This window comes from Neomonachus schauinslandi, chromosome 1, assembly GCF_002201575.2.
Source record: "Neomonachus schauinslandi chromosome 1, ASM220157v2, whole genome shotgun sequence".
NCBI classification, from domain to species: domain Eukaryota; kingdom Metazoa; phylum Chordata; class Mammalia; order Carnivora; family Phocidae; genus Neomonachus; species Neomonachus schauinslandi.
The window spans coordinates 142,250,496-142,394,674 of NC_058403.1; the positions used below are offsets into that span (position 1 = coordinate 142,250,496).

A 144,179-nucleotide genomic window follows, 5' to 3' on the forward strand; every position below is an offset into this window, starting at 1 on the left:
TCAGCGAGGAGAGAGCCTCCCTTGAGACTGTTCCTAGAACCAGGGTAATGTGTGTGGGCAGCATCAATTGGAGGCGGCGGATGCCATGGAGCCTGCTGACTGGTTTCATATCATGGGAAATAAAAGTGTAAGAAAGCTAATTGATGGGGCGCCCGGGTGGCTCAGTCGGTTAGGTGTCCGACTCTTGATCTCAACTCAGGTCTTGATCTCAGGGTGGTGAGTTCCAGCCACGTGATGGGCTCCATGCTGGGTGTGGAGCATACTTAAAAAAGAAAAAAGAGAGAGAGAGAGCTAATCGCACCAACAGCTTTGCTTTTTTGTTGTTTTCCTTTTACTGTTTTCTAAAAAATGTGTACAGACATTCCTTTATTTGTTCTAACCATCCTAACCATCTTTCCTACTGTCTTCAGGTAAAGCACCTGACTCCTTATCTCATTTTCTTCAGATGATAAAAGAGGGAGATATTCTGGTTTCATTCCAGTATTCATCAGATATTTCTGGAGCAACTCCTCTGTTCCATGGTCTGAACTGGGTATTATAGAGTGTAAGAGTGGACAGAGAGACCCAAACTCACTGACGGAACCCAGGGGGCCACCTGCCCCAATGTGGTCTAGTGGGTGATAAGCCCAACTGATACTTATATATAATAATATATGTATTATATCAGATGTATAACTCAAACATAAATACATATTTGTATGAATTACAAATGAGGAAAGAACCTGTCAACGCTAAAAGTGTCCAGAAGGCTTTCTGGAGTCAAACAAATCTAAATCAAGAGGGAATTAGATGCAAAACAGTTGGGGTGAAGTAGGGAGTGGGGAGAAAGCAAAGTAGATAAAGTCCCCTTTTTAGGTTCAACATTGTTGTTTTTGTTTTTTGGTCTATTACTGGATTTTCTACCTGTTTGTATACGAATGTAAGATGGTAGACACAAATTCATAAATCTTTATACAAAAGTGGCAAGTAATTTAGAAAGGCTGTGGAGTATTTGCTCCGTACACCGTTATTTTTCTGCATGTGGATATGTGCCATTATAATATTACCTCCTTTTTTATCTGTTTTGCCCTATTTAGACACCCCAGGAAAAGTTCATTTTAACCCTCTTCATTTCAGGTGTTTTGTTTTTTTATTTGTTTGTTTGTTTTTAAGATCAACCTTAGCTCACGCTCACCAGTGATCTAAGGTGTTCCTTTAACCAAGCTCCTGAAGCTGATGCCATGCGGTAAACAGTTAGCTATCACTTCTAACAGCTTCATATTTGCCTCAAAAAAGCCACAAAGCTGCTTTAATTTTCATCTCTGGATAGTCTCCTGAATAACAAACACATTTGCTAGGAATGTGAACAATGGTAAGTTTGGTAATTGCCTTCACTATTCAAACACTGCCTGATTGAACTGGCCTTTGTTTTCCAGAAAAATGGATTCTCTACCTTTTTGCCATACTTGATAAGATGCTCCAAACTGGCTTGTTTGTAATGCCAGTTATACGGAGACAGCCCTCCAAACTGCAGACATCAATGCTTTGTGGATCATCCTAAAAGAGGGAAGGTTTTAAATGAGAAGGAAAGATACAATTTGACTTTAAAAATAATAATCAGGCTTTTCAAAATACCACTCTTTTCCTCTCCCCACCCAAGCAAGTAGAGTGAAAATCAGTAAGGGCCCAGTTAAAACCCAGTTTTGGGGGTCCACATGGTCTAGCCCAGTGCTATTCCTCTACACTCTCTCTCCCATGGTTGCTCACAGACCACAGTCTTTGATCTGAGCCCTGAGCTCCCACCACATTCTCACCTCTTCCCCCTCTCTAATTTTTATTTTTATCCTCCTGACTTCAGCTCTCATTTTTTGCTCCATATTTTGCCCTTAACTCAAGTTTTCAACTTGATTGATTACAATGTAATCATAGCTATAGATTCGGCTTCATGACTATCAAATCTTTGGTTCTAGGTCCCAAAGCTCATGGCTTCAGACTCCTTACGGTACTCATTATTTGACCCCCAGGATTCCTGTTCTTAAGACTGCCTCAACCAAGGATAGAGCCTTAATGTGTCTCGTCTGGACCCCAAAAGTGGAAATTTATCTGGAAAGAATATAATGCCCTGGTTAAGATTGCGGAACGTAGAGAGAGACGTACTTGGATTTAAATATCAGCTCTGTGAATTACCAGTTATATGACATTTACACGTTTAGTTACAACCCTTTAGATTTAATTTCTTCATTAAGTGTTGATGTTGATAGTATCTACCTCCTGGGTTTGTAAGAACTAAATAAGATAAAAATAGAAAATGATTATCCTATAGGCAAATAGGTATCATTATTAATGTCTTTATTAGCATTATTGGTAGCACCATATAAGCAATAATGAATTATAATAAAGGGATTTTAAAATTATCTTATGTTCTTTATAAATCCCACAGTGGTAATCACATTAGTATCACCTCCTATAGGGTGCATGCTCAGTAGACACAAGCAGACTGATTTGATGTGTTCATAGTGAGGTCATTTCAAACTGGGAAAACAATTTTTGGTGCTGACACAACTTGTGGCTATTTAAGATTGTATCTGAGGTGGAAACAATACCATTACTTAACAATTCTCTTTGTTGTAGGGGTTTCAAAAATATTTCATTGAAAGTACAAATGAGGAAATCATTTAATAAAAAATTCAAATTCCATTGTCTACCTTTACAATCATACACCTTCCCCTAAATCAGCAAGTCTCAAACTTAAATTTGCTTCAGGATTCCTAGGACCTGTCCCCAGATGGATAGGTGTGTCATGAGCCAAGAATCTGCATTTTTAACAAGTACCCCATATTATTCTTATTATGGTGCTGCCCTGACCTCAAACTTGAGGACAATTAATTTGAATAGAAAAGGTCAGGAAAAAAAAGTCTTAAACTCATTTGTTATTATTTTTAATTGAGATATAATTGACTTATAATGCTATATTAATTTCAGGTGTATGATATAATTCAGTATTTGCATATACTGTGAAATAAACAGCACAGCAAGTCTGGTTAATATCTATGACTATACGTAGTTACAAACTTTTTTCCTTGTGTTGATATCTTTTAAGATCTACTCTCTTAGCGACTTTCAAATATGCCCAGCAGTTTTACTAACCAAAGTCACCACCCTATATATTACATCCCATCATTTGTTTTACAACTGGAAGCTTAGACCTTTTGACCCCCTTCACTCACCCCATACCCACCTCTGGGAACCACGAATCTATTTTGTTATCTATGTTTGAATATTTAAAAAAGCATATTTGATTACAAAGTTCTGCAACTGAATTATCTTAGTAATTGCTGCAGTCTCTATTTGTTCTCCCCATGTAGATAAGCAAAAGATGGCCAATGGCAGAAAGAGGTATGTTGCTTCCCTTCATGAGTTAGTTTAAAAAGTCATTTTTGACTTAAACAAAATGTTGCTATGACCTCCTTGGGCTTGTGTCATATCTAAGTCTTGGGTCAGAATGGCAGTCCCTGTCAGGAATGAGGCCCACGTGTTTCCCAATCCATACCATGTCCTGCTGTTATATCCCAACTGCATGTCCAAATCCCATACTCAGAACCAGGGTGTTATCTACAATGTAGCATCCTACTCTATGCAATTGGCTTCCTTATGTAAGAACCTGAAATAAAGAAAAATGTGTCTCCACAAATTCAGAGAAAAGTTTTCTGTTTTGGGCAACAAATAGGCCCCAAGGAGGAAAAAAAAAAAAAAGGAGCAAGAGGCTAATCTGTGTCCACAGTCCATATTTTAAGAACTTAATTAATTTGTTAGACACTTTGTCTATGATACTAAATTCTCTAGAGGCCACCAGCTATACATGTAGTGTATATCAGTGCACTAAGGAATCTTCTGGAGCCTTACTGAATGGTAGGAATAAAGCAGAAGCTTAGTCTTAGATGAAGCAGAGAGAAATTTAGGAAGGAGTTAATAATATTTTTCTTTTTTGGTGCCTCAGCCAAAAGATGCCCTAAAATATAAAAAAGAGTAGATCCCACAAATGGGAAATGTATGGAGATGATCTCATCCTGGGTCTCCTAGGGCGGTCACATTTCCTAAAAAATGTTCCTAAGAGGTAGGACTATATATAGTAAGTAGGTTAAAGCAAAAAGATGCAGGCCCGTCTCATTTAGCCCTGAGGATTTGTTTGAGCTGAGTGAATAAAGGCTATCAGTGATACTGTGATGTAATCCTTATGTAGATGAATTTCTACATGCTGAATTTATTACATATGTAATTATATGCTCATTGATGGATGTCTTTCTTATCTGGGGATTAGCTGGTATTATTCAAGTGGAGGCACAGCCAGACCTAGAGCATAACCCACATTCTCCTGATATTTACCTGCCAGAGTGTAATGATCTTTAATTTTTAATGTCTAGCAAGCACACTGGTCACTGGAATAATACCATGTTTTTTGTTTTTTCCTACCTTTGGAAAGCAAATCATTTTCTGTGAATGTAAGATGGCCCTGGGGGAAAGAAAGTAACAAAGACTTCCTTAGGTAATTAAAACCAATAGTTTCAACATTGTGCTAGACTGAATAATGGCCTCCCAACGATGTCGGCGTCCTACAGCCCTGAACGTATATGTTAGGCTGTGTGACAACCAGAGCTTTGCTGATGTGACTAAACAAAGGATGTTAAGATGGGAAATCACCCTGGATTATCCAGAGGGTCCTATTTAATAATCACAGGGATCATTCTAAGAGGGAGTCAAGAAGATTAAGAACAGAGACAGGAGATGCAATAACAGAAGTAGAGGTTGGGGTGATTAGCTTTGAAGATGGAGGACAGGGCCACAAGCCAAGGAATTCAGGATGCCTCTAGAAGCTGAAGAAGACAGAGAAACAGATTCTTTCCAAGAGATTCCAGAAGGAATGCTGACACCTTGATTTTAGGCCTGTGAGACTATTTTGAACTTCTCACCTCCGGAACTGTAAGATAATAAATAATAATAAATAATAATAAAATAACATTTGTATCTGAGCTACCTTAAATTGAGCCCTGCATGGCCTGGTGTGTTAATATCCATAAGACAGATGCTGCTCTGGTCAACAAACTCTAGAAGGAATCATCGTAATGCAAGGTAATGCAAATTGAGATATGCATGTGAAGAGAAATGAGGTGAACACAGTAAAGTAAGGAAGGAAGGAAGGAAGTAAAATACAGAAAGAATTACTGACCTATAACAACCAGATAGGGCCAAGAGAATAAAAGTAGTTTAGAAGAAAGAGGAGTTTATTACCAGCATTATTGGATAGAAGTTCTCCAACTGCATCACTACGAAAACTGAGGCACAAGAAAACTTACCCACTATTACCCAGCTGGTAAATGGCAACCAAAATTCTCACCCAGAAAGTCTGGCTTCAGAGACTGTGCTCTTAGTTTCTCTGCTCTACCATCTCCCTTGTTATTTTAATGGGCAAGTTTTCTTAACACGTCAAAGCCCCAAGAACTGTGTTGGAGCCTTGGATGCACAGGAGTGCTTTAGCCAAAGATGGCAAACAAGAGCAGGAGAGGCAAAGAAAGACAAGGAAAAGCAGGAGTGATCTGGACCCAAGAAATGTCATCAGTACATCAGAACCAGCAAAGAGTGGGAGAGAGTAGACAGACGGCAGAGATGAAGACAAATAAGATGCTCCAGAAAGGCAGAAGGTCAGAAGTGCAGGAACACAATTAGGAGCACAATTTAAGAACACTTGAAACCCAAAGAAGACTCTACCTCAAAAAGGATAATGAAGACAGTCCCTGTGATTGGATCCAAGTGTTTTTGCATAACTCTAAGCATATGGGAAATCTTTTAAGAGTGGATGTTAGGAATCATTGGGGAACCTGTGCAGATATTTATCATGTGTGCACCGAAAACAATGTACAGTAATATTCATAGAAACACTATTGATAATGGCTCTTCTACTGGAAACTACCCAAACATCCACTAACAGCAAAATGCATAAATTGTGGCATTTTTACACTATGAAATACTATTCAGCAATGTGAATAGAAGACTTACAGGTATACCTGAAAATATGGTTGAATCTTATAAATATGATGGTATGCGAGGGAAAGTTGACATTAAAAAGATCTTAAGATTCTATTTAAGTGAAGCTCAAAAGCAAGCAAAAGCAGCTAAAAGGATTTAAAGTCATGAGAGCTGTTGCCCTTGCAGGGGGTGGGCAGGTAGGGTCTGGAGAGAGACAGAGCTAGCAGAGCTTCTAGAGGACAGCTATCCTGGGTTTTGAGCATAGGTGTGTTCAATTTGTGAAAATTCAATGAGTTGTACACTTACCTGTGTACTTTTCTGTATAACTTTATATTTTAATGAAAATATAAAAAACCAAATATAGATAGATCTCTGGGGGGATAGATGTTGAAAAAATAACATTTGTATCTGAGCTAAGAAAAACTGTGCTTGCATATTTAATTCACACTGTGGAAAAAAATTTCATAGCTGGTTGAGAAGAATCAGGACTCTGTGCTTTTTTCAGCTGAGCTTTACTTAACACTATTTGGAGCCTACAAGCTTACTGGCTATATCAGGGACAAATCCTCATTGTTTGCTATTACTAATTACTAACCACAGATCAATTTACTTATTATGTCTGACATAGATTACTTATTTTTTTTTCTGATGAATGGTTCATTCATATCTGTGAATGGTTCAAATCACACATGTCCTAAAAAGTAATCCACATTAATTGTACAAGAGATGGTGGTTTTCTAGCTCTGTGAAATAATCCAGTATCTGTGTTTAACTGTCCAGTGACTTGTATAAACATTCTATCATCTGGGTACGTGTTTCTTTCCTCTCCTGTTTTGGCATATTCACTACTTCCCAGTTGTGCTTGAGATCACCTTGTCTAAAAATTTTTCTTTAACAGGATGTCACCAGGGCAGTCAATTAAATATATGTCTATATTTTATAATGTGGAAACATCTATTGGGCAGTGTGGATGAAGACAAAAGGCAGCGGTAGGAATGTGTCTAAGTTTACACGGGTTCCTGCCAGTTCTAAGTTTTGCTTAAACTAAGCATCAAAAATCTGAACTGTCTAATTTTTAAATGTTACCAACAAATTTAAAAATTTTTAAGCTTTCTGTAAGACAGACACACCATATCTATGGGCAGGATTCAGCTTACACATTGCCAATTTGAGCCTTCCACAAGTATGATTTTCTTGATTCCTCACAAATGCCCTAGGAGGTGGGCATGGTACAGAGAAGGAAACTGAGGCACATAGAAGTAAAGTGTGGGGGTGCCTGGGTGGCTCAGTCATTGAGCGTCTGCCTTCGGCTGTCATGATCCTGGGGTCCTGGGATTGAGCCCTGCATCGGGCTCCCTGCTCTGCGGGAAGCCTGCTTCTCCCTCTCCCACTCCCCCTGCTTGTGCTCCCTTTCTCGCTGTGTCTCTCTCTGTCCAATAAATAAAAAAAAAATCTTAAAAAAAAAAAAAAGAAGTGAAGTGTGATTGTCAAATTCACACAGCTAATGAGGGGCTAAACCAGGGTAAAATTCAAGTCTAATTATCCAAGGTACTATTCTTTTCCCCAATGAGAAAAGTCTCATTTCCTAGCACTGATATTTGGGCTACCAATCAAATTGCTTTTTTACTTGCAGTGAGGGAAAAGGTGGAAAATATATTTGCATTATTTGCTAAGAAATTATTTTTAAAAACAGTCTGAAATACTGTACTACTAATAGAAAAATATTACCTAGTAATGGATTCTTCATGGTTATTTTGGCAAAAATATTCATTATAAAGACACAGCAAAAAAGCCAATCATCTTAGCTTTGATAATTCAGTGAATACAAAGAGACATGGTGGGCGCCTGGGTGGCTCAGTTGGTTAGGCGACTGCCTTCGGCTCAGGTCATGATCCTGGAGTCCCTGGATCGAGTCCCGCATCGGGCTCCCTGCTCGGCGGGGGGTCTGCTTCTCCCTCTGACCCTCCCCCCTCTCATGTGCTCTCTCTCTTACTCTCTCAAATAAATAAATAAAATCTTAAAAATTTAAAAAAAAAAAAAAAAACAAAGAGACATGGTTTAAAATTGTATCTGAATAACACGTGACACATGTCCTCTAGTGGAACAGATTTGTGAAGAGTCCGAATGCCCTTCTTTGGGTTTGGATTATACGAATCCTTCCAAACTCTCAGTGTAGTTTTCCAGACTGAATGAAGTCTTAAATCAATGTCAAGTTTACACCTAGTTTATGAAAACACTTCCTCTTCATCAAATAAAGGAAAAGGAAAAAATTTATCTGGAGAACAGAAAATATAGAATTGCTAAGAAATGTTTCTTGCTTTGTTCTTCATGTCCAAAACGGACATGAAATACATCTTGTCTTTGAATAAAAGTGAACACATTTGCAAATATAATGAAACAGGATTGATAAAATAAATGTGAGGAAAAAAGGTGGTCTATTTATTTAAAATGATTTTTTTCAGTTTTTGTTTTCTTTAACATGGAAAGGAGTAAGTTGCTCCTGGGGTGGGGGAGGGGTGTCCTGCCTCTTCAGATTGCAGTGCTAGGACTAGCTTTCATCATTTCTAAACATTATAACAGTAGGTTCTTTTAAAATGGGATGCTTGTTTGCTTCACACATTGTTATGGCTTTGGCTATTTCAGTTATCATTTTGCATCTGTTAGGTTATTTGTATGGGAAAGTGGGATTTACATATTAGTATGGTTCTCCACATGTTTAATATTCAGCAAGCCACGTGGAACTGTGCTGAATGCAAATTTATTTTCAAACCCTGCTAACCAATGAAATATTGCTTTTTCCTTCCTTTAGTTTTACTTGTTAATCCTTCCAACTTTTCATAAACGCTTTCATAAAGATCTTGCCATATACACTGCCTTCCTTCCCCCGACTCAGGGCTTGACAGTAAACCAAGAATGTTAATTATGTTCCCCTCATATTGTTTACTAAGTGAGTTGGCTTAGACTCAAACATAAAGATATTTATTATGAGCATAGCTTCACCTTTACTCTAGATGTTCTATAGTCCTGTGGGCAGAGAATATTAAGCATTTAATCCTAAAAAATAAAAATAGACCCTCAAAGGAGCTCATACTTGCTTAGTATTTCCCCCGAGGGAAATCATTCAATATATTCACCAGTTCAAAGCTCATTACTATATTGGGAGTTGAAAGGAAAAATGTAAAAGTATACATTTTAATATCTAGTAATATATTATGTATACACTACTATAATTTAATAATATACATTATGTATGTTTACATATATGTATATAAACATATATATGTGGTATCCTCGCTATCTTAGGAGGTTTATGATCTGTAAATAAATTTGATGAAATAAAAAGAGTATAAAACTATTTTAAATGCATGTATATCTTTAGATTTTTACTTAAAATAGCCCATGATAATATTAACACCCTCTTACACAACTTTGGGAACTAAATAAATATAGGCAGGTGGTACTGTTAGGTAATTTCCAAGAACATGTTACATGCCTATTTCATATAGCTTTTAATCTGGTATATGTCAATTTAAAAAAGCGGAATAGGCAACGTTCCTACTTAAGGGCAAATTGTAAAAAATATTTCTTTTGTTAGTAAGAGATGTGTCATAATTACAGAATCAAAGGCCATTCTAGAGGGCTCTTTTCTTCATCTTTGCCAATTCTGAATTTTGTTGTTTTTCAAATGGTTACCATGCACACAGACAATGTGCCAAATTCTATGCTGGGTTCATAGGGGAATTATGGAAAATGGTAGTCCCCACCCTTAAGGAAACCCCTTATCCAAATGGGAAACACGATTGTAAATAAAATATAAGTAGATCCCGGGTGGTGGGAGGAGATACTGAGAGCTTCACGGTCCAATCTATGAATTCCAAGTTAGACCTTCCCCTGTGGTAGTGGCTGCTTTCAGATCCTGCCTCAGCAACGCATGCCATGGGAAACAGCTGCAAACATTAATCATTAAAATATATACACGCCAACTACATGTCCGAGTTTCAAGACAAATTAAGTTTATGCCTCTATATATATTTGGTTTTTGCTCCAAACGCAGTGCCCTCTTCCAATATTGTATCCTTATTGACCCTTTGGGCAATTGCTGATTCCAATCCTTTGCTCACATTACTACTAGCCTTTTTATCCTTCCTCCCGTTGCTTAGAACATTCTTGAAATATTTGGACTAACAACTGCTATTTTTTTTTTTTTACAAATATCGTCTTCCAGTATGACATCTGTCAACTTTGTTTATTGTGTCCTGCACTAAACATAAACTTGCTCTAGTAGTAATTTTGATTAGTCAAGTTCATAAATCATTGCCTTATGATTTGTGAAAGAGGGACCAGTGTTTATTTATAAAATCCTTTCCCACCACACTGTCTAAAAGACTTTGATCACTCAAGCCCTTATTCTTTGTTCTTATTCTTCAAATTGGCTACACCTCAATTCTTCCATATGAATTTTAAAATGAGCTTGTCATTTTCTCTAAAAACACCTTGCTGGAATTTTATTGAATTTATAAAACCAATTTTGGGAGAAGTGACATCTTTACAGTGTTAGATCTTTGTAAATATAAACAATATATAGCTCTCAGTTTATTCAAATTCCTTATCAATGTCCTACAATGGAACGTGCAAATTTCCTTTCTATGGTTGTCTTTGTTAAGTTAGTTCCTAAATATTGTAACGCATTGAGAATGGTATCTTATTTTTGATTGTTGATTATTTCTCATGGATTATTACTGTGACGAGAACACTATCCGTCTCTGTTTATCTTCTGCAACCTTGCTAACTCTCTTACTGATTCTAATAATTTCTTGATTTTGCAGGGTTCTGTGTAGATGACTAAGTCATCTGCAAACAATAGTTTTGTCTTTCCTCTTCCTATGCTTGCAACATTTAGTACTTTAATTGGACAGACTCTTCAAAACCATGTTGAAGAGTAGTGGTGATACAAGGGGTCTTCATCTTTTTTTGGATTTTAGAAGAAAATACATCTAAAGTTCCTCTCTTATATGATGTTTGTCTAAGTTTTGGATGTATAGCTTTTATGAATGAAAAATAGTTCCCTTCTCATCATCATTTTCTGAAAGTTTCTCATATAAATTGGTTGAGGTTTAATGCTGTTTATATAGCAGATGTGAATTTTTTTCTTCAATCCCAAATGTCGTCATCAGAGCCAGGACTACTAAAGAAGACAAGCTAGGAGCATAGGGCACAAAATATAAGGGGGCTCTCAGCCTGAGAGTGCATGTTCACTTAAATAGTCCACCCTAGATGCCACACATGCCTCACTGTGATCCCAACCCCAGAGTGATTAAGAAAATTAGGTCTTCTAATGCTACATTTTCTTTCCACTCCTTGAATAAGCCCTAATTGATCATGATGCATTTTTAATACTTTATTAGCTTCCATTAATATTTTATTTAAAAGTTTTTCATTTATTATCATAAGTGAAGTGAGCTGATAATTTTCTTTCTTTTATAATCCTCATCCAGTTTTGGAATTCTAGCATCTTAAAAGGAAAGGGATAATTTTCCTTTTATTCTTATTTTTTGGAAGACTTTGTACATGACAGGTATCTGTGCTTCTAGTCCTTTCTAACTCTGGAACATATTATGTGGGATGAGTTTGTACAAGTCATTTTATCCCTCTAAACGTCAATTTTCATCATCTGCAAAATGGAGGTAATGAAACCTGTCCAGTAGATTTGTGAAGAGGATAAAAGGGAATTTTTAATTTTTTTTAAATATTTTTTTTTAAATATTTTATTTATTTATTCATGAGAGACAGAGAGAGAGAGAGAGGCAGAGGGAGAAGCAGGCTCCCAAGGAGCAGGGAGCCCGATGCGGGACTCGATCCCAGGACCCTGGGATCATGACCTGAGCCGAAGGCAGACGCTTAACCATCTGAGCCACCCAGGCGCCCCAAAAGGGAATTTTTTAAAAGTACAGAGCAGTGAGCCTGACCCAAAACAGATGCTTCTCTAGGTTTTTCATTATACTGTTGATCATTTTCTAGAATCTACTTTCATTTCACTTGTGCTAGAAGGCCTGTGTCCTCTTCCATTTCCAACCACAGTCCAATCTTGAATCTTTATAGCTAATTCCTCTATGTTGGAATGTGGTGGAATAATATTTTTGAAAAATTAACCAATGTGCTTCCCATCTTACAGATTTCTTATTACTTCATGATCCTTCTCTTCTTCATGCAGATGTTTAGAGAGGTCTATGGTCATTGCCTCCAGGAAGGGTGGAAATATTAACAGATAAAATAAAGAAGTACATTACATTTTTTTTTCTTTCAAAAGTCTAGATTTTCAAGAGAAAAAAAATATATGTGTAAAATATACAGCAGAATTGGGACAAAAGATGGACTTTCTGAGAATAAGAGTCAGGATACACTATCCTCCCCAAACTAAAACCACCCTGGTGAGGTGGAAGAGAGGTTTGAAAGAGTTAACAGAGGGGAAAGGCAATGCAAATCATGGAAATATGGGTTGGGCTGGAACATGCCCCTTTCTGGCACCAGTTTGGGGTACAGAGATATGCAAGACACCTTAGATAATTTTGGAGATACCAGTGCAGGAGAAACTTATGCTCCCTTTCACAGACAAAGCCCAGGTTAATAGCAATATGTCTGGATAGAAGTGACTGTCCAGGCACATGGCACTGACAGCCTCAGCAGCTGCCCACTGCTCAGTGTAACATAGGCACAGTTGAAGTATGAGAGCATCCAAGAGGAACGTGGAAACAATAAAGGGAGAACCATAGTTGGTCAAACCAACTTTCTTAATCACAGTGTAGCCTGGATTTAGAGAATGATTACAAATCCCCAAAAGGTTCTGAGAGTGAAAGAAGAGAGTGCTAGATCCAAGAACCTGGCTATTGGGGTTGAGCCTGGTTATTAAGACCAACTCAGGAAGGACCTGCCTGGATCAGCACCCAATGACAGGCAGGAATGGAGCCATCTTAGTGTGTGCCAGCTTGGAGAGCTGATGGCCCAGGCTGTGTGCTTCCTGTCCAGCACTGACATTACTATACAAGCCCACCAGAACTTAGACACCATTCCAAGAAATGGGCGAGAGAGAAAGAATTGACCAAAATAAATTTCTACCACTTTGAGGAAAGGGCAAAGAGGAGGAATCTAGAACTGACTGAGCTAAAGTATCTACCAACTGGTCAGATGGAGGACTTATAGTGGAAATTGTGTTCTGTACAGAAAACAGAAATTATGCTTCTTGCACACCTGAGCTTGGGAAATGAAGTTTCTACCTGCTGCACACCTGTATCTCCAAATTAAGAAGAAAAAAAAAATGATTGGGGAACCTAGGTGGTTCTGTTGGTTAAGTGTTGACTCTTGATTTCAGCTCAGGTCATGATCTCAGGGCCCTGGGATCGAGCCCCATGTCGGGCGGGCTCCATTCTCAGTGGGGAGCCTGCTTGGGAATCTCCCCCTTCCTCTACCCCTCCCTCCAGTTTAGCTCTCTCTCTTTCTAAAATAAATAAATCTTTAAAAAAAAGGAAAAGAAAAAAAAGTTTGTGAAATATGTGGCAATGTGCTTACAGTTGTTATGACCTCTAACAAATTATTTATTAAACTCTCTCTGCCTCAGTCTCCATATCTGTAGATGGGAGTGTGGGCTTTATTGTAGCTTGTTTAATAACAAAATGAAGTAATATGTGTTTCACAGTGCCTAGAATCAAATTAGTATTCAATGTTTATCATTTAGCTTCCTAAGTCCAACTCCAGAGAGAAAACCTGGGGAAAAGAGCTATAGAAATTAAACAGAAAAACAAAGAGCTGGGGGATGGTGTTTGTCAGAAGATTATTAATGCTGTTACTGCTAATTATGAGACGGGGTATGCAGTTCCCAGACAGGGACTGCAATCAGCAAAATTTGCAGTTTGACACTCACTACAATTAGCAAGGCCAGGCCTGTTGATTAGCCACAACTCCCAAAATCTTGCCAGACTTTTTAATCCTCATGGGTAGCATATGAGGCCTCAGCTGTGCAAGAAGATGCCCTTGCTATCTTCTCCAAAGGATGCCTGCCATATTTGTTGTTCATCTAAAGGAAAGAAGAAACCTCCCAGATCTATGCTAGTGACAATAGGTATTTCCTATAACGTGTCATCACAAATTCATTCACATGAAAACAAGAACTGGGTTTGTGTGCTCACTCTTTTAGTCCCTCTGAGATTCTGAACAGAAAAATTATAGGAAGTTGTTTTCTTCTATGTGCCAAGTGGCATTCATGATTCAATATTATGCCTATAATTGAATATCATGTAATATTTACTCACCTGTGTTCAGAATTTTATCAGCTAGATTTATTCTTCTAAGTCCCCTATAGTATTCCAATGTCAACAGTTCCCTCTGGAAATGTAGTAGAAAAACTATTTGCTCTTACATGCCTAATTCCTTATGACAATTTGTGAATGGCAGCATGGAAGATTGTCCTGCAACCACTAAGTAGTGCAGCTTTGGGCAGTGTCTGAGGGCTTTACCTTTCTCATCCATAAAATGAAGTGTGAAGTAAAGTCATCTCTGGTTATGATGCTGGGAGGCTGGGTCCGAGGACACAGACAGGAGTCTCACAGGAACAGCCAAGAGGATTCTTGGCTTCATGCAGTATAAAAATCAAATGCAAGCCAGCAGGCAGTGAAAGCAGAGTTTATTCAAGATATATAGAAGAGAGAGATACTCAGAGCATCTGGAAGACTTGGAAAGGAAAAGAGGGGGTCTTGTCTTTGTTCAGGGTCTGGGGTTTTTTATTGAGGATGGTGATCCTCTCAGGCATCCAGGAATCAGTTAGAATGAAGATGAGGACCCAGGTGTTATTCCTTGGAGCCAGGGGGACTTGATATAGAGATGTCTAGCTCAGGTGGTATGGAATTCACATATGACAGCTTCTTCCTGTCATCCTCACCTGATCCTTCCTTAGATGTTATTTATTCCAGAGAATCATTAATTCCTCGTCCCTTACAAAGAGTACATATGCTATTTGCATTACAAGGCATGTGTAAAGTAGGGTGGGGGTGCAGGTCCTAGCAAGAATAGAAGCAGGAAGAGAAGCAAAACGCAGATTTGTATGGAGTCCGTCAGTTTCCTTGTCTCAGTGACATGGAACATATATCATACATTTTCTAGAATAGACTCAATTTCTAACAAACATCCTGTCCTTTTGTTCTCACCAATGGATTCATTCCTTTTAGACTAAGAGTTCAAGAACGATTCTCAATTTACTCTAAAGATTATTGCTGATCAAAATTTCTGATTTTGCTGGAGACCAAAAATGAAGTGCCTTGGGAATAGAAAAAAGAATAAGCATGTTGGGGTAAAGGGAGAAAGAAGGTAAAATATTTCAGAATGAACACTGGAAAGGAAGCAGGCAAGATACCAAAGGCAACCTCCATTTCCTCACAATTTTGCTTAGACTCCCCTGGTTACTCTGCAGCAGACACGAGCAGATAAATGCTTATTGACTTCAAGATCAGGTCAACAGGATCCTTTCTGTCTATTTCCTTGTACGTTAAAACCTAAACCCTTTGGTAAATGCTTTAAATGGGACTATTTAGTGTTCTCTGAATCAATGGTATATTTGAGCTACATGTGATAAAGAATGGCCACCATTCAATGAAACACTGTCTATAAACAATCACTGTGCATCAGGTTCTGTGCTTGTCTGTGGGACAACAGAGATGAGTAAAGCCCAGGCTCTGTTCCTAAGACCTCATAGCCTAGAGGAAGAAACGGATTTATAAGTACAACAGAAACATAAATAAACATCCAAGGCAACTCATAGGAAGTGAGTAACTCTTACAGGGAAATATTAAAAAGTGATTCCTGGATCGGGGGACATTTGAGCTGAATTCAGAAGATGAATAACAGTCTCTCTGGAGAGATGAAACAGAATGTTGGTAGAAATAACAGTATGGGTAAATGCATTTAAGACATGATATAGAAATTTTGTTTAGGGTATTATAAGAGGCTTGATATTTTTAGAGCATAATGTACAAGCGTGGTGGGAGATAATAGGAAATGTAAGCTAAGGTAAGTCATGAATGGGTAAGAGTTGAATGTCAGGAACCTCTTACAGCATTTGAACTAGGCCTAAATGCCTCTGAGGCATCAGCAAAGCATTTGAAACAGAAGAAAGTAGGACTGGGTTTGCCAGCAGGGTTGTGAGTTGATGCCGAGATGAGCAGATGATAAACACAGAGAGATGTTTTCTGAGTATATAGAATTTGCACAGCTGAGAGATAAGAGGGTCTTATCTAAGACAAAAGTAATGGGAAAGAAAACAACAGCTTAACTTAAGAGGTGGGCAAGAAATATCCAACAGAATCTGGTGATATCTGATGTGGGACTCAGAGACACTTCAGTTCTGTGGCCCATATAACTGAGTGAATTTTGGTGTCATCAGTTGAGAAGGAAAATAAGAAGAGGAGGCATTTTGAATTTGGTGGGCAAGTAGACATCCAGATATCCAGAGATAATTGGAGAATGGCTGTAAAGAGCATAGGAGAAACCATTGGTGTCAAGATATGGATAGCACCAAATTCTATCATTTATTTGCTTACTGTCTGCCACATAATAGTCATGAAACTAGACCCAGTGGATAAGATGGAAAATGTCCCTACCCCCAAAGGTATCAGAATCATGAAGGCAAATGTAGTAGAAGATACTCATGCTATTGGAGGAAATACGAGGTATGAAGGGAACATAGAAAGGGCTAAAAATAGAGCTACCCTACAACCCAGCAATTGAACTACTGGGCATTTACCACAAAGATACAAATGTTATCTTTACACCTGCACCCCAATGTTCATAGCAGCAATGTCTACAGTGGCCAAACTGTGGAAGGGGCTGAGATGTCCTTTAACAGATGAATGGGTGAAGAAGATGTGGTTCATATATATACAATGGAACATTATACAGTCATCAGAAAGGATGAATACATACTGTTTGCATCAACATGGATGGAACTGGAGGGTATTATGCTAAGTGAAATAAGTCAATCAGAGAAAGACAATTATCATATGGTTTCACTCATAAGTGGAATATAAGAAATAGCACAGGAGATCATAGGAGAAAGGAAGGAAAACTGAAAGGGAAGAAATCAGAGAGGGAGACAAACCATGAGAGACTCTTGTCTCTGGGAAACAAACTGAGGGTTGAAAGGGGGGTGGGTGGGGGGTTGGGGTAACTGGGTGATGGGCATTAAGGAGGGCATGTAATGTGATGAGCACTGGGTGTTATACACAACTAATGAATGAACACTACATCAAAAACTAATGATGTACTATATATTGGCTAATTGAATTTAAATTTAAAAAGGGGGTTCATAACAAAAAGTAGGTCTCCAAGTGGCATGGGGGGAGGGGTGTGGGGCAGGCATCAAGTCCAAGAGCAGAATGGCAGGAGTCAAGGCTGAGGAAGTTACTCAGGCACAATCATGGGGAAAAGCTGCTTTATAGAGTTATAACTTTATCCAGTGTGCAAAAGAAAGGCACTTAAGGATTTTTAGCAGGGTAGTGATACAAATCAGATTTGTATTTTAAAAACTCACTCCAGCTACTGTGTAGAAAAGGAGATGTTAATTAAAATAGCGAACCTGCATGTGATTACCTAGGGCAAGGACCACAATTCAGTTCAACCCGCTAATGTGCTCTGACCTGCAGAGTGCTTTTTAAAATTCTGGATTAGTTGTGAGCATTTAAAAATTGGAAGCTCTCACATAAAAGCAGGGTTACAGGCTGCTTTTGAAAATGGAAAGACCTGGCAACTCTGGGTCCACATTCCTGAGCTGTCAACAATTGGCCGGAACTTGGGGTGTCTAGAAAGTGACTCTTTTGGACAAGGTGGGTGTTTGTCTGCATGCCACAGTCTAATGGAGGCATTCAGTTTGATTTTCCTCCTCCCGCTTTACCAGGAGAGATCATATAGACAGAATGATGAAATGCTGTGCGTGCCTATCCAAAACCAAACTCATGTAGCAGATCCCTTACTTGTGGGATTTGTTCCAGCAATTCTCTCTTTTCGCATCAGATTTTCCCCCTCTACTTGATCACTGCCACTGGAAAAACCTGTTGTTATTTCTTCCATCTTAAAAATAAATTTTGTGCTCCACTTTCTTACTGTTAGAGAGATTGCACTCAAACTCAGCCTCCCGGAACGTCGTCAGGAGTTAGCAGTTGGCCTTTCTAGCAATTTTTTTTGTAAACATCTATGACCTCCACTGAGCCAGCAAGCCAAAGTGATCTGTTTATCCTTACTGACAAGACTGTTCTCTCGCACCCTGTGAAGGGGAGGACAGGTCCCTCCTCTTAGAGCTAATTCAGCTGCTTCCTTCAAGCACATTCCTTCATAGATGACCTAGGAATTGGGAACCTATACACCTCATGACCTTCGGTCACTGATGTCGCTTGAGCCCTTTGCACATCACTCCTGGCCCTTTCTTTTTCTCATATCCTCCTGACTCTCCCTTCAAAGCCATAGCTCATCACTTCTCACCACCTCCACTGCTACCATCCTATTCCAAGCCATGATCACCTCGTACTTGGAATATAGCAGTAACATCTGTATTCGTTATCTATTGCTGGATAACAAATTTCCCCCAAACTTTGGTGGCTTAAAACAGCAATACTGATTATCTCACCATCGCTGTAGGTCAGGAATCCAGGTGTGGCTTAGTTGACATCTCTATTTGCCAGTCTCCTACAGGCTTCAAGGTGTCGGTTGGGCCTACCTATCATGGCACAAAGGTGGAAGGATCCACTTCCAAGCTCATTCATGAGGTGGCTGGCAGGATGCATTTCCTGTGGATTAGAGGACTGAGGGCCTCAGCAACTCAGTGGCTATGAGCAGAGGCCTCCTGCAGCTCCTTGTCACATGAACCTGTCTGGCGGGTGGCTCAGAATATGCCACCTTGCTTCATCAGAGCAAATGAGAAGAACCAGAGAGAAGTCATCACCTTTTATAGCCATTCATTATTTTGTCATAGTCTATTCATTAGGTCCAGCCCACATTCAAGGGTAGGAGATCCCATGAAAAATGTGACTTCTAGGAGGCAGGAGTTATTGTTATAATTATATAAGTTATCTGAGTTACTTTCTCAGAAGTCTGCCTTCCTCTCTGGTTAACCTGCCACTATAGTTGATTCTTGGCAGACTGTCTGCAACACCGCAGCCAGAGGGACTCTTTGTAAGTCAGGTCATGTCAGTCCTTTTGTAAAACCCCGCAATAACTCCCATTTCACCCTAAGTAAAATCCGAAGTCCTTACAATGGCTTCCCATGCTCCACATTATCCAGCTCCTGCTACTTTTCTGATCTTGTCTCCTACCACTTTCTCCATTGCTCAGCATGACCAACTGCACTGGCCTCCTCACTAGCCTTCAAACATGGTAGCTAGTCATGCTGCTGCCTCAGGGCCTTTGAACAAGCTCTTCCCTCTATCAGGAAAGTTCTTCCTCCAGATTTTCATATTGATACTGCACTGACCTCCTTTAAGACTTTGCTAAAATATCACTTCCTTAATGGAGTCTACACTGGCAAACTTATCCCTCTCTCCAAAACTCCTGGTTTCTCTAATCTTCTTTTAATTTTTTCTATAATATTTCTAATATGCTAATTTACTTATTTATTATGTAATACTATAATGCTGAACCCATAAATGCAGCTATCTTTATTTGACATCTATTAATGAATCCCAAGTGTCTGGAAAATAATAGGAGCCCAATAAATATTTCCTGACTGACTGACTGAATGAATGAATATGTAGGATTTGACTGAGGACTAGCCTTGGGGAACACCAATATTTAAGTGACTGGTAGGGGAAGAGGATCCAGGAAAAATGGAATATTGAACATCTTTTGCACCAAACTTCACATCCTACTGGTTTCTTTCTTTCGTTCTTTCGTTCTTTTTCTTTCTTTCTTTTCTTTCTTTCTTTTTCTTTCTTTCTTTCTTTCTTTCTTTCTTTCTTTCTTTCTTTCTTTCTTTCTTTCATGCTGCAGACATGTTTTTGTTTTGTCTTGTTTTTCTTTTTCAAGTTTTTTTTTTGATTCCAGTTATTTGACATACAGTGTAATATTAGCTTCAAGTGTAGGATTTAGTGATTCATCACTTACATATAACACCCAGTGCTCATCACAAGTACCCTCCTTGATCCCCATCACCCATCCAACCCATCCCCCTGCCCACCTCCCCTCCAGTAACCCTTAGTTTGTTCTTCATAGTTAAGAGTCTGTTTTCTGATTTGCTTCTCTCTTTTTTATTCCCCACTGTGTTCATCTGTTTTGTTTCTGAAATTCCACATATGAGTGAAATCATATGGTACTTGTCTTTCTCTGATTGACTTATTTTGCTTAGCATAATACTCTAGCTCCAACCACATCATTGCAAATGGTAAGATTTCATTCTTTTTTTATGGCTGAATAATAGTCCATTGTATAAATATAGATATAGATATAGACCATATCTTCTTTATCCATTCATCAGTCAATGGACATTTGGGCTCTTTTTGTAATTTGGTTATTGTTGATAATGATGTTGTAAACATCAGGTGCATGTACCCGTTAGAATCAGTATTTTTGTATTCTTTGGGTAAATACCTAGTAGTACAATTGCTCAGTCACAGGGTATTTTATTTTTAATTTTCTGAGGAACTTCAATACTGTTTTCCAGAGTGGCTGCACCAGTTCACATTCCCACCAACAGGGTAAAAGCATTCCCCATTCTCCACATCCTTGCCAACACTGGTTTCCTGTGTTGTTAATTTTAGCCATTCTGACTGCTGTCAGGTGGTATCTCATTGTAGTTTTGATTTGTATTACCCTGATGATGAGTGGTGTTGAGCATCTTTTTATATGTCTGTTGGCCATCTGTATGTCTTCTTGGGAAACTGTCTATTCATGTCTTCTGTCCATTTTTTAACTGGATTATTTGGGTTTTGGGTGTTGAGTTTTACAAGTTCTTTATATAGTTTTGATACTAAACCTTTATCAGTTATGTCATTTGCAAATATCATCTCCCATTCTGTAGGCTGCCTTTTAGTTTTATTTATTGTTTCCTTTGTTGTGCAGAAGCTTTTTATCTTGATGAAATCCCAATAGTTTATTTTTTGCTTTTGTTTTCCTTGCTTCTGGAGACATATCTAGTAAGAATTTGCTATGGCTGATGTCAAAGAGGTTACTGCCTGTGTTCTCCTCTAGGATTTTGATGGTTCCCTATCTCATATTTAGGCCTTTCATCCATTTTGGATTGATTTTTGTGCATGGTTTAAGAGAGTGGTCCAGTTTCATTCTTCTACATGTTGCTGTCCAATTTTCCCAACACAATTTGTTGAAGAGACGGTCTTTTTTCCATTGGATATTCTTTCCTGCTTTGTCAAAGATTAGTTGACCATATAGTTGTGGGTTCACTTCTGGGTTTTCTATTCTGTTCCATTGATCTATGTGTCTGTTTTTGTACCAGTACCATACTGTCTTGATCACTACAGCTTTTAATATAACTTGAAGTCCAGAATTGTGATGCCTCCAGTTTTGCTTTTCTTTGTCAAGATTGCTTTGGCTATTTGGGGTCTTTTGTGATTTCCATACAAATTTTAGGATTGTTCTAGTTCTGTGAAAAATGCTAGAGGTATTTTGATAGGGATTGCATTAAATGTATAGATTGCTTTGGAGAGTATAGACATTTTAACAATATTTGTTCTTCTATTCCATGAGCATGGAATGTTTCTTCCATTTCTTTGTGTCATCTTCAATTTCTTTCATCAGTGTTTTATAGTTTTCAGAGTACAAATGTTTTACCTCTTTGGTTAGGTTTATTCCTAGGTATCTTAGAGGTTTTGGTGCAATTGTAAATGGGATCAATTCTTTGATTTCTCTTTCTGCTGCTTCATTATTGGTATATAGAAATGCATCAGGTTTCTGTACATTGATTTTGTATCCTGTGGCTTTACTTAATTTGTGTATCAGTTCTAGCAATTTTTTGGTGGAGTCTTTTGTGTTTTCTATATTGAGTATCATGTTATTGGCAGTGAAAGTTTGACTTCTTGCTTGGCAATTGGATGCCTTTTATTTCTATTTGTTGTATGATTGCTGAGGCTAGGACTTCCTCTACTTTCTTAATCTTGTCATTTTTGGATCAACTAGCTGAGCTCAAATGTGATCTGAATGCATCTTGTCACAGCTATACCAAGTAATGGGAAATTTTTGCTGGGGATTTGCTGCCATCAGCAAGAAGGGCACCTGCAGGGATCCACTCAGCTGCTCTCCCACTCATGTAAACATGGAAGTACAAGGTTGTTAACAACCCGTAGAGCAACCCTTGACCAGTGGGGGATAGGAAATGATGAATAAATATTACTATTTTCTGATCCTCAGGAAGAACATTCTCAAGTGCAAACTTATAGCTCCTTACACAGCTCTTAGCAAGATGAAGTCCTATGGTCCACAGTTGTGATTTCCTTAATCAAGGTTGCACACTTAGATCAGCTTTTTCTCTTTCCCTGTTCTAGTCTTCCAATTTGCCCCCTCATATTCCTTGGAATCACTTCCTAAAACAAACCCCCTGCACACAAGCCTTTGTTTCATCACCTGCTTATAGGAGAAAGCTATGTTAAGACATGTCAAGATAAGACAATCAACAAAAAAAATGAACCCACAAATGATTAAGAAAATGTTGGTGAACAACACTTTCAAATACTACATAGCAGTCAAGTAAGATTATGAAATTTGGAGGCCACTGTTAATCGGTACACTGGAGAGGTGGGTGGGAGGCAATATTAAAATAGATTGTGGAGTAAAGCAAAGGGAAATAAGAAAATGGAAACGACTCTCTTCCGAAGGAAATGGACAGACTGGAAGCATATACAGGGCACACTGGGAAGAGACAGGTGTTCCAAGAAATAAATACATTCTAATGGAGTAAGTGCTATAAAAATGTGGTTACACAGGGACTTATGTGCCATGTCTGCTAAGGAAAAAATACAGGAAGGCAATTTTTGAGCTGAGTCTTACAGGACCATTTTGCCACGTGAATGGTTGGAGGGTTTCAGGCAAACTCCCATAAACAGCTTTTGCAAAGGCACTGAATTCTGAAAGATAAGAGTGTACGTGAGGAATTTTAAGGGCAGCAGCCTGGCTAGAACATATATTGTTATGATGGTTACAGATGGTGCTGGAGACATGGCAGGGCCAGGCTGTGATGGGTTGTCGACAGGGACTGAATCTTCTGCCTCCTACTCAACAAGTTTTATTTTATTAGGAGTTTATTTTTAAGTTATGGAAGGAAGAATCAGTGCCATTATTATTACCCTAACAAAATCAACAGTAATGCCTTGACGTCCTTTAATTCTTAGCCCTTAATTATTTTGACCAGCTGTCTCCAAAACCTTTTTTTTATAGTTGTTTTCTTTGAATCTGAACCTAAACAAATCAATTCTTTGTATTTGCCTGAGTCACTTAAGCCTTTTTCATCTAATGAAGTAAATGTCCCACTTTATTTCCCCATGATATGTACTTGTTGTAAAAGTTGAATTCAAAGATTTTTAAATCTGACTGCTGAATAGTCAGACAAGACTGATTTTATAATTTCTTTTTGGAATTTACTGAGGTTTTCTTTACTAACCAAACATGGTCGTTCTTTGCAGATGATTAATAGACTCTGGAAAAAGAAGGCTTGTTTCATGTTTGGTTGGTTATGTTAATGCTTTTACAGTCCTGTGAGCCCAGTAGCTGCAGGATATGTTCACTAAGGGGAAGCTGAACTTCAGTATTGATAAAGGAATCCATACCTGCCCTAAAACAGCCCCATCTATGTGCTGAACAAATATTCCTTTATTTGTCAAGAACATGAAGCTAATTGTCACCAAGTTCTCCATGTCATGGGATTGCATGCTTTTCATCAGAATTCTCTAGAATACACTCAAGATGACTCCATCAGTATGGCGCAAGGCCAGGAGGAAGAGGTAGGTAATGACAAAAATGCATTCTTATCTCACATTTTGCCACAAATAATTACAAGGATTGTTATGCAAATAGTAAGAAGAATAACCCCTTGGTCCTGAAGGATCTCTTATAGTGATTGGCAGATAATATAAACTCCTGCCAGAGCCCTACTCTGTGACATTCTTAGGCAAGCTTAATAACAACTAATAGTCAATGTTTCAGACCATCATCAGCTAAGCCAGTAGCTTACTGTTCTAGCTCTTCCTGTTAGCCCATCCATGATCCATTGTGCGATATCCACTGGCATGGAGGTGCACGCTCTCCCTCTCAACCCAGTGCCTAAATCTAGGATCACCCAGATGAAGGCACACTGATCAAACCCAGACCATGCTCACCGAGTCTTGAAAGTTTCCTGGAGCAAACACTGCTCTGAATCTTATGACTATATTAAGTCAGGTTAAATTTACATTCAGATTATTAGTAATAGAAACCAAAAATTCCATTGGCTTTGTAAAGATTAAAGTTTGCTTTTCTTTTCCATGTGAAATAATTCTGAATTAAATTGGCAGGACAGCTACATTAGCTTCAGAGTACCATTAGAGGCCAGGGTCCTTCTATTTTCTGTCATTTTTTTGTCATTTTTCTGTCATATTCCAAGGTTTTTCAGCACTGTTAGTCCTGAAATTTCTAGATTTCTTTTCCTTTCCATTCCTATTTGCAAACCAGCCAATTATTTTTCTGAGTTTACCTCTTTACTATGAAATTCAGTCATTAGTATAAGTCAGGCTATTAATATTCTGTATGCCAACTTCTTCACTTAAACCACAAGCTCATTTAGCTTATTATCTGCCATCCAAATTTTTGGTTTTCCATTTGTATAGAACATATTTTTCCATCCCTTCACTTCTAGTCAGTGTGTGTCTGTACATCTGAAGTGTATTCTATAAGCAGCATATAGATGGGTCTTATTTCTTATACATTAAGCCACTCTATGTCTTTTGATCAGAGAATTTAGTCCATTTACATTTAAAGGGACATTATTGCTATGTACTTACTGCCATTTTGTTAAATGTTTGCTGGTTGTTCTGTAGTTCCTCTCTGTTCCTTTTTTCTTCTTTTCTCTCTTCCCTTGTGGTTTGACGACTTTCTTTAGTGTTATGTTTAGATTCCTTTCTCATTATCTTTTATGTATCCACCGTAGGCTTTTGTTTTGTGGTTACCATAAGGCTCACATATAACAGCCTATATATGTAATAGTCTATTTTAGGTTGATAGCAACTTAAATTTGAATGCATTCTAAAACTCTATATTTTTACTCCCCACAATCCCATATTTTATGTTTTTGTTGTCACGTTTTGCATCTTTTTATTTTCTATATCCTTTAATTATTGTAGTTAGAGTTATTTTTAACACTCTTGTCTTTGAACCTTCATACTAGCTTTATAAGTGATTAATCCACTACCGTTATTGTATATTTACCTTTATCTGTGAGATTTATTCTTTCATATGTTTTCTTGTCACTAATTAGTACCCTCTCTTTTCAGTTTAAAGAAGTCCCTGTAACATTTCTTATAAGACTGGTTTAGTAGCGTTGAACTCCTTTAGCTTTTGCTCATCTGGAAAATTCCTTACCTTTCCCTCAATTCTGAATGATAACCTTGCTGGGTAGAGCATCCTTGGTTGTAAATTTTTCCTTTTCAGCTCTTTGGATATATCGTGCCAACCTCTTCTGACCTGCAAAGTTTCTGCTGAAAAATCTGCTGATAGTCTTGTGGGGAATCCCTCATATGTAAAAAAGTTGTTTTCTCTTTCTGTTTTTAAAATTCTCTAACTTACAACATTTTAATTATAATATGTCTTGATGTGAATCTCTTCAGGTTCATCTTGTTTGACACTTTCTGTGCTTCCCAGATCTGGATGTCTGTTTCTTTCTACATGTTAGGGAAGTTTTGGGGCATTATTTCTTCAAATAAATTTTCTGCCCCTTTTTCTCTCTCTAATTTTTCTAGGACCACTATAATGTGAATTTTATTCTGTTTGATGTTGTCCCATATATCTCTTAATCCACCTTCATTTTTTAAAATTCTTTTTATGTTTGCTGTTCTGTTTGGGTAAGTTCCACTACTCTATCTTCTAGCTCACTGGTCATTTCTTCTGCTTCATCTTGTCTGCTGTTGAACCCCTTTAATGTACTTTTCAGTTTAGTTATTATATTCTTCATCTCTGTGACTTCTGGTCGGCACTTTCTTATACTTTCTATCTCTTTGTTGAAGTTTCTACTATGTTCATCCATTCTTCTTCTGAGTTCAGTGAGCATCTTTATGACTATTACTTTTTACTCTTTATCAGTTAAATCACTTAGATTCATTTCATGAGGGATTTTTCCCAAGGTTTTATCTTGTTCTTTTGTTTAAAACATATTCCTCTGTTCCCTCATTTTTTTCTTGACTCTCCGTGTTTGTTTCTGTGTATTAGGTAAAACAGCTATCTCTCAGTCTTGAGTGAATGGCCTTATGTAGGAGGTGAACCTTGCCATTCAACCTTGCTCTAGGTCTTGGTCGCCTCTTGAAACTTTGCGATTGTCTAAGCAGCTTGATTTATTCTTGATAGGTCCAGTTGTTGAGGGTGTGCCAGGAACTGTCAGTGTTCCAAAGGATGTGATCTCAGTCAGCTCCTAGTATCAGGATAATTGGAAGCCAGACCCCCAAACCACAGCTTTTAAAGTATGCCAATTTATACAGTCTCATGAGACTGCAATTGTAAAACTTGCTGCCTCCAGAACAAATGATCTGGAGTTGTCCCTTGGTCAGCAGTTGCAAAAATTGAGGCTCCAGACAAGTGTACATGCTCCTTTCTAGGAGCTACAGGCAAGTTGTAGCAAGACCCAGGGAGAGTGCAAAGATGGACTCCTCCCGCCCACATTCCAAGAGCCCTTTGTAGCCTCTAGATGTGTGACAAACCTAAAGCCTGCCCCTCAGGTGGAAGCTCCAGGACAAATAAACAGGCCTTTTTCATAGGAAGACTAGAAGTGCGTTTCAGTCTGCTGTCTGCACAGTGCTCTGGGGGTGGTAGCCTGCCAAGAACTGTGTCTCCGATTATGACAATATCATGTGACTCAGGAGCACAAGCCCCCTGACCACCAGAGCCAGACAATCAGAGAGAGTCCTCCGCATGATCTGTGTGTACTCACCAGCTTTAGTGAGATAACTGGGGAGTGGAGGGGCAGGGCATGCCTGCCAGCTCTGGCGGTGCAGCAGGAGACTGCAGAAAATGTACACACCTACCGGCAGCAGCAAGCGTGAGGAAGGGTGTAGAAATGGTGCCCACCAGTATTGCTGTCCCGGAGAGAGTCCCACTAGGCCCTTGCCCCCCTGGCGAACAGTTTAAGATTAACAAATGGATCTCCTTCACAAATAGTCTAGGCACTTTTCAGATTGCTGCTTTTGTGCTAAGTCCTTAGCCCAAGTGACTCTGCATGCAAGCCCTTTAAGAGTGGTATTTCAGTTTCATCCCAGCCCTTTGGGTCTCTTGGATGGAACCCCACGGTTTTTCAAAGCTAGACACTTTGGAGGCTCATCTCTCCAGTGCAGGTGCCAAGAGTTGGAGTGCCTGCTCTGGGGCACACACCCCTAGCTCCTCAGGAACATACTCCTCTTTTGTGAGATCCTTCTCAATTGTGGGGTTTTAGGCAAGACTTTATCTCGGCCTCTCCTGTCTGTTTCTATGTGGCCGTTTTATCCTTTGCATGTGGAAGAACTAGCTGTTCAGTCCATTTTCAAAGGGAATTGTTCTATATGTAGCTCTATATTTGATGTGTCCATAGGAGGTGAGTTCAGGATCTTTCTATGCTGCCATCTTGGACCCTGCCTTCCAAACTACTGCTTACAATTTTATCAAATGTTTCACTACTGCATAAATTGGATGCCATCTTTAGGTCTTCAGCAACAGTTTCTTTGTCATTCTCTGCCCAGATACAAAGTCAATACCACATGTATTGTTTTTCTTTTCAACAGCTTACTTTTAGATACAGGTATGTGTCAGGATATGCCAACTAGTCAGGATGGGTTGTAATAAATAACCTCAAAGTTTTTGAGGCTTATAATCACGAATTGTATTTATTTCTCATTCTAACCATGCTGGAGCCCAGCTGGATATTTTCTCATCTCAGGGCCCAGATTAAATGAGCAGTTCCTATCCAGGATGTTGCTAGGTGAAGGTAGGAGGAAAAAAAATATGATAACTCTTAAACCTTTTGCTAGAAAGTTGAACACAGTATTTCTGCTCACATTTCATTGGCCAAATCCTTTTGTCAATGGAGTAGAGAAATATATCTTCCCATTGGGAAGAAAATAATGCTTTACATATCCAAGCTCAAAGTCAATGCAGCAGGATATACAATCCTTTCACATGGAGGGTAAAACAGATACAGTGAGCCCACTGCGAATATTTGCTGAGTGCTTGCTATTTCAGTACAAATCAGCCTTACATCCAGTTGCCAGCATGGAGCCTTCCTTGTCCATGTTTACAACAGGACCGTAATACTGGGGAATTAAATCCTCCTCCCACTGCTCCCATGGGCAACCTCAACCAATAAACACTCCAAGTTTCTCATCCCTCAGGGCAACTCTGAAGTTCATGGTCTACACTGGGATAAGACCGAGCTCCAGTTGCTCTCAGTGGTAACTTGCTTTATAACATGCCCTTTGTTGGCATCTGTCCATTTTCTGTCTTGCTTTTCATTTCCATATTAGTATTTCCTGTGATCACTTCCCAAATAAGCTACTTGCACTTGAGTCCTTGCTTCAGGGGCTCCTTCTGGGAATCCAAACTAAGATGGAAGGACAGAAAATATTTAGAGCAATGATACAATCTGCCACAAAGAGAAGAATGCCTTTGGGCGGTAATTAGTAGTCTCTGCCAAAAATTCCAACACAAGAATGGATCCACCCATCTTCTCTATGCTTCTGTCTTCAAATCTGTTCATCTCTTGGTCAGACCAGAAACATTGTGTCCCAGAAGGGATAAGGACTCCTGTAAAAGATTATTTTCTTCCACTTCTAGACCACAGGAAGCAGGAGCAATCATTTACTCTAAACAGACTCTACCACCCTTTCTTCATAGGGCCTCAGGATGTTTATTCAGGAATTCCCTTTATAGGCACGTATGCTCCCTTCCCACAGCACTGATGCATTCTGTACCACATGGGGATGGTGAGAGCAGGTGCACCCAAGCCCTCTTCTGTGACTCTCCCTCTCCTACTTCCTTCCCCTCCACAAAGTGCACCTTACCTACAAAAATCACCTTGTCAGTATTATCCTGCATGAAACAAGCCTGAAACATATATATAGCACTTTACGCACACACGCACACATACGAACTAAGCAGAGACATAATTTAGGTATGGGTTTTTTTGGACAAAAAACAAAACAAAACAAAACAGACAGTGATTAAAAATTTCTCTCTCTAGATCCTTCCTCTCTCCCTCTCTCTCTCCCACATACATCCCAAGGAGCCAGATTGATACTCATCATTCCACCACTTTGAAATACTTTGAGATTAGTGAGTGTGATAATTCATAATTCAGTATCTTATCTTTTGTGACAATGTCAAATACAACCGAATTTGCTTTTTATGGCATAAATTGTTTTCTTTCCTTTAGGAAGAAAATGAATAGAAAGAGATTTTAGAAAGGAAAACAAGTAGAAGAGTAAAAACTTCTTATTCCATGCTGCCCAGAAACCAGGACTTAGTTGTAAACTATTTTAAAACCCATTAATTAAAAAGGATGGGTGTGGCTTATTACTGCAAAGGTTAGAAATCAAATGGCGCCTTAGGATAAGAAGAATATGATGGGAACTATGACTGCAGAGCCGAAACCTGTATCACTGCCCTGATTGCATAAAAGCCCGAGATGTTGCAGCTGTAATAAAGTGAGAGAGAATTAGAGTAATCTTACTTTCTAATGAAGGTACATGCTTCTACATCCAAAGAAAAATGTCTTCTCTGATTTTTTGTGTCATATTTCAATTGTCTTGTATTTTCACCTACCTGTATCCTATGTGTCTTCCCTTCCCTGTGACCTCTTGTCATTGAAGCAACTGCTGACCCAATGTCAACTTCTCAGGCTCTGAGCCCTGCTCGTGGAAGGGGAGTGGCATGAGGATTCATGGCCCTCCAGTTGAGAACAAGCTCAGGGGAGGGGGGGGGAACCTGTACGTCCATTTGCATATGACTCTTGATGAAGCCAGAGCTGGTTATTATTGCTTTGAAGAGATATCCTCATAGGCGAGAAATGAATGCGGTGACATGCCAGAGACATTTGTGGATGGGTGACCCAGAACTAGGGCTGACAGAATCTAAACGTTGAAAACTATCAAGGGCCCTATACTAAGGCTACCAGAGTTTAGGAATCTAAGTGAGGTAAAACTAACAACTAAAAAATGGGTGACAAGACATAAGATTTGCAAGCTTCTAATTTTACTGAGTGAAGACATTTAGAAAAAACAACCTACAAGGGTGCCTGGATGGCCCAGTCGGTTAAGCGTCAGACTCTTGATTATGGCTCAGGTCATGATCTCAGGGTCGTGAGATCGAGCCCCACGTTGGGCTCCATGTTCAGTGTGGAATCTGCTTGAGTTTCTCTCTCCTTCTCCCTCTGCCCTTCCCCACACCCATTCTCACTCTCTCTCGAAACAACAACAAAAAACAACCTACAAACAAATACACTTATGAGTGTCACTATTTTAAAAAGAAAGGACATTTGAATTCCCCCTTCCTAATAACTATATAAGTTCGTAAGAACTTATCAGTATGGTGCTTATTTTCCTCCACGTTAACATCCTGGGCTAGTGAAAAATTTGTGCACTCTATTCTGAAGGTTGACCTTAGGAAAACAGTTCAGAATCCCTCTTGAAAAGCTCTAGTCTCCTCGGCAAAGTCTGTGACTAGCTTCAAATGTCATACTGCCCAGCACTGAAGCCTCTGGTTCATACTTGAACTGCACAAATTTTTTAAGAAGCTAAATAATTTAGCAAAGGAAATCTCCTGATAGATTTTAAAGAATTCATGTTCTAATGCCAGCTCATGTAATTCTTGACTTCTCTGTTGATAGGTATCTGCACATGGGTGCACAAGAATGAATTAAAAAAAACTCACTGGGCAAAATGTTTTACTACAAACTATTATAATTCTGATTAACTTTGGAGCCATATTTCTGAAGGTGTTACTCTCTCTCTCTCTGCTAAGATGGTGATGCAAATCCTTTGAAGAATCTTGGGACCTTGGACAACCATCTTACTGGCTATGGACCATCTCAGAACTCTTATTATGTCGAATGGAAATAAGCTTCTACCTTTTATTGTTAAGTTTAAAGGCAACTAAAACCCAACTTAGACCCTTTAAGCTTCCTGAACTCCTAATTCAGAGAGCAATTGCAGGATTTTTAGAAAGTTAAAAAATTATAAAACTCATATAAGAACACGTGGCATGTTCTCAGAGTTATTTCATTGTTATAAATGCTTTCATTATTAAACAAGAAAAATAACACAAATGAGTAAAGAGTTCAATTCAAGAAGTTATATGAAGAACAATAAAAGAAACTTAATAAAATGGAGGGTATTAATAATGAAGAATATAAAAGAAACTTAATAAAATGGAGGGAATTAATACAGTTAAAAGCAGAAAATAAATAATTACACTGAAAGAAATAGACTGCATAAATCAAAGAACAAGTTCTTGAGGAAAACAATGAATTCTTTTGGCAAATGTAATCTCAAAAAGAAATTGAAAAGCATAAATTCACAAGATCAACTTTAAAAATATGATATAACCATAGAACTGGATATTGTTTTCGAAGAATAAGAAAATAAAATATACTAACAATTCCTACACAAAACAGTAGTACAAAATTGTACACAGATAAAATATGGAACAATAGCTATAGAAGAAATGGAAAATGTTCCAAAGAATAAGCTTCATAAAAAAGATGTAGGCTCAGACATGGTTTTATAGATTAGTTATTTCAAAGTATTAAGCAACAGAAAATTCTCATACCAACTTTTTCCATCACTGAAAATGATAGAAAGCTTCACAGCGCATTTTATGTAATGAGCCTAATCCGGAGACCATCATCTAACAGCTAAGACCAACACATAAAATTTTAAAGCAGAACATAAAATAAAAACAAATTTCATGTGAGTTTTCACAATGTATTTATGTGTTAATTTTTTGTATGAATGCCACATTTCAATAAAAGTTAGAATATAAAAATGTAAACCTTACTTATTGATATAAATTCTAAGCTCTCAAATGATAGATAAATTCAGTCGTTTATCAAAAAGTGATATATTGAGAGCAAGGAGGACATAATCTTTGTATTATGATCTCTCAGTAAAAAAATATAATAATACAATTGCTCACATCAAATGAAAAACCATGTAATAAGTTAAAAAGTCATTCGGTGAACATCCATACATTACACACAAAATCTTGAACTACAAATAGAAGGAACATTTATCATGGTTAAAAAACATTCTAAGGCTAGCTTAGAGTATAAGACTAAAAGACAAGAAACATTCCCATTAAAGTAAGGGAAGAGACAAAGATTTGAACTATTGCTAGTACGTTTTCTTAAACCTTGTTTTGAAAGATTCAATCAATAACAAAGAACAAGAAGTATAAATAAGATGTTTAACAACTGCAAAGGAGAAGATAAAATTATTGTTAGTAGGTACTATCATTTCACTAGAAAAGTGAAGAGAATCAGCTGGAAAATCTTACACAACTAATAAAATGTCCAGAGACAAAGTAATTATGTAAAAACCAATAGTTAGAGTGGAAAAATGACTACTTTCACAACAGAAAACAAGGCATTTAATAGCCAGGAATACACTCAACAGAAAAAAACATACAAAATAATTTTATAAGAAAAAAATATGTTGTTATGTACATGGAATGAAAATTAAGTTCTCACCAAGTAAATTTAAAAATTAATAAATACAAAGTTTGTAAAACAAAACAAAACAAAACTCAAGGTGTTTGCTTTTTTAAAAAGTGGCAAATTGATGATAAAAGTTCATTTTGAGTTTTGAGTTTTTATTTTTTTACTTTAATTTTATTTTAATAAAAGTCCATTTTAAAAAATATGGGGATGATACCAGGAATATTTTGAATAAACAAAGAATATTAAAAAGGAACTTCCCAGGGCACCTGGGTGGCTCTGTTGATTGAGCATCTGACTCTTGATTTTGGCTCAGGTCATGATCTCAGGGTCATAGGATAGAGCCTCATGTCGGGCTCTGTGCTGGGTGCGGAGTCTGCTTAAGATTCTCTCTTTCCCTCTCCCTCTTCCCCCATCTGCTCTCCTCTGATCTCTCTTTCTATCTTTCTCTAACTCTCCCTCCCATAAAAAAAAAGGAACTTCCCAACCAAACATGAAAATACATATATGAGACAATAATTAAAGCTGTGGTATTAAAGTGGAAATAAGGATATCAAAGGAAAGTAATTTAAATCCCAGACAAAAAAAAAAAACCCTTTTTCTATAAGAGAAGACTTCCAAAGGTGACATTTGACACTGATAAATATTAATGGGACCATTGGTTAACATCTGGACAATTCACAGATACCCAAATGGATGGGGAGTGCGTGCTTGAGGACTGAACCAGTTATATCAGCGTTGAAAGCCAGCAAAAAAGCAATAATCCAGACACACCACCACCATCACATACAACATAGTGCACACCCATGCATATACACGCACACACATATCTCAATGATGTTTATAATCCTCTTCTTCTTGGAAAAAAGAAGAGGCGAAGGGCAGAATGTGATTATACTTGTGGATTTACTAGGAAATCATTGGATTGAACTGTGAGAAACTTGCATTTGGGTAGATTTGATTGTCTGCTGCTGGGTGAGCTTGAGGCTAAAAGTCAGAATTAAATTGGGTTAAGAAGTAAATTCTATTTTTACATGCCTGAGTCTGTGACTGAGAAATTCATGTCTATTAAACCTTAATCAAATCAGGGCTATCCTTGCTTGGCAACACTTGAAAGCTTCCCAGTTGTGCTTCAAATGAAATCCAAACTCTGGGGCCAGAAGACCCCATAGGTTCTCCTCCTTGATTCAGTCTCTCAGCTCATCTCTTGTCCTCTCTCCTTTGCTCCCAGGATATTCGAGCAGCACAGACTTTCTTGTCAACAGAGCAAGATCTCTCCTGTCTAAAGCCTTTTTACTTGCTGGGCCCTTTGTCTGGAGGGCTGTTCCTTTGTTTGAAATGTAATTTCTTAGTTTATTTTTTTAACTTCCTTCCTTTGTTCTTTAATTCTCAACTCCAATATCACATCCTCCAAAATGTTCTCTCTCTGATTTTCCTAAGAGAGTTATTTTGTATTATATCCTTATATGCATTTTCTTCATAATGCTTTGTAAATCAAATTCTGTTTATCTTGTTTACTTGTTCATTGGTATTATCTGTCTCCTCTCAACAAATGTGAACTTCCTGAGGGCTAGGATATCGTTTGCTTCATTCATTCATTTATTGTGAATCCCTATTTCCTAGTATAGTGCCAGGGACAGAGGACATGTTCGACAAAGCTTTTTTTTTTTTTTTTGATTGAATAAGTCACTCAATTATTCAAAATCATATTATAGAAGAGTATGTGTAGACAAAGGAAAATGTTCATAATATATTAAGTGAAAAAAGCATATTAAAAATAGATGACCTTGAGGTATATATAAACCTATGGCAAAAGAAAATTTTAATCCATGGAATGAAATGTACCTAGCACAGCAGAATCTTATCTCTAAAAATCTAAAAGAGCCATGTAAAACTCATATTTACCCTCTTCTCAAAAGATCTTCTCATAGATCATTTCTATTTCCTCTTTTATACCTTACTAGATTTTCCAATTTTGGATTCTATACATATTTTTTAAAGTATTAAATATCGCAAATATAAGTAATTATCTGATGGCATTGTATTGTTTTCAGTCATTTTTTCTCCTTTACCTTTTCATCCTTTCTTAATTCTACCCAAAGAGGAGGAGATTGTCATGAAAACAGCAGACCCAAGATGAAATCCATCTACCACCTAATGAGCATGTGATTTGGGGCAAGTTATTCGAATCTTCTGAAAGTCCACTCCATTGCATAATGGATATAGTGTTAAATGGATAAAATTAAAACTACCTCCAAGCAGATGGTATAAAAGGGACTTTGACAGTAAGAACTGGGGAAAAAAAAAAAAGTTGAATAGCTGCCCACCTACTCTCCATTTTCTTCTACAAATTGTTCTTTTCCCTTTCTTCCTCCTATCTGATCCGCATCCTGTCAATTCTGGAACTGTATCAGAAGGGTCTTCTGGATAGGGAAGTCTGGCTCATTTTTTTGAAGAGATCTGTCTGCTCAATAAAAAAGAGACTAGATTAGCAGGGCCAGAAAAACCCAGAGTCCTCGGGATACTCTGTGGGTTCTGTTTCTAAATTTCCACCATTTTTCTTTATCTCACGGTTTCCTTTTGAGCTTTGAAATTCTTGGCACTGGGGGGCGGGGCGGGGGGGTGGAAAATGGCAGCCTCTAGGCTAGAGTTTAAAAAGCTTGGGGAAAGAGAAATTATCATATAAATATTATTCTACATTGCCTTTTCCTAGACAAAGGGGTCAGAAACTTTAAAATGCAAAGCGCAAAGTATGTTTGGCATATCCTGGAGGATCAGATCTAATTCCAAACAGGAAAAAAAGAAGTTTGAATTTATTTTCTAACTGACTCAGGAGAGATTTAAAAGTTGAAATGTTACAATTTGGTTGGCTTCTCTCAGCAGCACCAGACATTTTCATTCCACGTGGGAAGAACAAAATGAGGCAAACAATCCAAGATTAAATGAAAACAGGTGGGATAGAGGATGCATTTACACTTTACCACCTGGAATAAGAGTATTTGCCTCTCGTGGTTTTATAGACTTGGGGGCTGTTGAAGAAATAGCACCATCTATAAATTGAATCAACGCTCATTAAACTCATTGGGAGAAATTTAGTTAGGAAAACAGCCTAGATGGAAAACAAGCCCTTGGTTTTTATTGGATTTTACAATAGGGAGCACTCTACAATAAGGAGCTTTTAAACATGAAGGCAGGAAGGAGCTAACTATAGAAATTACCCCGGTGTGGGATTGCATCTGGGGGACACTATGAGTCTCTAGAGAGAAGGACATACTTACAGCAGAGAAGGAGATTAGAGAGAGATTTTATTTTCTGCTGACCGAAAATAATAACCTTAACGTGAGTCTTTCACCATCACCTCCTCCTATCTTCTTACCACCAGCAGCAGTTCCGAATTCCTGGCTAGATCCTTCTACAGTTTCTTAAGTTCTCAGATGGTTTTTTTCCCAAATATTTCACTCTCTGCAAACTAATAATGCTAAGGTTACTGTCCCACGTTCAAAAGCAACAGATTATTATATAATCGTAACTGTACCTAGCACAGCAGAATCCCATCTCTAAAAAACAACACTCAAAGAGCCACGTAAAACTCCCATTTACCCTCTTCTTGTTAGAGACTGCTGTTCCAGGCCTGCAAAATCCTTCCAGAATAAAGAAGTTCTTCCTCCAGAGCTCACTTTAAACTGGTTGCAATTGATCAAACATGTAAGCAGGTGCCAGGCTCCAGGAGCCATGCTAAGTCCTGCACATAATGTAAAGAAGGGAGAGGGGAATAGGAAACTTCCAGTCTCTTTCTGGGAGCTTTGTATCTTATCTTGTTGACGTACCATCTACTGTTGGTTACACTGAGTTATAGAGGACAGCGGATTTTGACAAGACAGTAACCTCAATTTCGAATTCCAGGTATGTGTAATTCGAAAGCCCGTGATTTCTCAACTCCCTTAAAGTTTGAAAGGACTCAGAGGGAATAAAGATTTATGTTAGGATCAGTCAAAATTGTATTCATCAGAAGTATTCTTGGAAAGAGAGATATTGTAATTAATTTGAAACAGTCATTGATAAGCCCATCCAAACTCATCCTTGGTTCTTGATGAAATGACAAGGGCATAAATGACCAGAAAAGGAATTTGTATTGCTTCTGGGGGAAGGTAAGAGGACAGAGGGCGAGCAGAAAACCTCCTAAGTTTTCTGTAGACTCCCCAGGGTTTGTGAGTGGGGGATCTGTGAAAACAATCGAAAAACTTGCACTTCAAGTCATGGCGGACCTGGGGGTAAGAGGGACTCAGTTCACGGAGATCCAGGCATCAAAGGGTCACAGGGGATTCTACTCATATGTGCATAGACTCTGCTGCCAGTTTTCCTGACTCTCCTGTTGGTGAAGAAATTCCCACCTTCCCACAGAAGACTAGCTCCTCAGATCACAGCTATGTGGCAATTGAAAACCAACTCTCAAGGAGCGAAGTTATATTCTGCTTCTTAACAAATTGCCTTTTTTAGGTCTGGCTGTGTTCAAAGTATGACTAAGGTCAGATTGTAGCAGGAAAGCCCCAAAACACCAGATGAACTTTATCTCACAAGGAATGCTCAGAATCCCCTAATTGGAAGAATATTGCTGTGTCATCAGGAATTGAAGCAACCGTGTCTTTCTTACTTGCTAGTAACAAAGTGTTCTCATTCAACAGTCTGATAAGAAAAAACCTTCTGCAAAAATCAATTCAGTGCTTTTATTTAAAAGAGTTTTTTTTTCACAGGGAGTGTCAGACTTGGTTCAACATACTTCTGGACAACACACTAAGAAGCCCCAGTCCGATACAGCTTAAAATCTCTACCCCCGAGCCAGCCTAAGCACTGTTAGTTTGTTGGCTCAGCACACTGTTGGGTCTCCCATAAGGCGGATACATTATATTATAATAGGTGGTTTCTGGGAATGCTAGGAACCTCTATTTAACAATCAATCCTTGCATGGTGGCAAAAGGAAAATTTCTGTTTTTAGCCAAGAAAACCTGGAAAAATCGCAATGTCTTTTTTTTCTTTTCAATGTCATGCCATTGTTTGATGCAGTTTTCCAGGTAAATAATGAAGATACAAGCAGACCAAGAGAGCTCTCCAAGTTGCAAGGTGAAGGTTATTCTAACTGTATCTAATCTTTATTGTTTTAGGGAGCAAAATGAGAAGCACTTAGTGTGAAACCATGAATCAGAAAGAAGTCACTGCTCACTACTCAACAAAATTAAATGCACCAACATGATTTTTTTCCCCTACCAAAGCAATGTAGTAGTCAATCATTAGTTATAACATGGTCCCTTCAGATAACTAAATATATTTCCAGGTCTTACGTGCTATTTGAAGAGAAACAATGAGGTCTTTAATAACAGAATTTCATGCTTGAATTTTCACATCTTTGGAGGAAAAAAGCAAATGTTCTGGAGTGGATGATGAAAATATCAGAGTTTCCTGGTAGAATTTTTTTTTTTTTTAAAGAAAAGAGCATACTATCCATTTCTGTCCTCTAGATTCAGCATTAATTCTCAGCAAAGCCATTTATATCTACCTAAATGAGGACTCTACCTACCCCCTTCTCAGCCAATTCAAGTAGATTACGAAGGGCACTTAGTCATGCTATGGAATCAGGTCATGGACCCACACAGTGGGAGAGTGAACATGCCGATGATAAACGCGGGTGTTAGGGACTGAATTGTGCCTCACCCCTCCAAATTCAGATGTTGCACCCCTAGCCCCCAGTGAAGCCGTATTTGAAGAGAGGGCCTTTAAGGAGGTAGATTAAGATTAAATGAGGCCATAAGGGGGGTGGGGGTCCTATTCCAAAAGGACTGTTGTCTTTATAAGAAGAGAAAGAGATATCAGGAAGCGCAAGCACAGAGGAAAGGCCATGTGAGGACACAGCAATAAGGCACCCTCTGCAAGCAAAGGAGGAGGCCTCAGGGAAAAAAAACAAACCTGAGAACACCTTGATCTTGAACTTCCAGCCTCCGGAACTGTGAGAAATAAATTTCTGTTGTTTAAGCCACCCAGCCTGTGGTATTTTGTTATGGCAGCGCTAGTCAACTGATAAAATAGGACAGATAAGAATATATCGCTGTGTTCTAATATTGCCATCAGGTTTATGACCCCGAACTCAATCGATTTTCTTCCTCTAATTTATTTACTTATTCAACCAAAAGAGACACTTTACCAGATGTTAGGATCAGCACTGGACACGGTCAAATACATCCTTGCCCTCATGGAACGCTGTTCTCCTTAAGGGACGGAAGATAAAAGATCAAACGAACAAGTACACAGTGTGATTTCAGATGCTGCTGAGTACTGATGGGGAATTAAACAGACTAAGATGATAGAGGCTTGGAGCAGGGTCTGCTTTTTTGGGGAATCCATGAGGAAGGCCTCTGTGAGGAGTGGTATTTAAGTCGAGACGTATGGGATAAGGAGCCAATCAAGGGAGATGCCAGGAGGGATGTTTTCTAAATAGAAACAATAGTGAGGACAAAGCCCCAGTGATGGGAGCCAGTTTGGTTTGCTTGAGTCTGGAAGAAGGCCAGTGTGCCCGTAATGTCATGAACAAAGGAAAGAATGGTATGCCATATGTCTGAAGAAGAGCTGGAGCCTAGACCGTTACACAGCGTGAGTGTTAAAGCCCCAGGGGGCTCCATCTTATAGAGTGGTCACTGATCTAAGACGGTACTTTCATTTTTCTCTCCTCCTTCATAATGTATCGTGTCTGTGGGCTTCTTTGAATCTACACCTGCCTTGTTTTTTTCTCCACTGGCTGCTCCTTGTAAATCACCTGCTTGGCTCTTCTTTTTTCTATGAAGAGCATAAATGTCAGAGGGCCCCACAGCCTTGTACTAGTCCCTCCTCTTCTCTCTTTCTGTAGTGTTTCAAAGACTTCTAATTTGGGGCGCCTGGGGCGCCTGGGTGGTTAAGCGTCTGCCTTGGGTTCAGGTCATGATCTTGGGGTCCTGGGATCGAGCCCCATGTCGGGCTACCTGCTCCGCGGGGAGCCTGCTTCTCCCTCTGCCTCTGCCCCTTCCCCGCACTCATGCTCACTTGCCCTCTCACTCTCAGATAAATAAATAAAATCTTTTTAAATAAAAGAATTCTAATTCAATACCAACATTAAAAGTCAAGAGATTTCATATATGAATGTGAATTTCTGACATTCCTTGAAAAATGGAAGGTGTGCAAGGCTGGCCTGCGTTCCCAAAAGGCCACCGTGGACTGAGCTGCAGTGACTGCCCATCTAGATGGAGCAGGCCAGCAGGTGCCACCTTGCCGGAGTTCCCTCGAGGCTCAGTCCCCTCATTTTACCTGCTGGGCACTGTGCCTTCTGAGCTTACTGCCCCTGCCTTGGGCTTAATTAGTTTACTCCAACAAGAAAAATTGTGACCTTTAAGAAGAACTTTTTAGTCCACATTTTACTGAAATATAACATACATGAAAAACAGTGCATGAATCAGTAGAGCTCAATGAGTTTTCACAGAATGACTCACTTGTCTAACCACGGCCCAGAACAGGAAATAGAATATTACAGCAACTCAAAATCCTCCTTCATACCTGCCCCCACCCCCATCATTACCAACCAAAGAATACAACTCTTCTGAATTCTAACACTATGGATTCATTTGGGCTGGCTTTGCACTTTTAAAAATGGGAGACCACTAACATACTTTTTGTATATAGTTTCTTTAAGTTTTGAAATTCATTCATGTTATTTCTTTTTTTTTTTAAAGATTTTATTTATTTATTTGAGAGAGAGAATGAGATAGAGAGAGCACGAGAGGGGGGAGGGTCAGAGGGAGAAGCAGACTCCCTGCTGAGCAGGGAGCCCGATGTGGGACTCAATCCCGGGACTCCAGGATCATGAACCTGAGCCGAAGGCAGTTGCTTAACCAACTGAGCCACCCAGGCGCCCCTCATTCATGTTATTTCTTAACAGGAATTACTCATTTTCTCTATTGTATAGTATTCCATTGTGCAAACAGATCACAATGTATCCATTCTACTATGTATTGCTTCCAGTTTGTAGCACTTATTTATAATGCTGCTATGGACACGATTTCCCATGTGCTTTGATGAATATATATACATGCTTCTTTTTAAGGCATACACTTAAAAGTGAAATTGTTATGTGGGAGAAAAGCCATAAATATAGCTTTGATAGATACTGTGAACAGTTTCTTAAAGTGGTTGCATCAATTTACACTTTCACTAGTGATATAGGAGAGTTCCATTTTTCCACACTGTCACTGACATTTTCCACAATGTCACTGACATTTAGGATTACAATTTATTTATTATTTACTTATTTACTTATTTATTTATTTTTAGCCATTCTGTTTGGAATATAATGAATGGTATCTCAGGGGAGTTTTGATTTGCATTCTCTGATGACTAATAATACTGAGCAATTTTCATATGATTATCAGCTATTTGGATATCCTTTTATTGTGAAATGCCTATTCAAGACTTTTGCCCAGTTTTAAATGGTGGATTATCTTTGTTTTTGATTAGTGTGTGCTTTTTATATATTCAGAATAAATTTATTTTATTGAAGATATGTTCTAAAATATATTCTCCCAATCTATGGTCTTTTAATGCTATCTTTTGATAAACAGAAAATCTTTTTCATAGGGCTTAATGTATCAACCTCTTTATTATCAGTGCTTTTTTGATCTGTTTTAAATTTTATTTTTAAATTGTTTATTGCTAATATATATTCATATCTATATCTGTATAAATATGATGTAATCATTCTTTGTATATTGATCTTGTAACCTACGAGTATAATAAATCATACTTATTTTCTATATACTCAATGATAATGTCTTTTCTTGTCTTATTGAGCATTCTAAGACTGACAAGACAATGCTGAATAGAAGTTGTATTAGTTATCTATTACTGCATAACAACTTGCCTCCACATTTAGTAGCTTAAGACGTGAATATTTATTATTTCCTAGGCCACCTATGTGGGTGAAACTTATCTAAGTGCCTCTGGTTTAATGTGTTTCAGGAGACTTTGACCAAAGCAGGAGGCAGAGGCCACGGTTTAACTGAAGACCCCAATGGAGGAGTGTGGAGGAGGTGATTTATTTCCAAGCTCACTCACATGTTAGCAGGCTCAGCTTCTTCATAGGGCTGTGTCAAGTCATGGCAGGTGGCTTCTCCCATGGAGAGTGACTTAAGAGAATGAGAGAGAGTAAGAGCAAAGATGTAAGTGACAGTTTTTTTTATAACTAATCTCAGAATAATATTTCATCGCTTCTGCCATATTTAATTTCTGAGAAGTGAATCAGTAAGTCCAGCCTTCACTCAAGGGGAGAGGGTGACACAAAAGGATGAGTAGCAGGATTCAGGGATCACTGGGGGCCATGTTGGATGTTGCCTACTACAGAAGTGGTGATAATGAGCTTCCTTGACTCCATCCTAAATTAGCACTACTTTCAATATTTCACCATTAAGTATGCTCTTATATATATATATTTTTTATCCTTTCTTTAGATTGAGAAAGTTCTCTTCTACTCAGAATCGCTAAAAAGTTGTTTATTTAATTATGAATATGTATTGGATTTTATCAACGCTTTCTCTGCATCTATTGAGATAATCATATAATTTTCTCCTTTGTCTTGCTAATTTGAGAATTTGAATTGATTGATTTTTTAAATGTTAATTAGCCATACTTTTCTGATATGAACCCAACGTGGTTGTGATACTATGCGTTTTATACACTGATGGGTTTATTTGCAAATATTTTTTTAGGGTTTTTCTACCAATGATCATGAGGAAGACTGACTTTGATTGGAAAGTCCTGCTTGTTTTCCACAGTTTATGAGGCTGATATGTTTCTCCTTCAATGTTTGGGAAAAAACTACCAGCAAAGCCACTTGTGTCTGAAGTTTTCTTTGATGGATTTTTTTACATTATGAATTTAATTACTTTAACGAATATCATCCTATTCAAATTATCTATCCCTTATGTCACTTTTGGTAGTTTGTTTTTCACACGCAAAAAATTGCTCCTTCAATCTAAGGTTTAAAATATATTGGAATAATGTTGCTCATAAAATTATTTTATTATCTCTTCATTGTTTATAGTATCTATAATGATGTTTCTCATTCATTATATTGTGATTTTTGTCAGGTGATTGATTTCTCAATACTTTTTTCTTTTTAATCGTCAAACCAGAATTTTACCACTTTTTTAAAAATTTTATTATGTTATGTTAGTCACCATACAATACATCATTAGTTTTTGATGTGGTGATCCACGATCCATTGTTTTCATATAACACCCAGTGCTCCATGCAGTACGTGCTCTCCTTAATACCCATCACCGGGCTAACCCATCTCCCCTACCTCCCTCCCCTCTGAAACCCTGTTTTTTTTCTCAGAGTCCATAGTCTCTCATGGTTCATCTCTCCCTCCAATTCCCCCCTCTTCCTTTTTCCCTTCCTTCTCCTAGTGTCCTCCATGCTATTCCTTATGTTCCACAAATAAGTGAAACCGTATGATAATTGACTTTCTCTGCTTGACTTATTTCACTTAGCATAATCTCCTCCAGTCCCATCCATGTTGATGTAAAAGTTGGGTATTCATCCTTTCTGATGGCTGAGTAATATTCCATTGTATATATGGACCACATCTTCTTTATCTATTCATCTGTTGAAGGGCATCCCAGCTCTTTCCACAGTTTGGCTATTGCAGACATTGCTGCTATGAACGTTGCGGTGCATATGGCCCTTCCTTTCACTACATTTGTGTCCTTGGGGTAAATCCCCAGGAGTGCAATTGCTGGGTCATAGGGTAGCTCTATTTTTAAATTTTTGAGGCACCTCCACACTGTTTTCCAAAGTGGCTGTACCAACTTGCATTCCCACCAACAGTGTAAGAGGGTTCCCCTTTCTCCACAACCTCTCCAACATTTGTTGTTTCTTTCCCTGTCCATTTTGGCCATTCTAACTGGTGTAAGGTGGTATCTCAATGTGGTTTTGGCTTGGATTTCCCTGATGGCTAATGATGATGAACATTTTTTCATGTGTCTGTTAGCCATTTGTATGTCTTCTTCAAAGAAGTGTCTGTTCATCTCTTCTGCCCACTTTTTGACTTGATTATTTGTTTTTTGGGTGTTGAGTTTGAGAAGTTCTTTATAGATCTTGTATACCAGCCCTTTATCTGTAGTGTCATTTGCAAATATCTTCTCCCATTCTGTGGGTTGCCTCTTTGTTTTGTTGACTGTTTCCTTTGCTGTGCAGAAGCTTTTTATCTTGATGAAGTCCCAGAAGTTCACTTTTGCTTTTGTTTCACTAGCTTTTGGAGATGTATCTTGAAAGAAGTTGCTGTGGGCGATGTCAAAGAGGTTACTGCCTATGTTCTCCTCTAGGATTTTGATGGATTCCTGTCTCACATTGAGGTCTTTCATCCACTTTGAGTTTATCTTTGTGAATGGTGTTAGAGAATGGTCGAGTTTCATTCTTCTCCATGTGGCTGTCCAATTTTCCCAGCACCATTTATTGAAGAGACTGTCTTTTATCCATTGCATGTTTTTTCCTGCTTTGTCAAAGATTATTTGACCATAGAGTTGAGGGTCCATATCTGGGCTCTCTATTCTGTTCCATCAGTCTGTATGTCTGTTTTTGTGCCAGTACTATGCTGTCTTGGTGATCACAGCTTTGTAATATAGCTTGAAATCGGGCAACATGATGCCCCCAGCTTTGCTTTTCTTTTTCAACATTTCCTTGGCGATTTGGGGTCTTTTCTGATTCCATACAAATTTTAGGATTGTTATTTCCAGCACTTTGAAAAATGTCATTGGAATTTTAATCGGGATGGCATTGAAGGTATAGATTGCTCTGGGTAGCATAAACATTTTAACAATGTTTATTCTTCTGATCCATGAGCATGGAGTATTTTTTCATCTTTTTGTGTCTTCACAGAATTTTACCACTTTTAATAATATTTCCAAATAACCAACTTTTGACTGTTGATCACATCCATTCTATCTTTATTTTCTACTTTATTAACTTTATCAATTATCTTATGTTTATTATTTTCTTATTTCTACTCTCTTTGGGTCTGATTTTTTTTTTCCTCATTATTTGAACTAGATACTTGGATCATTAACATTTAAGCTTTCTTAATTTCTAAGACTTCCAATCATGGCTTTAAATTCTCTAAGCAAGGCTTTGCTTACATTCTCAAAGGTTTGATGTAAAATATTTTCTTTTCCATTGAGCTTAAAATATTTTCTAATTTGTATTATGATGTTTTTGAACAACTCGTTATTTAAATTTGTTTTTACATTTTCTATCATTTGAGGATTTCTACTTAGCTTTTATTTTTTTAAAGATTTTATTTATTTATTTATTTGACAGAGAGAGAGAGACAGCAAGAGAGGGAACACAAGCAGGGGGAGTGGGATAGGGAGAAGCAGGCTTCCGCTGAACAGGGAGCCTGATGCGGGGCTCGATCCCAGGACCCTGGGATCATGACCTGAGCCAGAGGCAGACACTTAATGACTGAGCCACCCAGGCACCCCTCTACTTAGCTTTTAATCAATTTTTTCTAGCTTAATTCCATCCTAGGCAGAGCATATAACCTGCTAGATTTTAATCCTCTCAAGTTGGTTGAGACTTGCTTTATGGCTCAGCTGATGATCAATTTTGCCAAATGTTCCTCCTGTACCTAAATGTGGACATTGCATTTATCGACTGCAGTGATCAATTAGGTCAATTAATAAATCAACTTTTTAGTCTTACTTTTTGTTTATCTGTTTGTTTTATCAGTTACTGAGAGGATTATGTTATAATCTGCCTCTGTGATTGTGAATTTCTCTATTTCTTTTGAAAATTTTGTTAATTTTTGCTTTGTATATTTTGATGCTTTCTTTTTGTGTTATACAAATTTAGTACTGTTGAATTGTTCTGGTGGATTATTTTTTAGGATTTTGTTTGGCCAGCTTTATTTAGGATATGATTCACATATAGGGCAGTTCACCCACTAAATGTGTAAAATACAATAGGTGAAAGTATATTCATGTAGTTGCACAATGATTGCTACAATTGATTTTAGGACATTTTTCATCACTCCAAAAAGAAATTGCATTTATTATAAATTCCATGACTAATAATTTTGATCCATGGATCACCTATGGGCCTATTTTTCTTTACTATTTTTTTTCTCCTCAGTTTACCTTTATTTTGCCCTGCTTCCTTGTAAATCTTGTAATTTTGAATGAATGCTGGGCATTGTGAATGAACTACTGCAGAGGATCTGTGCTCTGCTATTTTTCTCAGAGAAAATTTTATTTTGTTCTGAAATTCAAGTAGTTTAGGGACCAAATGACCATGATCCAACCAAGAACTAAGATGACTCAGCCTGAGTTTCTGTTGTGGTAAGGGCTGATCTACTTCTAATTTTTGCTTTGCTCCTAGGACACAGCCTCCTAAGACTCTCAAACAGGATACTGGCATGTTCGCCAGGAACCTCCTTTAAAGTGCCCTGGAATTCAAATTTTGTTTCCCCAGCATCATGAGCTTCCTAAAGAACTGTGCTTAATTAACCTTTTAGTTTTTAGCTGCTGCTCCCTGCTTCTCATGTATGCTTTCACTCCATGTAGTTTATGATTTTGCAAATAAATGCTTTGAGGGTAAAACCTGTATACAGTTTTAGAATCATTTCACAGGAGTTCCCTCTTCTCTGAGATGTTAAACCCTCAAGTTCCAGCTAGCTTAATTTGAATATCAGTTTTTGTCTCCTATAGCTAGTTAGACTACAGAAGGCTTGAGCTGTCTCTCTTCTACTTGGGCCACACCTCTTACAAGTTAGTAAATGTCTCAAGGGGAAAAGTAGCTAGGCATATTGCTCACCAGGATGCATTTTTCTTCAAAATCATTCTTGCTCCCCAAGGCCTTCAAACACCCGGGGAGGAGGGGTTGCATTGTTTTGTTTTTAAATTTTACCTAACTGTTTTGGTGTCTAAGCAGAATCATCAGCCTGTATAAACCACTCCATCATTGCAAAAAGCATAAGTCACATTCTGTTAAGGATCCACTGATGGAAATTTTTTATGTGAGTTTCAGATCATCATTATTGCCAATCTTGAAATTTTAACTTCATTCCCATAAAACTGATTCTGATTCGATACTACCTACCTACATAAAAATTTATAGCCGAAAAAGACGTCAGCATGTATCTCTTTTTAACCTCCTGTTTTGCAAGTGACTCATCAATTTAGCAGTGACGTTGAGACTTGAACACTGGCGTCCAGGTTCTCAATCCAGTTTGCATTCCTAGACCATGGTGCCTCATGAATAATGCCAACACATCCTCAAAGCTTCACAACTACATCCTTCCAAAACTCCTTCAGCAGGGTTAAGTCTTTTTTAGCTGCATGCCTGGAGAATGAATGTACTCTTAATGTTATGCAAGGAGTTTCTACAACTACACCAACAAATTTTAGTCAGCGCAGTCTCCCAGTGGGAATCTATCATTCTTTCATCCTACATCTTTTAGCCTTAAGAAAACAACTCATATGGCCCAGATAAATGAATGACAACATCTGCAGGCAGAGTTTTGCTAGAAACCCAGGGCAGGTATAATTGCTCCTGAACTCGAGAAGTGTCGACATCCATCGGTAGGGACTTTGGGAATGAAACCAGAGAAGCCCATTAATCTAAAATAAACTATAACACCTCAGCCCAGTTCCAGCTAAACAGTTCCTCTGCTGGTACTTTTGCTGCCAGCACTAACTACACTTAAAGAAAGTTCATGTTTCTCAGGAGGCCCTGGTATAGGAAAGGCATCTTTAATTTTAAAAAGCAGAATAAATCTCTATCTCTCTCTTTCCCTAACAAGCATTTTCACAGGCCTGGTAGTAGGAGTGGAATTTTAGAGGCAGTGTCTATATACCGCTTTGGTCCCCAAAGACTGAGCACGTTGAATAACGCTTGCCATAAAGTCAACATAGGTTCTACCAGAGCCCAGCATTTGGGAGCCTCGCAACAAAACCTTGGTTGAGCGACTTTCAGCAAGCCTGTCACATGACCAGGCTACTCCACGGTGTGAATGATATCTCTAGCTCAAAGACTTTTCGAGAGCTGGCCATACAAATACACAGAATTCAGCCTGCTTTCTCATGTGAGGCTTTATTTCCCCAGTGCATATTCGTCCTGAAATTAAGTTCACTCCTTTGAGAGATATGAGAATTTGATTAAGCAGCAGGAGAGTCATAAAAAGCCAGCTCCCAATATTTCCTGCCCTACAGCCAGAGAACACCCTTGGCATTTGGGACTGTTCTGTTTAATACACATTGACCCATGGCTCCTACAGAAGGCAAAGTGATGGTTTTACACGGAGGGCGTAGGTATTCTGGCCATGTCACCTTATTTGCAGAGCTTGTTTAATATTATCAGTGATAACTACCACCGAGAAATTCATTAAATGATCCAATCAGCCAAGACCACTAAAAGCACTATGGCCTCATACAGTCTTGATTCCCAGTATCTGACAAAGGAAGCTACAGAAATGTTGCCAGGTCACCAAGGAAAACAAATAAATTATTTTTAAAACCTATAAATTATTTCTTCGGAGGTAACAGGCACCACAGAATTTTCTGGAAATGTTCTATACTTTAACTGGGGTCTGGGTCAAATGGATGCATACATTTGTCAAAGCTCATCCAATTCTATCCTTATGACCTGTATATTTCACTGCATATAAATTGTAGTTTGAATTAAAAGTGGAGTGGCAGAGGGAAGGAAAGAAGACTCTCCTGTTCTGATATGAACAATAGGTGCCATTCACCGAGAAGCATCAGGAACTCTCTTCAGAGTTATCAGAGGCACCAGGTAGGAGAGGCAGGCTCAGGGCCTGGCAGCAAAGTAGTCTATTCATAAAGAGCCCTCTATATGAGGCTTAACTTTCTACTTTCTACTCCTCATTTGATTTCCTTAACGTACCTTTATTTATATGCCATCTCACATTACTTTGGAAAATAAGAACATAAGTCACCAAGAAACTCAATTATTATGCCCTAATACCACCAAAACAGCTCAGTCCTTGGCACCTCTTGCCCTCGGAACCATTCTGACCAATTCTTCCCTACTTGGTCCTTGCAGAGTGGTGCTCCCTTTCCACACTGCACTCAGTTCATCAGAACTATAAAAAAAAAAAAAAAAAAGTTTGGGACTACCAATTATGCCCTCCCTTGCAATAGAAAAGAAATTCCATTTTTAGAAACAACAACTTCCTGTAGCTTTTCTTTCAGGACTCTCCCTGTGTTTTCTTTTCTTCAAGATTCTAGTTGTTACCACTAAAGGACAATTAAGAAGAAAATGCCAGAGAGATCTAGCTGAGATTTTAAAGGAAAACACTGTGTTATCTCTCAGAATTGGCAGATAATTTACAACAATTCTTTCTCAATGTATCTTGAAAGGAAGTCATTTTTCTCTGATTTCCTGCATTGACTATAGAATAATAAGAAGTCAAGTACTAAAAAAAAAAAAAATTTGCTTTGCGATAATTAATAAACATGTCCAAACCTGCTTTTGCTGTATCTCTGTGTAAATGGATATAACTTATAATAAATAATTAATATGGTCCTCATTTCCCGGGAGCTGGTTGCCAACCTGTTTCCTTTCAGAACATAGGAGACAATTCTGAAAAATCAATTCCATCCGCACAATGCCTTGGGACTCTTTCTGTGGTTCTCCTTGCAACCCACTATTTCTATGAAATATTTTCACTCCAAGAACAGAAAATAGGATGTCATTGTGCAGAATAAGGTCTAGAGGCCAGAAGGTACAGTGGCACAATTCTCTTATTTGTTCTTTCAAAAAAAAAAAAGAAAAAGAAAAACGTCCAGCACGAAATATGATGGTGGCAGGTGGAAAGACTAGTGGACTAAGAGTCCAAAAATCTGTGTTTTGCAATATGCTGGTTGAATGACTTTCTGTGAGGCATGGAAATCAGCAACGGTGGTGGTGAGAAATTGTAGCTAGAACTTGAGAAGAGTACTATGAATTAAGCGAGCCGGGGTTCAAGTCACCCTTGTGCTACTGGATAGAAATGTCAGCAAGCAGTTCCCTGTCTCTGTCTAGAGTCTCCGCTTCCTCATCTGTTAAATGGAGCCTGATTCTGGGTAATCTCCAGCACTCTATCCGGCCCTCTGAGTCTGTGCAGAGTGCCATGAATGGGTAGGCTTGCCCAGTATTTATTTGTGGAATTTTAAAAATTTGAAAACACACAAGCTCATCACAACATGGAAAAGTGAATCCATTTGCCTGTTCCTACAGTTTGTACCTTTCCACAATAGGGTGACTGTGTTTTCGTTTCTCAAGGACCATTTACAGATTAAGAAGTGAAATTAGCCAAAGTCCAGATGGTTTGGCACAACCTTTCCCTTCCAAATATTCAACTTCCTCTAATGTCTGTGAAAGTCTTTTTGCTTAGGGAAAAGGAGATCAGCCTTAAGGATCCCAACTGGCTATCCAGTCAAGGTCATTTAAAGGGCAGAGGACAGCTAAGGTAAACAATTTCAAAACTCCCCGAGCTTATTTTTAGTTTGGAGTATCAGCCTGCTTTCTTGTTTTCTTTCCAATCTGCTTCTACATAATCGGATTCTGATTACTGAGTTAATGAGGAAGTTTTCAGGTTTAGCCTTTGTTCCTCAGTCTTGCTCATGACTGTCCGATCCACTGATCCAAGGCATGCCGTTTAATGCTCTTGAGATTTTATTCCATTTGCAGAATGAGTAGCAGCTCTTTACCTGCCAAGAATGATTAATATACCCTGGTGTGTTGACTGTCACATTATTATTTACTATCTATATAAATAAAAGGATCCAAAGAGATTTTACATATTGCACAAACATAAACTTAAAACACTAATAAACAAAAGCACACAGCTGAGAACAGCTGTTTACATTTCCTTTGGGATCTTAATATAGAACCAAGCAAATAAGAGCTAAATGATTTCTGGGGCGCCTGGGTGGCTCAGTTGGTTAAGCGACTGCCTTCGGCTCAGGTCATGATCCTGGAGTCCCGGGATCGAGTCCCGCATCGGGCTCTCTGCTAGGCAGGGAGTCTGCTTCTCCCTCTGACCCTCCTCCCTCTCATGCTCTCTGTCTCTCATTCTCTCTGTCTCAAATAAATAAATAAAATCTTAAAAAAAAAAAAAAAGAGCTAAATGATTTCCCCCCATAACTTCAACAGGAGGCAGCACTATTAAAAAAAAAAAAAAAAATCTGTTTCCTAAACGTTGTGTAACCTATAGTATTTGTTGAATCCCTGCCTAGTCCGGGATCACAGAGCCTTTCCCCCCTTACGAGAAATTAACACCACTGAATCTAAATACAATGTGCATGGCCAGGAGTCTTGTTCCTGCACTTTGTGAAGTTAATGAAGCCAAGCCCCGTGCTTCAGGCAGAGCTAATGATACTTCCTAGAATTTTAAAACTCCTGCCTACTTACAGTTGTGCTGTAAACATAGCACTTACACGAACCTGCCTGGGAATCACACAAAGTTCTTGGCAAAGCGGGATTTGCAGGAAGCCCTGACAGCAGTGTGGACTCTCAGCAAGTTGAAAGAGGCAAAGCTGGGGAGTTTGCCCAGGATGTGATCCGCTTCTCACTCATTCCACAGGAACACCTTTGTTATGACCCTCTGGGTTATGGCACCTGTGATGTCTGTCTCTAGAGGAGAAAGAAAGCAAGAAAGGGAGTGAGGAAGGAGAGGGAGCTTATTTAATTTTATGAGCCATGCTCTGCACTGGATCCTGGAGACACAGAGGTGGATAAAAAGCATGTTTGTAACATTGAAACTCTCGCAGTCTAGTGGCGGAGGTTCTATGTGTTTATGACAATTATAAGACAGTATGATACATTCAATCAGAGCTACATAGTTACTTCATTTTGTTCTCCAACTATGTTAAAAGGGTAAAAACCACATAGTCTACCCATTAAGATCCTAAATTCCTAGTTCAACTGATAGGAAGCCTCAATCCCAGCTCAGCTACTGCCTTTCAATAATCATCAAATCGCTCTTGATCTCCGTCTCTGACATGGGGGTGGGGGCGGGTGTAGCAACAACACCCATGTCATGGGGATGATTGTAAGAACTACACAAAACAGTACATGCAAATATTTATAGAGGGCTTGGAATAAATACCCAATAAAATTATTAGCTCTTTTTATTGGCATACCCACTTCACAGATGATAAAACAGGCCCAAGAGTCTAGACCTTGTTCAGGTTTGTTCAGGATGTGTAGCAAGAATAAGACTTGCGTTCATAATCCGAGCCCAAAGTCCTTCTCTGTGCCCAAGGGACGGAACACTTAACGTGAATTAATCAGGTGTTACGTCCAGAGAGATGCACTGCTGTGTTCCAGGGTTCTCTCCCTTGCCACATGTCATTGGCTTTTGAAGCTTCTTCCTGCCCTCCCTCCAGTGGTTATAGGCGTTCCCAAATATCACAGCCTATGTCTTCCATGGCATCTCTCTTCATCCGCTCACAAAAGAGCAAGGTTTGAGATTGTGTTTAAGGGAGGCCCAAAGAGTCTAAGAAATATGATACTTTTCCCCTCCAACATTCTATATTTCATGATGGGATCCAGCATGTGAAATCTCAGTGAAAGCTAGTCCTTTCACTCATTTGCTGGTCCAAACAGCTTTTTTTGTTTTTTTTGTTTTGTTTTAAGTACTTATTCCTGTGGCAGGGTCACTGTTTAAAGATTGGAGATATAATTCTGAATAAGATAAAGTCTTTGTCCTTGTGGAGCTTAAATCCTACTAAGAAGGAGAAAATGAATGCCTCAACAAAATAAATCTATTTTGTATTTTTAAGTAATGGTAAGTACTATAAAGAAAATAAGACAATGAGATAAGAGGCAGAGGGAGGGTACTGGCTTGGATTGAATGTTCCAGGAAAGCTCTCTCTGAGGTGATGACTTTCAACAGAGACGCAAATGAGAAGGTGGAGCCAGGCATTGAAATTGGTAGAGGACAAGCAGTCCTAAATAAAAGGAAATAGCAAGTGCAAAGAAATACGAACTTGGCTTGTTCCAAGGACGGCAGGCAGCCCATGGCGCTGGGGCATTAGGAGCCAGTAAGAAAGTGGGACAAAATGAAGTTCCCAGAGAGGCTGGAGCGAGCTCAAGCAGAGCCACCCAAGCCACAAGAGAGATACTCAATTTTGTTCTGAGTGTAACGTGAAGTTCTAGTTTTAAGTTCAATGTGAGTCACATTTTGTTTTCAAAGTTGTCTTGCCTGCTTTGTGGAGACTGGACTATAGAGGGGCAAGGGGAGAACAAAAACGATCCTGGTTAGATATGCCAGTGACTTGGACCAGAATAGCCAAGTTGTCAAGTTTTCCACAAACTCAAGCCATTATTTTGCATCAACATTTAGCATTTGAGACTTTATTTGAATAATTTACATGGCAGCGTTTGGGATCCCTGCTCAGCAGGCTCCCTGCTCAGCAGGAGGTCTGCTTCTCCCTCTCCCACTCCCCCTGCTTGTGTTCCCTCTCTCGCTGTGTCTCTTTCTGTCAAATAAATAAATAAAATCTTAAAAAAAAAAAAAAAAGAGTTAAGTGCCCTTCGACGTTCTTAAAATTTTGCTTCGAAAATACCTACACTCCAGAGAAGCACCTTCTGAAATCTACTCTATTTAAGCACTAAGATCTACCATTGTTTTGCCTGTGTGTTGAAAACATAAGTGATGTTAATCCTGCCCTGCCCTCCCTTCCTTACTTTGAGAAACACAGACTCTCCCACAATCCACAAGTCAGCAATGCTGGTTGACTCATTTATGTGATATTCCCTCTCTCTCTCTCTCTCTCCCACTTAGGTTTTGGAGAACACTCACAAATTGTCCCTTTACCAGAAGAAAAGATAAGTCATGAGGAAGGCTCCATTAAAGAACCTCCATCGTTTACTGTGATGGAACACCTTGCAAGTGTTCAAAGAGCACGAGTGATTGTCATACTCACCATCACCCAGTGAGTTAAGCGTATGTGTGAAAAAGGAAATACCTGGTCACTAAGAAACTAAATCTTTTAAATTGCTACCGTCCTTGCCTCCATTTTGAAGACTAAGCCACAGAAACTAGCAATATTCAACCATTGATTTATAGCCCCTTCCCACTTTCAAAAGCCATTCGAGCCGTAGGCATCTAGCATTAACTACTGTAGGGATAAATCTGGTCAACAACTTGGTTGTTGTTGTTACCATCTTGGTAACAGAGGAAGTCCATCTTTTACTTCAGACTGAAGCAAGGAAATGATGCTGAGATTACTCTTTAGAGGTATCAAGTCTTCTACTATCTTAAAAGTATTAACATCTGCTTCCACTTAGAGATACCAGGATATTGCCTATCCCCATTTCTCTAATAATTTTAAATTAAAAGTCTTCATGGAGGACATCCATGAAAGGTTTGAAAGACTGTATCAGGTCAAATTACTTTCTCAATGTTATCTGTGAGTGCATTTTTAGGAACTAAGCCCATAGCTTCTAGGTACATAAGGGTGTGTGTCCTCAAAAGCAGAAAACTCAATAAACTGTCCTTTTTTCTTTCTCCTTACTCTTTCAAACTCCAAATTTAAAAAATAAATTCCATCCAGAAGGGACAGAAAAACCTCTTCTGTGGCTAAACATAACTTGAATAATTTTCAGAGGTGTGAATGCAGAGTGTTCATCTTGTATCCAAGGCAAGCAACAGGGCATGGGTATGATAGGGTAGCTCATGGGGGAGAAATATATTAAAATTGTTGAGGCTTATTGTGCCATTTGATAGATTACAGGAAGTTTTTACTTTCAAGGTAGATGTAAAATTTGTCTTTGGGATCTGTGTACCCTCTTTGGAGACCACTCCTCCAATCCTTAATATAGAGTGACCTTTAAATCAAACAGGAGCTATGAATCAGTGTTTGGATATGGCCAGTTTCTGTGATTTATTGTGTCAACAGGCTGTCAAAGAATATAGCAGTTGGATGGATTTATTTTTTCTATAACCTTGTGGTTACTTCTTCACACACATATGCACACATATACCCACCCATAAACACACCTGTTTTATGAGGAATGTCTTGTGCCAGTCATAATGGATAGTGTAGGATGGGCTTACTAAGCCCATTGAGTTATGCAGATGTCATATCTACTCACTGTCCTTGAGAAGGCCTAATTCAGCCCAAGATATTAAATGTTGTTTAGACTCTAGACTTCCCTTTGTAAGAAAGCTATTTGTTCTTAATGTATAGGTGTGTTTGAAAAGTAGCTTCTTACTAATTAGGATACAAGCCACATCAGGAGGAATGAAATGCTGGAGGGCGAGGGGGATCTATCTTCATGCTTTGGTCTCCACTGCCATGGAGTTATTTTAGCTTGAATTAGCCAAACAGGAAATGAAATGTTGAGTACTACAATTGCCTAATTTAGACATGGAGGCCAGTTTACACCCTTCGGATAGAGATTGATATTTCCTCTAAAGGAAATGAACATTTCCATTTTCACAAATCCTGGGGAAGAAAAACACAAGTCTGGAATTGGGGGAGATAAGAACTCTTTTCCCCTCTTGCTGACCCAGGAGCAAGCTGGGAGCCTGTTTCCAAGGCAGAGTGGAAACGGCCAAAGCACCAACATGGAGAGAGGTGAGATTGACCCCTGAAACATCAGAACAAACTGAAGCTAAGGAAAAAGAAGAGGTGACTAAAGGAGACTAAAAAGTTGCTTGGGGTCCAATTATATTTTCTGCATTGTCATTTCCTTGTCTTGTTCCCAAACATTGATCTAAACTGTCCTTTGGGGAATTAATAGAGATGCCTGTGCTCATTGTTAGGGTGAGACCACTGAGGAAGGCGATATCAAACAGAAGGCTGGTAAAATTAAAAAGTGAAAACCGCGTGGGGATCATCAAACATGTAAACAAGCCTCTGGCATTTTCAGATATCCTTGGAGGGGGGATAAAATAAAAGACCAGACTTTCCATAGTCACTTAAGAAGACAACTCAGATAGTTGATATTTGGGTACTAAAGGGTAAAGAGACCATGGAGACACTTGGTTTTATAAGCATAGCCTGGAGAGAGGAGTGCAGCTAAGACTCTAGTGTGTGGTGACTAATAATAACAGTTACCACCTCCCTGGCATATGTTCCTCATGTTCCCTAAACCATCTTGTTCAGTCCTCACAAGAGTAAAAGGGGTAGTTTCCAGATAAGAAGCAGCCTCAACCCTCTTCATGGACTTTAACTTTCTAAAACTCAACACTGATGAAATCACTTGGTCACAAAATGGAACCAGACATTCTTTGGAACTAGAAATACCAGAGTCTGGATTCTTGCTTTGCCATATATTGAATCATGACTTTGGGTGATATAATTAACCTCCTCAGGTGTCAGCTTTCCTCTTTCTGCAAAGAAGATAATAGAAGTTCTTCATGAGGATTTATTGAAATATCACTGGTGCCTGAATGATATACCTTTCCTTTTCACATCTTTCCCTGCCCCAAACTCCTTATAAAGTGTTCTCTGTCACCTGCAGCAATGCTTCTCAAACTTCAGTGTGAACACAAGCCCCTTGGTACCCTTATTAAGATTAAGTTTCTAGCTCCACAGTTCTGCATTTCTACCAAGCTCACAGGCGGTGATGATACTGCTGACCCTCAGCCCACATTTGGAGAGGGGAGGACCATCATACAAACTCTAAATTCCTTATGGTTGGTCAACCATCTGCTCTGCCTTACTAAAAAGAACAGAGATATGATAGAGTGGTAAACTTAGCAAAATATGTTATTCTTGATTACCCCAATCACAGTGCTCATGATGATACTCAGGGACTATTTTCTGAATATTTATTGATACTTGTGAGAACAGTAGAATATAGATGGAATACTTTTCATTCATTTGCCTTGGGTAAAGTCAAAAAAGGGCCTACTGTACTGTCATTTTCATTTTTTTTTTTCTTTAATTTTGGTGAAGTCTTCTGAGCTGATAGAAGAGCACCAATCTAGAAAAAGCCTGATCATTAATCCAACTGAAAAAAGAATTACGCTTCATGAATAAAACAATAATTACCATTCAACATGGGGACACTGACAGGAAATGTTAATATGGAAGCAGATACTAGTAAATATTCTCAGCAGACAGATATTTTGATGGGTGTCCTGTGATTGTGTAAGCTCTGGAAATACAGAGTACATTTTCTTGATTCATGAGAATTTTCATGTTTTAACACAGAGGGGTGAAGGCTCGATATTCCTCCAGAGTTATGAGTCTCTGAGCCCCTCAGAATCCCAAGCAGTAAATCTATCACACAAAAGGAAAAACAAGCAATTTTCAAAAGCCATTATCATTATGCTGCATAAACTGATCAAAATAACTTATGCAGAGTTACCCAGTGGGTCGTACTACAAATTGCTAGATGATACATATTAAGCCAACCCTGGGATGCCTGTCTACCATTATGAAATTTTATGATTTATATTAGCTATTAAGAAGTATTAGAAAATCTCCAGCTAGGGAAAAACTGCAACATTGCTAGAGGGGTCCCCTGGACATCTCGAAGACTGAAGGGCTTCTCTTGGAGGAGAAGTCCTTCATGCTCGACAGCTGCTGGGCACATTCTGCAATAACCTTCCAAATATTCCGTGGTTCACATTCATTTCATGGTTTAATTACTAAATGCTGGCTTTTCTAATCATCCGTGGTTTGAAGGCCTGAGGAATTTGCTCTCAAGTCCTCTGGTAAATGTGAAGTCTTTGTTGGTGAGTGACAACTAAGGAATCACTCAGATGTCTGAGAGGCCAAGAAAATCCGAGGGAAACAAAGATATAATTTCTGGCCTCTGTAAGACTACAAATGTTAAAGGGAAAAAGTGCTGATGTGAATATCCTACAGACCCAGCTGCCATTTTCTTGACCCCAATTTCTGAAATGTTCTTCAGAAAGCAGGCCTGTTCTAATACTAAAACGTCTTCTTGTCAATCTCACAAAGCTGTGTTTTCCAGCTCTTATGAATGCATTCTTATGACTTATATATAGCTCTGGCTCTTGGAATGAAATGGATGAGTGACAATAATATCATTGTTGTTCTAATGTATCAAAGAATCCCTTCATGAGGAAAGTCATTTTAATAGACTTATATGTCAAGCCAAATAGGCCCATAAACCATACTGAAGTACTCTTTCATCAGGGCTTAATTGTATCTGGGATCATTAGAAATCCTTCTATGGGAAAAATGGTCTAAGGCACTTTGAGTCTGGAGAACTTGTTCTGAATTTCTGAAGCAGAAAGAAGATTGAAAGTCACGTGTGAGGTTAAAAGACATATGTACAACATATGGTAGGTGGTAAGGGCCATGAAGGGCCACATTTCTCAGTCTATAAACTGATGAATGACAGAGACATGTGCCTGTATTTTCATTTTCTCTACTAGTTTTCTAATTTTTAAAGAAATATTTAGTTTGAAATAATTTCAGGTAAAAAGAAGTTGCAGAGGTGCCTGGGTGGCTCAGTGGGTTAAGTGTCAGACTCTTGATTTCGGCTCAGGTCATGATCTCAGGGTCATGGGATGGAGCCCCAAGTCAGGCTCTGCACTCAGCGCAGAGTCTGCTTGGGATCTTCCCTCTCCCTCTGCCCCTCCCTCCCACTTGCACTCGGTCTCTCTCAAAAAAAAAAAGTAGTAAAAATAGTACAGTAATTATCATATACCTTTCACTCATTCTTCCCCAAAGAATCCATTTGCCTTATCTTTGTCTAGATAGATAGATTAGATAGATAGATGATAGATAGATAAATAGATAGATAGATAGTATTGTTTCTGAATTATTTGAGAACACATTCCAAATATTAGGCTCCTGTAACAACCAAAGACACTGTCTTATACGACTGCATTAGAGTTATCAAAATCAGGAAATTAACATTGAAATAAATAATATTATCATATCTATAGACTTTACCCAAATTTTACCAATTGTTCCAATAATGTCTTTTATAGTTATATATATATATATATATATATAATTTTTATACCAGGGTCCAATCCAAGATCACACATTGCATTATGTGTGATGTCTCTTTATTCTTTTTAATCTAGAACAGTTTCTCACTTTTTCTTATCATACATGGCCTTGATATATTTGAAGACTCCAGGCCACTTATTATTTTGTAGACTGTCCCTCAATTTGAGCTTGTCTGATGTTTCACTATCTAAATATGCTCACCTGAATTTCCTCCTACCTCACTGGCTGTTGCATCTCTGTCTTCTCTACTGGATCTCTAAATGTCAGAGAGGTCCAGCTGCTTGCTGTGCTCTCCTCCCTCCTCTATCCACCTTGTTTCTTGCTAATCTTATCTAAATCTCATGGAAATAGGCACCATCCACACAGTGACCTCTCTTCCCTCGTTCCAGACTCAGCCTCCAACTCACAGCTTTCTTTGAGTGTCAAAGAAGCATCTAAAATTGTAATATGCCTGAAACCAAACTACTGATCCTTTCCCTCTAAAATTTACTCCCAGAAGCTCTGAGACCTAAAGAATAAGAAGGAGGAATTCAGGCAAAGGGTGTGGGGTGGGATTAGGGGAAATGTTCCCAGTAGAAGGAACTCCATCCCCATCAGTTAACCTTTCTACGATTATTAGAATCACACGACTGAAGAATTGACAATCATCTTAGAGGATCTAGTCTAATATTGCCCAGCGTGATCAGCCCTTCTCCAGGGGCTGTGTGACCTATAGTTTTTAGAGCTTTAATCATAAGAAATCTTACTTTATAAAAAATTGTGTCTTAAAGGCAATTAATTGAATTGAGCTGTTCACAGTTGAATATATACTTCCATATTACCTATACTGCACACTGTTTAAAAAAATGAACATAATTCAAATCATATTGCAAAACTTCACAAAACAAAATGGTAAAACAATTTACAATCGCATATATTGAACAAAAGAATGCAATGCAAATTAAGCAAACAGCCACTTAAAATCTATGTATTACTATGCTTCCTGCAAAATTTTTACTATGCACACACAGTTAGTTATCATATTATAACTAATAGTAATCTGCATAATACAGATTGTGTTCCTGAATTAATCAATTAAATTGCACACAATTTAGCTAAGGGAACACACACTGTACAAACAATATCTGTAATTAGTTTCTGATCCAATGCTCTTGCTGACAAGGAGATTACTGTTTCACAAAGCAGCCCATTTCATTTTTAAAATATTACCCACTATTATTAATATCTTCTTCATATTATAACAAGTGCTATCACCCAATAATTTGTATCCATTCACTCTAAGTTCAGTCCTGTTGAGGCACAAAGAAGTCTTGTTTCTTCTATGCATGGCATGGCATGAAAATGATCATGTTTCTCCTTCATTTGCTTTCTCTATCCTGGGCCAATATAATCCTGGTTGGTAAATGTCTGCTCAATAAAATGAAAAGAAAGAGGTAAGCCTCACTCTCTGTAGACAGAACCAGAACAAACTGAGGTATTGGTGCAGGCCAATGAGATTGATCTTCCTGCCTTTCCATCTCTTCATAGTATCCCAGTTTCATGGCTGTAAACACCAAGTTTACATTTGCCCTTTATACTATTTATCATGTAATCTTTCCTCATCCTTGACTGCAATTCAAGTCTTAGCTATAGCCAAGGACTTGGACAACAATAACAAAGTTAAGTTGATTTATTTCTAAACTCTTGCTTAGTCTTATCATTATGATGCCAAATCTAGTAGCTCTGACCACCTTGGAAGCTAATGTAACTTGCCACTCTGATGTTCTCACCATCTCCATGAAATGCATCCTAACATCGGGAGGCAGTTTTCTTTTCCAGGTCTCAAAAGCAAATTTAATTACTCTGGCCATTGGGTGAGCAGAGTTGTTTGTAAGTTTTACAGCTTTACTGAGGCATAATTAGCATACAAAATTTGAAGTGTACAATTGGATATGTTTCACAGGTACATATCCCTAAAATAAGCACCAAAATTTCCTTATGCCCCTTTGTAATTCCTCTTTCCCATCCTTTCTTGATCTCCCCAAATATTGAAGTAATTATTGAACTGTTTCCTGTCACTATAGATTTGTTTGCATTTCCATAGTTTTTATAAGTGTAATTGGGATAATTGTTTGGAAGTTCATCCATATTGTTTGTTACCTGTATCACTATCTCATTTGGTTTTGTTGCTTAATAGTATTCCATTTGAAGGATATACTATAATTTATTTTTATCTATTCATCCAATAATAGACAGTTGGACTATTCCTAGTTTTTGGATATTACAAATAAAGTGAGCAGAAATTTTCTGATCTATGGTGGTAGGTAAACTTGTCAATTATTATGATTCTCTTGGGTATTCCAAAGGCCAACTGATTCTTTTAAAGATGCAATTTAAAGATCACCCTTTTCCAAGAAATTAGAACAAGCTCCCTGAGGGCCCATGAGTATGTGAAACATCAGCTAGCATATCCTTCATGTGTTAGTTGTGTATCTTTTAGACCATTCTTTCCTCAGGAAGAATTTTCTGCCCTCTGGAAAAAAAATAGAAACTTTGTTTTCCAACAAATTGGGGAAACCACTTATCTCCCACTAGAGATCTCTGGGCTCAAATCTTGGAATACACATTGTTTGTCCTAGAAGGTCTATGGTCCTTCATGAAAGAGGACTCCCAGTAATCTACCCTGGTGATTCAGAATTCTCAAGGTGAAAATTTAGCTTAGATTCACACCCTGATTCTCTTTCTAAAAATAGAAGACTCTCAGGGAAGAAGACATTGATTCTCCAATCATCTTCATTGTGTCGAGTTCCCGACTTTGAATGAAGATTCTCCAGTGGCTCTTCTTCACTTCTGTCACACTCTTTTTTTTCTCCTTTTCATACTCCTTGTTCATATTCAAACCCTATGTCAGGCCAAAGTCTCATGTAGAATAAGCTGGAGAAGGTTGTAAATTGTCAAGATCAATGAGATGAGCATTTCAAGTCTATTGTCTCTTCCAACATCAAGTTCTGTTCGGCTGCAAACCTTCTAACTTGGACTAAATTTGTGGAATATGAGACATGCAGAAATCTTTTCTTACAAAGATATATATAATAGAGGCTGTCATCTCTGGGAACAGTGCCAAGTTATTTGAGAGCAGTTTCTGGGCTATCGTGTGTTTGGAAATATTCTCCATCAGGCAATCCCTCCCCTGTCAGATTACATGAGTGTTTGCTATTGATACAACTTCAGCCTCGGTTGAGGGCACTGAGATCATGGAGCAGAGCAAATGGTTCACCTGGAAACCATTCCTCGTATGTTCAACAAAATTCTCTCCCCTTGTCTTCGACTTTCAGGCAAATTACCTTTCAACAGCAGTAGGAAAAAGTACCCATCAAAACCAATTCAATTTCTTAAATTATGACCATTTAAGTTTATGGGACCATATTACAGCTATTCATTCGTTTTTCACATTGAAATCATTCAGTTCAGAAAAGGGCAGGTAACACTTTGGGTTTTATTGAGTATCTTGGCTCCCTCTAAAGACTTCATCCAGCCAGGAATTACCCCAAACCTGGAAAACAAATGTTAAGGCTCTCAAACCTGGGTTCCCTCATTAAGAACTCCGCCCTCATCACTGTCACTCAACCTTTTTCAATCTCGTTTGTTCCATTGTAATTAATATGATACTGCATATGAAAAGATTGAACCGTAACAGCCTGAGATACACCTGCAAAAGGCGTGACACAGGAAGCCTGAGGATGCTCCATAGGAAGTTTTATGGTGCTGTGCAAATGTGGCATTTATTTTAAGTTCAAGAAGATTCCCTACACTAATGAAGCTTTCAGATCCTACATCACCGCAGTATCTGAGATGATGTACTGAGGAACCAGAGTCAAAGAATGAGAGACAATACATGCAGATTAAAAAGACAACACTGACCTGATCTGAATGCTTGAGGATTTATTGAAGATTTGATCAGCAAGCTTTAGACTGTAAGACACTTAAATGCAGCTCAAACTGGTTTAGGTAGCGGAAAAATTGTAATGGCTTTATAACTAAAAAGTCCAAGTGTATGTTGTAGGGGAGGAAAATGTTTCTGTTCTTCCATTCCAGGTTATTTTGGCTGGTCTATTAATTAAATTGACATAAGATAGATTAACAGAAAAAACAAACTTAATTATGCTCCTGTGGGAGTCCCATAAGAATATGAGACCCCATGACAAGTAGGTCAATCAAGGCTTACATGCCCTTCTGAGGTAAGGAATAAGATAGAGGCTTGGGGCTTCAAAGAGGAGGAGGGGAATTCACAAGATGATAAGAAGAGCAAATGTTTGGTAATTAGATGTTTGCCCTTCTATACAGATAGGTCTTTCAGATAAAAAGTTATTTTTGGTTAATAGCTCTTTTTCTGGGCCAGGCCTTCTGTCTAAATTCTTTCAAGTAGTTAGTTAAAGGAGAAGGTAAAAGTTTTTCTTGAGTCTGCTAGGTCTTGATGGCATTCAGCTCAAAATAATCCACCTGCCACATGACATATTTTGGGGTCACATATTTTGCCCCCCGCCACTGTGGATTGAAGGCATGGATGGATCCAGGCACCTAAACAATGTTGTAACCAACTTGCCTCTCTTCATATCTCAGCTTTGCTTATTTCTGTGCTGGCTTTATTCTAAGGTGACCTTTTACCTCCTGGTGGCAAAATCACTGCCATTTTGCTCTGAACGTTCATCAGTAGACACTGGGGAGCATCTCCTTTTTAGTATTAAAAGAAAAATCCCAGATGTGCCAGTTAGCAATTTATTGTCTCTCACCTACAAATTCAGCCTTCATTGCCTTTCTTGTGATAATTGGAATATGTTTCCCCTTCCAGCTAGAATGATGTTAAGATTTGTCAGTATAAGATGCTGGAGGGACACTGGAAAAGTAAAGGGTTTCTCTTCCTGATTCCAGCATGCTTGTTTTTTTCTTGCTGTTATTGTGTTGTGCTGGCCTGTAGGACACTCAGTAAAGCCCACCTCCTTAGGTGGCTTCCCAGCAGTGAGATACATAGAACAAATTCCTTTGGGCAGCTTCCAGGCAAGCTCTGGGAGTGACAGAGTGGGCTTCCTCAGAGTGAGTTCTATAGGTGCCTTACTTACTATCTTACTATCAGCTTCTTGGTGACGGCTTCCCAGTGTCTCCATTGGGCTCTAAAACCCCACTTCCACTTTACTTCAGCTTAATTTCCAGCAGGTTCCATAGCAACTCCTATATAGGCAGCTTCCAGGTGAATTTCATGGCACTCCCAACTGGTGGTTCTCTGCTTACTGTTGATGTGCCACCAACTTTGATGCAGCTCTTGTCAGCAACCTAAGGAACCTTTCCACCATCCAGTGTCTACAATCACATCCTCTCCAGTGGGGTCTGAATCGTGGCCTTGGTGAGAACTTCCCACCTACCAAGTTTGTTACTTCCTTCGATATCCTCCCTCAGCCCCAGGATATTTAGATTTCTCATTTATCTCTTTTTAGTTAATTCCTTGTAAATCATTAATAATTCCTTATAGTGAATCTTCCTGTTCAAATTATTATGTATATCTGTTTTCCTATTGAGCCCTGACTAATACACCAGAGATGGTGCTTATTCATTTAGATTGACCAGACTTGGCCACAGATCCCCTGCTAACCTAATATTTGTAATATTTGTAGAGAAATACAGTGAGCTCATTAACCAAGCATAGGTCTTGTGCTATTTCCTAGAGCCATAGGCTACGGTCATAGAAACTTACATTATATAGACTGAGAACAAAAGAAGGGGTGGTTTCCCAAAGATAAATTGTGAGGAATTAATTTTGGGGAGGCACAAACAGCACAGTCCATTTGAAAGAGCATGTGCTTAAAGGGAGAGAAGAGAGAAAGGGAGAGAGAGAGATTGGTCTTAATAATGAGAGTCCTAAAGCAAAAAGCAGACATTTCAACACATGAGAACATAGCTGACAAGACTAACGTAGGCCTCACAAGGAGGAATCTAGACCAGATATGAAACCTTCTTTAAACTGCAGAAGTAAGGTTGCCAGCAGTTTCCAAGAGAAAAGGAATTAAAAACTGGGAGCAAAATCATATATAATCTTGGTTAAACGATAGAGACTTATAACTAATAGGGGCAGAGTTTAATACTTGATCCCTCAGCTCAACAGCATCATCAAAGATACATTTCCTATCATCTTTTTGTTCTTTTTCATAGTGCTGGCTTCATCCTGGCCTTGGTTCCCATCTTCTTTTCCAAGTGGCTGCCAGTGAGTCCTGGGTTATCATGCTTTTTGTCCAGAAAGAAACAGAGCATCCCTGACCCACAGTTTCCTGAAAAGTCCCAACACTCGTTTTTGTTTGACCAGCCAAATTCACAAGTCCAACCCTAAACCACTGGCTGAGACCAGGGGCAAGGAAAACACTAATTGGTTTAATCTATATCACACCTCTGTGACTAAAACCAAGTGCAGAATGATGTGGAATTATGGAAAAGTATGGAAGGGATGCTATAAAGTCAACCAACAGATATACCCTACAGCAATTAATTAACCACTCCCTCATTAAACCTGCATACCATCTCAAACAAACTCTAATGCCTATTATACTTATTGTATGTCTTTACATATACAACTCCTCCACTAGACTCTAAGTAGTTTCCATCGGTGGCAAGAAATTATCCTTATTTATTATAATTTTTCCTCTGGGGAGTAAACAGTAGAAGCTTAATAAAAGTTTGAATGAATAAATGAACGTAAACATTATGCATGGTAAAGGAATTGGAACTTTATTCTACAGACCATAAGGTACTCTTGAAGGGTCCTGATAGAACCGAATAATCATATTCTAAGATGTCTTGAAACCAGCAATGTTGAAAAAAGTGATAGCAGGCAAACCAGTATGGAGGCTATCGTAAGTGTCCAAGCAGTTGAATACAAGACTAATCTATGGCAAAGACAGAAAAAATGAAAAAGAACAAGAGATTCTGAGAAATTTCAGAGGTGCTTAGATAGGCCTTGATGATTATGGGATAAAGTAGAGAGAAAGTTAAAATAACTCAAATTTGTAGCTTGGGTGACTAGGTGAATTGACCAAGGGAAAAACAGAAAACAAGAAACAGTTTGTGAGAGAAGAGTTTACTCTATAATCTGTAAAACTCAATGCGCATTCATAAATACTTGAAAAGGAGAAGACTTTTATGTATAAATAGCCCAAATATTTTCCCAGCTTTGCTCAAATTAGAGGGAAACTATCTGTTAATAATTATTAGCTGTGTGTATATTATGCAAAGAACAGGTGGCTTTAATGTGACTAGTCTGCATCATGACTTCTCTCATCTACATTGGCTTGGTGGGCTTATTATTTTGATGTCTATGTGACCTACTGAATTTCCTGAGATGGCCAGCTCTATCAGTAAGAGACTGCACAGGGATGGACAACAGCCAAATCCGCTGAGGCAGCCTGTGGCCTAAGGACTTGGAGTAGAGGGAAGAAGGTTTTTGTTTTCCTGCTATTATGCTTTCCATGCTGAGTAGGGCTGAGTTCAAATCTCTGACCACACTCCTTAAGAAAGGACCCTTGCCATGGGCTTTCTTGCCAATGGGTAATGATACAGCAAGGATATCAAACTTACCTGCTAGTGTCTAACTTTTCACTCCACTGTCTGGTGATCTCAAAAGGACTGATTATGGGACTCAGAGTAGAGCTGGGCTTTAGAGTACAAGCTTTGGATCAGGACAGATCTGAGCTTGGATTGGATTTCTACCATTGATTATCTGTCTGATCCTGAGTAGACTTTTTTTTTCTTTTTAAGCCTCAGTTACCTTATCTCCAAAATGAGAGTAATAGCTGTTACCTAATAATACCATTGCAGTAAAACTTAATGTATGAAAAATAGCACAGTACCTAGCCAAGAATAAGCATAATAAATGTGTGCTGATATTGCTACTGATACTACCATTGTGAGATGTATATTTGACCTTGAACAACATGGATTTGAACTGCATGTGTCCACTTACAAGTGGACTTTTTTCAATTAATACAGTACAAGACTGTAAGTGTGTTTTCTCTTTTTTACGATTTTCTTAATAACAGTTTCTTTTTTCTAGCTTACTTTATTTTAAGAATATAGTATAAATACATATAACATACATAATATGTGTTAATCAACTGCTTATGTTATCAGTAAGACTTCTGGTCAACAGTAGGCTGTTAATAGTTAAGTAGTTAAGTTTTGGGAGAGTGAAAAGTTATATGAGGTTTTGACTTCACAGGGGGTGGGGGAGTGGGGAGGTCAGTTCCCCTAACACCCACATTGTTCAAGGGTCCACTGTAATTTGTAATTCAGTGAGACCCCATTCCCTTAATACACATCAAAAGACTGTATTTTGAAGACCATCTCCCCATCTCCTGATTCCCCTTCTCCTGGAAACCAGCATAGAATATGGCGCATTGGGAACAAATGAGGATTTGAAGTTCCACCAAATTGAGTTTAAACATGTTTTCCGTCACTTTCTGGCTCATCTAAAAATTGATGTTCATAATACTCTTCCCTCCAGGATTGAAGATGATTTTCAAATAAGAGAACTGTAGGTAGAATGAACTCAATGAGGTTAGAGATTTTGTCTGTTTTGTTCAGTTGTATGTCCCAAGCATTTTACCTTGTGTCTGGCATGAAGTAGGTACTCAATCAATATTTGTTAAATTGTATTGAAGTAATTTGCACTCTGACGGTACCATAGTAGGTTCCCACTAAATCTTATTTCCTTCATATTTTTACTTCTCCTTCATTAGCTAATTGATGACTTTGGAGTCCATAGCAAAGCAATAGAATTGTCAGAGATGTTGGATTTCAATTGTTCCATAATAAAACTGTAGCTTTTTTGAGCCAGTTCTACTCTTCAGACGATCTTTGTTCCACCCAGTACTGATAAGTATTTAGAGTAAGTTGCTAGCATTTGGGGTAATAGAATATTCCATATCAATATCCAAAGTCCAGCTTCTTCAGAAACTTTTGCAAGATATGGCAATGCATGGATATATTCTCACCAGGCAACAATGCAGAGTATCTTTTCCCTTTAGACAGGGTATGTGGGTTCTAATACACCACAATCTCTACCACTCCCTGTTGCATCTCTGACACTGCAGGGACTTACTATTTATCATCAACTTCGTTCTACTGGTTTTCTTGTATTCAAACATCTCTCTCGTTTACATTACCTTCCTGACTTCTGTAGGTATTTGAGTTTGTCAGCTCTGTTCCATATCTTTGTAGGGGTGAGTGGAGAAAGGGGTAGGTCAATGCATAATTTTAAGCCTATAATGGGAGTGGGGGTTTAAATGCAGGGCGAGGATCAGGTGGAAGTAAGGGGGAGAGTTATGTCTCTTGCTATCAGATGTTTAGCCTTATAGATATTCCATAGTGTGCTTAACATTTTATGATAAACATTTCTCCAATCTGTGAATATTGGTAACATTATAAATATCACTGCTGATACCATAAAAATGCTAGCACGTTTGGAATCTTTCATAAATGTTTACATGAAATACCCTGAATGTTTTTATATCAGGAACATGTCTAGAAATATCAACTGTGCTTGTGCTTTGGAACTGAATCTTAAATGATTTCATGGACCAATGGTATCTGAAGCAGCAGTCAACTGCAGAGAAGGTGACAGAAAGCATTTGCTGCTGGGATTACCATAGCTATTAAAATGCCTCAGTCATGGTGTGCTTTCCTGGTCTTTATTTATATAAGCTAGTGATTCATTGGCTCAAGAATTTTAGAACTTATCATTCTAGGAAAAGATGATGGGAAACACAATTTTTTGCAATGAACTTTAAAACATCTGGGCTCATGGAGTGTGGAATAAATTAAAGCTACCCAAAATCCAAGCAGAGAGAGCATGGGGGAGAGCAAAAGAAGGGAGAGGCCAGAAGGGGAGGAGGGGGCCTGGGGAGGGAAGGGAAGTGAACCAAAAGAAAGGTAAGAAAAGGGAAATTCAAGAAGTCAAGAGTTACAGTTCCCTTTTTCTTAGGTCATAAAAGAAAAATATTGCCATCAGAAAGGGGAATAAAAAAGGTGGAAGAGAAGAAGGAGAGAAAGATGGGTGAGGAGAAGGAGGAGAAAATAATTAGCTAGTGGATGACAGTTTTATCTTTCCTTTCCTCTTCTCCCTTTTGGAAGCCATATAAAAGTAGAAAAAGAAATCATGATCAGAGAGACATGATGCTCTTATTTGATGGACTATGCTGGCTCATGTCACCAAGGACACTATGGAAACTTAAATTCTGAAAGACTCATTCTTTACCTACCATTGTCTCCATAATGAAAACTAGTGATGGATAATATTTATCTTTATTTCAAACCAATCTTCCTCCCCACACACCAAGACATAAAGCCTCTTTCTTCAAGATTCAGTACGTGGAAGTCTTAAACAAACCTACAGAGTTGTGGTGGACTTCATTAATGAACAAGCACAAAAGAATGGCGGATGCACCAGGAACCTGATTGTAGTCACAGACCTGAGTTTCTTTCTCCTTTACCACAAGCAAAGTTGATATTTTGATGTCCAGCTAATTAATTCATTTCCTATTCCTTATTTCTGAACTCAGAAAGGTGAGAGTGAATGTTATTTATTGTTTCATTAAACTTCCAATTTAATGAATCAACTAGGAATCTGGATAGATAGCTGTAAGCACTGATATTCAGAGACTGAAAGAATCCATGGAGACAAGAAGGTTATTGGATCAATCAGGGCAGGAAAATTAGGTTTTAAGCTTCCTGTTTCATAAACTCAAGCCTCTATTTGGAGCAGCTTCTACGGTGATTAGGCAGCTATTTTTGAACAGGCATGGGCTGTGGGGGCCTCTACAAATTACCGTGAATGGTTTTTATTTTTTATTTGGCCAATGTGTGCCTTTAGCAGGGATTATATCAACATTCACTGATTCATTCAGATGCACAAATATTTCATAAGGACCTACTAAGTAGCAGACACTGCTCTAAACTTTTGGAATACACCAGTGAGCAAAGGATAAAAGAAGAAAAGGAAGATTAGAAATTCCAGAGCTCAGAGGAGGGTTTCCAAGATAAAATGACTTGGTCAAGCTAGGCCACATTGAAAACATATTAGAGCAAACACTGGAAGGAGGTAGTAGAGTGAGCCATGCAGCTGAGGGAAATGGGGTAGAAGAGCAGTCCAGGCAGAGGGAACAGCTTTAAAAAGCGGCGGGAGGGGGGGGGGGGGGGGAAGGCAATGAGGCCAGTGAGGCTGGGAGAAGTAAGCAAAGAGGAGAGTACTAGAGAGGGCAGGGAAGTATGAGGGAGGAAGAACAATGCAGGGACCTGTTACCATTGTGCAGATTTGCCTGAGTGAGCTGGGAAGTTACCCAAGGACTTCCTAAACTGATTTATGTTTGTAAACACCTTTGTCTGCTGTTTAAAAACAGAACACATGGGCAAAGGTGGAAGTAAGGAGACCAGCTAGAAGGCTGCTACATTTTTTTACAGATGAGACATGACATTAACTTGGACCAATGTCATGAAAATGGAGGTAGGAAACAGTGGTCAATTTGGGGATATGTTTTAAGTGCAAGTCAACAGCATTTCCTGACCACTAGGATATAGGAAAGGGAGAAAGAGTTAAGGATGACTCTAAGATTTTCAGCCTGGGGAACTAGAATAGAATGGCCATTTAATGGAGATTTGGAGAGGAAGATCAGAAGTTTAGTTTTGAATGTGTCAAGTTTGAGAAGTTTATTAGACATCTCAGTTGAAGTGTTGAGTGTAGTTGAACATATGATTCTAGAGTTTAAGTGAAAGATTGGAGAAGGAAATATAAATTGGGGGTTCAACAGTATATTCATGGGACATCAGGCCATGAGACTGAATGAGATTTCTAAAGGAGTGAGGAGAAAGCAGACACAGAGGAGAGAGAGAGAAAAAAAAAAGACCAAGGACTAGTCAACGGTCAAATTTCTGGGAGAAATGCAAAGACTTTTTAGTTTAAGGTGAAACTTACATCACAAAAGGCAGAGCATCTGTTTCCACATCTTTTAGTAGGTGAAATAGTTTTATCTTATTTGTGTTGGTTCATAGCCAAAGCTATGAACCAAAAGATTATTTAACCTTAGAATTGTTCTATCAGGCACACTTAGGCACCATTAGATTGGCTGCCCCCAATTCTCTTCACCTTGTTTTAGGTTAAAAGCAAACATAGGAGAGATTGGGGGGCTCACTGGGTTTTTTTCCCCCAGGGTCCTAGAGTCATCTACCATCACATGGTTTCATGGTAGCCTTTTTAATATTTTAGAGCCACAGACTGGGGCTTCAACCAGACAGAGATGGGAATGTGATAAAATGAGAGGCAGTCTAAGGAATGGCCTGTAATCCATTAATCTATTGAAAAGTAATTTACATTTCAACTGAAATGGAGGGAAATTTGAAAGGCCTTTCACAAGTACAATGAGCTAAAATGCATTAAAGTAAGCTTGTGCACAGAATGCACAGTCTTTGGAAATAGGAACAGAAGCAGAGTAAGAGAAACTTCTGGACAGTTTTTCTAAGGGAAAGCAGAGAGTTATCCTTTCAAAGCCACAGAAAGAGCCCGTGAAACTTGGGCTAATAGAACCAAGTAGCTATAGAAAAGGGGGGCCGATCTGAGAGGCATACCCTGTGAAGACCAAAAAAAATTACCTCATAGGTGAGCAGGTAAGTTTTAATATGCCACAGTTATTTTGAGCAGACTGATTAGGCATTTGAGCCTGAGGAAAATGCACAGAAAGAGGACCCTTAGAGAACAAAGGTGATCATGTAATTTATCATCCAAACCCAGGCACCTATTGATACTGATAAGGGGAACTCTTAACTTGTTAGTTTCCTAGGGCTGCCATAACAAATGACCACAAGTGTGGGGCCTCAAAACAACAGAAATTTATTCTCTGGCAATTCTGGAGGCTAGAAGTCTCTGTGGGATCTTTGGGGAGGATCCTTCCTTTCCTCCTCGTACCTTCTGGTGGTTCCCAGCAATTCTTGATGTTCCTTGACTTGTAGCTCCATCACTCCAGGGTCTGCCTGGCTCTTCACATGACCTTCTTCTCTGTGTCTTCGTATAAGGACACTATCAATGAATTTAGGGCCCATCCCATTCTATCCAGATGGGTCTCATCTTGAGAACCTTACCTTAATTACAACTGCCAATACTTTTATTCCAAATAAGATCACATTATGAGAGTTCCCAGGGATATATGTCTTTTGGGGGGACCACTACTCAGCTCACCACAAGTAATTTTATTGGACCAATAGGATTAAACCAAGCCTGTCATGGGCAAACCAGGGGAATATGATCAATCTAAAGAGAAAGCACAAGAAAGTTGAGATCTATGAAAGGAAGCAAGACAAGACAGTGGCAGAACAAGCCTATGTCCAGCCTGGAGGTTAGTTGAATGGAGACTTTTCCTGAGTGGGATTTTCTTACTCAAGGAAGTGAAGGAAGACTAGATTTTGTTGAGCAATGGATGGATTCATTTGGTTGGCTAATTCTCAGTGTCTTCAAATCTGTAACAACAGTTGTTACCCCAAGAAAAAAAATCTCAAATAAAGAGTATGTTAGAAAAAAATGCATAAAAACAAGATTAAAAGTAAAGAACAGTTTCAGATTCTGAAAATGGGGCAAGCCTGATGGGCAAGAAGGAAACAACTTTAAAGTACTGTTAAAATGGGAAAAACTTAGATGAGCCATCCCAAAAGGAAAAGGGGAACAGTACAGGGAAAGTTAATTACATCAGGGATGTATACCATGTTTGAAAAAATATGAGGAGGCAGGAGGAAATGTTGCTGCTGTTATTTTCTTTTTAAGATTTATTTATTTATTTTAGAGAGAGAGAGCACACACACGCATAAGCAGGGGGAGGGGCAGAGGGAGAGAGAGAATCTCAAAAAGACTCCCCTCTGAGCATGGAGCCTGACACAGGGCTTGATCTCATGACCCCGAGATCATGACCTGAGCCAAAATCAAGTCAGACACTTAACCAACTGAGCCACCCAGGTGCCCCTCATTGCTGTTATTGAGCTAGAAACTAATGATTCAAGGTCTAGGAATAAATCTTGTATTGATTTTTATGTTTTAGTAAATTTTCATTTAGGAGCAACATACAGAAAAGTGCACAAATCATAAGCATACATACAATTCACTGAATATTCACAAACTGTGCACAACTGTGTAACCAGTCTCAGAAACTGCCCTTATGTCCTTTTCTGATTGCTACCCCCCCAGGAGTAACCCTACCCTGTCTCTAAGCCCCATAACTTCGTTTTGTCTGGTGTTGAGTATTATATGAATAAAATGATACAGTGCGTACTCTTTTGTGTCTTATTATGTTTGTGAGAAGCTTTCATGTTTTGCATATGTAGCAAAAGTTTGCATAGAACTCTGTTATATGATGATTCTTCACTATATTTATCATTGTTAATGACCATTGAGGTTGTTGCCAATCTGTGGCTGTTATCATAGGGCTGCTAAGGACATTTTTGTGCATGTCTCTTGGTGAGCCTATGTTTGCATTTCTGTGGGCACACACCTAGGAGTGGAATTTCTGGGTCAAGGGGTATGTTTAGGTTGTTTTGGTTGATATTGCTAGATAGTTTTCCAAAGTGAATATACCAATTAAGAACTAGACATTTTGTGCTAAAAATAGAAGGATTCCTGAGAAGGGCCTGTGGCAGAGATCTAGGTCCTTGCAAGACCCCTAGGGCCGTAGGTGGTAGAATCATCAACGGCGGCTTAGCTTCAGGAATTTGCTAAAAGGGATTCTGCAGCAAAAGCAAACATAGGGAGGACAAGAAAGTGGCCCCGGCAGTCAGAGTTCAGGACCAAGGAAATTCACTCCATAGCAAGAAGCAGTGATGGTAGACCTTTGGAAGGGGGCTAAACTGCCTCCTCAAATGCCCAGAAGTGGCAGTTCCTCTACCAGATGAAGGCATCACTCAGCCCTGGAGTAGCATTGGACTCAATGGAGGTTGGACACTTAGAAGCTTTGGGTAGGTGACATGGAGAACTGAGAGACTAGAGCAAGATGTATTGCTGGAAAGTGTGGTGGAAATGATGGCCCCTTTCTTTTTTTTTTTTTTTTTTAAAGATTTTCTTTATTTATTTGAGAGAGAGAGAGAATGAGAGACAGAGAGCACGAGAGGGAAGAGGGCAGAGGGGGAAGCAGACCCCCCACTGAGCAGGGAGCCCGATGTGGGACTCGATCCCGGGACTCCAGGATCATGACCTGAGCCGAAGGCAGTCGCTTAACCAACTGAGCCACCCAGGCGCCCATGATGGCCCCTTTCAATGACAGACTTGTTCACCCGCTGGGAAGACCATTGGTGCGGAGATAGCCTTCCCTTCAACAGTCAGCCCCGCCCAGGGATTGCCTCAGATGCAGAAAGCCACCTGGCCCCAGGTCACATCCTTGTCTGGACAGCCCACATTCAGTGCCTGGTCAGTGAGGCAGGATTCCTGGCACCTTGGCCTGAAACTCGGTATGATTCTGAATCCTTCTAGCTCCCTGTGGAGTTTAACCAATGCTGTCTGGGGCCTATATCACCGCTTCCCTCCCTTTACCTCCTCGTTTCCTTGTCCTCCCTTTCTCAAGTTTAAATCCCCTGGGACCTCATTAATACACATCCTACATACTACACACTGTTTCAGAATCTACTTCCCAGGAAAGCCAACCTGTGACAGGGCCATTTTGCAAAAATGACAGGAGTATCTCCGATGGCCCTCCCTGCTGCTATAATAAGTATGCCCTGCTAATTTGGGGACTCTTCCAATAGCCTCCGTACAATGTGAGACTCAGTTTTGAATTCCTTCAATTTCAGGGATCACCAGTCCAGTGAGAGATCACCGGGTACCAGCTGTGAAAAGCCTTCTGCTTACACCTCAGCATCTAGGTAAGACGCCCCTGGCAGAGACTAAACAGAATTAGGCACTGTGGAGAAGGATTTGGAGTTTAATCTCTTCAGACTTTAACTTAAAATGGCAAAGGGATTTAATTTGAAGCCTTTTATGTTACCCCCAGGATTTAATAAGAAGAAGGAGGTTATATTATTCAAAGCAGGGATCTTTTCGTTCTGCTACTACTGTATTTTTTATGATGGTTTTCTGCTGTAGTCCGGATGAACAGCTCTTGAGCTATAGGACAAAGGAGCTGTGGCATGAGTTGAAAAAGGAAGTAGAATTGGAGTCAGTGTTTCAACTCAAGGTACAGTGTGGCTTCAGAGTTGATTTCATAAATGTGCTATTCTGAACCATTTCAGTATCCTGTCTGGGTGAAAACTAACTTGCCCACCAAGAGGTATAGTTTAAGGAGGGTGGGAGAAAAATTGCTTTAGCAAAACATACACCCTTGATTGCCCAGTGGATTAAGAGATCAAAAAGTTGCTAAGTGTTAGGAAGAATCCCCTAGACAGATTCCACATTGCTATTTTTAAAAATCTGCAAAAATAGCCTATCTGTGTGCGCTCTCTCTCTGTGTGTCTCTCTGTCTGTGCCTCTGCCTCTGTTTCCAGCTGCCCAGGAAAGAGGGGTGACTATTCTGACTGATGAAAATGGGAAGAAGATCTGAGCATGCACGACTTGTCCCTGTTCCATGTGGAAAGAACACATTGTCATGGCCAAGAACTGCTTTTGAAATCAAGGGTGGAAACCCATAGGTCCCTACACAAGAGGATACATTGGAAATAAGGCATCAACTCTGGGAAAGCATTTTGCTCAGTAGATCCAAATTCATTCTTGAGTGGGCTGTCACAAAATCACAAAAATTGCTATTATAGATGCAAGAAGCTTAGCAAATATAAAGCTGGTGTCTTGCCATCATCAGTTTGATCCATGTACCTATTCCTCAAATGCTCTGAACTTTGGAGGATAAAGAGGGGAGTTATTAACTAGATGGGAAGATTGGAAGCATATCAGGGAGGGCCTTTAGTTACAGACTAAGGACTGGGACATTTTTGAAGATTTATAAGACTATTTGAAAATGGGAAAGGATATTGTTGTGAAATAGGATTTCCCCTGGCTCTAGGCAGAATCATTTAATTCTCAAATATTCATTTGTGCCTTAGGCATTGATGATGGGCATGTATGCTGTTCATTACTTATCCTGCTCTCATGGGTTCAGAGGCAGGGTGCCTACCCTAAATTTCATACCAGATGAGGCAATGTGAGTTTAACACTTTGGACTTCAGACTTCATAAATATGGCTTCTTTTCTTCAAAGAACACTTGAGATATTGTTGCCCACACTTCTTCTTATTCAGTTTTGTTATTTACTTCCACATGGGGGAAATTTGCCTGAAGACTATTAGAAATTAATTGAGGGATAAGAATCATTACCAATTTAAATAGATAAACATCATTGATCTTCCCTTCTGATGTGTGGTTTGCTGTATCATTTTAGTAAATATAAAATACCTAGGAGAGTTTTCATATTTTTATTCAAGACCTGATTCCTCTAATCCTTGTCCCCCTCAACTTCCATTTTTCCCTATAAAGGAGAACTTCATTCACTAAGTCTCATACTCCTGGGCTTTTCACCCCTCACTGTGGGGAAAGGACATGGCACCTTGGATATCACATTGGGGCTTTGTGCTTGCTGGTCCCTCAGCTGGGGGTTCTCTTGACCCACGGTCCTCACATTGCTGGTTTTCTATCATATTCCATTCTCTTGATATTGTATGAGATTTTCTTATCTCATCACTATTCACTTGTTTATGGGAGAAAACCACATGAAAGAAGAGACACTACTGTACACTCAGTCCAGCAAAGTGCCTGGTAAACATGTGATGAATAAAGGCCCCAGGGCCTAGCAAAGGAAATCTGTTTCAGGTTTATGCCCCTTCAAGATTATGGCTAAAAAGGAAAAGAAGTCCAGTGATTTCTCCGCTGTGAAATAGCTTATGTTTAGGAGAGACAAGACTTAAAATAAAATCATTAAGATTATAAAGCAAAAATTGTAAATACCTGATAGAGAGACAAAGAATATGTGCTGAGGGGAGCTTAGGTGGCTCAGTCAAACATCTGACTTTCGATTTCAGCTCAGGTCATGATCTCAGGGTCCTGAGATAGAGCCCATGTTGGGCTCCAGGCTCAGCAGGGAGTCTGCTAGAGATTCTCTCTCTCCCTCTCCCTCTCCCTCTGCCCCTCACATTGTCTCTCTCTCTCTCAAATAAAAAGGAATATGTGCTGATAGAGAAATTCACCTACAGGCATCTGAGGTTGAACATGAGGAGGAGAAACTACCATTTTCAAGTAAGGCTATAGGAGGAAGATCACTTACTGTAGCAGATTGAACCACTAATCTTGGAATTTTGGCACAAGTGCAGTATTATTTAAGCTAGTGTGTCAGGGAGAGGCGAGCGGAGGGAAAGACATTCTCCAAAGAACAGGAATTTAGTGCTGGGAGGCCTCTTGTGGTAGAAACTGCTGAGCATGTGGCAAATTGGAAAATAAATGACAATTCAGTCTCCCCAAACCCTTTTCACAAGGGGGGGCTCTTATATGAGGCCTTATTGATGGTACTTTTAATAAGTAGTCATAATAATCACAATGGTTGTAATAATGATTACAACAGCAGCTGTTCAATCTCCATGTAAAAGTTTTTGGGTTTTTTTTTTTTTTTCCCAGAGAGAAATTTAGAGGTGTTTTGCTTTTTTTGGTTTGTTTTGGGGTTTTTTGGGTTTTGGTTTTTTTTACTTACTACAGATGAAATCATTCTCATCTCAATTAAGAAATCGCCTCAGAAGGACACCAGGCTGGCTCAGGCAGAAGAGCACATGCCTCTCAATCTCAGGGTCATATGTTCAAACCCCACGTTGTATGTAGAGATTACTTAAATAAATAAATAAACTTTAAAAAAAAAAGGAAAAGAAGGTCATCAACTGCTTTGGCAGATAAGCTCTTCAATTCCTCCTGTAACCTGGCAGATTCCTTGAATGGCTTACACACAGTTGGACTTCTTCACACTTCCTGATTGGGGAGTACATCTGGAGAAGTCCCTTCATAAGCTCAAGAATGCACTGGATGAGGAGATAACATTCATTGTGGGCAAGACTCAGAAACAACGGGGGCCCATTGCGTGGTTGCGTGGTTTGGAAAAGTTGTTTGCCATGGAATAAACATGTGGTTCAGACACATCGTTTATCATAACCAGCAGCACACCTTTTACTGCCCAACTCACATCTAATAGGTCCTGTCTGTCCAGCATGGGAGGAAAGCAGTGGTTTGGACCCAGACAGCCCTAGATTCAAGTTAGTCACGTCGCATTGCAGAATCTCAGTCTCTCCATTTGTGAAATAAGGAAACTAGTGTCAGGAAGGCTGAACTACATATAAATCTCCTACTGCATAGTTGGTGTTCAGTAAACGTTACCAATTGTCATAAACTTCAAATAAGAAAAATGCAAGGATGAAATTCTTCTTTCATCCATTTCTCTTGGTTAGCCATTCATATTTCTTCTGCCTAATAAATTGCTAGAAACTTTCATTTTAAAAAGTGACAGACTGTCTGTTCTGTTTAAATCACTGATTATGAAAACTGAATTAATCGTCTGCCTTACTCTTCCCTCTTGATGACCCAAAATGAGATGCCTTGATTCTCAGCCCCAGTGGATTCTCAAATCTCACTCCCAAACAAAACCAAGGACAAAGACATGAAATGCACAACCCAGAAGGTTTGGAGATTTTCCTTTTGGAATCATTGCTAGTGACTTAATAATTGTTCAGATGACTTGTCAAGCGTGTGTCAAGTACATTCATATCTGACAAGGGATGATTCCCAAACTAGTAGGATCCTTGGCCTCTTTTGCTTCCGTATTTAAGCTGCTTTAGAGTTCTAGCTGAAGGTTTACTGAAGAAATACAAATTGGTGGCATTTAGATTGCAACTTATCATTTATGCTACATACTAGCAATCCATATGAAAATCATAGAAGGGGAGTGTGATGTGAAGATTTCCTTATATTAGACTCTGGACTGTGGAAGGTTTAATGTAGTATGACAAAGGTCATGCCTTATCAAATCCTTGCATAGTATCTTAATGTACAATGCATTCTCACAAACCAAGTATTATTTTACTTAATTCTAATAATTATTTAATTCTAATTCTAATAACTGCCCTATGATGGAGTTATTATCACATCAGTGATAATAACTGCCATCTTACAGATAAGTGATCCCCATGAAGATTGACATGCATGTCATCTAACAAATGGCAGATCTTGTATTTAAATGCATGTAAAGATAAAACACATGTACCCACTAGGAATCAGGGGCCTTAGAGAGAATACTTATTCCTTAAGTGAACCATGCAAGAAAGGTGACATACCCTTGACACATACCTACTGGGCAGAAGCACTTAGGTAAAGACACCATTCAATGGATGGATACTGGATATTGGGGTATCTCACCCAATCAAAAAAACAAACAAACAAACAGACAGTGAAGAAGCCAAACATATCAAAGATAGAAATGAAGTTGGGCTTCAGGAAAAGCTAAATCTAGGAACTTAAATGATACGAAGACTTTCTCCAGCTCATTTCTGCTTCTTACTTTGATGGTTTCACTTTCTGTCATTGGAGTCCAGCTCCTTCCACATGGCAAATGTCAAAATTCTCTGTCTGCTGTTCCCTCACTAAAAATGAGAAGCTTTTTTCACCCTCAGTTAATGTTGGAAAAATCCAGCTGAATGACCTATTTGCTCCATTTGGTTTCGGTGCCCACTACTGGACAAATTAATAGTGGCCCGTGGGACACGACCATCTAAGAACAGAGAGACTGACTCAGTGACCACATGAATGGAATGAGTAAAGAAATAATGGACCGAGAAAGGGGTGTTCTATTCTGAGAAAACAGCGAGAATGCTAGGGAGACAAGACAACTGTCCACCTCAAGACTGTAGTGTATTAGCCTTACTTGTACCTTATGGGCCATCAGCCTGATGAATCACTGTCCCCATGCCTTTCACAGGTGGATGAAGCCTCTTACTTAAAGAGAATAGGGAAGTAAGGAGAGGGTAGCAGGGGAGCTAGGTCATGTTACAGGCATTAAATCATCCATAATCCTCATAAGAATTATTTTTATGGGAGAAAAAACTTAGACCCAGATGAGTTAAATAATTTGCCCCAAATCCCAGAGTGGATAAGTGACAGAAGCTGGATTCAAACCCAAGCTGTCTATAGAAGCCACTACCCCTGAAAGCCTCTCAATGAGAATAGAGAATAAGAAATCACGAGGCAGAAGATGGCAGAGAAGCTAATTTTCAAGGCTGTCCTGAGGCTGACGTGCAATAGTCAAGCAACAGGGGTTGTGGGGCTCTGCTGCCGGCCAACAGGGGGATCTTGCACAACTATTTGCCATCTCTTAGACTGTTTCCTCATTACCAAGAGAACACACTGGACAAGCTTAAACATTCCTAGAATCTGTTGTACCATATGGTCAACTGCATCCAAAAATCCAGATGCGCGGCTTGGATTAATCTCCTTTTCCTAGAGTAGAGTCTCTGGGTGAACTGGAGACCATGTCTTGAGATTCTTGCCGGGCTTTCCTTCCCGGCTACATGTGGTGCTCACTGGGAGCGGTTAGAGAATCTTTTCTCTGCGCATGTGTGTGGCCAGTTGCTCAGCCCAACTGTGAAAAAATCATGAGTCAGGGTTACTGGATCTCAACGGATATGATAAGGCATCGAAATCTCTCCAGGACACACTCACCGGGGAGGCCACAAGCGAACCACTGCATTTTTTTCCTTCTCAAATCATGAGCTCATTCAGACTCTTGCGCTCATCCACCCCGCCGATCCAACACACTCCAACATGGCTCAGATGTCCTTGTCTTCCACCCAAACCCCTATGTCAGTGTTGCCTCAAATGCTTCTCCTAATGGAAGGAGCCTGGCCCCATGGCGCCGAGAGGCGAGAAGAAGGGCTGACTGTGGAAAAACAATTTTGATGAATGTCTGCTGCGGAATAATGCATGGGCTCTGTTTGCGAAGCTAATTAACTGAATTCACTTATTGGAAAAATGGTGCTAAGAATTCTTTTTCTTTTAGAATGGGCTGCAGAACTGAAGAGAAAAATCCTCCCTCAACGGCATGCCCCTGCTCTAAGTGTCGCCAGGAAGTCACGTCAGATGCTCTGAAGGTGCTGAATATATTTTTCCAACTGCTTTTTAGCTTTGTAATTACAAGGATCTAAAAAACCTTGATTTGCCTTTTCAATAACTTAGGGTGAAAACCCGTTGCCAGCGCAAGCAAAGCAATTTTCCACTATGCCTGTGGGACGGATTGGACGGCGAAGGAGCAGAAGGCTGGGGAAGCAGTATTTCTTTTTCTCTCTCCTCCAGTGTTCTAGTTTGTCACTCATTTTCATTTCCTATTTTTAAATGCTAGCTAGTGAGCATCCAATTCCGCATGCGGGGATTGTTTTCTGATTTCCAAGCCCAGCGAGGCCACATTCAAATAGAAACAGGGACTTATTTCAGTTAAACTCTGGAGAACATGGAAATGAAGAGATTTTTGTGTCCCTCATTGCATGTGTATTATTCATCATTGTCTGCTATTTCTGTGAATTTTAAGGACAAGGCAATGTGTTGGTTCTGTCTTTCACCATTACTCAAATGCCATTCAGTGGCTTTAATTTTGTTTCTTTTCTCATCCTCTTTGTGTAGGATTTGTTTTCCTGCTATTATTATTATTTTTTTTTTGCTTGGTTGTTGCCTTTTTTTTCCCCCAATTTAATCTACCCTACTTTTTTTTTTTAATTTTTCCCAAATAATCACCCAATGTGATTCAAAATTACTCCCACCCCTCAATAACCGCTTAGTCTCCTGACAGTTGACTTTAAGAGACAGCACATAGGCTGAATTTTCAGTTTTGAAATCCATATCACTGATAGCTAATAAGGGAGGGAGCCTACTGGATCTGCAGGGAGAGAAATGCCATTGGGTCTGTCCCCAGATTTTCCCACCCAAAGTTGTCCCACTTGACTATCTTAAGGCTCTCTAGAGGGCAATTCAAAAGCTTGGGAGACTTTTCTTGTGAGTCCCGAATGGGGCTTTGAGCTTAACCCAACCCAGCTTAAGCCACAAAGTGCCTCAGTCTCTGGCAGCTGTGGGTTTCCCCTGCTCTTGTACCAAGGGGCTATGAGCAATCAGCCAGCTATGCTATCCCCAGAAGTTTACCATGGGGCTATGTCCTCTGCATGCCACAGGCTCAAACTTGCCCGAAGTGTGGCTGTGACGCACTTTTATTGTTGAAAGATGATAAGAACCAAAGATTCCGTCAACAACACTTGAGAGGATACCGAAGCCAGATTAAGGGTGGGAATGCTCATCAGAGCACCATTCATTCAGAGGTTAAAAATGGTCACATCGAGGGGCACCTGTGTGGCTCAGTCGGTTAAGCATCTGCCTTCGGCTCCGGTCACGAGCCCAGCATCCTGGGATCAAGCCCCTCATCGGGCTCCCTGCTCAGTGGGGAGTCTGCTTCTCCCTCTCTCTCTGCCCCTCTTTCTGCTCATTCTCTCACTCTCTCTCTCTCAAACAAATAAATAAAATCTTTAAAAAAATGGTCACATCTGGTAATGTCAGCTGAGAAGAAAGATGGTATTACTGTTCTTACCATGGTCCACTCAAGGGCGCCCTGATGGTTAGCTACCTGATACGATCTCAAAAGCCCTGGAAGATTTCCACATGCAGCAGAATTGAAAAAGAGAGAAAGGAAAGAGAGAAAAAGAGAGAGAGAGAGAACAACCCCACCCATCCATCCTGGTATTAATGTAAGACCTCTAAATTTCACTAATGAGAATATATTTCTTCTAATTCTTAGCCTCCTTGGAGAGGTGGGCCTAGGGCCGCTTACGAACATCGTTAGTGACTGATTTACCCAGCTGAAAGCAGTTATAGGATATTACTGGGCTTCCAGGGCCAGGACGGGAGTGAGGAAAGCTAGGTGTCCAGGGAGGAACATTGAAGGAGGCACTCATTCTCAGGTACTGACCAAGGAAAAGAGAATAAAGACAACTGAAACACGAGTATCCAAACTGCACTTTTTAGAAAAGGAGTTGGGACACCAGGAAGGAAAGATGAGAAAAATGAAGTGATTTAGCCTAGGCATGCAGCAAATTGAAGGAAACACAGATCTCCTGACTTCCAGCCTGAGCTGTTTTACTTGCTTGTTTTTGAATTCTTTGGAATCCATGATTTTTGTTTTATGCTGGTTATTGCAGGAATGTTTTGTTGTCTCTGCATTTTTTGTGCTTTTTGACATAATTGAAATAACTAAGCTTTGGGGGAGGAGAGACTGGATTCCAGTTTTACCACTTACAAGTTTATGCAACTTTGAAGAAATTATTTACCATCCCTGAGACATAGTTGCTCATCTGGAAAATGGGGCTGTTGCTAGAACTGAATGAGATCATTTATATGGTCTTAATCAGGCATTTGTTCAGCAAAGTGTATTGAGTATCTATCTATGCCAGGTCCTGTGCCAAGGGCTGCAGATAAAATAGTCAGCAAAACCAACATGGCCCTAGTCTTTAGTCACATGAAGAAAATAAACAAGATCTTTTGAGTAGATTAAACATTAATGCACATTGCAAATTGGTTTTAGGTGGACTAGACACTAACACTTGTGGATTCACTTTTTCTTCCTGTAGGGGTGCTAGCATTAGTTAGTATAAGGAATTATTTCTTCTTTATCCATACGTTTCATTTTTTTCCCAGTGGATTAATTTAGCTTTAAACCTCACCAGGCAGACATTAGAGCTTATTGAATGGATAATGCGCATTTCATAAATTCCCTTACACAAAGGAGTACAGTGAGTCATGCTTTCAAAAGTGCCTGAAGATGGATTTACGCCACATGACAGTCATAACGGTTCATTTGGAGCAGTTATGCAGTCTGTTGGGTAAATAATGAAAGTTGTATAAATCACATCGATGCTGTGTTTACACAATAGACCATAACTACTCCAGAGGAGCTCAAACAATCTGATACAAGAACATCATATGAATGATGTAAATACAGTTCAAGTTTAAGTTAATCAAGTGAAGCAGCCCCAAAGGAGGACAGGTTTGTTGGGGAGGACACAGGAGATAAGATGAATGAAATATTTATCTTTGGTAAAAGTTTATATTAGTTAAGTCTCCTGGCTTTCAAATAACTGGAGTCAACTTAAACTCCTTTAATAAAAAATAAAAAGGGGCGGGCAGAGGGAAGGATAATTTCTTAAAAATATACAGGGGTGTTTCACAGAACTTAAAAGTCAGAATACGTCTAGGTTTTAAGGAGAAACTGAAATTAGGAGAGAGAATGCTGCGGAACTCCAGGAAGTGTGTCCTGTCTGTCGTTTTTCCTCTCAGAATTTCATTCTACTGCCTGCAAACTGGCATTGCCTACTTTCTTGTCCCTGTGTCCTCATAGCGTCCCTGTTCCTGTTCTGTTCTCTGTTGCTGTTTCCATCCCGTTACTGTTGCAGGGCATGTAGCAGTCGATAGATTCCCTGTCTCTAGGTCTGAGTTTCAGTTTCCCAGGAGAGAGATTGTCACTGGATCCCTCTGGGTCAGACACACACACACACACACACACACACTCCCACCCCCTGGATGTGATAAGGGAGGGCTGGGAACAGAAAGTAAAATCATGGCTGCCGACTGTGGCACATGCCTGTAGGTAACGATGTAGTTCTCAGAGAGGAGAGTGGCTTATGAACAGGAGAGACGGTAGGTAAGCATCTACCGGAAGTGCTGTAGTCTTGCCAGAACCCAGGGACAGAGAAACACACTGTAAATAGACCCCAGAGGTATTGAGCTGCTCTAGAGCTATCCCATTCCATTCTACATCCAGGAGAGAGAAGAGCTAAGAAAATGACTGACATGTTGCCTATTTTATGACTCAATTTACCCTATAATACTTCTTATAGGGAAGTACTTTTTATAATGAAGTACTCATGTCTTGGCAGTATGCATTACAAAACAAACAAACAAAAACAAAAACAAACAAATAAAACCAAGAATTTGAAACCCTAGAAGGACGGGGTTTTTGGTGTTTCCCTTCATACCCTGTACCCATAAAAGGAAGTCCATAAATGTTTGCAAATTTCCACACTTTATATAGAATCCAAACTAGAAACTTCTTAAGAGAGTAGGCATTTGATAAGGGTCATGGGATTGTTATGGGGTTATCATTACAGCTTTAAGTTCATTATTTATAAAATTCATCAGCATAACCCAAAGTGCCTCAGTGCCTTGTGACTTTGGCTAGTCCCTATTTTGCCAGAAAGAATTATTGCAGATGATTTTCATCATAATAGTGTTAGGATAGTTCTTGGGATTTATAGCACATATGCTCACCACCTCCTCCAACCTCAATGGTAACCCTCTTGGGATGCCCAGAACCTCTGCTTTCCTTTTCTTGTCTCTCTCCTTCATTTCCCTTTCTAGATGGCTCTCACAATCCAAGATAAAAATTTGTCAGCTGACTAGTTGAGCTTGGACATGACACTTTATTTGCCTTATCAAACAGTGCAATATATATGTAAATGGAATAGCAGCCATTTGTGGAGTGTTTGGGAGACCGCTGTTTCCTTTTCTACCATCACGGACATAATCAGTGTCAGAAATGCCAATCCAATCTGTCAATATATTTTTTCAAAACTTTGTTGTTATTGTTTTTCCCTTTTTTCAAAAGATACAAAAAAGTTTAAGAAAGAACGCAAACAACAACAAAAAACACTCATAATTCCACCAATCAAGAGATGATCAAGGTTAACATTTGAGTTTATTTATTTTCAGTTATATTTATTAATAAACCTATTTTAGTGAGCCCATATTGTGTCTGCAAAATTATACATGACTTTTATCCAGGTGTTAAACATCTTCATATATATTTTAAGGGATGCAACATACTATTTCTTACGCATATTCTTTCATTTTCCTAACTGCATCTTCATTTCTGTTATATTTAAGGTACTTGCGATTATTTTGATGTATCTTACTACATTATCTTTTAGGAGGGTGATACTAATTAATATTCCCACAGTTTATGTAAATGCCTATCAGGAAAAAACCCTTCATGAAAATTGACAACTGATTAGAAATTTTATAGGTAAAATATCATGTCTTTACTTTGCACTTCTCTAAAGGTTGGATTTCATGTATTTATTAGCCATCTTATTTCTTCTTATATGAGTTATACAGTGTTTTTCATTCACTATTTTAATAGGGGTTATTGTATTTTAATAAATGGTTTTTTTCAAGTTTGACTTTTGCCTCTTAAATTTAAGATTTTTTTTTTTTGCCAAAGAAATATCTAGGCACTTATATAATCAAACCTATCAATATTTATCTTTGCAACTTTTTCCATTTTCTAGGCTTTTTGAAGCCTTCGGTATGCAAAGATATTGAAATATTCTTCTATATTTTACTATGGTCTTAAAATGTTTTCTTTTTTTTTTTTACATTAAACTATTCAATATATGCAGTATTGCAGAGAATACAAATTTATTTTCTTCCCTTAATAATGAGTCAAGTTTCCTTATAACAATTATTAAAATCAGCCTGTCCCAGGGTTTGTTCCCTGGAATATTCAATTTATAAATTTCATCTTTAAAAAAAAAAAAGAAGAAGAAAATCAAAGAATTCTGTGGTTAAGTCATTTAGCAAAACATTGCACACTTTCTCCTTGTTACTTCATAATGCATAAATGCTTAATATAGTAAGGGCTCTGAGTGGTTCTTCAATAAAGGAACCTGTATAACCATTCAATCCTGCATTTTTGAAAACTCTTTTGTACCATTCTGAAGGCATTGCTCCATAAAAGAAAGGCAAGAGGGAAATAATACAAAAATGGATCTTTCACCGAAGAATACACAGGCTTTGTCTAAGCAGTTAATTAACTCAGTTTAAGATGCGGAAGGATAGAAATTGCAGAGGACATTGAGTCAACACTTCCTCCTCACCAGACTCATCAAACACCATCTCAGTCTATAAACTACTCACTTTTCATACGTTCATTTTAAAAGAGGTATTTGAGATTTAGGGAACTCAAATGCCTTGTCCCAAGTGACACAGTAATAAATGCTATCATTTGAACCCCAGTCAGTATTTCTCCAACGCTGACATATATCCCCTTGATAAACTTCTATCCTGCTGAAAAAACAAAGACACCTAAACTTCTTAATGGAAGGAATATGGTCTTGCTCTTCATATGCTCTGGTCATGACGTGTCTCCTAAGACACATTTACACAAAATCACGTGATTATTCAAGCAGGTTTAAGGACAATAAGAGGTCATTGGTAAGAGATTTATACTGCAGTCAGATTATTTCCCTCCATTGTAAACTCTTGATCAGGTTTGGGGGGCGGGAATGGCTGCTTATCAATTCACATTGCTCTTCTTAACAATGCACTAAGTACAATGCTGTGCACTTCATAGGTGTTCAATAAAAAATTCAAAACAGTTGAAAAGTGTTACAAGGGTCAGGAGTTAAAGGGAAATATGAAAAAATACAAGAAAAAGAACTTAAAACACTTTACTCACTAGATAGACAAACTGAATCATCAAAGCAGATAGATTTCTCAGTGTCTTACAAAGAAGGATTTTGCAGAGCTTCGGGAATGACCCACTTCTTTATATTCTTCTTCCTAAAGAAGATGAATAAAGGAAGATCAGAATATAGTCCTTGTACATTGACTTTCAGTTGTACTAGAGCCTCCAAAGTACACAGTCAACACCCACTAGCAGTGGGGGGATAGGCAATGGAGAAAGTTTGGGGGAAAAGCTTGGGCCTTCAGGGCCTTCTCCAGCTGAGTGACCACCGCAGGCCTCCCACTGGATGATTCTTCTGACACATTAGTGTTCCGGCCAGAAGGGACTTTCTATAGTTCTAAAATAAAGTTGTTGTTATAGGGGATTTCTTGCCCTTAGTCTGAAATCTTGTAGTCTTTCTTTTCTGCAGCAGATGAGCTAGCATACTTTAAGGAAGTCTCTTCTCTTCCCTGGCACCCAGAGTGAAGAGATTTTTTGAGGACCAAGGGACTGTTAGAAAGAGGCATCTTTTTTTTTTTTTCAGATTTTAATCAATTTTTATTCACATCTGTCTCTCCATGCATAGCTGAAGAATCTACTTTGTTCCAAAGTGGGTTTATTATTTTGTATTTTTTTAAAGGAAGGCTTACAATCGTCTTACAATCATCTTCACGGTTGTATTTATGATCACTATGTTTGAACCTGTCAACACCTTCAGTGAATTCTTCTCTAGTGACTATAATGTTTTAACTTGGAAAATACTGCAATGCTCTAATACCTGTGAGGGTTGCTGGAGTGGTGGGGGGTGGGAGGGATGGGGTGGCTGCGTGATAGACATTGGGGAGGGTATGTGCTATGATGAGAGCTGTGAATTGTGCAAGACTGAGGCATCTTTCGTTTTAAAGCGTGAAGACCTTGTCACCAGAGAGAGCTGAGCTGGAAGTTTGGTTCCACCACTTGCTAGCTATGTGACCTTGAGTACCCCTTATCTCTTGTATCAAAGCCTCAAGGTCATTTGGTGTACAATGAGTATAATAATGGTTAACTAACTTATAATGTTGTTAAAGACATTACGGAGATAGTGTATCATAAAGGTGGGCCCAGTTCAGGCTCTCAATAAATTAGAGTTTATTTCTTCTTTTCTCTATTGATGAGAAATCTTTTATCATATTCTTTATCATATCAGAGTGATATCTGTCAGGAATATATGAGATGGTTCTCAGGGTTTATTGACCTTTATTTAACAGATACAAGTAAGAGAATAAACCATAGAGTTAGCATGGACTTAGAACAGTCATGGTTATATAAAATGTATGTATTAACACTATGCAAGAGTCAAGGTTGGTGAGAATTCTCTTGAAATTGTGATTCTCTTGCAAGATTAGAAATAATTACCAATGAGTTGAGTAAGAATGTGTTCTGTCTCTCTTTAGCTTTTTCCTCCTACTCTCCCTCTGTCTTCATCTGCTCAGGCGGCTGTAACAAAATACCATATATTGGATGGCTTAAGCGATGAGAATTTTTTTTCTCATAGTTCTGGAAGCTGGGAAATCCAAAATCAAAGTACCAGCAGATTGAGTTCTTGGTGAGGGCTTTCTGCTTGGCTTGCAGATGGGCCACCTTCTCATTGTATCCTCACAAGGCAGAAAAAGGGAGAGCTCTAGGCTCTTTTTCTTCTAAGAAGGACACCAATCCTATCATGAATGCTCCACCCTCAGGACCTCATCTAAACCTAATTGCCTCCCAAAGGCCCTGCCTACTTAGGGTTGGGACTTCAACATAGGAATTGGAGGGAGGGGCACAAACATTCAGTCCATAACACCCTTCCTTCTCCATCATCCACACATGCTTGTCCCTTCTTAATGTTTTAAATCCACTTAGGAAGCCCACTGATATAGAAAAGAGAAAAATAAGCATGATTATATAGGTTACTAGGCATTTTTTTGGTCATATACAAGGAGTAACCTTAATAAACTGTTACCTAATTGCTGATGGAAAGAAGGCATACAGATCGAATATTCCAAAATCAAAAATCTTTATTTTGCCTATAATGGTTGTATCACTGGCAAGGCTTCACAGCAAATCAACCCAGTTACCTAGGAGTATATTTTGCAACTTATTTCTCCTGGATATTTCTTACAAATATTGTATTATTTAAAGTTTGGTATCTTGTGGGCAGATGTTTCAGTTATCAAACTTCCAGATTTTATGCTACAGAGAAGATCAGACAGGAAACTTTCTACAAAAGGCCAGATAGTAAATATTTTAGATTTTGGGGGGCATACCGTCTTTGTCACAACTACTCGGGCCCACCATCATGGCACTTAAAGCAGCCATAGAAAATACATAAACACGTGAGCACAGCTGTATTCCAATAAAACTCAATGGACACGAGCTTGAATTTCATGTAATTTTACATGTCCAAAAATATTATTCTTCTTTTGACTTTTGTTAACCATGTAAAAATGTAAAAACCATTTTAGCTCATGAACCTTGCAAAAACAGGCAGCAGGCCAGATCTGGCCCAGGGGTTATAGTTTGCTATCCCTGCTACAAAGAACATGCCATGCTCATTTAAGCCTCAGAAATCATTCTGGTGTATGCTACCAAATATCATTCACATCTATTCATTTGTCCTGCTCTGGCAATGGAGTTGAAATTTTATTATTTATAGTTGGGCAACATGGGAAAACTAGAAATAGAGGATGTGAATTCCTGTTCAATTCTTGTGGATGATCTGAGAGAAGTCACTCAAACCACCCCCTGCCCCAGAAGCTCAGAAGGCACATATGGAAACTTCTGATGAAAGTGAGTGGGTGAGGTCTCAAGGGTATGGCCCCTGACTACCTCTCTAACCTCTACCACTTTCATTCTCCTCACCCCCACCCCATTCCCTACCTTGTAGGCACTTTGAGATTCCTGGGGGTTACTCAAATGTGCCAAACTTATCTGTCTAGAGGCCTTTGTTCTTGTGTTCCCCTCTTCCTGGAAGTCTTTTTCCCCAGAGTTAGATAAATCATACATGCTGGCTCTTTACTTACTTAGGACTTCCTCTGTATGATCTTCCCAGGCCTCTTGATCTAGAACAGCACTTGACAACCACTCTCTATCTCCTTGCCCTGTTATTTCCTACATCAACACCTATTGAGAGCAAAATCATTTTGGTCATTTAAGTGTTTAATTCTTTGGTATCCGTCTCCCCTAGAGCCATGAGGACAAAGTGCCCATCTGATCCACTGCTGGAACCATGCCTGGAATATATCATTGCTTCACAATCCTTTGTTGGGTGAACATTGAATAATTAATATGTGTCTCTAGAAATAAGAAACCTTTGGGGCCCTATCCTTGGAACCAATTCCCAGAATCCCATTCTGGGATTATTCTCTATAATAGCAGATATTAAATCTACCCTGCCATGAAGGCAAGCTCAGGTAAATTAAGTCCTGGGGACACAAAGCTAATCTGGGGCAGAGTCAATGGGTATTTGAACGCTGGCATCAGATTTGAAAGCCCCTGTACATTTTGTCCCACACTTTCCTGATGTCTGATATCCTGTAGGTATGGTGACCAAATTTCCCACCACCCAAAAGTCATGGTTATTGATTAATTAGAATATTACACGGAAGTAAAAAAGAACAAGCTACTGTTATGTACGCTGAAATGGACAAAATTCACAGGTGTTATGGTGAATGAACGAAGCCAGATCCGAAAGACTCCACGCACTATGGTCCCATTTCTGTGGTGTTCCACAACAGGCAAAGCAAAAAGATGATGACATGGCGAGAAGTAGGGCTATGTCTGGGACTGGTAACAGGCACAGAGGAACCTCCTTAGGTGCTGGAAATATTCTGTCTGTGCATGTGAGAACGTACGTAAAAATCTCAAGATGTACACTTAAGGTTTGAACACTTTACTGTATGCCTATAATTACCATAACAAACAATCAAAACTGAACAAAAATTGAACCATGACAAAGGCAAGATTTTACAGAAACAATGGGAGAGTGCAGTTGAAATGAGGGCAGAAAATCAGGAGACGTGGTGCCTGAAGTTAGAGAAAACCTCACGGACCATCTAGATGGGAATCCACAATTGTCTCAGGGGCTGACAGCTGATGAGAAGATGAAACTAACTTCTGCCATCTGCCTGAAACCACCGAAAAAAAAAAAAAAAAAAAGCTGAGCCCTATGAAAATTTAGAGAAGTGTCTTGTTTTCTCCTGCCTATGTTGCCTCAGCCCCACTCCTTCAATTTAATGAAGCCCATTTTTCTTGATCTAGCTTTGCTCCCGACCACCCTACTTTCTCTCAAACAGCGCAGACGAGAAATGCCTGTCAAACTTGAAACATGTTTGGCACAAAAATAAGCTTGTTTTTTTACTGCTGTTTGTCACTGGAATTATTTTACATTAAAAACACTCCTGTGAAGACAGTAAGTCTTTTCCTTTTTTTTTTTAATAACAAGTCATAAAATGCCAAGCCATTTATGCGTGGAAATATCCAAGAGATCAAATGGGCTGGATCAGTCTTATTAACGAAACACCCCCTCCCTGGGGGGAACTGGAAGTCCTGATACTTTAGGAAGACAGTGTGTGTGTGACTGTGGCAAGTAGAGGTAGGGAAAGACAGTCACCCCCCAAATGACCCGAGGAGTAGTAAGAGACGAATTAGGGATTCGGTGGCCTCCTGGCAAAGCTTTGATAAATGACATTTCTGCTAATACCAAATCAAAGGACAAGATCAGTTTCCCCAGTGAATGGGGCTGAGCGAGTCCTACATCTGGGCACTTTGGCATGCCTAGTAAATGAAGTCATCAGAGAGTCTAAAGAGAGTTATGTCTAAGGCTGAGCCTTGTTTATGGAAAAATGAGTGTTGGGGCTTGGCTGTGCTTAAGCGTAGAGCCTTGGGGCCGTGAGTATGCTGGTTATTCTTTACAAAGTAGTTCTTGTCCTCCAGAGCAAGTGTCCTGATTCCGGGCCTCAGCATGGAGCTCAAAGGTTTGGCCTATCAGCTTTCTTCATTTCCTGTGGGCTCGGCCACCACCCTGTCTCAAAGGGCAGCTTTTAAAACGACGCCCTCAGCTCGCTTGGACGTTGCTACCTCATCCGAATAAGGAAGCCAAGAAACACATGAAGCGTATATGGGCTGGAAGCAGAAAAAGGTGGCAAGAAATGATGTGGCTATTTTATGGCATAACTAGATCACTCATACCCCCCTCCGCTGGCATAGACATCCCGTAAAAGTACTGACTTACCTCTGTCCTCTCGTAGGAAAGGACTGAGCTCTTAGGACTCCGAGACCACAGGACAGATTGCTCTATGTACTTGCTCCTGTGTGATTTCCTATTCCCACATAATTCTCTGTGAGAAAAAACTAATTACTTACTGCCATTCTCTGCCTTCATCAAGAGCATTAGGTAAAACTAGGACAAGATGATATAAAAATTGATAAAGGCCTTTAATTATGTTTCTTTGCCCCAGGTCTCCATGGAGAGCTCAGCATTTCCAGAATAAACTTCATGTAATGCTGGGGGACTTTGAGCGACTATTGGTATTTGAGAAAATAAAAGAATGGGCTAACATTTCATCAGGAATGATGAGGGAGGCTGTGGCCGGCAGGATCTGGAGCTGTCTATCAAACATACCTTTTAATTTGTGGTCTCTTTTCTCCTCTTCTTATCTTGGAAAACTTGTCCACTTTCTGCAAGGAATGCATGGTGAAAGAAACTCTAAAGAAACTTCCATTGCTTTCTGCCCCTTTGTTTAGTCTCTTTAGATTTGTAAACAACGGGAAACATTTTCTGAGATGGGGATGAGTAAGGAGGGTGGAGGATTTGGCATTGTAACCACAATGAGGCTATCAGTGAGGAGCACTTCTCCTATGGGGCACATCTTGATGACTTCTCTCCATTATCCTCACTTACTAATGTGTTAGATCACCCCGAGGAGGGGACATGTCTGGGAAAGGGAAAGTGTCTCCCTTCCCTTGCTTTAGAGCACAGGAGGGTACCCAAGTGAATCAAAATATCCCCTGTCCAGTGAGGTCCCCAGTGTCTGCAGAACCAAGGGGACCTTGCTGGGGGTGTAGAGAGGACAGAGGTCATCAGGCTCATTCATCTTCTCTGGTGTGAGCTCCGCCTCCTTCCATTCAACCATCTGTTCACTTCACGGACATTTCATTACCTCTTTTCAGTGCTTGAATGACACTGAGGTCCCGGAGTTTCTTGAAGAAGACAAATGTGGCTAACTCTAATCAGGAAGATATTAGTATCCTTGAGACACTAATGAGGTACGTGGGGGCACAGGTGGGTCTATCTCAGGGATGTCTTTTCGACTGGAACTTATAGAAGCCAAAAAAGTTGCCTTTCCCAAGCCAGCACTGTACAATCCTCTAATATCAGCACTTCCCAGAACAACTGCAGATACACCCTATTTGAGAAGGTAGTAAAGAACTTTATTAATAAGCAAGATGCTGTGGACTTAGGCCTCTGCCTCGGGCTGTCCTTACCCATTTTTCTTTTCTCATAGAAACCTGGGATTTTTCAGAAGTCTTCCATAAACACTGAAGAATTTTGGCTTGACCAGATATTTTGACCTGTGAGACTCTCCCCCAGGTACAAATATATGGATCTAATGACCAGTGTTTAGAAAGGAGCACTTTTGGTATTGAGGGTAGAAAAATTCTCAATCATGTGGGACTGTCCTGCACATTACACTGGAAGATGATAATCTCCGTCTTAGTCGGCTCAGGCTACTATAGTAAACACCATAGACTGTGTGTCTTAAACTATAAGCATTTATTCCTTCCAGTTCTGGAAGCTGGAAGATGCAAGACCAAGGTGTCGATGTCTAGTGAAAGCCCTCTTCTTGGTTTGTAGACAGCCACCAGGTAATGACAGGAATCTGGTAATGACAGTAAATTTTGGTGTCTCTTCTTAGAAGGAACTTAATCCCATTGTGGGGGTTCTACCCTTGACCTTTATCTAAACCTAATTCTCTCCCAAACGCCCCATCTCCAAATACCATCACATTGGGGATTAAGACTTCAACATATGAATTTGAGGCAGACACACATTCAGTCCATGATCTGGTCTGCACCCACTAAAAGGCATTAGTGACCCTAATCACTGTGAAACACTGAAACACAACACACATCTCCTAATGCCCTCAGCAGGGAACCACTAAATGAAAACAAATAAATAAACAAAAACCTTAAGACAATGGGGGAGGTTATCAAGATATAATGGCTTGGTTTAGTATTTGAGAAAACACATCCTGGAAAGGTATGACATTGCAGCCATGGCACCTGGTACTGCATTCTTCTAGCCTAGAACATTCACGAAGCCAGTTCACATTAGGCACCAGGCCAAACACTAGCACTTAAAACCGTAAGGAAGATGTGGTTTCTGTCCTCAGGGAGCTTACAGCCCAATGGTAAAAAGAGATACAAATAAATTAGTACAATGAAATAATGCATTTTCAACAATGGGATTATTTAAGAAGGGCAGAGGAAGCAGAACAGGAATGGGGAGCGAGGACAGAAATCCCAGAATAATAGGACACCATCTGACCCGCTGCACAGGTAGTATAAAGAATCTGGCATTTTGAGCAGTTCTGCCTGGGCTTAAAGCCCAGCTCCACGCCTGATCAGCTGTGTGATCTTGGGTAAGTTCTGAATCTTTCCAGGCTCAATTTCCTCATCTGTCAAATGGGGACACTGGAGGTATCCATCTCACAGGGTGATTCCGGGGAGCAAACAAGTGAAAGTATACTTAAGAGCAACTGGTACATAGTAAGTGCTTTCTAAATGTTTATTATGGTCATGATTTGGGGCTTGAAGGATGAATAAGAGCTCTTTAGGTACATAGGCATCAGGGAACAAGTGAAAGACATTACACTCATGAAGAGTCTTCCCAGTGCATGGATTGTTCCAAAGCTATTGGAAGATCCAATTTCCAATTCTGGCTGCTCCATTTCTAAGAGGTGTGTTCTCAAACAAAATCTTAATCTCTATGCACCTCGGTTTCCTTGTTTATGAAATGCAGATAGTACCATCCAATAACATTAATAGAAAGAGTGCAGCTTTGAAAACTCGAAAGCCCCCACGAATGTGAGAGTGTGGTGAGTCACAAAATGCAGGAAGCCACTTAGAGGAAACAAGATTAGGACGGCAGGGACATTGCTAGCTTCTGAGCCAGGCAAATTACTTATCTGAGCCTCCATTTTATTGTCTGAAAACGGAGATCAATAATGTCCATTTCATAGGTATCTTGTGAGGATTCAAAGAAGTTATTTATACAAAGAGGTGCCCCAGGCTGACCCATAGTAGATGCAATAAATGTTCATTTCCCTCTTCCTTTTCCTCCCAACTTTGAGACATTACTTGAAATTTAAATTCAGGAAGACCTGGTGCCTGAATGGAGTGTTTCTGGTTACCAATGGAGGCCACCCTCACCCAGATCGGATGGGACAGGGAGGGACTGCAGGGGCAGGCTTTCTGGGCTACACACAGATACTTTTCTCCTGGCAATGTCTGTTCCAGGTTGACAGGAGACAGCACCATGGTGTCCCTGGGGTCCATCTCAGATGGCTCTCCCACGGAGAAGTGTCATGAGTGTTCCCGTAAGTGGCAGCTGCAACTGATTCTAAATAAGTCTGTCTTACACAGAAGTGCAAGCAGCTCACAAGAGAAATAGAAATGAGATCAAATGACGTCAGCGCACATGGGACAGGAAGCCAGGGCACGTGCTGTTCCCAGCCATGTGGGCTCAGAAAACATGCCCTGCCTCTCTGCACTCGAGTATCATGTACTCAGAGGAAGGCAAGGAAGACAGTACCCAGGAACTGGGGATAGGAGGGCCCAGGCTACCTTCTGGCTTGACCTGTGGCTTCTCATTTCTCCAGGGCGCTGGAACAGGGCACATGTTTTCTGCTGTGAGAAACTGAAAAGATAGGATAGTAATGAAAGGAGCCCCAAGAAACTCTGCCCTTTGTTTTGTGTGCTTGAGTGACCTGAGACCCTGAGCTTTCTCCATCATAGACCAAGAGGTTGTGATTAGATGTTCTAAGGTGCCCTCTAGCTCTCCTTTTCTAGAATGCTGTGATGCTCCGTCTCTCTGTCCCTAACACTCATGAGGAAATGGGATCTCTTGGACAGGCAAGTATTCTAATAGTTATTATCAGTAGCATGAATAACTCATTAGCAATTTTTAAAGAATCAGATTGCACTTAAATCTACCCCCAGAGGGCAGTGAGTCTGATTTAACCCATGCGCTGAGATTTGGAAGGTCTTGGGGTTGTAGTTTAGACCTCCTGAGATTTGGAAGGTCTTGGGGTTGTAGTTTAGACCTCCATTGAAAATATGGCAAAGACAGGCCTGGATAGGGACCCCAGTTCTGCTCTTTCAAAGCCATGTGAGCTCCAGCAAGTCTCTTGACCTCTCTGAATCGGTATTCCTCATCTGTAACATGGGGATAATAATAATGCATACCTCATAAAACTGTCAGAGACTTAAATGAGAGAAAAATACATAAGGCATATAGCAAATAGTAAACATTCAAAAACAATTAGTGGCTAATATGATTATCATTATCATTGCCATGACCATCTTATCCACCACCAACACACCAGCCTCTGAACAGTCCTGGTCCGAGATATTTCCGTGGGGGATCTAGTGATAATGCAGATTTTAGTCCTAGGCTCTCTTACCTTCTGGTTCTTATACATTCTACCTGGATGTTCTCACCTGAACTCATGCACCAGCTATGGTCTTTGTCCCAGGGACTCCTGTAAAACCCAGAATTTCTCTCTTAGGCTCTAGAACCATAAATGCAACTGCCTTCTGCAATGTTCTACAGATACCTCAAAGTCATGGGGTTCCAATACCAGATTCATTTCCTCTACCAATCTTCTCTTATTTTTTGTTTCCTATTCTGGTGAATGGCCTTACCATCAAACCCCAAACCACAAAGTCAGCCTTGATTTCTTGATCTCCCTCACTCCTCACCCTCTGCTCCAACACCAGATCATCCAGTCCTGTCTATTTGAACTTCTAAAGATCTTTTCATCTCTATACTATCTCTAGTCTGGTGCAGGCCACTACTTTCTCTCTGTCTCTTTGTCTCTGTCTCTTTCTCCTTCTCTCTCTCTCTCTTCTAAACTGTGCTAAGAACTTTCTAACTTATTTCCCTCCTCTAATCTTACCCTTCAGGAAAAAAAAAACTACAGTGATCGTTCTAAAATGCATATAGTAATATGCATTGCTCATGCTAAGAATTTATTGATGCCCACACATTGCTCATACTGTAAAACCCCAGGTCCTTAACTTGGCTTTCAAAATGATCTGTGCACCTGCCCAGTGTGACCTCTGCCTCTGTGCTCTAAACATTCTCAACTTCCTCTGGCCTCAAGAAATCCCCAGCTTTCTTGCTTCCGAGTCTTTGCTTAAGCGGTTCCCTCCTCCTCATGCAAAAATACACCCCCACTATTTTTTTGGATTAGGTAGTTCCAGCTTATCCTTGGCTTCAGTGTCAGGTTTCTGGGAAGGCATCCCTGTCGTTACCCCCAATCTGAAAAGCTGCCACTCTTCCAAGTTCCCACAGCACATGGGGTCACTGATTCTAGCACATAGCCCTTGGGTGGAGCTCCCTAAGTACTTCTTTGTCTCCTGTACTAGACCACCAGCTGCATGGGGACAGAGCTCAAGTCTACCTTGTCCATCTTCTCAAGGTCTAGAACAATGTCTTGAACAAGGTACATATTTCGAGGTTGAATAAAGAAATTGAATGTCTCTAGTTGTCCTAAAGATTTGGGGATCCATATCTTACAGATCCTGAGGGCCCCAGTGTTGGATAGCTGCCACAGTCAACGGTTCCTCTCCATGCCTAAGTAGAAAGGAAAAGAGAATATCTGTACCAAGGCAGGAGTCCCCACACACTTGAAACTGGCTACTCTAATAATGCATCCTTCTCCCCACCTCCTTGGAGATTGAAAAATATGACGGGATTCAAGACCTAGACTTGAGTGTTTGTAACTCTTTGTGCAAAGAGTAGAAGAAACTTTATAGATCTAGCAGAGTTGGGGTATGGGGTAATTCTTCGGAGAATTCGGGAATCCTGGAGGAGGTTCTTGGGTTTCCTCCTCTGCCCCCTTCCTCTAGCCTCCTCTCTGCCCTCACCACCCTAGCCACATCTGGGGCCATCCTACAGACATCCTAGAAAGGGTCAGTCATAGGAACTCATCCAGACAGCACTTTTCCCCTTCCTCTCAGCCTTTTGGCCCTACTCTACAGTTTATATCTTTGCTCTGCCAATGCTATCATCTGGCTCCTGACAATTCTTTAGACCCTAGAGGCAGACCCTGAGATGGGAATTTTTATGCAGCTCATTTATTGAAGGAGAGCTTCCTGGAGGAACCGGTCAGAAAGTGAGAAAAGTGGGATAGGGGAGGAGAAGAGCTAGGCAAAGAAGTGGTTTCAGGTGATATTTAGCCTCATCCTCATCTCACACGGAGCCTTGGAAGGCAAACTATAGACCAAGTTCTGTCCTATCTTGAGAGAGTGAATCTTTTGAGCCTTGTCCTGGTCAGTCATTGGCTCAGGGATGTCCTGAGTGATGACAGAGGGAGTCAGGGCATAAACCCCAGACACCTCTGGGCTAGGCAGCTCCAACTGCCCAAGGACAATCCTCTGAAGAGGATTGTAGTTGTGAGCTATTAGCAGCAGCACCTGTGGAGGCTGGTAAAAGGAATAGAGATCTGAGTGGTGCTACAGGCCCTTTGATTCTTGTTGGCAACTTTTTATGATCTTCTTCAGCTGGGAGTCCTGAACTAGTGTGTTTTCTGGGAGAGTTTGGAGAGCTTTCAATCACTCTAGCAGCTTGTTCTCTTTCGTAATCCAACTGAACCTCCCATATCTTCTGACATCATAGATCTGTGTGAAAGTGTTAAAATGGTGATTCATAGCCCAACTACATCCCTTTATAAGAGGCAGGATGGGAGAAACCAAGTGGCCACCCCTATCCACTCCCAGCTAGAGCCACAAAGAAGAGACATTGCCTGGTGCTGTATTACACAGAGGCATTTCTGCCACCAGTGAAATCGCCACTCTTGATGGGAGACAGGAAAATGGGCTATACCCTCCATGTCAGTCTCTACTATGTGAAGAGTCTGTTGTTCATCTTACAGAACTGAGAACCAGGAGCCACCTGCTTAGACCAAGTGATCAAGTCCTCATGACTCAATAGACAAATGAAATGAACTTAGTGCAAACTTTCCTGTAAACTATTGAAGTGGTAGTATGGAAAATGGGTGGTGCTATCACCAGCAAGCTTGGCTTCAAATCCCCGCCTCGCACTCACTGACAGTGAGAGCTTGGGCAAGGTACTCACTTTTCCTGAGACATATCTATAACACGAGACAGTGTCTACACTGCAAAGTTGTTAATGAAAATCAAATAGCACCTGGCACATAGTAGGGGCTCAATAAATGAAAGACATCATTCTAAAGTTATCACCCCTTCTACAGAAAGAAAAGTGAGAAAGGAGTAGGAATTGATGCTTTTAGAGAAAGAGAAAGAGAGAAAGTATGTGTGTGGTGCATATGCATCCATGCATGCACGCAATATGCCATACACTAGATATTGTTGTTCTGAGTGCCTGAGCACCTATTATTTCAAGAGAGAGAGAACAATTTTGTGATTTGGATGTTACAGTTATTTCTACTTTACAGAGGAGACTGAGGAACATATCAATTAATTTCTCTGTGTAGAGATCAGGTCGTGACTTTTAATGAGACTCTTCACTCCCTCCAATACCTGCAAAGCTAAAGGGAAGACCACTAATACAAATTCTAGGATGAGTCAGTGTCTGAGGTCCTTGCTGGTCATCTTATTTCTCATCCATCTAGCTCTTTCCAAGAAAGGCTACACCAGCATGGAATACTGATGGATAATATAAGCTGCCTATATCACCCCTACCTCCTCTGGATTTAGGATTTGAGACCCTAAATAACCCCCAGAATGCCTACACATCCAGTTGTCTGCCTTTCAGTTAAGACTCATCATAAAACTGACTGATGTTTAGTCAGTGTCACTCTAGAAATGACCCAGAATCCTCCTCATTCTTCCTGCAGGCAGATCCTACTGCAATGGCAACTTCCCTCATCTGTCATTTGGAAACTGATACTTATACCACAAGTCACACCAAAACTCTCTGCTTGTAAGTATTGAGTACATATTTGTCAATAGTCTTTGGAAGTCAATGGTAAAAGGGCACCTGTTCTTAGGCAAAATGGCACCCAAGAAGTCTACTTTCTTGTCACTCACTTCCTTAAGCTGTTGAGGCTCTTATTCTGTGGCTATGAACTAAGCCACACTCCTCTGATTCAGAGGATGTAAGAATATGAGATAGTGTTTGTCAATTATCTGATCACCTAAGACAGGTGCTGATTCATTTGTTTTGTTCTTTTGTGTTTTTTTAATTAATTAATTTATTTATTTGAGAGAGCGAGTGAGCATGTGTTGGGGGGAGGGGCAGAGGGAGAGGGAGAAGCAGACTCCCCGCTGAGCAGGGAACAGACACAGGGCTGATTCCCAGACCCTGGGATCATGATCTGAGCCGAAGGTGGACGCTTAACTGACTGAGCCATCCAGGAGCCCCTCCTTTGTTCTTTTTGTATCGGCTGCTACAGTCACCCTAGTTTATAACTAGCTTTACTATATAAGAACTTTTTTGAAAATTTGAGTGCTTACTCTGGTCCCAGAACTGTTCTCAGCACTTTTCATGGACTTATTTAATGCTTGCAACAACACCATGAGGGAGAAAATTAGTGTTATGCTCACTTGACAGATGAAGAAGTTGTGCATCAAAGGTTAAAATAACTTGTCCAAAGTCGATAAAACAGGGAGGAGTGGAGCTGATATTTATTGATCAAGGGGCTATCTGATTCTGGCACACAAACTCTTAAATTCTCAACCTTCTTACCTTTACAGAATGCTCATTGTGAATGAATTCTACCAACTTTCTCTTCAACGACAAGCACATTCTCTAGCTTTAATTGTGTGTTCAGATACATACTCTCCAGGAATTAAATAAATTGAGTTCCAGTCAAGTTTAGACATGCAGTATGACTTGGCAGCTGAGCTCAGTGGTCATATATCTTTGAATACCTACTGTATTAGTGTGTTAGGGCTGTCGAACAAAATACCACAGACCTGGTGGCTTGAACAACAAATAATTATTTCTTCATAGTTCTAGAGGCTGGTACTCTGAGATCAAGGTGTCAAGCAGGCTTTGCTTTCTTCTGAGGTCTCTCTCCTTGGCTTGTAGATGGCTGACTTCTCAACGTGTCCTCACAGACGGGTGTCTGTGTGTGCTAACTTCCTCTCCTCATAAGGACACCAGTCAGATTGGATAGGGCCCACCCGAAAGGGCTCATTTTAACTTAATTACCTTGAAAGGCTCCATCTCCAAATATTGTTCCATCCTGAGAGACTGGGGGCTAGGATTTCAACATACGAATTATAGGGGGACACAAGTTAGCCCATAACACTTATTAAGTATCTGGCACTGTGAAGGCATTTTAGATGATAACTCACAATGGTGAACGAATCGGGGCTTACTTCTCCTGTGCAATGGACCTCCCAGTCCCTACATGACAAAGGTGCAGCGTATAAGATGAGATACTGCATGTAAAGGATATAAAATAGAGTGCTAGGGGATTTCAGGAAAATGAGAGGTGACTTTCAGATCGGTGGGGAGGTCAAAACATGCTCCATGGTAAATCTAGCATTTGAGAAAGTTCCCACCCAAGATTTGATCTGGGGTTAAGAGGTAAAGGTAGATGATTTTTGTCTATGACAGTCACCTCATTTACTTGTATTTTTCTATTGTGACCTTCTCCCCCCACTCTTACTGAGTTGAGGTCAGAGTGATTGGAGCTCCTCCTTTCTAAAGGAACATGGTCACAGAAGGATGGATGCCAGTCTTGGGTGACTTTTATAGATGGTCTTAGTCAAAACTCTTGTTTTTCATTCTCTAAGCATTATATCCCCAGTCAAGTAACTGATAGATGAAAATTAAGTCTCACTTGGAACCTATGAGGAGCTTGGCCCCTGAATGGATCCAACAGGCTAATAAATAGTTGTTTCAGTCATATCACACATTGTGCTTTTCAAAGCATTTTGCCAGTTTTGATCCTCATGACAACAACACTGTGAGAGGCATGCTTTATAATAATGTGATGATTATCTTTTTTTCTTCCCTGGCCCCAATAGAGCTATTCTCCAACCTTCGCGGTCCTGCTCAGTGCCTTTGGGAGGCTGAATTCTAAGAAATGCGCCATCCAGGCTCCCTTGTTCATGGGTGTCCTGCTGGATTTTATAGCATATTTCTCAAGATCATTCTGTTTCAATACAGAGCTGCTTTTTATCCTTTTAACAGCTTCCTAATTTTGCATTCTTTGTAACTTTTACCACCGCAAAGGTTCATGACCTTCAAATAGGGAATGGCATATTGAAGACACCGCCCCCTTTTGGGGGGTCGTTTTAGGAGAATGTGGATCTATGTGTTGACTTTATTTATGCTTTGCATTCCTAATTTGCTAACAAATCTTCTAGATCTCATTAAGTGATGCCAATCTTTTGCTAGAACACATAATGGAACAGTGAATAATGCACATACTGTTAGTTATTGTACACACGTCATTTCTCACATATAGAAGCATAACAGAGTTTCTGGAAGTAGAATCATGGGTTCAAACTGTACGTCATTTATACTGCCAAAAAAAATTGCTAAAATTTTTCCATGAAGGATGTAATCATTCACACCCAAAGGTGGGTGTAATCAAAACGCATTAGTGAGAAAGATGAACAAAATCATCTCATAATTTTATTTCAGATTTCTCTTATTACAAATAAAAATGAGCATTTTCCCGTAATTTAAGTGCCACTTGTATTTCATTTTTTCATTTTGATTTGTTCCTTTTCAGTTATCCATTGAAATTTGGTGATATGAGTGGCAAGTACACACACAGGTAAACATGTATTAGTTTTTGAATTTGTACTTTGTGTTTACAGTGTTTTTGGACACGTAATTTTTTACATATGGTTTAAGAGAATTCAATCTTTATATGCATTTAGAGGAGGCAGCGTATTACTGTGGTTAAACATTTCTTTCCCTTACGTTGTCTTTTGTTCACCTCTTCTTCACTCCTGCCAGCGATCATTGAAGAAAAGCTCTATGGCATGCTTTCTGACTTCAAGTTTAGTCTTTGCTATTCCAGAGCACATAATAAATCCTGGTAGAAATTTGGTGGAAATGTGGAATGGCACAGTAGCAAGAAAGATCCAAGCTAAGATTTATAAAAGCAGTACCTGAGAGTTTTGATATAAATTCATTAAAAAACAACAGGGTAAAAATCACTTGGAAACAAAAGTCACAGGTGACCTTAATATGACCCTTGAAGTGAAAAATCTCCAATATTTCTTTTAATCCTTCTTTATATGTAAACAACTCTTTTTCTCTTTCTCTCTGACACAATTGCACTTAAATAATCATATACTTGAGTCTGGTCATTTTTTAAAAAAGATTTTATTTATTTATTTGACAGAGAGAGAGAGAGGGACAGAGAGAGAGAGAGAGCACAAGCTGGGAGAGCAGGAGGGGAAGAAGCAGGCTCTCTGCTGGGCAGGGAGACAGACCCAGGGCTTGATCCCAGGACCCTGGGATCATGACCTGAGCTGAAGGCAGATGCCCAACCAACTGAGTCACCAGGCGCCCTGAGTCTGGTCATTTTAAAAGCATTATTCCACATATATATATATATATATATATATAATACATATTTTGGGATATTTTGGGGTGGCTGTGGGCATCTGCCTTTGACTCAGGTCATGATCCCAGCACCCCGGGATCGAGCCCCCACATAGGCCTCCCTGCTCAGCAGACAGTCTGCTTCTCTCTCCCCCTGCTCTTGTGCGCTCTCTCTCTCTCTTTCCCCCTCTCAAATAAATAAATAAAATTACTATTTTTGATATTATATATATAAAAAATTTGAGCACCCAGGTAAATTAGGAAGGCCATCATAAATATACCAGTCTAGATTTGCTAGTTACCTTTATTTATTTCAAGTACATTTCTATTTATTTACTTCCTCACTTATTTACTATTTATTATTTATATAAAAATATAGCTTCAGCCCATGAGAAAACCAGGACTGAAACTAATCCACATTTAGTGATGATAGAGGTCAAAAAACAAGATTGCCTCTCAGAGTATATGTTGTTATCACCACAAAACATTTGTATGAAGGGAAGGCCTACTTTTTATTGTGGAGAGCTGGAGTTGGCAAAGGTTTTCTGTAAAAGGCCAGATAATAAATGTTTTCAGATTTGCAGACCATACAGTCTGTCCCAACCACTCAGCCCTGCCATTGCAGCACAAAAGGAGCCATAGAAGATATGTACATAAATGAGCATGGTTATGTTTCAATAAAGCATCATTTCCAAAAACAGGCCACAGAATGGATTTGGCCCATGGTTGGCTGACACTCTGTGTCGAAGGTAAATACTTATGTAAATGTTTGCTTGCTCTATAGGCCTATGCTAGATATTGTCTGTTCACCTCTCCAGACCCATTTGCTATCCTTTCTTCATCCTGTTTTCTGTAGTGGAAATCGACTTCTATGGATCTATTGCTGGACAAGCTTTTTCCCTTTTTCTACCAGCGTCAATAGGAGGCGCTGTTAGAAAACTAGAAGGTAGGAGGAGATGGCGCACAAGTTGTGTTTTCTCCCGGCTTCCTCCATGCTGGTTAACATGGGCTGGTTCGGATTTTATTTATTTATTTGAGAGAGAGAATGAGAGACAGAGAGCACAAGAGGGAAGAGGGCAGAGGGGGAAGAGGGCAGAGGGGGGAAGCAGACCCCCCGCTGAGCGGGGAGCCCGATGCGGGACTCGATCCCGGGACTCCAGGATCATGACCTGAGCCGAAGGCAGTCGCTTAACCAACTGAGCCACCCAGGCGCCCTGGTTTGGTCCTTCTACCCAAAGGTCATAGCTCCAGTTCTGGTGCCTTCTTACAACTGCAGTCTAGGATCTCAGGGTTCTGTTCACTAGTCCCAGTCTTTGTCCCTTTACATTTCGGGGTGCTAATGGCTTCAAGTTGTTGCTAAAACCCAGAATATTCCCTGTTGGTTTCCCTTAAGCCAAAGTAATTGCTATTCCCTCTTTGGTAAATAATCACTTTAGTAAACTGCCCTGAATTTTGCCATTTGAATGTGTCACGTGTGTCCTGTCAGGAACTTTGATTTAGTATATTTTTCTTCAAATAACTTTAAAACTTTGTAATATTAAGATGCTATTGTATGCATCATACAGAGGTCAGTGAATGTAAAAACAAAAACAAAACACTACTTTATTTCATCTAGTACCAAAACAAGGCACCTAACCCTGGTCACCAAGTTTCTCCCTCTCTTCTTTTCTCATGTTAATATACTTCAAAAGCTACACATCATCAACAGCAAGGTCAGAAAACCCTTAGTTGTCCAAAACATGGACAAGATTATGCTGCCTCCTACCTATCCCCATCCTGCCATATGTTAATTCAAAAAAAAAAAAAAAAGCAATGCTAAAATATTAAATAAATATAAGAAAACCCAATGCTTTGGGATTTTTTTCCTAAAATAATTACTTTTCCACTTAAAAAATTTATAAACCATTTCAAAATGAAATTATTGTTCTTCTGATTCATTGATGTCTTAAGCATATGCCTGATCTTCCCATTAGGAAATCCAGTATTGTCTGTACCCTGATTGCCCAAGGCCAAACTCTTTATCATTGCATTAAGAATTCATGATGATAAAAATTAAAAAATGAAAAAAAAAAAAAAAAAGAATTCATGATGATCTAATTTTTGCTTACCTCTACACCATCACCTCCTACCACTCCAACATCCATGCTCTGAGCCTCAGGTACCTATGGGCGTGCAGACTCTACAGTGGGAACTAAAGTCATTGTTATTTGGGAACCCTATGGTTGTTCAGTGTGGTGACCCTGTTTTGGCCATACTTATCTGTATTGTACCCATTCCTAGCCCTAGCCCCAACACACAGACACACACTCATACACACGCATACACACACACACACAGTGCAAGTTCAAGTCTCTGACTTTTTTCATGCTTCCACATTATGTGGAATATTACCCCTACCCCATCACTCAGGCCTGTTCACCAAGCTAATTCCTGTTATTCTTCAAGCCTCAACTCAGACACCCTCTTCTCTAGGCAGCCTGTCCTGAGTGCTCTATATCTTTGCTCATCACCCCTGTGGGCCTTTAGCAGCATATTCCATACTGGTCTGCAATCATCTTTTGCTATTCCTCTTTACCCCTAGACCGTAAGAGTGTTAAGGGCAAAGATTATTTCTTCTTCATTTTTGGTCTCTTTGGTTTGATGAAATTATTTTAAGTTCTTTGCAACATAGCCCCCTGAAAGTTATAATACAAGAAGCTGAAGTTGTTCCTCAGAAATAAAAGGGGGGAACCTGGATGGCTCAGTCGGTTAAGCGTCCGACTCTTGGTTTCAGCTCGGGTCATGATCTCAGGGTTATGAAATCAAGCCCCACCTCAGCTCCACGCTCAGCAGCTCAGCGTGGAGTCTGCTTGAGGTTCTCTCTCTCCCTCTCCCTTTGACCCTCCTCCCGCTCACACACACAAACTCTCTCTCTCTCAAATAAATAAATAAGTCTAAAAATAAAAAATAAATAAATAAAGTAAATAAATAAATAAATGAAACTGTCAGAAAGGCCTTAGCATTCTTTCATGCTTCATTCTCAACACAGGTGTCTCATTCCCAATCCCTGGGTACTCACACACCAGATTTTCCCAAGATTTTCTGGATTTTGCCAGGCCTAGGTGAGCAACTGGCTCAAGACTTTCTTTTATGCATTAAAATTCCTTTCCTTAACAAAGCTCTCTGACAGTTGATTTGATGATCTAGCATTTCCAAGGGGGTGTGATAAATTATCTAAGGGGGGTCTTTTAATAGTTATAATTAATTTTATGTTTATAATCTACACAACTATCAAATCAAATTAGTAATTTCATAGTAATTACTCTTCCAGAAGAAGCTGAAATGAGGGGGAAATGAGTTCACTTAATACAAAATATTAAATAAGAATACAGATAACACACAAATATGGAAAAAAAAGCAAGAAGAAGAAGAATCCTCAGTTATGATGCTCAGTTTTAAGTGCCTGTGTGGTTTGGCTCAGTTGTACCCAGGTATTCAATCAAACACTAATCCAGGTGTTGCTGTGAAGGTATTTTGTAGATATGATTAACATCTACAATAAGTTGACTTTAAGTAAAGGAGATCATCCTCTATAACCTGGTTGGGCCTGACTGAATCAGTTAAAAGAATTTAAGAGCAGAACTGAAGTTTCCCTGGCAGGGAAAAAATTCTGCCTGTAGACTCAGGCTTCAGCTCCTACCCAAGAGTTCCAGCCTGTCCTTCCTGACAGGATGGCCTGTCCCAAGGATTTCTAAGATGTTGAGCCAGTCCAGACAATTGCCAATTGAATAAGCTAATAGGTAGATATATAATAATGATTGATAGATGATTGATAGATAGATAATAAATCGATGATACAATAGGATAGATGATAGATAGATAGATAGATGATAGATAGATATCCTACTGTTCTGTTTCTCTAGTGGCACACTAAATGATACAACAAATAATTGAGGTTTTGCTTGAGTTTTTCACTGCGTGGGATCATTACTTATTAACTCTGAGGTTCTGGAAACAATATTTAAAATAAGCACTAGCCTTTACTGTTTAGTATTATTGTTGTAAACATGACCTTGATAAAATGCCTTTGCTCCTTTCCTGCTTCCACCTTTTCTATTTGCATTGGCTTGTGGACTTGCTGTTCCTGCCAAAGGTATCAACCGGGATAGAAACTGTAATATATTTCAGCTGACATACATAACCTGACTCAGTAAAACCATGCTGGTACCTGCTACTCATATGTGATGTCAAAATAGAGGTGTTACTTAGAATCCCGGGATTCTAGAGTCATTAAGTTCCACAGAGTCCTTACATCAGAGTCATCTGGAGTGTTTTATTTAAAATGGGATTTCCTAGGCCCCCAACTCAGTTCCACTAAATCAGAATGTCACAGAGGGCCACAGGACCTTAATTTTTCCAAACTCAAACTATGATACTTATATGCACTAATGTTTGAAAGCCAATGCCTAAGGAGTCCTCTAGAGGACCTTGCAGAATATATATATATATATCGGGTTTTATTGTAAATTTTGGGATTCTGGAACAGATTGTATTTGAGAAATCTTTCTTACAGCTCTAAGAACCTCAAGGTTTAGAACCCACTGAACCAGTCTGTGGTAGGTTGAATTATTAACCCCAGTTCTCTCCCTGTACCACACCCTTGCCATGAACTTTTCATGGATGGAATATAATTCCACACTTCTTGACTTTGGGATTGGTCATGTGACTTGCCCTAGCCAATGACAGGTTAGGCAGAAACGACCTGTAAATTTTCAGTGTAAAGCATTTATCATGGTGACAGCTAAATGATACATAATTTAATCCCTAATTTTATAGATGAAGAAACTGAGGATCTAAGAAACCAAGTGACTATCCTAAGGAGCCTTCATCCAAAGGAATAATTCAAAATGGTAGGACTTTCATTGCAGGCCAGAAGATGGACACCCTGAGAAAGAGGTTTTCAACATTCTTCCTTTTTTTTTTTTAATTAATTTATTTTTTTTTGATGTAGTGTTCCATGATTCATTGTTTGCGTATAACACCCAGTGCTCCATTCAGTACATGCCCTCTTTAATACCCATCACCAGGCTACCCCAACCCCCCAGCCCCCTCCCCTCTAGAACCCTCAGTTTGTTTCTCAGAGTCCACAGTCTCTCATGGTTCTTCTCCCCTTCCGATTTCCTCCCCTTCATTTTTCCCTTCCTACTATCGCCTTTTTTTTTTTTAAACATATAATGTATTATTTGTTTCAGAGGTACAGGTCTGTGATTCATCAGTCTTACACAATTCACAGCGCTCACCATAGCGCATACCCTCCCCCATGTCTATCACCCAGCCACCCCATCACTCCCACCCCCCACCACTCCAGCAACCCTCAGTTTGTTTCCTGAGTTTAAGAATTCCTCATATCAGTGAGATCATATGACATATGTCTTTCTCTGACTGACTTATTTCGTTCACCATAACATCCTCCAGTTCCATCCATGTCGTTGCAAATGGCAAGATCTCATTCCTTTTGATGGCTGCATAATATTCCATCGTATATATAAACCACATCTTCTTTATCCATTCATCTGTCGATGGACATCTTGGCTCTTTCCATAGTTTGGCTATTGTGGACATTGCTTCTATAAACATTGGGGTGCACGTACCCCTTCTGATCATTACATTTGTATCCAAAATCTATAAAGAACTTATCAAACTCAATACCCAAAGAACAAATAGTCCAATCAAGAAATGGGCAGAAGACATGAACAGACATTTTTCCAAAGAAGACATCCAAATGGCCAACAGACACATGAAAAAGTGGTCAACATCACTCAGCATCAGGGAAATCAAAATCAAAACTTTAATGAGATACCACCTCACACCAATCAGAATGGCAAAAATTAACAAGTCAGGAAACGACAGATGTTGGCGAGGATGCAGAGAAAGGGGAACCCTCCTACACTGTTGGTGGGAATGCAAGCTGGTGCAACCACTCTGGAAAACAGTATGGAGGTTCCTCAAGAAGTTGAAAATAGAGCTACCGTACGACCCAGCAATTGCACTACTGGGTATTTACTCCAAAGATACAAACGTAGTGATTCAACATTCTTCCTTCCAATCATACAAAGTAAATGAGCATCTTGAAGGTCTATGTGCCTTTGGAGTAGCAGTTTTGGTCTTCTCCAGAAAACTTCATCATATCATGCCTAGCCAAGGAAACAACTGAAGTTCAGTGGGACCATTTCATGCTCTGCAAGGTGGGGACTGGTGTCCTTGCACTTTCTCTGCTGACTTCAGCTCCTCTACTCTCAAACTATCATGTACTACCTAGTGGAATGAGAACAAATGCCACTAAATGCTATTGTCCCAAGCATGACAAAATGGCTTTATGCCAATTATTAAGATGTATACATCTAAATGCCTTTATTTAATACCCCAAGATAGCCTCTTGCTCAATGGACAATTACCTACGGTAGTTAATAGGACAGGGTGAAATGAGAGTGGAACTGTTTATTATGTTTGAGCCCAATCAGAACTCAGACTTGCAATTACACTCTAAGACTCAAGAGTTTCCACACTGGATGATAGACAATATGCTCTAAAAGATAATCAAAATGAATCTACATGCGTTTAACAACCTAAAGGACATCTTTTCAATGCCTGTGAACGTCACAGAGCCTGGTGTTTTGGATTACCAGAGTATTTCTTGGAACCTCCTGTTTGCCAAATATCCTGAATTCAGTCCCAAGTATTCTCCCGATTCACAGCCACGTGGTAGGCTCCATGCTAAAGGGAGATTAGCATTGCAGCATCCTTGCACAAGGCCCAGAGTACGCAATGTTAAAAGAAAAAAAAAAAAAAGATAAACATGATTCTAGGCACATTCTGTGCCTCATCTCCATGGCCCAGTTCCTGTTATCCATCAAGTAGGTTTTAAAATAGTCCACGTTTTTCAGTCCTCTAAAGTCAACAGTTCTGGAAAGTTGGCAGGTACACTTGTTTAAACAAAGCTCCCAAGTTTTCTGCTGGCAGGTGTTTCCAGAGTTCTTGGAGCACAATTCTTTGGATAGGATATGTGCCAATATACATAGCAACAGGAGGAAAAAAGTGTTTTCCTTTGCCACGGTGGAGACCCCAAAATGCCTCAGATGCAAAGCTGGACATTCAGTTTGGGGGCTTATTTTGGCTCTGAGTCAAAGGATAAACAAATAATAAAATCATACATCTCTCTGTCCAGAACTCTGATGAGCTGCAGAGTAGAATAGGGCTGCTTATCAAATTGGCAGCATCGGCTCCCCAGGCATCTATGCACAGTTTGACCCGAATAGCTTGGTTCTCCCTTCTCTGTCAATTCCCCTGGACTCCAGAATGTCCCATTCTCAAGCTTTCTAGCTAATTCTGCTTGAAATTGAGAGTGGGGATGGTTTGAAATTTAGGATGATAAAGGCAAATCAGGTAAGACTTTCTTCTTCCCCCAGTAGTCCCTAGGCACTGATTTTAGTTTCTCTTAAATCCAGCTTTCCAAAAGTGAAACCTGGTATTGCTTTACAAGCACATGACTAGTTTTATAATCTGTTTCTTGGCAGTTGGACTAATTCATATTTGCTGCCATTAGATTCATTCCCCTAGCCATTCAATTAAACTCAGCATTGGTGCTAGAACTCCACAAGAAAGAAGTAATCCCTTGTCTCTCACCCTGAACTGAATGAAAATAAACAGAAGAATTTTTTTTTTTTTTAAGCAACACGAAAGTCTGAGGAGGGGAAATATAAGGATGGAAGGGAAAGGTTTTGGGGACAAGTTTTTAAAACTCAAAGGAAGTCAAGATGTTTTTGGTTTAGAAAGTACTTAATGGTCATTAAATTGTAACCCAGTGAAAATTAAGAGTTTCAAATGCTGTCTACAAAAATTTAGACTATTAGGCATTACTTAAAGTTATTTTAAGGCATTTCTTCTTTAGTTACTTGTTAGTGGTGAATGTGTTTTTAAGTTAAGTTCTTCCATTCTTATATTAATTGGCCTTATCTTTGGGTTCCCATTATGCCCCTATCTGTGTTATCCCTCTGCTCTATCTTCTTCATATTTTCTTGCCATTTAGTATCTTTGGAAGTATCTTTCCAAAGTTCAAAGTGAAGATACCCTTTATAGATATTCTGGGTTTAGAATGGGCCCTTTCAGGAAAGAGTCATGCACATAGCAGAGATGCTTATCCCATAAAATCCATCAGTCTCAAAAATCAGAACTAGCCATTCATTGTCAGGGGAAACACCAATTCTTTTCTTCATGTTAACTGTGGCTACAAAAATAAAACACTTTGGTCAGACTCTGAGTTTTTCACCTCCAGAAGATATCTGAAGGAATAACTATGGTTAAAAATGTAGACTTTGCTTGGACAGACCTGAGTTCAAATTCCCTCTTTGCCTCCTACTTGTAGGGTGTTTTAAAATGAGCATCTTAATTCAATAATGATTGAATTCTGACACTGCCTTTTTCTAGATGTGAAACTCAGATGAACCTATCAAACTCTCTGGGTTTTGCTTTTTTCCAGGGTAGAATGGGCAACATGAGTAGATACGGTAGGGAGAATGAAATAGCACATGTCAAGTACAGAGCCCAGAAAAACAACTCCAGAGGAGGACAGTCAAAATTAAGTGTACTTGGCTGCAAACTTGATATCACTTTTTGTTTTAACTTTCATTGTGTTTTATCCCATGAGTCATAAGTTTTTGTTGTAGAAAACCAGAAAATATAGATCAGTCAAAAAAAATTAAAGTTGTTTCATCACCTATAGAATCATCAGTCAGAAATAGTTACCATGGAGGATGCCTGGGTGGCTCAGATGGTTAAGCATCTGCCTTCAGCTCAGGTCATGATCTCGGGATTCTGGGATCAAGCCCCACATCGGGGTCCCTGCTCAGTGGGGAGCCTGCTTCTCCCTCTCCATCTCCCTCTGTTCCTTCCAGACTCCCAACTCATGCTCTCTCTTTCTCAAATAAATAAAAATCTTTAAAAAATAAAAATATAAAATAAATATAAAAAAAAATGAACATGGAGAGTTTTGTTAAATCCTTTCAGACTTAATCATGAAATATTTGGGTGATGGTACATCACTCCCCATAGGCTGTGTTTCCACCTTGAAGATGATCCTCCTGCTGTCCCTCATGAAAGTGAGTAAAGAAGGCTATGGGAAAATTGATTTCCAGAAGATAAGTCAGGAGAAAAGATCCTGAGAAGATTTCGGAGGAAATGAACTTTTTTGTTTGTTTGTTTTCACAAATGAAGACACTTTGTGAATTCCGGGCAGGATATTGTTTTCTGCCAGATAATTTTTGGGAGAGGCAGGAATGCAAAGCCAGAGTTTCTCTCGGAAAGATAACAGGCCCTGGAGGATCTCTGCTGGGTAAATTTCAGTAAGTATGACGAATGAAATACTGTTTTTCCTGGTAACTTCCAATGACTGGGTGGGAAAGGACTGATAAAGCAATAACTTTTTTTTACAAGTTGCCTCCCTTTTCCCTTGATTAGTGCAAATTTGTGAAAACTTTTTGGCTATCACCATGCTCTTTACTATCAAAATAGCTGAACAATCATTGGTTTAAAATTTCACCTAAAACCTATTTGTTAACAATATTTGCATGTAATATGTAGCATGTTGCTTTATTATAGTTGGAATATGAATAGCATAGCTACCATTCTGGGGGTGCTCTGTTTGTGCGTACAGCTTCCAAATTCCATTTTTAAATTAACCAAACACTGAAGCTTAAAGAGATGGAGTAAAATGCTCAAGGTCACAGAGTGAGTGAATGGTGGAACTGGCAAACACAGGTCTACCTCAGTCCAAAAACTGTATTATATTCACCAGAACATGTTAGTCCTCACTGTGTGTACGCACACAAATCCATACACACTCCATACTACTCGCCACACACAATCAAAACAACTGCTGATAAAGAAAGATGTGCATAACTATGGAAATATTTGAATCTAGGAATTCAAATATTTAGAATGGAATGCTATGGCCCTAGACTTATAATTTCATTGGGAACTTCACTAGTCTCTGTGTGGCACAGTTAAGAATAAGTTAATAAAATCCACTGATAGTCAAGCACCTTTATATACACATGAATATTATATTTGTATGACCCAGGAGAAAAAAAAAAGAAAAAATACCAGTTAGTTTTTAACAGGCTTTGATATAAGTCCTATAGGACCTACAGCCTTGATATTTTGGGGGACAAGACCACAACTAAGCTCCAGCAACTGCAGTGTGAGCACAGGGCCAAGCTGGAGGGTGAGGGGGAACGAGTTTGAGATGAAAAGATGACACAGAATTGTCCTCAGTGACCAAAACCCAAACCCAAACATTTCCTTTTTTCCCCATACTTCATAGAGTCTTCAATCCCTTAAAAAATGTAATGAATGTCAAAAGGGAACTTCTAGAACCACATGAAGTTTATTTCCTCTTGCCCTTATGTCCTCTCTCCATTGAACTTCTATTACCTTGGGATTGAGGAAGAAGCTTTATTAGTAAGTAGAGATGAAAGCAGGGAAAGGAGCTAATGTTTGTCAAGCCCCCACTAAGGGCTAGGCACCTGTCTAGGTGTTTCATACATTGCATCCCTTCCCCACACCCCTGCAAAGTAGGCATTATTATCCCCATCTTCCAGTTAAGAAACTGAGGCTCAGATAAGTTAAATCACTTGACTCATTTAACCCATCTATCAAGTACCAGAGTTAGGATACCAAGCCAAAGACTTTCTACTGCATTGGGAAGAGAAGAAATAGGTTCTGGACATAACTTCCCCAATTTCACAGCCATGGCGAGATTTATTTTTAACTCTATCCAGTTTACTAATATCTGAGTGAATATGTATCACATTCTTTGGGTAAGCATAATCATTTGTAATTTTGAATTCCAGATAAACCTCCAAATCATATTCCAGCTCAGCTCATACCTTGGAGTAAAAGGAGGTTCACACAATAATAGTAAAACCACCTATCTTTGATTTTGTGAGCCATAGAGCCCGGCTTACATTCCTTCCGTGGGGCTTTCCAGAAGTCTAGGGTGTTTGTGATACTCGCACTGTGAGTTGTCTTCTGAAGACCGTAGGTGTCTGCCATTTCCCTTCCCTTTTGCTCCATATCATGGCAATGGTGTCTTTGGCTCGATATAGTATCAAGAGAGACTGCCTGTCTTCCGTGCCCACCAATCCCTGCTGATACCACCAAGCCAGAGCCACCAGTGCCACACTTTTGTCTCTGCCCATGCTGCCAATACTAATGTTGCTAACGTACTGAGATCCCAAAGCAATTAGTAGGACAGCAAGGGCAAACAAACCTTGTTTACCTGTTCATATTGCATGTCCATGGGCTAAAGAACCATCAGAGTGACAGGCCACAGGTATACTCAGGACCCCCAGCCCTCCTCAGCCCCAACCCACCGCTCTTGAACCAGGTTGTCTGTGACTGCTTTGTCTTTCCTTATGATGTGATCTTTCTTAGGAGGATCTTTCTCATTCCTCCTTGTAAAAACTAGCTCCAGACACATGAGACCCAAAAGATAATCAGTTTGTGGCTCACCTGAGATACCTGTTGTATATATATGTATGTGAAAAATGTGGTCCAGGGAGTTTATAGGTTTGTTCAATGCTCTCAAGCTTTGTAGTAGCAGAGATGCAACCAGAGTTTGGGTATCCTGACTCCTAATTCAGAAAAATGTTCTCTTCATTCATGGATCCACTCAATAAATAGGTACTGAGGGCTGGTTTTGTACCAGCCACTATAAGAGGTGATGAATATGACATATACTTGGCCTTTAGAGCTCACGCTCTAATAGTGTGGTGAGTCCATTCCTTTTTTTTTTTTTTTAATTTTATTTATTTATTTGACAGAGAGAGGTACAGCAAGAGAGAGAGAGAACAAGCAGGGGGAGTGGGAGAGGGAGAAGCAGACTCCCCGCTGAGCAGGACCCTGGGATCGTGATCTGAGCCGAAGGCAGACGCTTAACGACTGAGCCACCCAGGTGCCCCAAGTGAGTCCATTCCTAATTGTGTGATAAATCTGCAGTAGGACCTTTCACTTAAGGTCCAGTGAAATTCATAGGAGGGTCTCCTAACCTAGGAAGGACTCCTGAAATGAGGTGAACTTTAAGGTGAGCCTGAAGGACAAGAAGTTACCAGGCTAAGAAAGAAGGCTGAATCGTAGGCAGTGGGCTGGGTTGGGTGGTGGGATGGGGGAGGATAGACATTGCTAACCCATGAGTTAGAAGGCAACTGAACTCTAAGCTTTCACACCAATAAGCTTATATTTTCCCTTTAGAAATTAAATGAATATCCATTTTCTTTTTTTTTTGCTAATAACAAAGAACTTTAAAAACAGCAAGTCTATAACATAGAGGTTTCATTGTGAATTTATTAGAATGAGGAAAAGAGGACAGGAGTCTAGTTCGTGAGAAGGGTAGGGTTGAAAGCATGACTGTGACTCAAATAAGTTAGGGAAAACCAATGTAAAATAACCCTCCAGGGTGGATCCAGTTTTTGTGGGACATTTATATAACATTTGGCACACTATTCAAGGAAAAACAATGCAAAAAAAAAAACAACAAACCTTACTTTTGTCATTTTTTACATTTGTCTGCATGAACACATTTTAATTTAGGAAGGGTCTTGTGAAAAGGAAGGGACCTGAAGTTTAAGCCTCATCAGCATCATGATAAACCCCCTTCTAATGACACCATTTGGAGAGAGTACCGACAACAATCATAAAATCATTCAAATCAGGGGCTGGAGGCACTTGAACTCTTTATTTTGTTAATTTCAACACTTTCCCTACTGAGTGGTTTGGAGGAGTTTGGAGAAGGGAAGGAGAGGGAGGGAAAGTAGTAAAGATGGATCTTGTGTGTGTGTGTGTGTGTGTGTGTAATAACTGTAGTCCACTAAGGGGGATTTTTCATGGTCAGTTTTAATAGCCTGTGCTCTGGAAAGATTTCAACACCTTCTTAGCAAACAAAGGCCCCAGAAAGCTGAAGTGAATCGGCAAAGAGGACGTGGTCTTTCAGCACTTCTATCTAAAATACACTGCAGGGGAACTTCCTGCTTAAAGGTAAATGAACAAATAAATCTTCCTGTGCAGACACAAGCTCTCTACGTTTCTCACCAGTGTTTCATTTGGAACACAGCTCTTCAAGTATGGACTGGAGAGCGGGGAGGGGGCAAGATGGCGAGGATGCTGTGCCATGAAGCTGGCTCTCCTGAATAAAAGGAAAAAGCCCCGCTGTTTATGCCAATTTTTGTGGTTTAAATACTCTTACTATGGCTGATTTCAGTCCATTGCCCTGACAACACTAACACAGAGGTGGGAAGTCACGGGCACAACCAATTCTCACACCTCCAGAAGAGAGATTCCTGGATGTAAACTTTCTGTCCTGTGGTTGATGCTTCCTTGTGGAGCTACCAGAACAGACCTTTTGTTTAAAATACATCTCGAATGTGAAAAGCAGGTGCTCTGCTTTGCCTTCAGCACCTGCAATAATATGCAGAACATGGGTTTCAGGTCCCACATGCTCTTGAGTTAATTTTGCTAGATTAAAGGAGATTCAGACCTTTGTGAGGAGGCTGGCCAGGGCTTTGTGAATTCCAGATGGGATTCTGGCACCTTCCTCATCCAGTTCTGCTATTAACAGCTGTAGCCTTCAGAAGTAGAGGCTTCCCAGGGAAAGGCTGGAGCTTAGGGAAAAGCACAGAAATAATAAGCTTTTTACAAAAGGCTGCCTAACATATAGCTTAGTTTTAGTAGATTGTAGTTAAAGAAATATTTCCAACATAAAATTTTGGTTGATTGGTGGGTAGACATTATTTATTTGTATATTAGTAGTACATGTAAATTGCAACATAAATAGAGTGATATATACCTTCAATCTCTTCCTTTTTCCCTTCCCTTTCCTCCCTCCCTCCCTCCCTCCCTCCCTCCCTTCCTTCCTTCCTTCCTTCCTTCCTTCCTTCCTTCCTTCCTTCCTTCCTTCCTTCCTTCCTTCCCTCTTTCCTTCCTTCCTTCCCTCTTTCCTTCCTTCCTTCACATTGAGTAATTATAAGGGTCTCTGCCAGGTGCTGGAGTAAAACAATAAATAAGACAAAGAGAAATGGTGTCTGCATTGAAGGAGCTCACAGTCTAGAAGGAGACACTCATGTGAACACCGACCTGAAGTTCTATGCTTCAGGGGCTTAGATAGAAGGCTAAGCTGACTGCAAAGCATGGAAGGAGTATAAATTCTGGCTTGAGTAAGGGGATAAAGAAGGGAAATCAAAACAGAATGTGTAGAGTCATAACCCAGAAACCTACAAGATAAGAAGCCTAGGGACCAGGAGTATAGAACAGTGTGCAGACCGTGTGAGAAGGGATGGGTGGAAGTCTATCGATTGATCAAGGCAATGTAAGGACTCCAGCTTGCCTGGGGATTTGGAGATAAGAACTGGAAAGGATACTCTGTGTATGAAGATGCCAGCAGAAACCTTATCATGGTCATCTGGAAAAACATGCCTTTTATCTTGCCAGCACTGAGGCGGCATTTGAGGGTTTTCAACAGGGAAGCAAGACGATCATTTCTGGATTTTGTTTTGTTTTGAAGGTTCACTGTAAGGTTGCTGCATGAAGGATAAGAAGCTGGGAGGCAGAAGAATAGAGTGATGGGCTTTGATGATGCTATTGACCTTGGGGTCCTGCTAATAAGAATTGACAAAGCAGGGGAAGGAACTTGGGAATTTTAAGTCTGAACTTTGTTACCATTTTGATGTAAGGTAAAAGGATGGCTTAGGGTGCCTTCTAGTTGTCTTGTTAGGGGTGAGGAGTAGGGCAGGCATTTACTGAATGGTAATGAAAGAGGGAACATAAGTAGATGGTCAGAATTGGAAAAGAGATAACTAAACCCCGGGGAACTTAAAGACAAAGTACAACAACAAGGATCACTTTATAAAACACTTCGAAATATCCAGGATTTAAGGTATGATAAAAAGTAACATTATGAATTCCTATAGTATTATTAATTTTCAAAACACTTAGGGACATTATTTCACTTTGATTTTGACCCTTACTTGTACTCTGTGAGACAGGTAGGGATGGCTCTGTAAGCCGAGTGTTTACAAAATATAGTCAATGGAATTCTGAGCAACTGAGAGACATGTTCAAGATCACACAGCTGTAGCAGAGGTGGGGCAAAGAGTCAAGTAGTGCACACCCTAGTGCCAGAATAGAAGGATAGACCCAACACCCTGTAGAGGTGAATTTTACTTTGCCTCTAGATATTTCTGCCCCTGGCACTGTGAAGATAACTCCAGGATCTGGTTTTGTTGGACAGTTTCTCCAACAGGTCTCCATGTCACATCAATGGAAACAAAGACCTTATTTGAGTTGCCTAAAATTATGTCCAAGCCAGTAAGCCCTTGACATTCCTAGAGCTCGAATGATCCATTGCCTAAGAGGGTTCTGAAGTACTGGCCATCCCATTTGCCGTTGTAAGACCTGACACTGAAGAGGGAGAGGCAAATATATTGTTATCCTTTCCTTTCAGTGGAAAAAGGAAAGCAAAACACAAAAACCTGCCATTTCCCTCAGGTCAAGTGACAGACACTGACCCCTGACATTCAATTCAGAAAACTCCAAAATAAACAGAATGATGTAAGCCCAAAGAAAAGAAGCCAAGTTGGGGACATCAACTTTCTCTTACCTAGAACAAAATAGCTTTCCCTACTACTCTAAGTAGGACTCTGACAGAGAATATAAGGTTACTTAAAACTCAATTAGAGAGTGTAGAATGTAATGTGCTTTGCAGCTTCTCAGAAGATGACAGGCAGTTGGAAAATCTGTGTAAATGTTAGCTTAGCTTTTGTAAATTCTACCAATCTACATCTCCCTACTATGCTTACTATGCTCTTTGCTCATTGTTTGTAATTGAGGGAAATGTCTGCTCACACCTTATTTAAGCAGATGAAGAGAGATGTATTGTGATTTTTCTCTCTTCTCAGAGAAAAATAGCACAGTTAATCTTAGCCTCGGAAGTCCATGTTGCCATTCGATACATCTTCAAATCCAAACTGAAGTTAAAAAAGCGATGGTGTTCCGAAAAATTAACAGCATCCCCCACAATTGATCCACACTCTTCCTCTTCAAAATGCTTTTTTCTCTTGCTGTCCAGGACAGCCTGTCTTTCTGGTTTTCCTCTTCTCTCCCAGCCTGCACCTTGTAACAACACTTCACTGGGTCCTTCCCTTCCTGACGTCAGTCTCAAGTCTCACAACACAGTTTTCTCTCCTACCTTATTCACTCCCCAGGTGATTTTATACAAACCTTTGTTTAAATTTCCTCTCTAGCCTAATGAATACCCAAATCACATCTCTGGTTTTGATCTTTCTTACAAAATCTGTATTGGTATAACCAACAGCCAACTTGACATCTCCACTTAGATATTTACCAGCCTCTTAAACTCAACCTGTCCACACAGGCTCTTGATTGGCCACTCACTCCTATCCCCAAGCTCACCCTATCCCCACATCTCTGCAAGCAGCATTACCATATCACCATTCTTCAGCTGTTTAGGGCAAAACCCCAGGAATCATCCTTGATTTAACTGTTTCTCTAACATCCCACATCTGATCCACTAGCAAACACTCTCTGCTGTACCTTCACAGTTTATTCCAAAGCTAACTGCTTCTTATCATCTTTATCATTCCTCACGTGAAAGATTACAATCACCTTCCATCTTGTGTGCTTGCTTTCTCTCTTGTCTCCCTAAGTCTATCAACCCTTCACCCAACAAAGTTATATTTTTATTTTTTTAAAGATTTGCTTATTTATTTAAGAGAGAGAGAGCAGAGGAAGGGGCAGAGGGAGAGAATATCGAAGCAGACTCCTGCTGAGCACGGAGCCCCACCTGGGGCTTGATCCCAGGACACTGTGGGGTGCCTGGGTCGTTCAGTTGGTTGAGCATCCGACTCTTGTTCCTGCATATCCAAACACTTCTTACTTCACTGCCTTTGCACATGCTGTTCCTCTCCTTGGAATTTTCTTCCTGCCGTTCTTTACATATCTTAGTTCTTATCATCACTCAAGTTTTGAGTTCAGTGTTACTTCCTTGGAGGCCTTTTCTCATTACTCAACCTTTTTTTCTCTATATAATCTGCTATATTTTTCTTAAAATCACAATCACTAAAAAATTATATGTATCAATTTTTATTAGTTTCCTATTTTTGTTTGTTTCTTTCCCTCTATGTTAGTAAGGGCCATGGCTCTTTGTATGTATCCTCAATATGTAGAAGAGTTCCTGGCACATAGTAGACATTACAAAAACATTTGATGAATGAGTTAATACTTGAGTGTGTCTATAAGATTCAACCTCCCTAGTGAAAAATGCTTTTTTCACTTTCGGTTAGTATAAATTAAGCAATGTGCCTCTGTGTGTGTATGTTTCCTCAAGCTAAAGTATGGAAATTCTTAATTTCAACATTTACAGCAACTTGAGAACTAACATAATAAATCCGGAGAAAATGCCTCTTCCAAGCATTGGTTAGATGACAGCAACATCCACTACTCCTGCGGTCAGTATTAGCAAGCCAAGTGAGGCACCACTTTCTCTAGAATATCTTAACTGAGAAAGTAGATAATATCTGACATTCCTTGGTATATCCCTTTATTTACTCATTCAGTAAGGGGCTCCTGAGTGTCTACCTGTTATAAATAGATGTGTAGGGGGCGCCTGGGTGGCTCAGTCGTTAAGTGTCTGCCTTTGGCTAGGGTCACAGTTGCAGGGTCCTGGGATCGAGCCCCACATCGGGGGTCCCTGCTCAGCGGGAAGCCTGCTTCTCCCTCTCCTGCTGTCCTTGCTTGTGTTCCCTCTCTCGCTGTGTCTCTCTCTGTCAAATAAATAAATCTTAAAAAAAAAAATGGATGTGTGGTTTAAAAGAGTCAGAATCCTGTCTTCATGCTGCTAACAAGGAGTCAGATATTGAAGAAACAATGATAAAGAAGCAAAATAATGTGAAAATCATAGACTACTATAGGAAACCATTACACCCACATTTATAGGTGGGAAAATGCATTACACATGGGAAACAAAAAATACAGCTAACTCCAGGCCCACCACTGGTTCATAGCTCAATCTGCTACTTATCAATTTTTTGCTCTAAGGTGACATCCTTAGTACTAGCTTATCCTTTCAGTTTAATTATTAATATCTCCCTCCTTTGGCTCTCGTATGAGTCCTGGTTTAGATAATGGGGCATCCTAACTCTCTCACACGGCCTCTACTGGAGCAGAATGCATACACTTAGAAAGGGCTGCCACACACATAGGTTTTATTCGAAGACTAGTCTCACCCCTCGTATGAAAACCACCATATTTGAGGTGATTTGATTCTAACTATAGTTACTTAGAGTAGAAATCAACCCCAGAAAATCCTGTACTGACAAAAGGAGAGGACATCACTCAGTAGGATTTTAATTGCCTGAGGATTAATTGATCCTCTTTCCAGGAGTTCTGAGCTTGAGATCCACACAGAGAAGCAGAAGCAGCCATAGTAAAAGCAGGGGGAGTTAGGAGAGGGGCAGAGACAATAACATACAGGCCACAAGTGAAATCATTTCCAAGGAACAGAATGACCAGGTCACTAGGGCTGCTGCTTTATCATGAACATCAAAGAATATTTTATTAATCTTTGCAGCTTACTGCTCTATTACTAATATTTTCCTTGATTTCCTCATTTCTTATGACTGGAAATAAATGGCATATTTATATATCTGCATATTCTCTTTCAATGCCTCTCTCTGTATCATGCAGATCAGCGACCATCCAGGTCTTCACGTGCTATATTCTAGAGGTCAAGACACATTCCACAATACAGACAGCATAGGGTAAAGAATAGCCATTAAAGGGAAAATTTACACAGGACAATGTCAGCTCGGATCTACCTAATCCTCACATTATCCCATAAGAGGCTTGCCTAGGCCAGGACACTGCTGGGGCTGGAAGACAGGTCTGCATTTCCACCTGCGGGTCTCTGTAGTGTAGACAAGCTGCTGACAAAGCAGTCTGGCCCATGGGGAGAACACACTCTTCTTGGAGCCAGGCATTCTGAATTTCAGGTGGCAGCTATTGCCTGGGAATATTGACTGCCCAGAACCTAGTGACCCTGGGGTCAATGGGACATTGCATTCCACCCTGGAAGGTGAGGAAGACCCTGATCCCAGAGGAATCTAAGCTTAAGTTCAGGCCCTCCCTCCGGGAGAAGGGGGTGGGACAGACATAGCTGGGTCATTGCACAGGTAATGCAAAGTGACCTTCCCTGGTCTTCTTACCTGCTCACTGCAATGGACACTGGCTCAGTCTCTGCTCTGGTTACATATCTATACAGCAAACCATAAGGGATAATTTATGCAATTGATTTGGCCTCCTTTAGAGATGCAGGTTTGTTTGTTTGGTTGTTGTTGTTTTTCCCCTCAGAGCTCCTTCCCCATAAAAACTTTTTTTCAGATGTGGGCTATTCTGGCAATATGGACTCTGTTATACTGCTGAAAATTTAACCTTTATATGTAGTTTGATGGTTCAACTACTTTCTAAATTGTCACGGAAGGAATTAGTCCCCAGCAATGAAATGTTTTGAATGCTCATTGTCATTTCACCATTACGTAAACTTTTTATTATGACTTCATTTTTCAAATTCTATTTTCAATTTAAAAAAGTGTAAACATTATAGAAACTTAGAAAGTCCCCTTTTTATTCTCTTTTCAGTCTCATTTCCAAACCCCCATCTCTGAAGTAATCGCTTCTGTGAATTTGGCATCGATCTTTGCAGTGTGTTTTAAAATATTTTTCTACATATCTATTCACCCAATAACAATATAAATTATTGTGCTATTAAAATTTATATAAATGGGGGGGCACCTGGGTGGCTCAGTCAGTTGATTGGCTGCCTTCAGCTCAGGTCTTGGTCCTGGGGTCCTGGGATAGAGCCCCACTTTGGGCTCCTTGCTCAGCGGGGAGCCTGCTCCTCCCTCTCCTCCCTACCTGTGCACTCTCTCACTATCTCTGTCTCTCTCTCTCTCTCAAATGAATAAATAAAATCTTTGAAAAAAATTAAAATAAAATAAAATTTATATAAATGGCATCATACTGTGTATCAATCTGTAATTTGCTTTTTTATTTTTACTCTTTAAAATTTGGAATATATATTATATATGTTAGTATAGTTAAAGAAAAATCAATGAAATGGTGACGCATGTCTATTACTGCTTGCTTTTGCACTTTATATAAAGTTATACAAAATGCATTCTATGTTAGAGACTGATTCATGTTAATGCATGCAATGTAGCTGTGATTCACTCATTTTTAATAATATGATATGAAGAACTATCCATGTTGATATATACATAGAGTTGATTCATAGCAAATCAATTGCATAGTAACTTGTGTGTGTTTAATACAGTGTAAGAATCTTAGTCTTTTAATAGGAAAGTTTAATTCATTTACATTTGCTTTTATCACTGATTTAAATGTGTAGTAATATATCAAAATTCCTGGGAAAACATTCCAATACAAAGCACCCATAAATGTTTGGTAAAATACATAACATATATTTTCAAGTGGGAGTCACAAATGGGTACCATGTAACAGGTTTGGGAGCAGAGTTTTTCTAAGCGCAATTCATCCATACTTTCCAAAGTCATTTCCTGATCATAGTTTGTGACCTTCATCCTTATGAGGGCATCAGAACACCACCCCCTATAGACACATGGGCCACAAGTCTTCAACCCCTTTCACACTCAACCTTGGATTCTCTCATCAGCTTTGGTATATGATTTGCTACTCTTTGTTTTGATTATGCAGTTGAAATATTTCATGCATGTTAACTACATATCTTAGGGAAAAATTATTTATTCGGCATTCTATATGTTCAAAGTAGCATAAGAAGTCTTCCATATCTGCTCAGTCCGCCATAATAATGAGATAACTCATGTGATCTTTACACAGACCAGGCTTGACACAGTACATAATGCTGTATTGAAATGTAATTAGCAGTTTCTTTGAGCTATTTAAAATTTTTTTAAAGTATTATCATTTCTAATTGACCTCCAAATAAACAAAAATATTCCTTGAGATTTAGAGATATATTTACATGTAAAATATCTATCATATATACTATGCCCAAATATGATACATGTGAAATAGTGTAGGCAATATACAGTTTATTACATATAACGTGCACATATAATATATATTACCTATAAATATCCATGTATTATATATAAGACATATAATATGTTATATGTAAAATAAATTTATTTAAATAATAAATATTATTTGAGTTAATTTTTGTGTATCATGGAAATATTTAGATTTTTCTTCCTCTAAAGTATCCAAAAAGACTTAAGGGATATACTTCTATGAATATATATGAATAATATATGAATAAACACTACAGAAAAATATAAAGCCAAAAATGTTCCCACCCCCCAAAAAAGTTTTTTTCAGAATAAAAATAAGATAAAGGAAAACTAAGAGTTCAGAAATAGATTACAAAAAAAAAAAAAATAGGAGGAATAAGGAGTCCCTGGCATAGCATGCTAAAAGACATCTTTTCTTTTTTTTTTTCTTTTTTTATTATTTTTTTTAAAGATTTTATTTATTTGACAGAGAGAGACACAGCGAGAGAGGGAACACAAGCAGGGGGAGTGGGAGAGGGAGAAGCAGGCCTCCCGCGGAGCAGGGAGCCCGATATGGGGCTCGATCCCAGGACCCTGGGATCATGACCTGAGCCGAAGGCAGACGCTTAGCGCCCCAAGACATCTTTTCTCAAAATTATCTCCCCTTTGTAGATCTGGGCCCTAAAATTCCTTTATTGCAAATTCAAGTCTTTGAGTTAAAGTTTCCTGAAACATCAAGTAATTCTAAAGATTAAACATCAACTCGGGTGCCTGGGTGGCTCAGTCGTTAAGCGTCTGCCTTCGGCTCAGGTCATGATCCCAGGGTCATGGGATCGAGTCCGGCATCGGGCTCCCTGCTCGGCAGGAAGCCTGCTTCTCCCTCTCCCACTCCCCCTGTTTGTGTTCCTGCTCTCGCTATCTCTCTCTCTGTCAAATAAATAAATTAAAAAAAATCTTTAAAAAAAAAAAAGATTAAACATCAACTCGTTAAACCATTAACTTCTTAAAGTGAATTCATACAGAAAGCTTTTCAAAGTATATTACTCCTAAGTATGCTGTTATCAATATGCTCTTTAAAAAGTGCTTTGGTCCCTCAAAAAGTTAACCATAGAATCATCATCTAATTCAGCAATTCCACTCCTAGGTATATATCCAAAAGAAATGAAAATAGGTATCCAAACAGAAACTTGTACACAAATGTTCATAGCAACACCACTCATAATAAGCAAAAAGTGAAAACCACCCAAATGTCCATCAAGTGAGAAATACATAAATAAAAGTGTTATATCCAGGCAATAGAATAGTATTCAGCTGTAAAAAGAAATAAAGGACTGCCACATGCTACAACATAGTTGAACTTCAAAGACATTATGTTAATAAAAACGAAGTCAGTCACAAAGGATCACATATCATGTTATATGATCACATTTATATGAAATATCCAGAATAGTAAATCCAGAGATAGAAGGCAGATTAGTGGTTGCCAGGGAGCTGGAGGAGGGGCAGTGGAAAGTGACCACTTCAAGTATACAGAATTTCTTTCTGGAGTGATAGAAATGTTGTGGAACTAGACAGGGGTGGTGTTTGCACAACACCATTAATGTACTAAATGCCACTGAATTGTGTGCTTTGAAATCATAATTATATGTTACATGAGCATTTTAAAGACTCGGAACTCCTGCAGCAACTCAGATCGTTTAACTCAGAATTTATCAAATGCCTTGGATCACAGGCGAGACCTCAGGGCTTTGTAAGTATATTTGTGTGTTTGGGGTCAGGTGCACAGAGAGAGATAACAAGTAAAAAAATCAGTGACAGAGGAAACAAGAGATCCACGGTAGGGGGTCCTTAAATATCAAGGACAGTGCAGGAGAAAAAGGAAAAAGAAAGATATAGAAAGGAGTGGTAGATTGGTAACTAAAATTCAGTTACAAAGTAACATGGGTAATGTCACTGAGGTGAGGACCAGGAGATTTGTACTCACATGTGTTAGGTTAGTAGACTGTCAGATGGAGATTTGTAGGGAAGAAGTCTGGAAAGAATGCCCTAAGGATCCACAACTGTAAGGAGTGAGGAACAAAGGACTGGGTGGAGGAAGAATCCGAACCATGGTGTAGGTTCAACAGAGACCTTCGCTGATCCCACAGGAAGCTCCAGAGCTGGGTGGGCTGTAGGCTGTCTAGGCCCTGTATGTCTGCACCTGCTAACCATAGGATGCTGGCTGCCCACAGATGTAACCTTGATGGAGGAGGACAACTCCTGCAGGGATTTGTCTGTAGGCCATCAGAAGGAAATAGTCCTGAAGTGGAAATCTGGATGCCACCATACTAGGCCACAATTTCCTGAAAAGTGCCCCGTGCTCCATAGAGGTGATTCCAAGAAAACCTCGTCCCACACCCATACATCTAAGGAATATCACCTTCAAGAAATCTACACGCAAGGATCATTAGTGATTTCCTTCCTATTCCATTCCATTTTTTTGATGTAGCAGGCATTTTCAATTTGTGGAGAAGAGTTAAAATACAAGGCCATTTCCCAATTGAACATCCTCTGTAGTAGGATAAGCCCACTAATTTTGCATTAACCTTACTCCAAAACAAGTTTTTATGGATTAATTATATTTAAAGTGAGACGATAATGTCTTGCTGATATCTCCAGATGCTTTCATTAATTTACATCAAATAATGCTGCTTGTTACTTTCTGTCTCTGTCCCTTCCATTGGGCTTTGCCTACCTTCCACGTTGGAATTAATTCAGGAGAGGAGGGGCCCACTCCAGATGAACTAACCCAGAATCTCTGCAGAAGGAGCACAGCAATTTATCTTTCATAGTTTTTCATATCTTTCATACATATCCTTATGTATATAAATGTTGGAAAGCTCCTGTTATAAATTCTCTAATCTACTCTACTTTGAGCCAGGTCACCAAGGAGTCCTGGGCTTTTGGCCCATCACATTGGCCCCACTAACTCTTCTTTCACTTGATTGCACTTTGGCCAGATGCCAGGAGCCAATGCTGTGGTACATTGTAGGAAACTCCTCTGTACAGCTTGTGTCTGTGTTTACCATTGAGATGATGCTTATGACATTACATCACGTGGTGTTTTTTCTATAAAGACTTACGGGGAGAAAATTCTGATCTCAGAATCAGATAGCATTGTTCATTTCCTAAGCAACTAGATAGTTTTAACATTATAAATAGTGTGAATCACCCACCTATAAAGTTTCCTTCTTCTTGGCCAGCAGAAACTTCAAATCAAGTCGTTGGCACACCTCTAGCAAACATGCATGACTTCATCGTGTGATTTTTGGGTACTGATTCATCCTTCTACTGGACTTTCCTGACTCATTTTTTCTCATTTATTTGTTATTTTATATGGATCTTAATAAGTTGCTTTAAATCCTTTCTGGAACAAGACTGGTATTAATAAATGTATTCCAATTATGAACAAGTAGACAGACATTCGACAAAGTTAAGACGTCAGTGAACAATCTTCACAGCAAACAAGTATCCCCTGCCAGTGTATTCTAAATGCTCTTGCACAGATCGCTCTGTGAAGTAATTCTAGTAATGTCGTAACCAATTAATTGGATAGAATTTCAACTTTTGACACCAAGAACTGGTCTGACAACGTTCTGTGACTTGGCACATCAGTGGACATAGTAGAATATAATAGGCCCTGTGCATTTCCAAAGACTTATTGAGGAAGGAATTTCAAAAATGTCCTACAATTTTAAATCTCTTTCCTTTGCCCTTAATCTTGTTTGCTTATGCATGCTCAGGCATAAAAATAATATAAAGTTTACAGAACCCCAAGATTCGATTAAAATATTTCTGGGTCTCTGAGCACTTACACAGAGCAAATTCCCTCTTTTCATGTAGTTGGGTTACACTTTGCTACCGAATGAGGAAATTCCTAGTTACTGTTGGTTGACATCATTGAGTTCACCTGGGGAAAGCAAAAGTTAAACTGAAAGTATTTAGAAGCTTGGAGGTAATACACTATAGATGGATTTGCATTTCATGGTAGGCATTACCTATCGGAGTACATTATAATTAATGCTGGATGTTTCCTAGGACAATAGAGAGTATCCAAGTGAACCAGAAATGAGTTTATACTTCTAATGACTTAGGAATTAATGAATGAATCATGAAACAGCCCCTTTCCCCCACTTTTACTGAAGTAATCTTAGGGAAGATGGAAAAACACAGGCCTCTGCTTCTGATATGAGAAGTTTATGGGAAGGAAAGAGGAAGTCCTGGAAAATCTTTGGGGCTCATAGAATTAGCCTTCTATAGCACTGGTGGGTGACATAATGTACAGCAGTTAAGCAGGCTCTCACATTAGGTTGCTTGGAATTAAACCCTGGCCGTAAAATGCATTCGTAGGCAACATTGGGAAATTCAGCTTATCTCTCTGTGCTTCAGTCTCTCTCTTATCAAGTGGGGATAATAATACTATTTTACAAAGTCATTTTGAGGATTAAGTGAGTTAATCTGTAGGAAGCTCTTGGACCTAGACAATAGTACAAGTTTAATAAATGTTAGCCTGGATTTTAGATTTATCTGAATTCTTTATAAGGAGATTTCACAGAATGTTCAACCCAGGAGAAGTCATTATCACCATAAGTGCCCCTAGTTCCATATAAGGGTAGATGCCAGGGGTCAATATGGTAGACAAGGTCACAATGAACCAGCTTTATGCTTCATTAAGGAGTTGGGACTTTATCCTAGAGACAAACAAGAATCACTGAAGGGTTGAAATGGGAAGAATGAAATGATCAGACTTGTTTTTTAGAAAATATTTTTGTAGATAGAGAATTGTTGAAGTGATTTAGAGAAGAAAAAAAAAACCACAAAGTAAGAGTGGCTTAAAAAGGATAGAAGTGTATGTGTGTGTGTCTGTGTGTGTCTGTGTGTGTCTGTGTGTGTTTTGGTATGTATGTATATTTCTTTCTCTTTCTTCTTTCTTTGTGCCCAGTCCCAGGCTGGAAGCTAATAAGGCAAATTCTCAAATTCTTCCATGACCAACACTCCTCCATCCTGCTGCTTCTCCATCCTCAAAAATGTGGATTCCACTTCAAGATCCAGGATGTCTATTCAAGACGCAGGCATTCCAGACATCAGGAAAGAGAGAAGGTAAAAAAGGGCTGTGCACCCTTTCTTTAAGAATACTCCCTGGAAGTCACACATGAGACTTCTGCTTGTCTCTCCTTATCTGAGCTTATCATGAGTCTAGAAAAATGTGGTCTTTATTCCAAGTAGACATATTAATTAAAAATGTCTGATTATTAAATAAAAAAGAGAAAGGTGATCTTAGGGGACAACTATTTGGAACCACTTGGAAATAGCTATTAGAGAGGTCAGAAAGCTAGATCTTACAGGCCCAGTTTCATGCCAAGGGAAGAGTCAAGGAGTGCCCAGGTTTCTGGTTTTGATGAAAGGATAGATGGTGGTTTCATTCACCAATCTAAGGAAAAACTAGTTTGTAAGGAAGGTCATGAATTCATCTCTGAGCATATTAAGCATGAGATACTTGTGGGACAACCAAGTGGAAAATGTATTTAAACAGTTGTATTTAAATTTATGGAGCTCAGAAGTTTCCAGCTAATGATGCAGATTCAAGAGTCATCCGAATAGTAGCTGGTTAAAGACAAAGGAGTGAATTCATAATGTCAGCTCTGCTTTTTTTTTCTTTTCTGGTATGGCCTAGAGAGAATGTGGTAAAGGCAATATCCCAGAGACACAGGCTGTGACAATCCTCATGTGGCCATTCTGAGGTCTGAGGTTAGGGATAACTCTATATCCTCATATAAGTTGGAAAGGACCAACACAGAAATAGGAAGCATAGTAGAGACAGAACAAGTAGAAGAGTGTTTCTATGGAGAGTCTGTGGATGAAAGAGAGTTTCTCTACAATGGAATGAGGTGCCACAAGTCACAACAGAAAGTCTGAGGAGGAGGTCAGACAGGTACAAAGAAAGCACACTGTGGAAGGATATGAGAGGAGAGCTGATTGGAGATGCCCGCCTTATTATGGGTGGCTGACGATGGAGACTGTCATGGTAGGAGTCCCTGTCCCTGAGTCTCAGAAACTGGTAATTCTTTAAGAAAAGGGTTTTCTCAAATGATTTTCTGGAGAGATGTGGGTTTTTTGTATAGGTAAACCAGTGTCCTAAGTCCAAGTAGTAGCAGAGGCCTGATAACCCCACAGACTGTGGTCTTAGACCACAGTCTTAAGCCTATGCTCAGTGCCCCAAGGGAAAGCCAGGATGAGGAGTAATTCTGAGATTGCCAAAGATGTGGAACCAGAGACTATTTGCAGAGATGGATCCTACCTATCCAGGTGGTAGAGGCAGAGATTTTCTCATTTTCTCCATTGCATTAGCAGCAAGCTCCAGTGGCTTAGAGGTATGTCTTCAGTAGGTAGCCATCAGTTACTTAGGAGAATTCAATTAGATCAAAGGCTGACAAACCAGAGCCCAAAGGACCAAATTAGGCCCACTGCCTGTCTTTGTAAATGAAACCTCATTGAAACACAGCCACTACTTGGGGCACCTGGGTGGTGCAGTCGGGTGAGTGTCTGACTTGGTTTCAGCTCAGGTTGTGATCTCAGGGTCATTGGGTTGAGCCCCATGTCGGGCTCCATGCTCAGCATGGAATCTGCTTGAGATTCTCTCTCCCTCTCCCTCTGCCCCTCCTACTTATACTCTCTCTCTCTAAAATAAATAAATCTAAAAAGAAAGAAAGAAAGAAAGAAAGAAAGAAAGAAAGAAAGAAAGAAAGAAAGAAAGAAAGAAAGAAAGAAAGAAAGAAAGAAAGAGAGAAAGAGAAAAGAAACACAGCCACTACCATGTTCAGTATCATCTCTGGCTAGTTCAGTGCTATCATGACAGAGCTGAGTAGTTGTGACCAAGACTGTATGGCCCCCACAGTCTAAGGCTCTGTAGTCTTCCTTACAGAGGAAGTTTGCCAACCCCCAATTTGATAATCTGAATAAGACACTTAATGCAATATCTAGCATATATTAAGTGTTAATGAATTATAGATTTTTTTAGTTTTACTTTTAAAACCAAGTCTTTATTGCTAATGTCTTTGTTATTGGTAACTTGATTTTAGATGCTCTGGAAAAATGATCCACCCTTGCTGATTTACATGCTGTTGGTGGTAAAATTTTCACATCTCTCCATTTTATCTAAAGGGATGTATATATAATTTCAGCCATATGGATCTTTATGAGTGTGGATCATGCCTAATTCAGCCATATGGAAATTATTTTCAACTTAAAAGCATTTAAAACCAACAGATGATTTCATCTCTTCTATATGCAATTATTATGAGAGCTGAAATGTCCTACTTTTGGATGCCAGGACAAATGAATTCAAAGGACTTTTTTAAATCACTAATACTGAGTATAAAAAGGGAAGTAAAAGTGAGATTCAATTAAAGTATAATATTAATGGTTGTCATATATGAAAATTAAGAATGTGCTAGAATAGCAAACCAAAATAAAATTACATTCATGGATCCTATGACCCATTTTCCATTTACTCTAAGCACATGATTAAAAGATTTCAGCAGGGGCGCCTGGGTGGCTCAGTTGGTTAAGCAACTGCCTTCGGCTCAGGTCATGATCCTGGAGTCCCGGGATAGAGTTCCGCATCGGGCTCCCTGCTCGGCGGGGAGTCTGCTTCTCCCTCTGACCCTCCTCCCTCTCATGCTCTCTGTCTCTCATTCTCTCTCTCTCAAATAAATAAATAAAAAATCTTTAAAATAATAAAAATAAAAAAAATAATAAAAGATTTCAGCATTTAAACTAAAATGTTGTGACATGGTGCTACACTAAATGTTAACCCAAGTGATATTTGGTAGAAAAAAAATTTCTTCTGGAGGATATGGGAAATATACCTATTCAATCTGATTAAATTTAGTGGGAATTGGCTGTAGAATACAATTCAAGAATAGGTGAATTGAGTTGAAACCTTGTGAAGAAATACCAAAAAGTGACTTTTTCAATGAAAGATAGTACTAACACAGCCCCATTGCAAGGAGGCTACGGTGTTGAGCTCAGGTAGTGATGGAAAAGCAAATGACTCATCAGAAATCTGGTTGTGTTGTGTTCAATCCCTAGCACCCTGAAGGGGCAGAGAAGTTCATGACTCATAAAATCTTAGGGCTCAGCAGGGGTCAAATCAGAAGCAGTCAGAGGATGTTTTCAATGCCTCCTCTCTGGCAATTATTTGTCTCCTCACGAAGTTCTTTCTTTTTCCCACAACGCCAGTGATGCATGATGGAAATGTTCCAGACCCACACTACCTGCGTGGTAACACAGGTTCTAGACCCAATAGGTTTCAGATTACCAGTAGAGCAAAGGAGAATGCTGGGGATTTTTTCCATAAATGTCATTGACTGATTATTGCCATAGATGTCTCCTAACTATACGGGAGACCCACTAGATTTGACTCACTACACTCTGTACCTCTCACCACCTCCCATCCTTCAAAATGTACTTATCCTGTGTCCCATTTCTAAAATACTTTCCTTCCACTCACTTACCTGATTAATTATAACTCAGTAAAAGGTAAACAATAAACGAGTAGAAAGTGTCAAGAAATAGTGTCAAGATGATTGTATTCCCTCCAAAGACATTTTTAGTCAGTTTGGTTCAAGGGTAAATATCACAAGGTTTTTTTTAAATTAAGTTTTTTATTTTAATTCCAGTACAGTTAACATCCAATGTTATATTAGTTTCAGGTGTATAACATGGTGATTCAATAGCTCTACATGTTACTCTGGGCTCATCATGATAATTGTACTTTTTTTTTTTTTTTGAGAGAGAGAGGGTGCAAGGGAGGGAGGGGCAGAGAGAGAGGAAGAGAGAGAATCTTAAGCAGGCTCCACCCCCAGAGTGGAGCCCGACACAGGGCTCAATCTCAACCCTGAGATCGTGACCTGAGCCAAAGTCAAGAGTGGAATGCTTAACTGACTGAGCCACCCAGGCATCCCATGATAAGTGTACTCTTTATCCCCTTCACTTATTTCACCCATCTCCCCTTCCAACTCCCCTCTGGTAACCATCAGTTTGTTCTCTAGAATTAAGATTCTGTTTCTTAGTTTCTCTATTTTCCCCTTCTCTCTCATATTCTCTCCTCTCTTTATTTTTCCTTTGCTCATTTTTATTGTTTCTTAAATTCCACATATGAGTGAAATCATATGGTGTTTGTCTTTCTCTGACAAGTATGCCAAGAAAAAAATAAATCCTTCAGATTAAAATGATAAAATTCATTCAGAAATTGTGAGAAGTTCTTACAACATTCTATTTGTAAGAACAAATATATCCAGCATGATTCCAATTTTGTTTATGTATGTGTATAATCCTTAGGGGTCCTAATTATTGGACATGATGAAAGTGTTACAATTTTATAAAAGTAGACAAGAGTAGCAGGACAAATGGACTCTCTAATAAAAGAGCTTTTTAGAAAATCTGTAAAATGGAAAGATTTATATAACCCTGGATTTACTTACCTTCAAGTAAAGGCTCATGTCTGTCTATCATGGTAGTGCAATAAAAAATTGTGTAGCTCCATCTACAAACTGTAGTAAGTATATCCCACAAATCTGCCACCAATACTTAATCTTTTCGACCAGCTTTCTAACAGATGAGGAAATCATGTTCTTTTTTTTTTTTTTCAGAGTTTCAGTTTCCTCTTCTCAAATGAAGATGAGACACCTGCATAACCTCCCAATGATTTAGAACTCAGGGGACACACCACTCGCTGTCACCAGGCAATTGTGAGAGGAAAAGATGATTGTAACTTTAACAGAGTTATAAAGACTAGAATGTGCTGTCAACCACATGGCACTGATTTGTACCCAGTTATCACATTTATGTTTTAGAGAGATTGCCATAGTTCAACAAGTCATTGGAAAGAATTGACCCAAATTCCTGAGCTCACTTCTTAGCCACATTACCGTTTCCCTTCCAGGTGGATTTTACAGAACCATCTCAGTCTGACAGTGGAAGGTGACTTCTCCAGCCACCAAGTGCAGCCTGGAGAGAGAGAATGTGTTGTGCTTTTGTAAAAGAATAAGAATTTATTCTATCTTGCTTCTTCAAAATCATACTTAATCCCCACTGATAGTTTTGTCTCAGACCCCTTGCTGCTATTTTACAGTCAGGTTATACTTTTAGTTGTCAATATTCTAAATTCATTTCAAATTTATGGACTTAAAATATTTTTAATAAAATTCTTAGGGTTAATGGAAAATTAAATTAACATTTGATATATACACATGAAAGGGGTATTTTAATTTTTTTTTAGTATTCAAGGGACACTAATAGTGATGATTAAAATGAAGGCAGGTTTAAAAAAATAAAGGCAGGCTTTGATAAACAATATTAACAGAGAAATAAATTTTGATATAAGTTGCTGCCTTAATTAGATTGAGGTGACATAATAAAAGATAGAAGTGCAATAAAATAATTCTAAACTGCCATCAAAAGAAAGATGAAAAGGAAAAGTTATATAGGTGGGGGAAATAGAAAATAATTATGTCAAAAAAGTAAAGTACACATAATATGGCAAATCATGGGCCCAATTTTTCTATCATTTAAATTAAACTTGTTTATTCTGACCCACACTTGAAAGAGTAATCTACCCTTCAGCCTCCCACCCCATTCCGAGGAAACTTAGGGAAACAACATGTTATAATGAGCCCAGAATTCAGTAGAAGAGAGCCCACTCTCACCTGAGTTAACCTGAATCGTCAAAAGCTGTTTCTTTTATACGAGATGGGCCCTCAGCAGCTCAGTTGAGATTTATAAACCAGATACTTGTTTGTCCAATCATAAACCAAAAGATCTTCTACTAGTAAGAGGTGAAAAAGGCATTTTTATGGGCTGAACAATGTCCCCCCAAATTTGTATGTTGAAGCCCTAGCCCCCAATATCTCAGAATGTGACTGTGTTTGGAGATGGGGTCTTTAAAGAGGTGATTACGGTTCAATGAGGGTCATGAGGGTCCTAATCCAATATGACTGGTGTCCTTAGAAGATTAGGACACAGACACACAGGTAAGACCATGTGAAGAGACAGGGAGAAGATGGCCACCAACAAGCCAAGGAGAGGGCCTCAGAGGAAACCAAACCTGCTGACACCTTGATCTTAAACTTCCAGCCTCCAGACTGTGAGAAAATAAATTTCTGCTGTTTAAGGCACCCAGTCTGTGGTACTTTGTTATGGCAGCTTTGGCAAACGAATATAGGCACCTTTTCCCAAAATTTCTAAATCCAGTTGGTTCCTAGATCAAATCACACATGGGAGAGTGGTTAAAATATGTCCTCATTACTATGAAAAGAAGAAATATCATCAACCCATAATCTGACTTCTATAGGTCTCCTGGGGCTGATCACAAGACTTTCTCATTCCAGTTATAAACACAAGACCTTCCACAGCCCAGACCTGAAGCTGCTTGCTCACTTTTCTGCTTTTAAAATGCCTAGCAAATGGAACTACTAAGTAATTAATAACAGATGGTGAACAGGAGAAGTAGAATAAAAGAAAAAGCTACCTCCCAGTGGCGTGGTTATCAAGACCTTTTTCCCAGATGGGATCATAGCAGAGGAACTACTCCAGAGAAGCAAGTGAGGAGAACTTTAAAATGGGAGCTCTATGAAACAATCAACCTCACTTCCCAGCACTGGTGTCTTTGTCAAGCAACAGGAACACCAGAATCGCCCTAATGCAACGGAACAATGACCTATTTATTCTGATATCCTGTCTCCTACTGAGATTTATGCCAGGTTCTTTTGAGGAAGGGCTAAACACCACATAAGCACCCTATTGTGTACCACTTGATGGAGTATGGAGTGGGGGCACTTTGGAGAGTATGGGAAGGGTGGTTTTCTTCCTGAAACATGTGGGATGTATAAACAATATCCAATCATTTGTCCTCAATTTGGATTCCTAGGGACCTTGGTTAGCAGCACTTCTGAGCTGCAAAAAAATATGCTATGAATGGTGACAACTCATTATGTGCTTTACTATTTTCATCCACCTTTTGGTTTCTCAGTGCCTTGCCTTCCTAAGCTGATCACACTGCTCCCTAAGCCAATCACACTACCACCTTTTCTTTTTATTTTGACTTTGGGTAGATGTTATGTATTCAATTTTCCATGCTTGTATGTGGAATACTAATAATTTCTAGTAGTCCTTATTGATTAAACCCATTAAAAATTTATGATCTCTAAGTTTACCTGAAGAATCAAGACATTTGTTCTATTTATCTCTACTTGATATTTACTTTTCTGCACAGCTGTTTAAAAAAAGCTGTTTTCACTCTGGACTGCTTTGAAAACCTCAAATGCAACCGTGCATTTCCCACCACTTGCACTTTTTTGGTTAGAATCTAATGTTGACTCAATGAACGTTTTTATTACATAATATTTTATATCTATCCATGAGGTTTCAAAACACACCAACAATACTCATTTCTTACCTAAGTAGCCGTATATTCTTACAGAAAGAAATTTAAAAGTCTCAGAACATGTTCTCATTATATCTGGGTCCCTGATTCTGTCCATTGTTTATGGCACTAGTGATGTGAAGCTATCAAACTATACAACTTGAAATTTTTTACATGGTTAAGAGATACGAGAAGATGGATAAAAAAAAATCACATGAAAAATTATTCCAAAGCAATTTTCTCTGAAAGGAATGCCCTCACTGACGTGGCAATAGGGTTCACATGGGAAAATGCTCCATTAGAAGCACTGGCAAGTGGGGCATATTCAGAGTGCTCTGGAGAGCAGCCTGCAGGAGTGGATGAAAAATCAGCAGAGGATAAAGGGGTAAGAGCTATTCTTATTTCATTTCAGCCTTCACTGATTCTGGCCAATCTCCCATTGTTTGGTTCTATAAATTTGTAAAAAGCAAATTTTTATTATTTTCACTTTATGAGAGTAATTTTATTAAACTCAATGCATACACTGATTAAAAATGCATATAATAAGAAACAGTATATATAACCTGAAGTTTAAAATAGCACAAGCAACTTAGGGAAATATCTGGAAAGAAAATCATATATGAGATAAACAAGAAAGGGAAAAGACCAACAAAGAATCCTATTTGACTGAATCATTCATGCTAGAATCAACAGTCCTGGCCCCAGCATACTTTGCAGAAATGGTGAAGTAGAGTTTCTATTTAGTGATGTAGGGGAAGAAAAATCTCTTCCTCTACAGAGGAGGAATAATTTTCCTCTACCTTTCAAAGATTTTTCTGGCTGGCTGGTCTAAGAATTAAATTGACATGAGATAAATTAACAGGAGAAAATCAAGTTTAATTTCGTATACATGGGAACCCCATATACACAGGAGATTCAAAGACAGAAAAGTAAAATGAAGTATATATGCCATCCTGAGCTAAGAAATGGGATAGGGGCCTGGGAGAGCAATTCACAGGGCAATAAGAAGAGCAGATGTTTGGTAATTAGATGTTTGCCCTGTCATGCAGTTGGGTCACTCAGATAAAATTGATCTCTGGTAATAACTCTAATTCTGGGAAATCTCCTCCATTTAGATTCTTCTACGTAGTTAAGACTAGAGGCAAAGTTCCTCTTGAGTCCACAGGGTCTCAGTTGCCTTTAGTTCAAAATATTCCACATGTCAAGGTGGCACATTCTGGGAAGACTTGTCTGAACTCTTTCATCTCTACCTTCCTGGGTTCAAACTGATAAAAGACAAATTAGCAAGAGAAAAAAAAAACAGTTGTAATTATGTACATATGCCCCAGACTTCACAAAAGAAAATGTGGCTCCTGGAGGCAGCCCGAAGACTAAGGCTTATATACCATCTTAGGCTAAACAAAGGGCTTCTGGGCAGGGGAGGTAAGTTCTGGGAAGATGAGGGGAAGAAATGTATGATAAATAAGGGTTGTCTTGCTATGCAGATTAGAATCTCTAAGGTGATAAGAGTTGTCTCTCTTCCTGGTACAGACACATCTCTACAAATGGAAATTTCCTTTAGAAATGTAAATTTCCTTGTAAAGGGGAAATTTATACTTTATTTAGGCAGTTAGTGGGAGGTAAAGAGCTTTTCCTGTGTCTGTTGGCTCTTAATCGCCTATAGCTCAAAATACTCTTATGCCAAAGTGGCCTAATTTGGGGTGGCATATTCAGTGACATGCTGCCATAAATAATGAATAATAATGAATAATAGTTAATGAGTGTTAAATCCATCACTTCCCACTCTTCTTGTCTATTGGAGAATGAACAGACTTCATCTCGTCCCAGGAACACTGCTAAATAATTTATGAATATAATCTGCTACAAACCCTTTTATTTTATAGCAGGGTTTAGAAGAACTTTTCTATAGAGAGTCAGACAGTAAATACAGAGCCAAGATTAGGGAAAGGTAAGGGAGGCATCTAAGAAGCAAAATTTAAAGAAGCTCTCTCAGGGTCATGCAGGCACCCGGGAGCGTGAGTGTCTACTATAGATACCTCACTCACCTCACCCTAGTCCTGACCCTAAGTAAATCTGTTATGGTTTGCAGGTCAGATGGTCTCTTGTAAGTACCCAAGTCTGCCATTGTAGCACCATATATTATAGACCATTCTAAACAAATGGGTGTAGCTATGTTCCAATTCAACTTTATTTACAAAAACAGGCAGTGGATCAGATTTGGCCCAAGGGTTATAATCTGTCTGACTCCAGTTTTATGGGAATATTTAAAATGAATGTAAATGTTACATTATTTGATTTGCCTATTAAATTTCATCAGTATGCAGAAAATGTGTTATGTCAGCAAATGACATCTATTAAAAAAGTTTCTGGGACACTGCTTGGGCTTACATAAAACTGGAAAGAAGGTTCCAGGATTGGGACCCAAAACATCACTGATTTCTGGGTTAAGATATGTATATTTTTACACCTTTTAAAATTCCTTGCTTGGTTTTTCTCTTTCTCTCTCTCTCTCTTTTTTTTTTTTTTGGCTTTTACCCACCCACGTCCTAGTCCACTTGTCAAAATGCTACTCATTTTTTTAAAAGCTAAATTTAAAAATTGCTTCCTCTCTGAAACTGTCTCTCCTTACCTCATCTCCCCAAATTCAAATTATTCACACTCCCTCTGAGATGATACAGGCTTTGGTTTGGAATTTTATACTAAAAGTCTTCAAAATGCCTTGGGTTATAATTAGCTATATATGGGTCTAACTCTCACTAAAGGCAGGACCCATCTTAAATTCACCTATGTTCCTAATATGAAACCATATTGCATACTTGTTGGTCTTTAAATATATATTGCACTAAAGTGAATTGACTGATTTGTTCTGAAGGCTTTATAAAGGGCCACTCTTCAGACTCTCTCTCATGCCAGTGCACTCCAGATAGAAGCGCCCTGAAGCCAAGTGGGAAGCATGTGTGGCAGTCTCTTGGCTCCAGACCATGATCACAGCCTACACTTTATATTTTAACAAGCTGATATGCCGCCCACCAGTTAATTATTACATTCTAATTTTCTGATGCTACGTAACTCATAATGAGAATACTCTAGGAGTCCAAGCATGCAATCTTTTATTAAGAAAAGATAATTGTAAATGATTTTTCAAAGTTATTCAATCGAATGCTATGACATCTGGGATTTTCTTCCTAATCTAGTGGGGCAGGGAAGAGAGGGCATAGATGAAACAAGAGTGATCTTTGTAGATGAATATTATACTTAGGAGTTAGATACATAGGAATTTTGTACATTTCTCTCCAGTTTTGTATAGGCTTCAAATTTTCTAATTTAACAAAATAACAAATCAGCTAAAAAATCAAAACCATTTTAAAGCCTGCCTTTGTCTTTGGTAAATACATTTTTTCCTTAGGGACTAATCCCAAGAGAAATAGAAAGGAAGAATAGATAGATGATAGGTAGATAGATGATAGATAGATAGATAGATAGATAGATAGATAGATAGATAGATAGATAAAGCATTTTGCAATGGACTTATTTTTCTGACTTTTGTTTGTCTTGCCCTAATTCCTTCTGGACCTTTATCCATGAGTCAGTGCTTATGTTCAAAGCTCTGGTAGTTATCTTATTGTCTTAGCCAAAAGCAGAGTAAAGTGGCATAATGGAGGGAAGAAACCCACTCATACTAATAGTAGCTAACAATTGAGTACACAGTATAGACAAAACACTGTTTGAAGCACTATGTTTTTTGTTTGTTTGTTTGTTTGTTTGTTTTTTACCAGTCATCTTTTATTGGATGTTAATTCTGAATTAGAATATGAAAGGATTCAAGGGTGCCAGGCAAGGTCATGGTCAGGAATGCGGAATGTGCCTCCACACTGGGCCCTCTTCAGTGGTACTTGCGTAGCCGCTCCTGTCTGAGTTCCTTGTAACAAGGACAGTAGTTGAAAAGCACATAAGCTGCTAGCACCATAGAAATCTCAGCAACGCCCCCTTTCTTCACATTGACATACTTGTTGTAATACCGGTAGTAACCTCTTTGAAATGCTCCAGCAATGCCCTTAGGGGTGAAATCCCGCATCAGTATCCAGCTGGGCAGCTCTCCTAGTTTCACATCCATGAGCTTCTTCTCCTTCACTGGTACAACTGAGCCATCTTGGGAGACCTGGGTGTCCGCTCTCTGAAGCACTATGTTTTAGTACATTTGTGTACCAACCAAGGAGTTAAATCCTGTTTATTACCCTATTTTAGAGAAGACATATGTAACTTGACCAAAGACACACAATTTGCAAATGGAAAAGCTGGGATTAGAATGCATGCAACTGGCTTCAGAGCCACTGCTTATAACTGTTATGTCATATAATAAAAAAGAAAATTTTTGATGGAATTTGGAGAATTTACCAAACCAAGCCCACGTTCCCATTCTTCAGTGCCTGAGTCTATTTCCCAGCTTCTAATCACAAGCTCCTCCTTAAATTACAACTTTTGAACTTTTGCAGCTACCTCCATGGACTAATGGTGTTTTGTTAAAGACTTGTAGGTTCCTCTCTGTAGTAGTCAATTTTCTGCAGTAACAAAAACTCTGATCTTCGTAGCTTACAACAATAAAGGTTTATTTCTTGCTCATTTTATATCTCAGCTGTGGCTTGACTGCAGCCAGGATGTATGTCTGCTCGTGTGTGTGTTTCCATTCAGTGCCCTAGAAGGGGAGAGAAGCTATGTGAGCCATGGCTGTGTACATAGCACAGAAGAGCAAGAACTCTGAAGAAGATTTATGATGCCTCTGAAATTTTGTGTGAACATGAGATACATCACATCCTCTCATATTGCACTGGCCAAAGCATGTCATTTGGCCAAGCCCAAAGTCAGTGAGACATGTTTACTCTTCTTCCAGGAAGCCCAACAAGATATGTAAGAATAGGCAGGAGTGATTATTGTCTCACAAAGGAAAGGAGTCTAAGTAATTGTGGAAAGTGATTTAATCTGCCTCCTTCCTTCCAATATCCGTTTATTTCTCCCATTATGTACTCTACCAATATTCTATGATTACTAGGTACTGATTTAGCATGTCCCTAGATTCCATCATTACCCATTTCCTGGTTCAAGGTTTTTCTTTAATTATACAAAAAAGAGCTTTTGGTGCTCTTAAGTCCGACTCTCTCATCATAGAGAAAATGGGTTTCTTGTCCAAAGGCATGCCAATAGCTCATGAATAAATTGTTACAAGAGCACAAGACTCCTAAACTGTTGTCTAGAGCAGGTGAAATCAGGATGATGAAATAAAAGTCTATTGGCACCCAGACGTTTGGTGACCCCGGTTATATTTGGAACAAAGAAGAAGGTATTATTTAAGATTACATGCAACATCAAAAAACATAAACCCTATTACACAGCCTTAAACACAAGGGGTTTATTTTTCTCACATGATACAAAACCCCAAAGTAGGCTGTCCTGGGATAATAGAGTCAAGGACCCAAGTTCCTTCTAATTTTCTACTTCATCTGCATATGCAAACTTTCTACTTCATACTTATATATCTGGTCCCATGTGTGTGTTCCATGAGGGAAGAAGGATAAAAAAACAAAGATGAAAACATAAGCAGTAGTCTGTCCCCTTAAATATGATAAAGTAGCCTACCTAGGACCACTATCTGTATAATTCTGTTTTTCCTCATTGGTCAAAGGTGGGTCACAGGGTCATCCTTATTTGTAAAGAAGTCTATGTCAATATCTTTATTTTCAAGTCTTTATTTGGAAATAATCATAGAATCACAAGAAGTTGCACAAATACTGAGAGGTCCCAGTTAGCCATTATATTGCTTCCCTCAATGGTAACATCTTCCATACCTGTAGCACATTATCAAAATTAAGAAGCTTACACTGACAGATTACATTTGTTTTTTGGGGTTTTTTTTTTTAAGATTTTATTTATTTATTTGACAGAGAAAGGCACAGAGAGAGGGAACAGAAGCAGGGGGAGCAGGAGAAGGAGAAGCAGGCTTCCCATGGAGCACAGAGCCTGATGCAGGGCTCGATCCCAGGACCCTGAGATCAGGACCCGAGCCGAAGGCAGATGCTTAATGACAGAGCCACCCAGGCATCCCGACAGAATTACATTTGACTAAACTAACAACCCAATTAAGATTTCACCAGCTCTTCATGAACTCTGCTTTCATTTTTTATATGTTGGTGTATATGGTTCTGTGACATTTTATCACAGATTCATATAACTATGGTCAAAATCATGACATAGAATAGCTCCATAACACAAAGGAACTCTAGGAGATGGGTCTTTTTAACTACATACATTGCAGCCCTCCACAAA

General features: G+C 39.4%; 1 protein-coding gene across 1 annotated transcript in view; it reads right to left on the reverse strand.

Moving 5' to 3' along the window:
• Positions 1–141,744: 141,744 nt before the first annotated feature.
• The window catches only part of LOC110570678 (ATP synthase subunit f, mitochondrial-like), an 8,425-nt gene continuing 5,990 nt past the window's right edge, over positions 141,745–144,179 (reverse strand). Inside the window, exon 2 of the mRNA XM_044912603.1 lies at positions 141,745–142,043. Within this exon, the coding sequence (XP_044768538.1) occupies positions 141,745–142,043 (299 nt within the window). The remainder of the gene's footprint in view (positions 142,044–144,179) is intronic.